The sequence below is a fragment of the Chelonoidis abingdonii genome, chromosome 13 (genome assembly GCF_003597395.2).
Source record: "Chelonoidis abingdonii isolate Lonesome George chromosome 13, CheloAbing_2.0, whole genome shotgun sequence".
NCBI lineage: Eukaryota > Metazoa > Chordata > Testudines > Testudinidae > Chelonoidis > Chelonoidis abingdonii.
Window position 1 is genome coordinate 24,389,680 of NC_133781.1, and position 143,510 is coordinate 24,533,189.

At 42.5% G+C, this 143,510-nt stretch overlaps 5 protein-coding genes across 15 annotated transcripts in view; 2 read left to right on the forward strand and 3 right to left on the reverse strand.

Annotated features, from left to right (window-relative positions):
- Nucleotides 1-18,716: 18,716 nt before the first annotated feature.
- PECAM1 (platelet and endothelial cell adhesion molecule 1) lies at nt 18,717-75,535 on the reverse strand. 7 transcript variants are annotated; one of them, XM_032805660.2, is made up of 16 exons: nt 75,301-75,423; nt 75,093-75,119; nt 68,700-68,990; nt 66,105-66,404; nt 63,589-63,858; nt 60,883-61,143; nt 59,298-59,585; nt 51,189-51,467; nt 49,877-49,981; nt 48,779-48,806; nt 48,252-48,325; nt 46,434-46,490; nt 43,590-43,658; nt 35,306-35,362; nt 26,016-26,038; nt 20,055-20,174 (listed from the first exon to the last, which is right to left on the reverse strand). In XM_032805660.2, the coding sequence occupies exons 1-16, from the start codon at nt 75,332-75,334 to the stop codon at nt 20,145-20,147; spliced, it is 2,193 nt and encodes a 730-aa protein (XP_032661551.1). In that variant the 5' UTR covers nt 75,335-75,423; the 3' UTR covers nt 20,055-20,144. The 7 variants fall into 7 exon arrangements, with proteins under 7 accessions (XP_032661556.1, XP_032661553.1, XP_032661551.1 ...); XM_032805661.2 differs by lacking the exon at nt 20,055-20,174 and adding an exon at nt 25,293-25,373; XM_032805662.2 differs by lacking the exon at nt 35,306-35,362 and having other exon boundaries at nt 19,254-20,174; nt 75,301-75,535.
- Nucleotides 75,536-90,271: 14,736 nt separating this feature from the next.
- On the forward strand, nt 90,272-102,024 carry MILR1 (mast cell immunoglobulin like receptor 1). Its single transcript, XM_032805679.2, has 7 exons — nt 90,272-90,371; nt 90,463-90,507; nt 96,004-96,294; nt 97,064-97,348; nt 98,407-98,520; nt 99,571-99,660; nt 101,212-102,024. The coding sequence occupies exons 1-7, from the start codon at nt 90,329-90,331 to the stop codon at nt 101,295-101,297; spliced, it is 954 nt and encodes a 317-aa protein (XP_032661570.2). The 5' UTR covers nt 90,272-90,328; the 3' UTR covers nt 101,298-102,024.
- Nucleotides 102,025-104,384: 2,360 nt separating this feature from the next.
- POLG2 (DNA polymerase gamma 2, accessory subunit) lies at nt 104,385-112,132 on the reverse strand. 3 transcript variants are annotated; one of them, XM_032805615.2, is made up of 8 exons: nt 111,193-112,132; nt 110,520-110,646; nt 110,269-110,374; nt 109,678-109,851; nt 107,710-107,850; nt 106,404-106,484; nt 105,575-105,675; nt 104,385-104,582 (listed from the first exon to the last, which is right to left on the reverse strand). In XM_032805615.2, the coding sequence occupies exons 1-8, from the start codon at nt 111,863-111,865 to the stop codon at nt 104,417-104,419; spliced, it is 1,569 nt and encodes a 522-aa protein (XP_032661506.2). In that variant the 5' UTR covers nt 111,866-112,132; the 3' UTR covers nt 104,385-104,416. The 3 variants fall into 3 exon arrangements, with proteins under 3 accessions (XP_032661506.2, XP_074927973.1, XP_074927974.1); XM_075071872.1 differs by lacking the exon at nt 110,520-110,646 and having other exon boundaries at nt 110,269-110,369; XM_075071873.1 differs by lacking the exon at nt 109,678-109,851.
- A 2,972-nt stretch (nt 112,133-115,104) lies between these two features.
- DDX5 (DEAD-box helicase 5) lies at nt 115,105-123,328 on the reverse strand. 2 transcript variants are annotated; one of them, XM_032805677.2, is made up of 13 exons: nt 122,894-123,328; nt 121,286-121,451; nt 121,009-121,105; nt 120,791-120,924; nt 120,580-120,645; nt 119,879-120,020; nt 119,635-119,795; nt 119,048-119,220; nt 118,690-118,800; nt 118,260-118,321; nt 118,109-118,168; nt 116,644-116,868; nt 115,105-115,792 (listed from the first exon to the last, which is right to left on the reverse strand). In XM_032805677.2, the coding sequence occupies exons 1-13, from the start codon at nt 122,917-122,919 to the stop codon at nt 115,407-115,409; spliced, it is 1,809 nt and encodes a 602-aa protein (XP_032661568.1). In that variant the 5' UTR covers nt 122,920-123,328; the 3' UTR covers nt 115,105-115,406. The 2 variants fall into 2 exon arrangements, with proteins under 2 accessions (XP_032661568.1, XP_032661569.1); XM_032805678.2 differs by having other exon boundaries at nt 122,912-122,995.
- Nucleotides 123,329-128,421: 5,093 nt separating this feature from the next.
- The window catches only part of CEP95 (centrosomal protein 95), a 24,724-nt gene continuing 9,635 nt past the window's right edge, over nt 128,422-143,510 (forward strand). The window contains exons 1-13 of one of the 2 annotated variants that reach the window (XM_032805673.2): nt 128,422-128,519; nt 130,637-130,765; nt 131,382-131,489; nt 133,605-133,718; nt 134,663-134,771; nt 135,301-135,413; nt 136,551-136,706; nt 137,195-137,409; nt 137,609-137,675; nt 138,464-138,528; nt 141,138-141,268; nt 141,861-141,996; nt 142,584-142,698. In XM_032805673.2, the coding sequence (XP_032661564.2) occupies nt 128,498-128,519; nt 130,637-130,765; nt 131,382-131,489; nt 133,605-133,718; nt 134,663-134,771; nt 135,301-135,413; nt 136,551-136,706; nt 137,195-137,409; nt 137,609-137,675; nt 138,464-138,528; nt 141,138-141,268; nt 141,861-141,996; nt 142,584-142,698 (1,480 nt within the window). In that variant the 5' untranslated portion in view covers nt 128,422-128,497. The remainder of the gene's footprint in view (nt 128,520-130,636; nt 130,766-131,381; nt 131,490-133,604; nt 133,719-134,662; nt 134,772-135,300; nt 135,414-136,550; nt 136,707-137,194; nt 137,410-137,608; nt 137,676-138,463; nt 138,529-141,137; nt 141,269-141,860; nt 141,997-142,583; nt 142,699-143,510) is intronic. The other variant, XM_032805675.2, reaches the window with a different exon arrangement.

The window sequence follows — 143,510 nt, forward strand, 5'->3', positions numbered from 1 at the left end:
GCTGCAGGGGGCTGTTCAGCCCCCAACACTGGTTAGGGAAACCCTCTGCTGTGGCCCCTTTGAGGCTTGCGGGAACCCCCCTGCCATGCCTTCTCCCACTCCCAGCATGCTGCTGGCATTACCCCTGTACTAGGGAGATTCTGCAGGGTGGTAGCAGGGATATAGCACTAGCATAGTGCCACCAACACATCCTATAACAAGGATATTCCTAGAGTGGATGCTTCACAGCCCTTTTGTGCCAACATAGTCAATGAAAAGCAGCCTGAGGGCACCCACTAACTTATCCCAAAGAGTTTGCACAGATGAGTCCAAAGGCAGACTCTGTCCTGTAGAACCCTCCTGGAGCTTTTCAGATCAGCTCATTGCATCCCTAATGCAGACTTCAGACAGGTGACACAGCTGGTGCTTACCTGTCTGTTGTGCCATCCATCTCTCACAGGGAGGTGATCCTGTATGCCATGCAGCAGAGCCACATGTACACTGCCAAAGTCAGATGAAGGTTGCAGGAGCTGGTATCTGGAGTTCAATGCACTCAACTTGGCAGTTGCACAAAGCTCTAAGAGGCTGAAATTTGATCTGTACGTGATGGAGAAGTCAGTACCCCTCCTTTTGCAGAAACAATTGTGAACAACACACATTGACCAGGCTTTATGGTACAATCTTGATAAAATATAGGAGCTGCAGAGGATAAAATAGCACTCATTATTTTAAATGCTCTCACCACAGACATTATACCAGAAATCATCATCATCATCAGACAGCTCAGGTATTTGCTATTGGCTTGTTATTAATAGCAGGGCAGGTGCAAGGATGTTTCGCGCCCTAGGTGAAACTTCCACCTAGCACCCCACCTCCCAGAGCCCTATGGCAGCTCCCCGCCCCAAGGCGCCCCTCTCCACGGCAGCTCCCCCCAGCCCAGGGAGCCATGCAGCAGCTCCCCCCCCCAGCCCACCTCTGCTCTGCCCCCTCTCCAAGCACGCCGTCACCGCTCCCCTTCTCCCACCTCCCAGGTTTGCAGTGCCAATCAGCCGATCAGCTGATTGGCACTGCAAGCCTGGGAGGGAGAGAAGCAGAGCAGGGTGGTATGCTCAGAGGAGGAGGCGGAGCAGAGGTGAGCTGGGGCGGGGTGTTCCCCTGTGTGCCGCCCCCTCCCCACTTGTTGCAGACGGCCCTTCCCACACCTCCCTACCCCAGCTCCCTCCGCCTAAATGCCGATGATGACTGGGACGGCCTAAGATCCAGATGCCACGGTAGGACCTGAAATGCCTCCCCGCAAATGCTAGCACCCTAGGTGACCACCTAGGTCACCTAATGGGTTGCACCGGCCCCGATTAATAGAGAAAAGCAAAAGCATGGGAAAGGCTCTAAGTAAACAGCAAGAGTCTTGCCTTCTTACCTGCTAAATCAGTCATTATTTTAAATGTATGAGTGAATTCAGTGCTGATGAGCTTGAAAACACAGGTTTTAAGCTCTGCAAGCTTCCACACACACACCTCTGCCAAGGGGGTCTCAGTCCCAAGCTGCAGTACCTGGCTGTTCTTGTCTGGAACCATAACAACCACCGTCAAATGGAGAGAGTAGAATGCAACTACCAAAGTCAAATTCCTTTGTTAACTGAACCCAGGTCTCGAGAGATGAAGGACAGTGGAGGGCTTACTGGCACGAAGAAGTAGTTTGCATATTCCATAGTGTTCCAGAAGGCTCAGAATAGGTCAAAGAGTCATTTGGTACTGCCTACTCTTCCCTTTAACTCAAGGGTCACACACTTCACAGCTTCTGCAGGTCATGCTCCCTGCATCCACACGGGGCTCCTTGCATCCTTCCTTTACCCCACCGCGTATGTGCTCCCTGTGTGCCACTCTCCCTTCCCCCTCTATTTCAGGGTCTTCCTACAACTCCCCCCCCCCCCCGTTGCCCTCTGCCAGGAGCTCGTGTGCTCTCCATTCCCCCTATGCCAGCGTCCGTGTGCTCCGCATTCCCCTGATCTCCCCTACCAGAGCCCCCCATTCTCTCACTGCATGGCAGGGTCTCTGTGTGTCCCCCTTCCTCCTTTCCCCCCAATCTAGGGGCTGTGTGCACCTCCTCATTCCCCCATCTCTCCCTCATTTCAAGAAACAATGCCCCTAGTGCCCCCCTTTTCCGATGTTCCTTTTCCCCCCATGCTAGGGGCTCTCCCTTGCCTCTCATTACCATTAGTATTTCTTTTCCTTCTGTCCAGGAGAGAAGTCATTCAGGGTGTTAGCATGTTAAACTCTATTGGGAAGATGGGCAGAGATGGGCACCTGTTCAGGAATTGTACCTGTACCTGGTAACAGATAATCAGAGACTGCAGTATAAAAGGAATTCTTGGTTGCAAATGCACAATACAAAACTGAAGATGTAAACAAGATAGATCATTTTCATAAGTTAATGACAGCAAAGCCATTGGATAGTTCCAGGTAGAGTGACTTCAAAGCCGAGTGTTGCAGGAATCATTATTTAAATGACCTTTACAGAAGTGCCAGGAACTACATTCTCTGCCGTAATTAGTTGTAACCTTTCTATAAGCAGCAGGGCTGCCATGGTCCATAATTGCACTTTATAGCTGAATCCAACACAACTGCACCACAACGGTACATCAAAAAAACAACAGGGGTCCCTGTGCGGAGAGTCAGGCCCTTTTCTAAATGATGCAAATTAGTCCCTGAGCTTTGTATAACCAACACTGCAGCTGGAGGAATGTGTTGAAAAGCATAGTTATCATATATAATTCAAGGTTACTGTTTCCTCTTTTACTTTTCTAGGAAATTAAATAGTTAAAATAAGTGCCAACAAAGTTGGGGGAAAGAGATCGAGGTTTGTATGAAAACCCTACACGACTTTGATTTCTCTTTACCTGCTCTGTTCTTTTTCTTTATCTGTGCAACAGTCAATTGCCTCTGCAGTTCACTAGAGATTTACAGACCACACATTGAGAACTGCTCCCCTTAGCTTCCCAGGCCTCTGCTGGATATATCTATCTGTGTGTGCATGGATGAATACAGCCTCAAACTGCCCTTTAGCAACTATGGAGCTACATTCACTGGGCAGGCATTAAGACAGACTTGAAAGCAGATGGAGGGTAGTCTGGCCTTTTGCTGTGACACAGGGCCCCCCTGTGGAAGAGTGCTGGCCACTTGTCAGTTCATTGGGAATAACCACAGACCAGATCCAAACACTGCTGAACTTTGATGGTGGCAGGTGCCATTCAGAAGCTCAACCTGGATCTGTGTACAGATTTCACACCTGGCCCTTACTTGTAACAACAGATTGGACACAAACTCCAGAGCCAAATAGTTCTCCAAAGCCCAGATCCAGATCCAAACTGTGCCACTTCCTCAATCCATCTATTTTATCAGAAAAGTATTGGGGATTAAAAGCTCTGTGCACACAGAGACATAACATATTACTTCATTAAATTCCAGCTGGTCATTTTACTGACCTGAGGCTTAACTCCTTTTTTTTGGTCCAGGATAACTATGAGTTACTGATCCACAATATCCATATCTAGCTCCTGTTGCCAGATACGGACCTAGAATGGGGTTTGCAGTGCAGTTCTGCACAAATAAGCACAAGGAAAAAAAGCAATGAGCAGGAAAGAACTTGCAGAGGAAATCAGTCCCATATTAATGAGGGATGCTGCTGCATAGCTACCAAGTTTTTCCTGTCTAGTAGCAACAGTAAGGCCAGTGAGGGGAGCGTACATTTAAGAACTTGAATCAAATGGCAAGGACCACATTTAAGCTCCAAGCCATATGCTCCCTCCTCTGCACTTGCCCCTTCATTCCCTGCAGCTGGAGACCAGCCATGCTATGGCCTCAAGGCTTCAGCTGAGTGCAGAAGCTTATGCCTAGTGGCACCCAACCACACTCCTGTGTTGGGGGATTGGGCAAAGCCCCACTGAAGCTAGTAGACATAACCACTGCACTTCATTAAATGTAAGAAACAATCAATCTGGTCTGTGGAACTAGATAGCTGAAACAATAGAAACCACCAACCAAAACAGGCCCATGGCAAGGCTTCAGTAGAAGCTGAACTGTGTGGCCTCAGGGGTTTCCCTGGAGGTTAATATAGCAAATGCAGGGGCTGTGGCACTGATTGATAGAGCTGGATGTGTTTGTGTGTGACAGGGAAGCAGCAGAATGACACAGAAGGACATAGGGTGGGAGCAAAGAAGACTCAGACACTCAGAGAAGCCCTGGTAGCAGACGTTGGGAAAAAAGTTAAGGAGACCTTTTGTGTTTGGGCACATGATGGCTGAAAGTTTCTTTGCTCACAGTTCAAAGCCTCTGTCTCCTGTTGCTGGATTCCTACTATGTTTAGTGAAGTGAGATTTCACCCATTCTTTGTAAATAGAACAGGACTACATCAAAGAGATACGTGATTCCATCAGCAATTTCTCCTCCTTAGGGAAACAACCCACTTGACCCACCACAGTTGGCTAACTGCTTGGGTCAAAACAAAAAGGTCACAAAGGTTTCCTTTCACACTCAGTCTTGAAAAGCAACAGCATCATGCTGCTGGCTGCACACTGCACAGGACTCACAGGGTCCACTCCTAAATGGATGGCTGCTCCTATTCTTTAACTGGAATTGCAGGTGCCTCTTTATTGGTTGCATAGCCTTGATTGTCCACGTACCATGTATAGCATTAACTAGGCTTTCAAACAGAGATGACACATAACTTTTGATAGCTGGGGGGAGGGCACAATTTAAAGGTTTTGGTGGTATGCAGCAGGGTTCAGGGCAGGGAATACAAACCCAGGCAGCAATCTGGGGGGCACGTGACCCTCCCCTCCATACATGTCACCTCTGCTTTCAAACCAGTGGACTGGACTAGCTAGTTCAAAAACTGGGAGAAGTTGGGGGAGGAAGGAGAACTATTGAGCAAGTTTTCTTCCTCATACTTTTATTCCGGAAGTTACAGAAGATGGGAAAAGATGTGCCCGGTTCTGTAACAATCAGGCACAGAGGTCTGCCTCCTCAAAGGCCTTTTCCAGTAGTTTGGGGAAGACCCTGGCCCCACCTGCTCTACAAGGCTCCTGGCCCTGAGCCCTTCAAGGAATAGAAGCACAGGTTTTCCCCAAGCACAGACTATTCTCTGAGTTGCTTCCTCTTCCCTCATATCTGCCTTTGTCATTTTTATGGATTCTTGGGTACCAAAACTTAAAGGGGGCTACACCACAAGGACAAGGGTGATTTTGTGGATTGGTAGACCTGTTGTGATAATCGGAACTACCAAATTTTCCCTATAAGCTCAGCTATAAAGTAGTGAGTGTAAGTTCATAAGTTACCACAACAACAACGTTGATGGGGAAAAGTACGAAAGGGAGATGGAGACACTGAATTAGCCCAAACTGAAAGCCTTCCTAATACAATTCAAGGACTATGTTAAGATCATGCCTGGTAAATAAGAAAAGTGAATCAGTGAACCAAAATTGGTGTGCCAAAAACTAGCCCTAACTGGGGTACAAAATAATGAGAGGAAAAGCTATTCCACATACAACTTCCTTTGCATGTCCTTAAGGAAAGAAACTGCCACTCTCACCATCTCCTGGGACTCTGGGCCTTCACCAACCTGATTCTGAGAGATGTCTGGAAGAGACCAGGCCAGAAAAAAGGGACCCAGACAACTTCACCAGCATTCTGTTCCAGCTGAATCCCACCACCACCTAGCATGAAATGGGATTGGACGTTTCTAACAGCTGTAGCCCATTTAAACTAACTTCTTTTCCCCCCAAAAGGACAGTTATTACCATCTTTAATACCATTCAAGAGACTGTCAAACAAGGGTTGTTTTAGTCAAAAACTCTCTGCTGCTAAAGAGAAAGGGAACAAGGGCCGTTGTAAAGTATTACATCAGACTTTCATTTTAACATTTAAGATGTTTTTCCTTCTTTTCTTTATCTTTAATAAAAGGTTAAAATGATCTTTAATGCAGTGTTTGCATTGGAACTGAGCAGGCTGAGATCTCTGTATACCCAGGGCTGGTCCAACCATTTAGGCAGACTAGGTAGTTGCCTCGGGTGCCAAGATCTGGGGGCGCCAAAAAATGGCACCCCCAAATTTTTTTTAAATGGTTGAGCAGCCGCTGCTGCTGGGACAGAGAGGGAGTCTGAGCTGCTGGCAGCAGCGGCAGCTGGTGGACCAGGGCCCCCTGTGGATCAGGGCACCGCCACAGCAGCTGGCAGCCCAGGGGGTCCCCTGGGTCAGGGCACCACCGCGGCAGCCCAGAGGTTTGGGCTGCCCGCAGCGCGCTGACCCAGGGGAATCCCTGGGCTGCAGGCAGAGGCTCAGAATCCCTCTCCCTCCCAGAGCAGGGGCTCCAGCCTATGCGATTTTTCTTGTTGCCCGTGGGGGCATCGGCAGCTGGGCAGAGCTGCGCAGCTCTGCTTAGGGCACGTGGCAGGAGCCCTGCGAGGGCAGCACGACACCAGGGCTTCTGGAGGAAAGTGGGGACTGCCCCCTGGCTCAGCCTCCACATCAGCCCCAGTGAGGGGCATGGAGAAGAAAAGAGCCTCAGCGGTGGTCTGGTGGAGCAGAGGAAGAAAGAGGACCCCGATGCTCATGCGTTGGGCAAGGTAAGCAAGTGCTTCCCCACAGCTTGGCCTCAGGTGCCTGTGCTTCTGTCCCCTTGGTCCTTGCCTGGTCCCTGCTCCTGCTCCCCTTGTGCCTGGATGGCTGGAGAGAACAGCAGCCTGCAGAGCTGAGCTGTCCCAGTTGCCCAGGCACCTCCTGATCCCACCCCCCACAGCCTGACTCCCCAGTTCCGAACCCAGTCCCTCTGAGCTGGAAACCCCCCGAACCCCATCCCCCCACAGCCCCTGACCCACTCGAGCGCAAGTCCCTCTGAGCTGGAAACCCCGTGACCCCATCCTCTCCAGAGCCCTGACCCCCAGCTCTGAGCCCAGTCCCTCTGAGCTGGTAAACCCCGTGACCCCATCCCCCCCACAGCCCTGACCCTAGCTCCGAGCCCAGTCTCTCGAGCTGGAAACCCCCTGACCCCATCCTCCTCCACAGCCCTGACCCCCAGCTGACAGATAGTGTCCTAACTTAGTTATTGCTCTTCGCATCTCTTGACTCTCCCAGTTCTGTGTGCGCATGTGGAGCAAAGCTTCTCGAAGCTCAAGTTGATGAAACATACGTGCGAACATCAATGTTGCAACAAGACTTGTGGGCTATCTACCTGTCACTAGAACTATGAACATTGTCACAGCATTGACTTGGAGGAACTTGTTTCTAAGGTTGGCTAAACTTAAAGCTCGGAACGTAAAATTATAACGTTACTCTTGACCGTGTTATCATATTGATTGGGGGGGCACAAGATGGAAGTTTCGCCTAGGACGCAAAATATCCTTGCACCGGCCCTGTGTATACCTAATCCCAAATGTTGTTTAACACTGTTTCAGGTGACTGGGTTATGTTACACCTTTAGCCCATGTATTAATTTAGATGGAATATAACAGGCCTTACAACCTTGACAGGGTTGGTCTGTCCCCTTCATGTAGGCCCTGTGGTGTTCCATTGGTGTGAGAACACAGTCAAACTCATAGTTTGCATGTGGTAGGGGAAAATATAGGTGTGACCTTTCTTAGAGTCAGTATGCTAATTAGCATGTCAGATAATAAGCATTAAAGCTTGATCTACAGCTACTACAAAGGAGAAAAGGCAGCAATTTAGTTAAGCCTAGTATTATACTGTTAATGTTGGCGAGTTAAAAAAAATACCGTAATCCTGGAAATCTATAATTAAAAAGCATAAAATTATACTCTTTTCATTGTACAGAACATTAATGAAGTCTGCTTTGCCCAGCACAAGACAGACATGTAGGATTATATGAATTATCCCATAACAGTTAAAAGGGAATAGAGACACTGGGAGAAGAATGAGCTTCAGCAGGGGGGAAAATATAATTAAAAATGGCTTTAAAAATTTGTCAGCATAGCCTGTTATTTGACCAACCCTGACATGCACCTGGGCTTTCATTACAATACTGGGACTCCCTCACTTCCCTAAGGAAGGGTCTATAGTAAACTTAAATAGGATACACAAGGTTCTAAAGGTTTGGGTCCGAGACAGGTAATATTTCAGTTCATGCTGACTGTACCATCTTCCTGTAGCAAGGAAGAAGTCCCAGTGATCTCAGTGAATGACCTGGCTTATTCCTAAATCTTCTCATTTCCCACCTCACCTCTGCTTCCCAAAGATCTCTGACATCCAGACATGGGGCCAAGTTTTCTAAAGAGCTGGAGGACACATTTTCAACTGCTCAGCCCCCACAACCACAGCCAAATTTTCAAGAGCATTTAGAGTCTATCCTCTCCAATTGTGACACTGCCTGATTTTTCAAAAAGCTCAGCACCTAATGCGCACATTTGAAAATCTGGCCCTGGTTGTGTGTGCTGAGCCATTCTGAGAATTCCAGCCATGGAATCTGATTCTCCCCTACCTTCCCCTTGTGCAGTAATTTACAGCTGTGCAGAGAGAATGCAAAGCAGATGCAAAATGCTCCCGTTCTGCTCTGGACGCATGTTACAATCTGTACAGGGACAAATAACTAACTACACAAGATGCATATTAGCAGAGGATCAGGCTCATCGTGCCCAGTCCTGCTTGTGACTACAGTAAGCAGGATTTGCCCCTTGACCTATATAACTCTAATCACTGAGGCTATCATCTATTCATGCATGGTAAAGGGTTGTTAATCTGAAAACAGGGCTAGGAAGATGGATCACCTTGTCAACCATGGTCAGAAAAAACAGTGTTAGCACCTTGCATTCAAGTACTGAGAACATGCTCTGGCTTATCTAGTTTCAACAGGCTCCAGGCTCACAACCCGCCTCTTGGGACTTTGCCTCATGACATTTGATAGAGCTTGGCATTTGCCAGGCTTTTAAAAGCTGCTGAACCTTTAACAATTCAATTATCCGGCCTGAAGACAAACTGACCAAACACACTTACGTTGAAACAAAGCCCAAAATATGTATTTGTGCATTGTAGAGACTTTGGGGGCTTTTTGTTACTTTGCCTTTTGCTTTTAAATAATTTGAAGTTATTTAATCTAGTTTTCTTATTGACCATCTCATTTTAGTTTAGTACCCTGGGCTTGCTGCAATTTTCATTAATTTGACTTACAGTTGCTGTGTCAACTTGGTGCTGTGGGTATTTAAAAATGAAAGTGTGACCAGCCAGTGCGGAGGACTTAGAAGCAAGCTCTGTGCATGCAGTGTCAATAACCGCTTTGTGTAAGGAGGATAGCTAGCATTTGTGCTTACTCTGCAAACTGCACAACACTTGGATAATAGCATTTAATTGACAGATTAGACAGTATCACTTTTGACTACACACGCTCCCAATGCAAATATCACGGTCTATTGTATCAATAGTCCATGGATTAAAGTTCCTCAATCACATGACTACAAGTCCTAATCCAGTAGGAATTCACAGATACCATAGATTGCAATGGTCTCCCTGGCTCAATGTATAAAAGTAGCTTTTATTGACATCTATATTTTTCTATTTTACTTCTCAAGAAAAGAATTCAGACCTTTGCTGATTTGTGCTTAACCCGTGTGTCTGTATCATTGCGGCTTCTTTCTCTGATGAAACTGTGTGATTCTGCACTTAATTCTAACTCAGCTATGATTGTTTGTTCCCTTTGTTGGGAGAGCTCTCTCAACCGACCCACGCAGTATTTCAGTGTATGCTGAGAAAACAAATTACCTGTATAAATGTACACTCATATTTAAATTCAGCTTCCCATGAAAGCCACATTCTGATGATTGCTAGACTCTCTGGACTATTCTTTATGAGAGCTCCTCTTTGTAAATAAAACAGGACTACATCAAAGACATACGTGATTCCATCAGCAATTTCTCCTCCTTAGGGAAACAATCCACTAGACCCACCACAGTTGGCTAACTGCTTGGGTCAAAACAAAAACAAAGAGGTCACAAAGGTTTCCATTCACACTTGGTCTTGAAAAGCAACAGCATCATGCTGCTGGCTGCACACTGCACAGGACTCACAGGGTCCAGGCCTAAATGGATGGCTGCTCCTATTCTTTAATTGGAATTGCAGGTGCAAAGTCATTCTTTTTTGGTTCTTTAATTTAGACATGGCAGACATCTGCCCCCCTGGTAGTATCCCACAGTCTTTCTGGGTGTCCCCTCCTCTGGGAACTCCCAACCCCCTATTCCCCCTTCACCTCAGTCTTTGGCTACTGCCGGTCACTATCTAGCCCCTACTCACTGGGGTAGATGGCAGTATAATTGCCACTCATCATCATCAAGGAAGGTTTGGACCTGCTGCCTCTGCCTACCCTTAGGCTTCCCTCTGCAACCCCAGTACCTTTCCCACCCTTTACCAAGGCCTGTAGCCTGAGAGTTTTCCAGGCCAGAGCTCCCCAGCTCCTCTCGCGTTCCCCCAGCCCTGCTACACTCTAGGTACCTTGTTCAGTTCCCAGCAGCCAGACCCAGCCCTCAACATCTAGAGAGAGACTCTGTTTGTGTTTAGCCCACTGACCTCTTATAAGGGCCAGCTGAGGCCTAATTGGAGCATGGCCCCATGTGTGGCTACTTCCCCCAATCAGCTTATTCTTCCTGGTTCCCTACCACAGCCCTCGCCCAGGGCTGTTTTAAGACCGTCAGGGCAGGAGCAGTTCACTGCCCCGCTACACCCTCCTTTATAAAATGGGTTGACAGCTGTGGATGAAAAATGCCATATTGGTGCTAAATATTATTATATTACTCAATGCTTTGCGTAGATATTGTGGCATTTGTCTCAAAAGTTTGGTACAAAAAAAAAAAAAGACTAGTTAACCCTCAGACTGTGATTGAAGTATTATGCCCATTTCAGAGGTGGAAGGTGATGCACAGAAAGATGAAGGCCCAGAGCCTTCAAAGTCACCTAAGAGTCAAGTGAGTTGTGCATGCTGTAATATTGAATTTAGACTGATCCCAAGGCCGGAAGGGACCATTATGATCATCTAGTCCAGGGGTTCTTAACCTTTTTATTTCTGAGCCCCCACCCCATGCTATAAAAAATCCACAGCTCACCTGTGCCACAACAATTGGTTTTATGCATATAAAAACCAGGGCCTGCGTTAGGGGGTAGCAAGCAGGGCCATTGCCTGGGGCCCCATGCCACAAGGGCCCCTGTGAAGCTGCATTGCTCAGGCTTTGGCTTCAGCCTGAGTGTCAGGGTTCAGGGATCCAGGCTTCAGCCCCCTGCAGTGGGGTTTCAGCTTTCTGCCCTGGGCCCCAGCAAGTCTAATGCTGGCCCTGCTTGCCGGACCCCCTGAAACCTGCTCGTTGCCCCGCTAAGAGCCCCTGGGCCCCTGGTTGAGAACCACTGCTCTTGTCTGACCACCTGTATAGCACAGGCCATAAAACTTCCCCAAAATAATTTCTAGAGCAGATCTTTTAGAAAAACATCCTATCGTGTTTTTAAAATTGTCAGTGATGGAGAACGGACCACGGCTTCTGCTATATTGTTCCCATGGTTAATTACTCTCACTGTCAAAAATGTACATCTTATTTCCAGCTATATGAACATGTGCTTAAAAAAGCAAAGTATTATTAGGAATAGAAATCAGGCACAACTCCTGCATTATTTGCTTGAAGAAAACTCCCATCGACAATGGAAACTGCAAGATTTACAGAGCATTCCACCTCATTTTCAAATGTTTAGGAAATGACCTGTAAATTCTTTGGCCACCAGAGGTCAGCACTGAATTAACACTAGAACACAATGGGTACTTTTAGATCGAAAGCTCCAATGAAACGTTGTATAACAAAGTAGACGATAAGAAAATAGGCTAAATTCAACCCACGTGCATTGAATGAGTCCACTGGTCCCATGTGTGTGCCCAGATGTCTACAGGGAGATAAAGTGTAGTGAGAAGTTTGACATTATCTTGGGGAAGAGAGGTTATTACCAAAATAGTTGTGCCCCCAGAATAATGAAAGTTTAAAAAAATTAATAAATTTGCCCTCTGGGTAAGATGTCTTCTTTGTCTCTGGAGGTTTTGGTTCAGCTCCTTCCCTTGTGGGATGGGTTGTGGGGGGGGAGGGGGCAGGGTCAGTTGAGAAGCTTATTGCCCTTCCAGAAGCTGGATGTGTTGTTTCTATGCCCTCCCAATGAAGACAGCAAAGGGCAAACATGGGACCTGAACTCAGCTCTCCAGTGTGACACAGCAGTCCCAGAAGGATTGACTCTGCCTTTTCTCCATGTGGGCTACAATAACATGCAGACAGAACAGAAGGGCAGATCCTTGGTTAGCGTAGATACTCAGCGCTTCACTGATTTCCACTGAGGATCTGCCCTAGAGCAAAATATTAGTGGTATCTAAACTTTTCCAACCAATTTAGTGTGAGGCTGGAAGTAGGACCAGGAGAAGAACTTGGTCAGAAATTATATGACAAAAAGATGGTTGGGTGTTTGTTTGGTGGGGGAAGAGGGTCAAAAACATTTTTTTCCACAGAAAAAATCAACTGAATTATTAATTTTCTGGAAAATATGAACAATTTTTGGGCAATCCCCTGAAAAAAAATTCAAAATAAAAATTCTCAGGAAAAAATGGAATTTTTCCAGAATTTTCTAATTTCTATACATTTTAAAGGTTTTCAGTGGGGGGAGGGGAGTGAATTGACTTTTCCACCTTTTGCCAGTTGGAAAACTGTAACAAAGTGTTAATTTCAGAGAGAAAGCACATAATTCTTAAATGTGAATTAAGTGTAACACCTAAGAGCGAAAGTTATTTTTAAAAGTCACAAGTTGTTGCTCTCTCTCTCACACACACTCTAAATGGTTTCCCAAATGGAAAAAGTTGGGAACAATTAGAAAGTTGGAGGAAAGTTACTTTCTTACATTTTTAAAATTTCCATGGAAAAGTCAGACTTGCCCAAAAGGAAAATTTCCAGGGGAATTCCAAGCTCTCAAAGCATTTCCAGACAGCTCTAACTAGGACATATATCCCAGATGAATATTTTTGAGGCTAAGCCTCCCCACCACTGCTTATCACAAAGTCTGGAAAAGTTGTATTTACAAAAGTTTTGCCATATAAATACCCTTACTGGTGCATTGGATGACCTGAGTCAGTCCACCAGCTGCTGTGCAAGAAACAATACTTTGCATTTCATGGCATCCTCCATTCCATGATCTCAAAGCACTTCACAAAGCATAAAGGCAAAATATTCACTACTGGACACCAATTTTCACTGCCACAGTTTTTAGGTGCTCAGTTTGAGACATCTAAGGGCATGATTGTCACAGGTGCTGAGCAACCACAGCTCCCATTGACTTTGCCTGAAGTGGTGCGTGCACAGCACCTTCGCAGATTAGGTGCATAGTGTCTCAGGTGCAGCACCCAAAGTTCAATAGTGGCTTTTGAAAATGTTGCCATTACTTAAACTTCACAGCCTCCCTGGGGGATAGAGGAGTGTTGGCTTCATTTCACAGATGGGAAAACCAAGTCAGAATCTTGGGGGATTTACAGTGTCTTCTATGGGGGGGAAGGAAACCCCCTCATCCTGTTGGGAGATTAAGTAGGAAAATTCACAAATTGGAACTCAGTGTCTTCTCCTTTACACAAGCTATCCCTGTGCAGGAACAAATGGGCCCCTTGATATCAGTGACTTTGTATCACACACAGTAAGGTAAATTATTCAAATCTGCAAATAACTCTAGCAAAAATCAGTAATGCTACGGCAGCTCCAGCGAGGGATGAAATTACGAAACACCATGAGCCACAGTTGGCAATCTCAAAAATAATACGGGAAATATCATTAAGCACTTAGAAAGGGGAAGAGAAATAAATTTCTTCTGGGCCTCTGAATTTTGCAATTTCTCTTGGAAAGTGTAGCACAAGCCAGGCGGGTTACCATGCCAAGATATTCCAGGAAAAATCCTAACACAGCTAAGTGTTTTCTGGAAATCACGTAGTGCCCAAACTTGATCTCATTTAATTCAATGACAAAACACCTATTGATTTCAGAGGGAACAAGGTTGGACCTTCAAAGAGGTTTCAGTTAAGATTAAGCAGCAGAAATAACTGTCTCATTTCTTAGGATACATTTGAACACAGGGCTGGACTTAAGTACCCACAAAACCAGTGACCACTTGGAGTGCCTGCTTTGGGATGCCCTTCAGTCCTATACTAGCAGCAATGGGATCGGAGGGGGAAGGACGGTTACCACCCGATTCCTCACCAGGCAGCAGAATAGATTTTTAAGGATGAAGAACACCGAATTTCTTTCTGTTGAACTCCACAGTCTAATAAGATTGCTGTGTGCTTTGCAAGCTAGGGGATTAGTAGGTTCTTATTCCACTTGCAGGCGACTGCGAAAGGGAAAAGAGCAAATAAAATGGAAGTTCAAAGCTCAAAAAAGAAATCTACATTATCAGTAAGATGACTGGCCTCTGCGTAACAAGTCTGGTCCAGTTCCCAGTGGACAACTGTCCATAATACAAAAACCAGCTCCCTCAATTGGCACTGTTACTGGCAGCTTCAGAGAGGCCCACGCTGGATGGACACAGAGATAAAAGTACCCTCTCACCTCCACAGGTGAATGATCAATTCAGGTCATAGGATTATTTTAAATCCATTCTTTAGAAAAATATCAGTATGTTCATCATGTAAATAATACAGTGATAACGCTGTATCATCCTAAAACTGAAGAAGATATAGTGTCATTAATTCCAGTAACAATTTCATTTAGTAACATGAAGCTTAAGAAATCTCAATCATACCAACCCCAAGCATTCAAGTGTTTGGAGTCAGGGTGCAAAAAAATCCAGCCAACCAGAACCAAAAATACCCTCACAACCATGATTTTTTTTAAACAAGAAGCTATGAGTAATTTTTATTTGGTATCTAGTTTCTGAGCTGTTAGCATGTACCTGGGTCATATTTCCAGGCTGTTTTCTGTAAAACTGAGAGCCAGAAACTTTGAGTTGTCATTTAAAAGAGAGTGTGATTGTCTTCTTGTCCTCCTTGCTTGACTCCAGAAGCAGGAGCTCTAGGAAAAGCATCTGATATGAGATTTCTGATAAAGTCATGAGCTGGCAACACAGAGATCCATTCATCATTTGTTTTTCAAAGGAACACCCATGGTATCTTTGTTGATAAGGAAAACCTAAACCCACAGTATATATAAGACATCCCCTTGAAAACTGTATATTGGTGAGGCAGATTGGGGAAGCTGCCACACCTGTCCTGGTGAACAAGAGGGTTTCAATCACCAGAGTTCTCACTCCATCACCTTTCAGAGGCTGCCCTAATTTGTGCTCCTGCTCCAAAGGTGCAATAGAGCTTTGAAGAAATTCAGAATAGCCAGAGCATAAGAGCTTCTCAACCACACCTCATCCTCTTCCAACCTTTGCTCATAGAATATCAGGGTTGGAAGGGACCTCAGCCCTGCCCCAGAATGCCACCTGCACCTGTGAAGTCACAGGGCTTCCCTGTGCTGGAGGAACTCCCTGCAGCTGCTTTCTACTAGCAAGGGCCATATCACAATGATGAATAGGGCCCTTAAATTCACATGAGAGTGGTGGAGGAGAAGGGCAATGCTGGATTTCACAGGCTGTTTAGAAGTATCTCCAAACTGAAGAATGTTAGTTTTAGAATTTCATTCCTTCAAAGCTCTATTGGGCCCTAGTGACTAAGGATAACAAGTGAGTAAATGTGGCAGGCGCAAGCCTCACAGCCCAAAACAGCCATGTAGCCATGGTTGAGAATTCTTGCCCCTCAGTCTGTGCTGTGCTGATAGGTTCCAGGAATCACACTTCTGAAAGCTGCTGCATTGTCTTTTGAAATTATTATTAATTTCCTCCTGGCAGCATTCTCTCCATCCGCTGCTTTTCCCATGGAAGCTTCTTGGCTTCTGACTTCTCTTGCTTAAGAAGAGGCTGGACCTGTGTTCTCTTTTTCCACATTTTGCAGAATCAGTGCCTGCACTTTAATGATGACCAATTCAAGCAGCCTCATATGAGTTTTACATTAAGGGGATCTAGGTTTCCTTTCTATTTGCTCTTTCACTCTGTAGCCCCATGGAGAACAATCCCCTTGTGTCATTCTGGGACAGAGAAAGACTCTGCTCTCTCTCAACCTATTGGCTAAAGATTTCTACAGGACACAAGAATAAGGCCAGTGGTTTTGGACACAAGTCTCCTACAGACTGTCTTAAATTTGTTTAAACTGGCTGCTGTTGCTAGTATGTTTTCTGCAAGTGAGGCTTGGAGGACAAGCAAACTGGCTCTGCATTCCTGAAAATAAGCCATCTAGTATAAAATTGGTGTCTGAGGCAACAAGGTCTGTTCCCCCTCTCAGAGCTGGGAACTCTAGCTCTCACCACTGGGAATTACACATGCAGAACCTGTTCTATGAAGTGATTTAACTGGTTGCTTCTCACACTATTGTGTAAATCGGTGTTTCCCAAACTTGGGACGCCACTTGTTTAGGGAAAGCCCCTGGTGGGTCGGGGCAGTTTGTTTACCTGCTGCGTCTGCAGGTTTGGCCAATCACAGCTCCCACTGGCTGCGGTTCACTGCTCCAGGCCAATGGGAGCTGCTGGAAGCAGTGGCCAGTACGTCCCTCAGCCCACGCCGCTTCCAGCAGCTCCCATTGGCGTGGAGCAGCAAACCATGGCCAGTGGGAGCCGCGATCGGCCGAACCTGCAGAGGCAGCAGGTAAACAAACTGACTTGGCCTGCCAGGGGAATTCCCTAAACAAGCAGAACAACATCTCCATTCTGTCTTATGCAAAATGGTATCCCTCAGCCTCTCTTCGAATGGAACTGGGGCTAGGGGGTGGGGAGGACGAACTGGGGCTTTTGTAAAAGACCCCTTCCCCCTACTTTTTAAGGTGAATACTTACAGCAAACTTGGTTTTACATTTGCTGAGCCAGACTTGGTGAGATTCTAGAAATCTGAAGAACTTAAACCAGCAGATTTGTAATGGCTCATTGTTTTGAGTCTTAATTGAATATGGGCACTGTTTCAACAACAGACACAAGAATCTTTCCCAAGTGTTCAGTTTAACAGGTTAACAAATGAGGCTTGCTTGGCATTTGAAGCCACATGCTGTGGAACAGGACGCTGAACTCATCATGTATGACTGTTCCTTGTTTAGTGGGTAGGTACATTAGCTTTGTCTGCAGCACAGAAGTTTACTGATTTATTCCCCAGTGACACACTCCACTTCCACACACAAAAGTGCTCAAATCAGTTCACATGAATGATTTCCCTTCATCTCTGAGCACCTCCTTCCCTCTGGGCACCCTAAACAGAATTACTTTCCCACTTCCTCTCTCAGGCCCCAAGGGCTCCAAGACAGGCTCTCTTGGTTCAAGAAACAGCCCCTAGTGCAAATATGCCATAGCAAGAGTCCCAAAACTAGTCCATTTATCACCCCCAGTGCACACAGGCTTTCAAATCCCACAACATACAATCCCTCAGCCTAGCACATACCACATTCCAGCATCTTCCACCACACCAAGACTTTTCTGCCAGACAAGCACCCCAGCCCTTCCTGCTGGAGTGTAACCCCAGTCTTCCCAGCAGGAACACCCCACTACCAACACTCTCCTGGGAGTTTGCCCTCACCAGAGAAGCAGCCATCACTCTCCCTGTGCTATTAACCAGTCATCTCAGACAAGCCCACAGGTAGACCAGCATGGAGATGTCAGCAGGTAAGGGCTCCCACTGTCCTTGCCTTCAGCTCTCTTTAGCACTTAGCTCCAGCTCAAGAAGGTCAGCCAGCAAATGCCCTGTCCTGTCCTGCCCTGCCCCGGCCAGCAAATTCCTGTCCTGTCGCCCTGCCCCCCCCGCCCCGCCCCCGCCGCGCCACCTCCTTCATCGCCCACTACTGGTCGCGTGCTATCTTCCAAGATTCCCCTAACTTCTATCGATTCTCCTGATCACTTGTGATATACGCCCAGGTTCTGCTTGCGCGCACTAACGAGTCTTCAATATCCGCCCCGCCCCGCCCCGCCACCTCCTTCTCCCACTACTGCTGCCTTCTTCAAGAACTTCCCCCTACTCTAATTCTCCCTGATCCTTTATAGCCCCAGGTTCTGCCTTGCCCTCTTAACTGGACAAACTGGGAGCACCTGTACTGGAATGGAGGGAGGGGGAAGGGCTGGACCTGTTTTATTAAAGGGCCCAGCTATCCTGTGACACATTCCAAGAACCAGATGAAGTAGATTAATCTTTCAATGGGATAAAGAATTGGTTCAGCCTAAACTGTTTTAGGCTGAAATACTCTGCACCAGTGTGGGCATAGACAAGATGAAACAGCCCCACAGGCTCATTGCTGGTACATGGTGCACTGGGAGCCTTCTGAAACCTCCAAGAGTCCACTGGTTCTGGGAGCCATGCCTGGGACTGTAGGACAGATTTCTGGAGGACCTTTTAATTGAAGTGGTTTTGAGCGGCATTAATGTGAATGTGGGGCAATCCTGCAATGGTTCTTAAAGTGATTCAGCATGGCTGGTTGGACACACTCGTTTGAGATTAATCTGGTTCATTACAACAAGTTCAGCTATTTCAAGTTGACAGAGTTCGGGCAGAGTCCATGCTTTCCCCGACGTTCTGTGACATGCTCTGTTCATTGATATCCCCACAGTTTACCATTAATAATAACCTGTCCACACAGCCACTTGTGATTTGCTGATAAGAAAAACATCCAAGGACGCAAAGTTACATTCAAAGATTTCTTTATTAAAATATCTTTTCCAAATTGACTGTAATAACATTTGAGGAGTTTTTTGGAGGGTGGGAGGGTTTGTGGGATGCTTGAATGTTTATTTGCCAACAGAGATGTGCTACAAAGCCCGCTGTTGTTTGTGAAAGGTTTAAATGTTTTATGACACAAGCAACCTTTTTCTAGGGAAAAATAAATTAAAAAGATATTAGTAAGAAATGCAACAGTTTAAGCTGGGGGGGAGAGAAATCTTTTGCTTTCAAAGAAGATATAGATCTTTTCTGTTCCAGAGCCTTTGATAAAGAGTTTAAAGCAGTAAATATATATATATATATGAATCCATATGTCATCTCTCTGTAAGAATGACTTAGATCCTTGTTGATTTAATTATTTTAAATGCTATTTGTCATTTAATACAGGAGCCTTCTTCTCTATGTCCCTGATCCTTCAATTGAATCTGCAGTGATACATGGGAACAGATTGCAGGATTGGGACCCACTTTACAATCTGAAAAAGAAAATCTCTGTTTGGGATTTTTGTTTGTTTGTATTTTTTTTCATCAATAAACCTGAGATTAGCATGAACTGCAAAGTTCTGATCTGGATCCAAACTTCTCCAAAGTTATGGAGTATTTAGGTCCAGAGCTTTGTTTGAGCCCATTATTGAAACAGGGAACAGCCACTTCGGTGGGATCTGGATGTGTGCCCATCTTCAAAAGCATGGAATCAAGGTGTTGGCTTGGCATATTGTAGAGATAAGGTAGGGACAGGTATGAGGTTACAACCTGGACTCAAATAAGCTTCTGAACTTCATTAAAATTTGGGGATGGGATTTGGATAAGGGTTTAGCGTCAGGTCCAAATCTGATGACATGGGACCCAACATCTGTGACCTATATTTTGTCTAATCTGGACTGTGCTGTGCACTCATTCTTTCAAGAGAGAACCAATATGCCAACCAGCTCAATGAGCAGTGAAACTTTTAGATACAAGAAGTGATTTAACAAATAACAAGGAATATGAGTGTCTTTGATAATGTAGGCATTATTTAATGTGGTAAAGTTCTGAATCGCTGTACAGTTATTAAGTTTTAAAAAAGCCCAGAATGTACTCTTACTCTATACTCCCACCTCCCCAGAGCAGGATGAAATGGAGGATAGAGAAACAAAACTCGTTTAGTGAGAGAAATGAATCTTGTGGGGGACATGTCATTGGGTTCCACAGGCACTTTCCCAGTCGAAACTTTATTCATAATTTTTTTAAATTACATGCTTTAGGAATGTCCCTGTTGTTCACCCTGAGGAAATGAACACTGAAGAGAGGAGGCTGTCAGGTTCATAAATAAGTGCCATAGAGCTTTTGAAACAGGCACATCATCTCGCATCTTGTTTTTGTCTCCCAGCAGTTGATGTTCCCGATGAATCTTTTAAGTGGCATCAGGAGAACCTTCTATTCTCTATTGGCAATGAGGAGGGGAAAAAAAGCTAATAAGCATAAATTTAAAAAAAAACTCTTGGATCAATGAAATTGCATAAAGAGATGAAATATAACAACTACTCTTCCAAGAGCTGCACAATCAGCTAAACAATCATCGTGTCTCCTCTCTAAAGTCATTCAACATCTCCATGGTACGGACTGGAAACTAAGACACAGTGATATTTAGGCTAACGTTTTCAAACTGCTTGCCTACAGTTAAACACCTAAATCTATATTTGGGCACTGACTAATGAATAAGCGGCTAGATTTTCAGTTCTGCAAGTGGGTGGAGAATTGGCGACTTTTGTCTCCAGGATGGTACATTTTGTATTAATATAAATGTACACCTGAAAGTACAATGTGTCCTAAGTGACGCTAATCTGTCCACGTTCACCACCAGGACAAAATAAAACAAACAAACAAGTGAAAATGACAGGGGAGAATATGAAGTCAGAATGTATGGCTGCAGCAAATCCAACACAATACCAAATTAGTATTTGGCGAAGTGGCTATCTCATTGTTAAGATATTTCCTTCAATATGTTTTCAGAAACTAAGACCATTAAATAACTTAGAAAGATTGCCAGCTCTGATTCCAGGAAGGAAACCTCCTCCCAGTTCCCCTCTGAGTAATTCAATTAATTTACTTCAGACACTTCCAAGCTGATGTTAGGTAAAAAATAATTCAGAGACACCCGTTTCTTCTGCAAACACTTCCTATGGATGGAACTTAAGATCTAGAATCCTGCAGCAGACAAGAAAAAGAGAAGAGGCCACAAGCCCAAAGTTTGGATCTAGTTCTGAATATCCTTCAAGTCCAACGTGTTCAGGCCCAGGTTACTTTGGTCTCTGCCCCTCTCTAATCAGAACTTGGACTGCAATTTGATTTTAACCCATTTACATAATTCAGACTTTGACTGGATTTGTCTAACATATCACCCACATTGACTTAAATGGGATCAAACCCTTACTGTGAATCTGTGTAATGTAACTCTTTGTCGTCAATGTGTGGCATTTATTAAAGCACTGGGCTTGCTTTTATCATGGCCTCACACGGCACGGAGGGAGCAAAGTTCTTCATTGTTTTCAGCTGGATTACACTTAGTCTGAGAGTGACACAGCTTCTTATGGGCTGGGGTTGGAGTAATGGAGGTGGGAGAGCTCATTATAAGGTGTTTTCTTCATTGTTTTCTTCAATGCAGCAATTCTTGGCTTTGCCTTATGACTTCCTCACCATTAACTCAGAACATCATCATTTAATAGGTTTATTAGAAGTGAGTGGGACAGCGTTACTTGAATTTGAAGTAAGAAGCAGACACTAAGGATCAGATTTCAAGCACCCACAACTGTCGCTGAAGTCAAAAGGAAGGCATATGCTCCCACCTCTGAAACCCAGGCTCCAAATAGGGGTTCAGTCCCACAGTCCTTACTCCCTTCTGTCCCCCCAGTACACTTGTATGGCGTATTGTCACAAAAATCCCCACTGTGTCATGTTATCTCCCATGACAATGTCAAATCATGAGTCTTCAAGACCGAGACTCTGTCATGTAGCGATAGCCAGGAAACCTGCTACCTGGGCATTACTTTCTTTCCTGAACATGTTCCCCTTGATTAGGATGCCACAGTGTCAGGCCTGGAGACCAAAGGCCTCAACCCGCAGATCAGGGGCAGCAAGAGCAGCAGCAGGGCCAGTCTCCCCTGCAGAGATGTCTTCCACCTCCCCCAAGCTCTTCTCCAGACCTCTAAAGTAGAAAACTGCCTGTAGAGGAAGGTTAAGCCACTTGATCAGGTTATTAGGACTCTTTTCGCTTTGATAGGCAGCGTCAGCAACTCCCCTCAGTCGAACTGTACTTGTGAGGCATTGCAGAGCATAGTGCTGCAGGAAAATAAGCTACAAAAGTAAAGTGCTTCAACAAAATGAGGAGAGAAGGCACGGTCAGAGTCTCTCTGTCTCTTTTCTCTCTGCACTTTTACGTTGCCTGAGCAATGTTGAGAAGAAGAAGAAAAAAAAACCACGAGGAAATTCACTTTCTGATCCCCACTGTGGCTCATTTATGTGGAGAAGAGAAAGAAACACTTTGGATTGCTCCTGCTCAGCAGGCAAGAGAACTAAGGCCTGATGCTGCTTTTTATTCAGAGATGGCCCTGCAAGCAGAACTGGGCCCTGTCGGCACAAGCCTTGGTGATTCAAATAGCTATTTAATCAGGAGAAGTTACAGTATTTAACTGCAATAGGGATGCCTAGCAGGGTGTTTTCTGTCCGATAACGTTATGTCAGAGTTTCTAGGGGATGCCTGTGTATTACGCAAGTGCCATTTCCTGGGAAGTATCGTGCTCACCCTCCGGGGTTAAGTTTAGTGGCACATGCACATCCTGATCCTACACATCTGTGTGCTGTCAATGTGAAAACTCAGGTAACATGCACAGCTTGTTCCAAAGCAGGGTTTTCTTTTGTATATTGATGAGAAACTAAAAATGTTTGTGGCAGTCTGTTGAATTTTACAGGGAATCTTATTACTCCTTTCCAGCTGCGAACAGGAATTTGTGCAAGCAAGGAAAATGCAGCCCTAAATCCAACTCCTCTCCTACAGCTTGCCAGGAGATGGTAAAATGTCAGGGCCCAATTAATAAAGCCAAAATTATTTACATAGCGTGCTGACGTATTTTCATTGCATCCCATTCAAGAACCAAGCAGCCTCAATATGGCTCCAGGTAATGGCTTCTAGACTCAATTTTGGTAATAGAAAAAATTATCAAAATTATCAATTACCATAATAATGGCACATTTCATCCACGATCTCAGAGTGCTTTGCAAACATGAATTAATGAAGCCACTCAGCACTCTCCTGAGGGAGATACTAAATTCCTTTTGCCCAACTGTCAAATAGTGATGAGTGATTGGGTCAAGGCCAGACAAGTCAATGACAGAGCTGGCCACAGAACCCAGGAGGACTGATTGTCCCCGGGCTCACACTTACTCTATACCTTACAAGCATTGGGAAATACCTGTGTAAGTTCTATACAGCAAGGGCTCAATTCACGTTAGCAGCTAGAGTGTATGTGGAACTCTGCTTTATGTAGCAGTTATGGATAAGGGTGCAAACCAAGGCCCCAACGCTGCATGCCCAGAACCTCTCACTGAAGTCAATGGGTGCAGAAGATATGTAGGCTTGGCTCCAACAGGCAATCCAGAGCACTGAGAAAGGACAATGCCTCCCATTCAGGTTCACACCAGCTGTTTGCTGCAGTCGCTTCTCTCCACCTTCTCCTATGTATACTAAGCCCTTATCCCAGGCACAGATTTAAAGAAAAAAATATTCTCCTCTGTGATGCCATGAGGTTGCATCTTTGCAACTGGGAGAACTAGGCTTGATTTATTTTTAGAAGACAGAGAGCAAAGTAAAACCCCAAACCTTTAAATGACAATGAAAAATAAACCCCATTTGCCTATTAAAATCTGCCTGTTTATTGCAACACACTCTGTGACCTTCAATGCTCTGCCAATGGACTGTAAACAATACAGAAATTTTCTTTTGTAGCCCATGTGGACTTGAATGCTGATGGAGGGTGGAAGGCCGTGCCTTCAGAGCCTGAGAGCAAGACTATACTACAAAATTAAGTCAATTTAAGTTATAGTGACATACAGCCACCGCAGTAATTAAATCGCTTTTCCATGTCTGGCCTACACTCCTTATGTCAGCAGTGCATATCCTCACCAGAAGCACTTGCACAGAGTTAACTGTCAGTGTGGGGCATGGTGGAACAGCTTCTGAAAGGCAACAAACAGTCAATGTAAGCAATGCAGTGTCTGCACTAATACTGCATCAACCTAACTATATTGACTTAAGAGCTATGCCTCTCCCGGAGGTGGCGCTATTAAGTCGATGTAGCAGGTAAGTTACATCAGTGGGAGCTACATTTCAGTGTAGACGCTTACAGAGTTAGGTTGATGTAAGGCAGCTTATGATGACCTAACTCTGTAGTGTAGACCAGGCCTGAATGTGTATTGTTAGCTGTTGTAGAGAGTGCTACTGTGATTGTTATTTACAAATCTCTTATTTGCTACAGGTATTTTTTTTAAGCAAATGCTCCAGAGTCATAAAATAAGTGGCAGGAAAAATACACTCCCACGTCCCACCCTGGTTTGTGGGAGGGATCTTATACATACATGCACATTCCTCTTCTGCAGGCTTCTGCTCAGGGAACCAAGGAACTCTGAGCCTGGGGCTGGCCCTGCCTACCACTGAGACCACCTCCATCCAACAGGTATCTGTGCTCTACCAGCTGCCTTTTAGGGATCCAACCATCTTGTCTAAGACCAGGAGGCAGCTGGGCCTCTGCAGTCTCCCTCAACATGTGCCACTTCCTCCCGCCTTTTCTTTTTCAAGAGTTACCTTTGAAAACTCAAATCCTAGAGGACTATAATGGGATTTTTGCTGGAGTAAGGACTGAACAAAAGACCTCAGAGTTTAGCCTCTGGATAGGACCCTTCTCTCTTTCTCTTATGACTATAGTCTTATCATGGTATGGTTTCCATTGTGCACTTCTCAATTATTTTTTAAAAATAAGATTATAAATATATCAGGGCAGGGACCGTCTCTTCCTGTGTGTTTACCCAGTGCCCAGCCCATTTTGAGTGCTAACACAACAGCACTAATATTAATAATTAATAACCATGATATTACTGAACAGCACTCCGGGGGCATAGACGGAAAGTATTTGATAAATAATGTTAATATAGTTATTTCTGGAGTGCTTGTTCTTTGTCTTTGGCATTTCAGCAGAACCAAGTGATTGTTCATTTGAGGCATTTAGCCACTCGTTCTCTCCACAAATTGACTTTTCCTGTGATTAGTTTGGTGTTCAAAGCTATTCACTGTATCATTTCTTGACTGGTAGATTGTCCATGGAATTTGAGCTGTGATGTTTAGTTTGGCTGGGCTCTTACATCACATGGCGTTGCTCCAGTTCCTTGATTGGATGATGGTAATAACGTCAGCATTTGCTTTCCATTAATATTTGTTTAGAATGTCACAGTCTCCACCAACAATCCTGCCAGTCAGCCCGTCTTCTAATATCCTGGATGAAGGTGCTACATAGCACAGGTCAGGAGCACAGAGTTGAATGCAAGCTTCTGCTCAAGCCAATAGTCACAGTCAGGAAATCACCTTGCTCTACACCTTAAGGAGGAAATCACATCTGCAAATGGTAAAAATCTCCCCATGTATGTGTGTGCACGTACTTGCGCGCTCCTTGGGAAGGAGGCTCGGTCGGTATTAGCCCCACTGTAGTTTTTTCAGCTAAGGTTCTAAACACCCTTTCTTCATTCGCCTCTTTTCCCACTTGACACTGACGCAATTACTCCATAGACTGGCCAGCCCAGCAAGCCCTCATATCCATCCTCAAGTGGTTCAGCACCCAACATACTCTTGAATACATCAGCCCAGTGGAAGTCTGAGGACATTCCCAAGCTTGGCTCTGCTATGTCAGAGCGCACACCCCTGCAATCAAGCCAAATCTGCACAGTTGTGTTTTTTAATGTGTAAACTCCCCTTTCGAAGAGTCATCATGGACCAACTGTGCTTTATAGTGGCTTTCTCAAATACTAGTTATTTCATATGACTTTTAGTGCTCACTGCTATATAAATATATCAGAGAAAACCTGGCCAATAAGGATATAAATGTAAGTGCCAAGCAGTACATTTCCAACGTATTGTGAACAATACAAAAATATAATACTCTTCAATATTATTTCACTGATCTAACAGTTATCCTAATCTAATTTCCCAGTGTCTTATTTCTCAAATAAAATGTATACTTACAGAGTGTCTGTTTTCCCCAGAATCTGCAAAATAAAAATATAGTTTAGAAAATTGAATGGCACATTTCAAAGGAATCAGTTTTACATACAAATAAATGAGAACTCAGGGTTAAATGTTCTTGCATTGCACATGGTAATTTTGCTGTGACATAAACCAGCTAACTGGGAAGTTAGAAAGTGAAGTTTCAGATCCCCGGTCCAGCAAAGCACCTAAGTATATGTTTAATTTAAGTACAAGAGAAGTCTCAATGATTTCAAAGATTGACTTCAATAGACCTGTAGCTCCTGTTGAACTGCTTGGCTGAGCAGCAAGTTGTGACTGGTTTGGGAGAAGTTACTCCTCCACACCTACTCCATGTGGGGGCTCAAAAAGGCAGAAGTCTGTCTGAGTGACAAAACATTCCCTCCTGAGAACACAAGCAGTTGTTGCACATGACAGAAACTTCCTTTTAGAGGCGAGTTATCATGGGTGATATGCTCTATTTCCCACTCCTAGATGGTTTTTCTGATACAGGCTGGGTGAGGTAATATCTTTTATGGGACCAACTTCTGTTGGTGAGAGAGAGAGAGAGAGAGAGAGAAGCTTTTGAGTTTACACAGAGCTCTTCTTCAGACCTGGGAAACTTACTCAGAGTGTCACAACTAAATACAAGACGAAACAGATTGTTTAGCATAAGTAGTTAAGACATATTCCAAAGGACCATTCAAGATGCTGTGACCCTAGTGTCAGGGAGGGAAGTGGTCAGAGAATCCTGAGAAGGGTACAAATGCCAAAGAAAAAGGAGATCCCCCAAAGGTACCCAAAATTTAATTAATAAAAAGATTATTTAGCCTGGTCCAAAGCCCCCCAAAGGCAATGGGCGTCTTTCCACTCAACTTCAGGGGGCTTTGGATCAGGCCTTTGTATTTATGTTTAGTGTGGATTTAACGATTGCCATCTGAAAAAAAAAACACACAACACTTTTGTGTTGGTAAGGAAATGTTCTAAAAAGTGGGTAGGTAGCGAGGTTAGGAGAGTGACTCTGGTCTTTCTTTTAGATAGGGTTATCAGACTTGGTTAAAGTACTATGTTTGTGTGATCTTCTGATCCTTTTGCACAGGAGATACACACTAGTGTTCAATTCCAGTGAATGCTTTTTGGCCCAATGAGGTTCAGTGAGGAATGACCATGGCAAGCGAAGTGGACTAGTACATAGAGCAAGGGATTGGGGTCAAGACTTCACATTAATCCTGTCTCTGGCACAAATTTGCTGTGTGAATTTGGACAAGCCACGCAACCTCCCTTTAGCTCAGTTTACCCATTTTTAAAACTGCATATAATAACCTTAACCTACTCCACAGGGTGTGATGATTAATTAGTTGAAGTTCAAAAAGCCCATGGAGATCCTTGAATGAAAGACACCATGCAAATACAAAAATATGGTGGCTATGACTAGTGAACAGTTTAGTAGATCTCACTTCGAAGATGTTTTCCTTGACATCCAATATAAATTCACTTTTGTTCAGTTCATCCTGTTACTCAAAGTTCTTGTACCATGTATGTTCTTGTACCATGAGAAATAATTCCCCTCACAGCTTCATGGCTATGCCAGTCACATTTTTGCGACCAGTTAAGTCCCTTTGTAGCTAAGTAGAGGTACATCAGATTTCTATTATCAGCATTTTTATTACATTAGAGTGATGACTGTCTTATTAAACTGTTCATTTATATTCCAGAAGTTCTGCCTAAAGAAAGTGTTGCTTGGTATCTTTAATCCTACCCATGGAGCTTAGGAATCTGAGTCTACACTTAGTCACATTGTTTTCATGCCAGTACAACTCAATTGACTTCAATATAAAATTGGACCTAATAATCTTATCCTGTCTGAGAGGAGCAAAAGAAACGATTTTTGGAAAATATGCAAAAGCTTTTTGATTCCTGGAAGTAGATACAGCTCAAAACAATAATGCCATTTAGCCACTGCTAGATCAAAGTTGAACTTGAAGTGGACAAAAACTAACTATATTATTTATGAAACAGCTTATTAAGGAGAATGCATGCAAAGCCTCAGTCACTGTGTATTGTGCAATCACAAAGGAGGAAATTATAAATTTTACATATTTCCCAAAATTCAAATGGACGGATGTTTGCTAATCCAAAGCTACTTTGTCCTATGTGACAACAACAGATCACCCACCGCCTTGTAACTGTGTCACCCAAGATCAAAAGGCATGTGGCCAATCACTAGTTGGGTTTCTAGGTAAACACCATTGCTCCTGCCAGGGGAATGTCACACACTGCAGTTGTGGTCTGAGGGACACCACTTTAGCTGTTAGAAGTTTAAGTGATTTCTGCAAAGTTGTGAAGCAGGTAAATATTCTGTACTTAAAAGTATGGGGCTGCCTAGGTGGTGCTTTTTGCTGAAGCCATCAGGTCATTAATATTTTACAAAACTTTTTTTCCTTATTGTAACCTTTAAATACATTTACAGTGATTTTTTATATAAACCAAACTGGTTTTTATTGTTACGTTGGGAACTGCTGACGTTTTTGAAGGAAACAGAGCTTACTCCTATTAAAGGAGGCAGGAAAAGGTGCAGAGACATTCTGGGTTCTGATCACGTATGGGTGGAGTTGCCCGTTTTCTTCCAGAGCAGCAGCAATGGGTTCTGTTATGGGCACCAGGGAATAAGTGACCTGAAGTTACAATTCCTGTGACTGCTGAGATATTTTAAGAGGTAGCATACGTGTATGAGTTACTGAGGGACTCAAAGTTCTTGTTTTTTTCTCAGTGGTGTATTAGGCTCAGATAATACATTTGCATGATGGAAACAAATACTGTATTTGCCACATAGCATGAATGCCAGCCCTGTTAGGCTTTGCCATATATTTCCAATATAGTTGATGGGTATTTGAGAGCATAGAGGCCCATTCACACGTAGAGAGAGATTTGCAAGTCTCAAATATATATCAACCAGTCAGAGGCTGTGTTTAGCCTCAGTCATGTGTCCATGATGTACTGATTGACAGTATAGAGAAGAGGGGGGCTAAAGAGGCAAGAGAAGTCTGCAGTAGCTCCATAGCACAGATTTCATAGCCCAAGGATGCCATTACACCCGGGTACACACATATTTTGCCTTAGATTTGGGGTTCAGCTGAACCCAGAAACTCCATGCAAATGCAGATGGGGCTGAAACCACTACACTTTGCCTGCTTTTCAGCTAAAAACTAGAAGCATGCCCACACTACAAAATTTGGGTCCAGCTTTTAACTTTGCATGCCCCACAATTGAGAACTGTTCAGATCCAGGTTTCCATTTGCACGTTACTGGGGAAGAGAGGCTAGACAGAAGATTTGATCCAAAGCTGGATCTTGAATACCCCAGAGTAGGTAAAAGCTGTTGGCTCTGGGGGGTATTGTTATGGGCTCAGATTTAATTAAAAAAAGAAAAAAGTCACCACAAGGCTTATGGTTTCCACCTCTTCCAGATTGGCTGAAAATTTGGCCAGTGGGGCCAAGCTTTGCAATTTGCAATGAAGCCCCAAACCAGGTGAGTTTCCTTTGGTGTCTTGTTTTGCTGATGAAGATTTTTCACCACTCTAGTGAATATTCTCCCAACTCAACACAGAGGTATGAAATCTGGAGCCTGGCAGCAGGAAAATGGTAGAGCAGATTTCCTGATTACTGGGGCCAAATTCTAATAGGTTGTTTCAAACCGCTCAATGCAGTAGGGATTTCTCATGCCTCTTTCCGCTGGGGAATATTTGTTTTTCCACAGTGTATTGTTGGCTGCAATAGGATTCTTAAAAACTTCCTGTCTCGCCGCTGCAACTGCCTCTTAGTTACTGATTCGTTTTCCCAGTATAAGCAGATCTGGGTTTAGCTATGTATTTTGTTTGCTAGATTTCCCTTTTCCCAAAGAGGGATTAAAAATAGAGAGCAGTCCAGGAACCCCATGGTAATGAATCACAATCAGCTCTGTGATGCCACAGAGGATGGATGGATGGGTGGGTCCATCCAATGCCCACCCAAAGTCATTGAAAACCTCCCCATAGACATAAATGGATGTTGGACCAAACCCTTAGAGCAAATACACTGAACAACCAGGAATTCACTAGTACACTTGGTGGGAAATAGTATGTCCTTAAAAGCTTAGGAAGGTCTCTGAACACAGAGTGGTTGCTGTGGGACTGAGATGGATACAAAACTCCACCCCTAAAAAATAATCCCTTTCCAAAGTGCATTTGGAGCAAGGAATATTTTGATGACCTTCATCAAGAGCTGTCCTGACAGAAGCTCCTTGTCAGAGTGAAGTTGCATTATCAGACGCATTAATATGGGTGGCATTCTGAGAGGTCATTCTCAGAAAAGCAATTTATTTAGGGTTCGGTTGTTTGAGACTTAAAGCTTCCATGTTTTCCATAAAGCCTTAAAGCAGACACCTACGTGCTTGAGAAAAAAATGTGATGCATTAAAAAAACAAAAGTTTTAAACTAAGCTCTGATGCCTTCTTGCCATATCTTTACAAGCATGTGGCTTGGAATCAGATGGACCTTTTGTTGAGCAGAGCAGCTTCCATTCATTGCTTCAGGGCTTGACATCGATGTGATAATGCAGAATCCTCAGTAAAGAAATCCATGTACTGAAATTGCTCCCGTACCATACAGGTGATTGTATCCGGAGTGCAGCTGAGTAGACTGAGGTCTCCTGCTATTTGATTTTAAACCAAGATAGGCCTGAACAGATTTGAATTTCACACTCTGCCTCTTTCCTCTACAAAACCCCAGATGTGAACCAGAAAAAAAACATTTGGGGGTTTGAAATGCAGAACTGACTTTGTACATCGCAGGCCCATCTCTACACCCAGCCCTCTAGGTAGCCATTTACATTGCATATTGGTCAATGCACAGTAACAAGGCTGGGGCACAGAAACTGGAGGAGATGAAATCAGGGCCTCATAATGGTGTTTACAAGAGGGAATGGGAATGGAGTAAGAGCAGGCAATACAAGACTAGAACCCTGACAACCAAGAAGGAAAGGAGGAGGCTCAGATACTCAGAGGACTGACTGGCAATTAGAAAAAGAGGCAGTGAAGTTCAGAAGTAGGGTTGCCAATTTTGGTTGGATGTATTTATCACACGACGATCTTTCATTCCTGGAGACTCCAAGACAATCCTGGAGGGTTGGCAACCCTGTTCAGAACCCCAGCCACTTTACAGCTCAGGACAGGCAGGATCTCTGGTTCCCTACGTTCACTGAGGTGGAAGGTGAAGATGTGCTAGTCACTGAGAGGGCCTTGCAGCTCACAGTAGTGCCAGCACAGTCAGAAGTGAAAGCCAAAACAGATTCTGGCTCAGTTGTCACAACAAATGGTATCAACAAAGGAACAGTTAGTGACCTCTGACACCCTATGCAACTTCTTCCTCCACAGGGGATTCACACGACAAAATTCTCATTGGCCATAATAAATTCCCTGGGAAGGCAAAATTATACATGAAGCCCTGCAACGGGCGCTGTCTCTGATTTAAAAAACTGAAGTGGCCTTGAATTGTGTAATAATATAATATTTAGCACCCATATCACTTGGGTTCTACCAAGCTCGTGGCCATGAAAAATGTAACATGGACCGTGAAATCTGGTCTCCCCCCGAAATCTGATCTTGTGTGCTTTTACCCTACAGAGTTCACAGGGGAGAGCAGCGTTTCTCTAAGTGGGGGTTCTGACCCAAAAGGGGGCTATTGGGGGGTCGCAAGGTTATTGTACGGGGGGTGTGGTATTGCCACCCTAACTTGTGCACCGCTGCCTTCAGAGCTGGGTGGCCAGAGAATGGCAGCTGTTGGCCAGGCACCTAGCACTGAAGGTGGTGCCCGCCAGCAGCAGCACAGCAATATCATACCATGACACTCTTACTTCTGCATACTGCTGGACTCCCGGCAACAGCGCAGAAGTTAAGGGTAGCAGTACTGCAACCCTGCTACAATAACCTTGCAATCCCCCATCAGCTCCTTTTTGAGCCAGAACCCCTACAATTACAAGACTGACATTTCAGATTTAAATATCTGAAATCATACAACTGACAATTTTTAAAACCCTATGACTATGAAATAGAGCAAAACGGACTGTGAATTTGGTAGGGGCCTACATATAACACTTAACATCTTCAAAGAAATGTGACCAATATCAGCTCATTAATCCACACTATGCCCCAAAGCAATTAGGCAGGCGAGTGTTATCCCCAATTTATGAATGAGGAAAGAGTCCAACAGCCACAAGATCCACAGTTTGGCCTGGTCTACACTTAAAAATTAGATCAACCCATGACCACTGTAGTTAGGTTGACTTAACCCTCTGTGTAGACACAGCTAGGTGGATGGAGGAATTCTTCTGACCACCTAGCTACTGCTTCTCTGAGAGATGGATTAACTACATTAACCAAAAAACCCCATCAACGGGTGTCGACGTAGGAAGCATCTACACTACAGAGCTGTAGCGGTAGAGCTCATCCACCCAACATCCTTTGTAAAATGCAGAGAATACCAATTAAGCCAAGTATTCTCATAGCCCGTATCAATGAATGTATTGTCCCAACACTTTGTAATGCAGGGAAATAGCAGGCAGGTCAAGTGACTCGCCCAAGGTCACACATGGGTCAATGGGAGGGACAGGAATATAACTCCGATATTCTGACTCCTAGTCCCTCACTCTAACCCCAAGACAACACTGATTCCTGCAGAAGAGGACCCAATATAAACTTTCATTGGAAACATTTCAGCTGCTTCCCTCCCCCGCCACTTTTTTAAGTAGAGGATTTTAGTTGGGGGTGGAGGTAGGGGAATAAGGGTAATTTATTTTGAGAACTTGACAGTGAATTTGAGGCTCCAAGGTTCTGAGCCTAATTAAGTTTCTGGGTTCTTTTCACCCTAATTCTGTTTTACGGGGTTATAGAGGACAGGTCAGCCTATTTGATTCTGGACACCACAGCTGGTTCACCCACATACCAGACATTACTGGCTCATCCTCTAAAAGCAGCTTCCCCCTGAGCTCATCTGTTCTTGCCTGTCAAGGGTCTGATCCCGCAGAGTGCTGGTCAGCTCCTGTAAGGTATTGATTGATGTCAATGGAGGTTGGGGGTCCCCAGCACCTCATAGGGAGCACCCAGCATCTTGCATGATCGGGCTCTAAAACATTCATCAGTTTGAATGGCTGAAGATGCCACTGCTATATAGGGACTCAACCCTGCCACATCTGTGTGTACGCTTTGCTACAGTGCTATCATGCAGCCTAACCATAAACAAAGTAAATATTATCTTTAAATATACAATGTAGCCATCCAAAACTACTGCACGCCTGTGTGATGTCCTGCTTATCTATTTGAAACACTTTTCCTGTGTGTCAGTCGGGAAAAACAAATGGGATTAGAACAATACGCTGTTATTAAGTTTCCAAAAATAACTGAAACTGTAGAATGTTATATATAAGAGAGCAGGTGGATTGTAAGATTAAGGGGGTGCTTGCATATCATCTGTCCAGTTCAGCCCAGACTTTCAATCGAATCTCATTTTGCTAGACTTCCTGCCTTATAAAACTGTATTTGTTGTAAGTGCCTTAAATAATAATCCTCTCAAACACACTTGATCTGATGAATTAAGTCTTGCAAAAGGTCTCTGCAGTACAGTACATACAGCTCTCTCCACTCTGGGAAAAAGGAATGATATCATGAAAGGCATAATACTTCTGGATTCACCACTCTGGCACAAAGAAAGAAGTACACAATCTGTTTCTGCATTCCATTAAGGGCCTCATCCAAAGCCTATGCTTCAGTGGGAATCTTTTCACTGACTTCAATGAGCTTTGAGTCACACTCCTGAAACCTGCTGTCTTACAAAGCCACAAGGGCTGCTCTCTGCCAAATAACTGACCTCTTCTTTAGAGTAAAGGCTATTTTGCTTTTTGGTGAAGGAAAAGACTGCAAAGAGGGAGTGTGGGCTAGTGGATATAGCAACGAACTGGGAATCAGAACTCCAAGGCTCTATTCCCAGCTTTGCCATTGTTCATCTTTGTGACCTTAAACAAATTACTCAATCTCTCTGTTTACTCAGGCGAAAAATGGAGATAAAACTGACCTACTGTGCCTCACATGATAGAATTAAGTAAGATTTGTGAAGTACTTTGAAATTCTCAGAGAGGAGATGCTATAGAAGTGCAAACTGTGCATGCGGAATGGACAACCCCAGATGAAAACTGAAAAATAGAAAAACAAACATGGCATGCACCACAAAAGCCACATGCGAGAAAAAAAGAGAAACTGACTAGACTACAGCCTGAATTTACAAATAGATATTTCCTAATACAAAGGAGATGGAAGGAAATCCTCTCTGATGTAGTGTTTGACAAGCTAGCAGGAAGCACCCTTAACCTAGGTGTCTCTGGAATTTCAGTGCTGCCAGAGCAACTATCGAGAGTCACCAGAAGTAAGATAGCTGCTGGGACCCAGGTACAGAGAAGGATCCTTGCTCACCTCAGAATCTGTGAGGAGGAAGTGAGTAATGTCCACAGTTTGGAGGGAATTTGATTACATTAAAAAAGAAATTAAGTGTGATAATATTGCTTCAAAGTTGTTAGGTTTAGGGGCAGGATTAGGCGGAGGTTGCAATACAGATGTGTGGGAGTTATGTATATTTTTAAATAACTATTATTAAGATAGGAAAACAGAAGAAATACCCCAAAGTACATAATATTCTACAGTATGGGAAATAGTGAGCCACTACAAATATATTCCAGACTAGGAGGACAGATTTGGACTTGTGCTAGCACTCTAAAAAGACACATGCGTATGCAGCACTTTGAAGCTGCGGCTTGGGTTCTGAAGCCTACAGAAAGGAGTGGGCTTCAAAAAAACCCAACCCCCCTCCAAAAAAACCCCAACAACCCTGAACAAGGTAAATCTTAGCAATTGGAAATGAGCTAGCTTCAGAACACAAACCCCAAACCCACACACATTTGGGGCAAGTTCAAAATCCAGATCCAGATCCAGATCCAGAACAGAAGCAGCCCTTTATGGCAGATAGAACATGAATGGATTAATGGAGCAGACATTCCAGTTGTTAACCTCACCACACTGCAGATCATTACTCTGGGGAAATCACAAAGATGCTACAAAATGTATCAGCACTTAAATTTTCTTAGCTGCTATGTGGGATGTGTCCATAGGACCTCAATGTCTCTTTTCTATACCCTTTACCTTCTAACCTATCTAGATACAAATGCTTCCAAACCTCCTTCAAGTGTTTAATTTTTCACTAGCTTACTTACCATTATTAGCTTTTCTGATTTCACTATATACTGTATCAGTCCCCTTCTTTACAGGAGCTGGAAAATGTATTGGCACAGAATCAATTTATTTCCTTTTTTTGTTTGCTTTATGTTAAGCTCCTTACATAAACAGAACACGCTGTTTTACTTTTAGAGGAAACCGTTATATAAACAGCAATGCGCCATTCCATGTCTGGATGAAAAACCAGCTGTGCCCCCTATCCTCCCTATGTTATAGAGAGATGGACCCTCTCCAGTTAATGCTGAAATTAGCTTTGATTCTCTCTCTCTCTCACACACGCACACACACACACACAAGATCCTCAGATTTTACAAGGAACAGCTTACCCTAGGGTAAAGCTTTTCCCTCAATCATTTCCTCAAACTGGAGAAGCTGCTTTAAATGATGTAAGGGCTCACAAAATGAGGTCTGCATTCTGAAAACTGCTCACACACTCTGTACTCCTCCTAGTTAAATCTTCCTTTCATGGAGCTGCTTTAGTTTTGTGGGAAGGCTCAAGGGAACTTTCTCACACTCAGCGCTACAGTGTTCAGGATCAATGAGATTTTTACAAAAGGGAGATCTCCCAGTTCATGGTGGTGGAGTGGGAATATGCAAGACAGTTCCAAATTTACCACAGGAGTGTGGAGCCTGCATTGCAAGTGCATGAGTTGAAGACAGAGTGGAAGGGAAGGCTGAGAGGGTATGGATAGGCAGGAGAGACTGAGGGAAGAACAGACAGAGATTGAAGCCTCAAAAAGCTAATGTTACTGGGTTTCCTCCTCCAAAATGCTATAGCTGGCCTTACCCACAAAAGCTCCATACAGGTGAGGCTGCAGAAGAATCCTCAGTAAAGTTTTTCTCCTGGTTCTGAGGTTCCTGTTTTTATCTACTATGGTAAATCCTGCAAAGAGCTTTTATTCTGAGAGGGACCATCCAAAAATACCAAATGAAAAGAAAGATTTTTCCTGTCTAACGCTAGTTTGAAATCCTTTTTACGGAGCACGGTCATAAACACAGGTGCTCCTCCTGGCAGATGGGAGGCAGGGCTGAGCCAGCTGCCAGCACAACTCAGGTTCCCAACATCTTCTTTAGCTACTGCAGCAACACAGCTGTGGCTACCATGTGACTAACATGGTTCTCAAGAAAAAAAATCCCTGGGGTCACAGCAGCTAGGGGAACCATGCTAAAACCCTGCTAGCAACAATTCTATTTTAAATACTTCCTAGCATGGTTCTGCTCCCTGAATGGACAAAGGCTTTTAGCTTTATGAGGGCTTCTTGAAGGGCCCTGCCATGCGAATCTCATGTGCACAGGTAGATTTTTCTGAAGTCAGTGGGAGTTTTGACTGTACAAGGATGACAGGGTTGCATCCAAGGTCTTTCTTACCTTCTGCTCCCCGGAGTTCTCTTCCTCTCTCCCATCTGAAGGATGTCTACATTACAGTGGCACAACAGGTGTGCTGTGGTAGTGTAGGTGCTTTCTATATTGACTGAGAAGCAGTAGCTAGGTTGCTGGAAGAATTTTTCCATTGCCCTACCTGTCACTGCAGTGGGGGTTTGGTCAACCTAACTATGTTGCACAGGGCATGAAATTTTTCCACAGCCCTGTGCGATGTAGCTAGATTCACTAAAGTTTTAGGTGTAGATCAGGGCTGAGTTATTTTATTAAGTAACAGCTTTATAAGGCCTGGTTTATATTAAGCCAAATTGCAGCATGCTGATAATCCAAGCTTTCAACAAGGGATGGCTTTAAAAAAAAGTGGCATTTGGGTCCAGAACTGGATTAGGTTTGGGATACAGGGCTTGAGTGAGAGGCAGCAGACTGGAGTAGAACCCAGGAGACCTAGTTCTATTGCCAGTTCTGCCACTGGCCTGCTGGGGATGACTCTGGGCTAGTCATGTCACAAGTCTGTGCCTCAGTTTCCCCCTCTGTAAAATGTGGATAAATCACGGTGGCCTACTTTGTAAAGTACTTTGAGATCTATTGCTGCAAAGCACCATATAAGGGCTAGATATCATTATTAAAGGCTCTCTCAGAGCTGGTTCTAGGTGTGATAACACTCTGGTCTTGTGAGATGTTAGCTCAAAATGGTAAAAGTCTCATAAGGTTGCTCCTTCCTCTTTGACACCAAACAGAATCAAAGATAAGCAATTCTTTACCTTTCAATATTAAGCAAAAAGTTATGGCAGAACCCCTTGGTAATGTCCCTATCAACTCTGGGTCACAAACTAGCCAAACAATGTTGAAAACAGTTTAAAGTCAACTAACTTTAATCATAGTTTGGCCAATTCCTGTGGCTGGGACAAAAGAACCTAGAAATAGATTTGTAAACATGGTTTGGCTGTGTCCTCACTCACCAGCCAAACTATAGTGGAAGCAATTTAGATGAACTATGTCTCAAGTGAATTTCAACAGATCCTAATTCTGCCTAAAGGCCAATGGAAGCTGGGCCTGTCCAAGGATCAACACATTTTAGAAACATCAGTTAAGGGACTCAACACTTCTGAGGTTGGTTATCTCCAGTTTTCCTTAGGTGAAACTGTTAAGTGAGAGGTTAAGCGACTTCCCAAAGATCATGCAGGAAGTTTGTTGCAGAGCTGGAAAAAGAACTCAGGTTTCTGGACTCAGTCCTGTACTTTAGCCACAAGACCATTAAAACCTATAGAGCAGGAGACTCCTATATTTATTCTGCAGTCAAACTGAGAATCAGAAGAGTGAAATGTTAAATAGCATCTCAATGTTTCATGCACCCCCCTGGGAACATATTCTGCAATCCTAAAAAGATTTCTTTTGAATTAATTTTAAATAATTCTGCTAAACACACTTTAGACTCTGGGGGCTAAGTGCTATTGAAGTCAATTCCAAAACTCCCACTGATTTCAATAGCAGCAGGACCCGAATTTCAGCAAGCACTTAATCACATGAACTTTCATGCTACAACAATCTCTCAATTTCACATGTTTTTGGTCTATTGTTTAAGTGACCAGGGAAGTCAAAACGAGTCTTCCCATAATTCTAACTAGAGATGGCGCCGATCCTGAAGTAACACATGTATTTAGTATTTTACAAGCCTGGGTCAACTCCCATGGGACTCAATGAAATGATTACCACTGGGAGCTGGATCAGGCCCTTAGATGGTTTTGAACATTTCAATTCTGTCCAATTTACTTTGATTTTGTGTGTGTGTGTGTGTGAGAGAGAGAGAGAGAGTGTGTGTGTGTGTGTGTGTATAACCTTTCATAAGTTCTTTTCCTAGCCCTGAGTAAATTTGCTAGCATAAAGGACCTACAAATAATGACATTTTGTTCCAAATGACCTTATAATGCTGCACCCTGCAATTGACTAACCAGCTCTAGAAGTAAAAGGATGGCCATGTTCTTACTGAGCCACAGTTAGCAGTTTCTCCCTTCCCCTTTTAGGGATATTTCCTGACAATATTTTAGCTTTGGTCTTTGTTTTCCTTGTGTTAACAATAAAGAGTCTGACTCATTGCACAGTATTGTGTCACAATCACAATTAACCTAGAAAAGATATGCAATATGTTTTTGTTAATCATAGTCTCTCCTTAAAGATTTATTACACCAGTCCCCATCACCAGCACCTCTTTAAATATCAAAACAGCAAACTCTGACCTCCCAAAAATAATGCTCTATCCAACATTTAGCTAGCCATTTTCATTAGAGGATCCCATCGCTGCTCACAAAGGGGCGGGGGGGGGGGTTATCTAATAATCCCAAATTTACAGATGGAGGAAAATGAGGCACTGAAGCCTTGTCTGCATTAGCTTTTCTTCTGGCAGATTTACCACCCTTAACAGTGCTGTTGCAGCTTTCGTTTGAGCAATGATGAAAGGGAGATCTAGTGCAGAAATGGTTCCCACAGCCACGGCATATTTACCACCATAAAGTGGTCAAAAATATTCAGCAATCCTAGAAAAGTGATCCATGGGAGAGATTTGGTTTGAGGGAAAAGGGCAAAATGTTAATAGCACTTTAATGCTGACAGACATCATTCTATAATTGGATTTTGGGGGGGCTAAGAGGGGATGTTTAATTAATCCTTATCCTCAAAACTGCCCCAAAGGTTACTATTATGCATTAATTATTGATCCTACTCCCCTTGAGGTCAATGAGAGTGTTGATGCTGACTTCAGAGGCAGCAGGAAGAGACCTTTGTATAATTAGATATAGTAATTTAGAGCCTGATCCTGAGTGATTGAGGAATACCTGAGCTCCTATATGAAGGCAATGAGAACTGAATGTATTCACCATCTTGCAGGGTTGGGTCCTTCATTTTTTTTTTTTAAACGTATTCTGCTGTTGATAATATTGAAAGTAAAATGTAATCTCCTGGGTGAAGAGGCTGCTCGCCGCAAACGCTCTTAGCTCTGAATGCTGCCTTATGGAGGAGGAGTGCATCCACCCAGAGCAGAATGTACACCTAGCTTTGTTGTTGTACTTTGCCTTTGTTCAGAAAATAGATTGAGGCCTTAAGCTAAGTATGAGGATCTTGAAGTGTTCACTCAGACCAGAGGCACTGGTCATTGTCATGGTAACAGAGACCTGAAAGAACACTGTGTCTTGAAGCAGAATATGAGCAAGGTCAACATGATAAAAGCATTGATCGGAATCCAGGGGCCTTTATATGGGTGAGAGTAGTTCCTGAAAAAGTATTAAAAACAAACAAATCCTGGCCTTACTCCTCTCTCTCCCTGAGACTAAGGCAACGTCTATACTTCCAAGTTTACAGCAACAGAGCTATGCCTTTACAGCTGTGCCACTGTAAGAGCACTTATGTAGCCGTGTTATGCCTGTGGGAGAGCATCGTCTGCTGTGCACATGAGCGCTTATGCCAGCAAAACTTATGTCACTCAATTGTGTTTTCACACCCCTGAGCAACAAACGTTTTGCCAATGTAAGTGCTAGTGTAGACATGGCCTAAATCTTATCCTGTATCGTGCAGTGCAGAGTTGAAAGAAAGTTTGGTTTCATACAACAGCTTCCACTCTAGCAGTATCTCAAAATGCTTGGCCCAGTAACACAGTAGGTACTGGTAGTGCAGTGACCATGCACAGAAAGAAAGCACTTATATGCTACGCAGTAGCTTTTGTCTCGTCTACACCACAAAAAGCGGCAACAGTGTAAGATTTAAGCATGATGAGTTCAATGATTTAGTACTGCAGGACAGGCAGAACTGAACGGTGCTTTAATCAGACTCCTGAACCACAATACAGATTTGTATAGTCGAAGGCTAACTTGAACAGTATCACATAGTTAAAACATGGTCCAATCCCATTTAAAATAGGATCTTTTAAAAATGTCAATGCACTACTGTAATTTTACTAGATCAAGTTAATATGGCACTTTGTGTAGTACAGACTAGACCTTACAGTCAGCCTAGGATGAAAATATTATTGAGAAAGGGAGTATGCTGGCTGGGATGCAAAGGTTATCCTCTACTCTTTTAGGTGTTCATTAACTTGCACCTAATAAAGATCTTAATTAAAATTTCATCTGATAGAAAGTAGCTCTTACAACATTCTACACTCTTGTACTGCACTGGGCATGACTAGAGGTGTGTGAAACATTTGTAACTCTAGACATAATTACTAGTAATCCCCTAAAATACAATACAGTTGCTCCAATATCTAAGTGCACCACTTAGCAATGGTAAATAGGTTACCGGCTTTGAATGCAGTCAGAGAACCCCAAGGAGCGAATGCCAGCATATTGCAATCAGAGCACTGAGAAGCCAGCTGTCTTTTGCTGCCAAGCTCAGAGGCAGTACATTTGTATAAACAACCATTTGTACTGCTAACGAAACAAGAATGTCTTCAGCACCAAAATAAACAGGTGTCCTTTCCTAGCTGGAAAGGGCAAGTTTGTGAATTTCTTTCTTTGACTATTCAGCTTCTCAAGCTAAAGCTGAGAGCTGGGACATGGCTTAAGATTCCAAATGGATTTCATTTATTCCGCACTGCTTGGGCTTTTATGTGTGTTCTGAACAATTTGCCCATTTTCTGCACAAGGAGACTGAGGATACCATGATGCTTTGGGTGAGGCGAAAAGATTTGAGTTGTACGTGCCATCATTGGGAATAGGATCCAGCAAGACGATTACCTCAAAGGCTGTGAGGAGATGCACTATAACGCCATGCTAAGAGTTCTGGGTACCACCATCATTAATATTTGTATTACCAGAGTGCATGGGAGCCCTAGTTATGGAGCAGGGCTCTGCTGTGCTACGTGCTGGGCCATGGAACTATTAAGACATGCGATAATGGGACCTACCCAACTTGTGAGCTCAACTGTAAGAAAGATGTAAAAGTTCATAAGAGGTTACAATAACCTATAACAACAAATGTTGATGGGAAAAGGTGCAAAAGGGAGACAGATGAATTGAGTTAATCTAAATTTAAAAGGCCTACTGATATCATTCATGGACTGCATTGAATTTATACTGGTTAAAAACAGGAGATGAGGAGCCGGAAGTTAATGAGCCAAAATTAGTATGTCAGATATGAAACCTAATTAATGGACAAAGTGAGGGGATGGGCTATTCCATCTTCAATGCCCTTTCTGCAGTCCTTAAAAGAAAGATTTGGAGGGCAAGCATGAAAGAACAAAGGAAGAACAGACGAAATACAGACAGAGGCTATTGGCGCAAGCTTCACCATCATGACTGCCAACCCCACCATTTTCTGGGATCCCAGGCCTTCATCATCCTGATCCTGAGAGATGAACTGACCAGAACGGGCCAGACAGACAGGGACCCAGACAACATTCCCACCTCATTGCTCCAGTTGAACCCCAACCACCACCACCTGGGATGATAATTATTACCATGTAAGAGACTGTTAAATGGTGAGGGAGAGGCATTTCCTTCTCAAAAATTGTCTACAACTAAATGGAAAAGGAACAAGGGATGTTGTTCAAATGAAAACCCTATTTAATACTTCACATTTCAAATGTTTTAACTGTTTTTCCTTCTTTTCTGTATCTTTAAGATACAAAGGGTTTTTATTGGTGTGTTTGTCATGGCGTTAAGTGGCTGAGGTCTCTGGATACCAAGCCATGGACCTTGTTTAACACTTGGACAAGGACTGGGTTGTGTTAACACATTTAGCCCATATATTCCCTCTGAATTAATACCACTGACAGCAGGAGGCTGTTACCAGGGCAGCCAAGATGCTCACTTCCCTACACTCTCATTGGGTATGTGGGCATGCATTACAAGCACTACAGACACTTACTACAGCAACAAAAGGGGATTTTCCATCAGCATAGTAAATCCTTGCGAGAGGCAGAAGCTCTGTCTACAGAATTAGGTTGACATAAGTTTTAGGCATAGACCAAGCATCTGTCTTCCTGCAGGCCTCCAGCTCTCCTCAGGCTATAAGGGACTAATCCCAGTTCCTGCTCTCTATCTCCTTGATCTCTCAGCAGGTTCAATAGTGGGTGGCGACACTCCCCTGTTCCCTACAGGGTAGGCAGTCCCTCCCTCTCCCTCAGCTCAGGCAACCCCTTCCACTCCCTCCTCCTGTGGGCTGTGGAGGCTGAACACACCCAGGAAAGTAAAACAAAAACAAACAAAAAAAGTTAAGAGCCCCTCACTGAGCTTGGAGCCCACAAAACGCAGACCCATCGCAGGCTGCTTTCTGCTCAGAACCCCAGCTCCAGCTGGTAGCCCTGCCTAACCAAAGATCTTATGTGGAAGGGCAGGGCTTGTGCACAAGAGAATCATGGAGGAAAGAGAAAGCACTGGTTGGCTCTGGTCAGGGCCAGCTCTAGCAATTTCACCGCCCCAAGTACGGCGGCACGCCGCGGGGGGCGCTTTGCCGCTTGCTGGTCCTGCGGCTCCAGTAGACCTCCCGCAGGCTTCCCTGTGGGGGGTCCGGTGGTCCCTCGGCTCCGGAGGACCTCCTATAGGAATGCCTGCTGATGCTCCACCGGAGCCGCACGACCAGTGGACCCTCCGCAGGCATGCCTGCGGGAGGTCCACCGGAGCCGCCTGCTGCCCTCCCGGCAACCGGCGGAGTGCCCCCCGCGGCATGCTGCCCCAAGCATGCGCTTGGCGCGTTGGGGCCTGGAGCCGGCCCTGGCTCTGGTAACAGCAGTCCTGCTGTTTTTACAGTAGTCCTTGCATCACTGATTGCTATTACCAGGGAACTACCATGCATACACAATAGGACCTACTCCTGCTCCAAGTGAAATCAATGGCAGAAACAGCAGGTCTATAATTACTCCCAATACATAACTGGATAGGTCAGCCAGCTAGTTACCTTTGTAAGGATGAGGCGTTGACACTTCAACTTCAGTATATTCCACCTCAGCACTCTCATGGTCAGGTCCTGCCCCAAAATAGCAAGAAGATGTTTCTTTGTAGCACTCCCTATGCCACACTTGCTGTGAGCCTGATCCTGACACAAGTGAAGTCAATGGTCAAGCTCACAGGGCCTTCAATGGGGACATGGTTGGGCCCTGTGCATGGCAGATGGGGGTTCAGCCCAGCCTGCTGAGGCTGAACTCCTTTCTAAAACCGTGGTGTCTGGGTGGGGCCTGACACTCTTGTCTTTTGTTTGCAGTCTTGGAAAACAGCAAAATGCAAATTTAGAAAATCCCCTGCCCCAGAGTCCCCATGTGCCTGTCCAGCTCCAACTATTCTGTCTCTCCCCCTTTCTCTGCCCTTCCTGTCCCCACCATTTTCTCCTCCTTTTCCCATCACTGACAAAAGAGCATCTCATCTGTGCTTCTTTAACCCCTCTGTTTACCTCAATGTCCCCCTCCCATCTTCTTATCTCTTGCCCCCACCTCTGATCCCCTCTCATCAGTCTCCTTCCCCTCACAGTACAAGCATGTTTTAGTCACTAGCATCTTCAAATAACCCACTGTTTACCTCAATGGTATCTCCAGCTGTCGCCCCATCTCCCCTCTAAGTTCATTGAATGTGCCATCAACAACTGCTGTCTAGAGCTCTTCTCCCCTAGTTCCAGTCATCCCTTGCCCTACATCCCTTGCCCTCTCAAAGTCTTCAATAGCCTTCTCCTAGCCCAAGCTCATAACCAGTACTCCCTGCTCATCCTCAGCCTGCATTCAACACTTTCAACCATGTTTCTCTTCTTGAAATCCTGCCTTCTGCTTTCATGAACCTGTTCACTCCTGATTGTTCTCCTTCCTCCTCAGTCACGCCATCAGCATTTCACTCAGAGGATCCTCATCACGCCCTCTCTGCAACTTTCTTTTAGGGCTCCGCCAGCCTTCATCCTCGGTCCCCTTCTACAACTTTTCTCTGGGGAAGTCTCATTTGCAAACATGAATTCAACTATCATCTCTACATTGATGACACTCGGAGCTACCTTTCCACTCCAGACCTATTTCCTTCTGTCCAAGATAATCTCAGTCTTTCTGACATCTCCTTAGGGATGTCCATTTATAAGCATAAGATCAACATGGCTAAAGAAAATCCTGCAATCTTTCCTCACAAGCCTTCCCACATTCCTCTTTTCTCAATCACCATGGACACCACCACCCTCCTGCCTGTCACTCAGGCCTATAACCTTTACCTTCAGCTTGGCCTCCTCTTTAGATCTTCACATCCAGGCCTCGTCTACATCTGGCTGCTTCTTCCTGTACAAGATCTAAGTCCTAGACTTTCCTCTCCATTTGTGCTGCTAGAACTCTCATCCAGACCTGCTCAAGTCCTGACTATGGCAACCTCCTCTTTGCCAGTCTTTACTAATCCCACTTTGCCCCACTTGTATCCATTCAAAATGCTGCTACAATCATTTTCCTGGTTCATCACCTCAGCCTTTGCATTCTCCATTGGCTCCTCCTTCTCCACTGTACTACTTGTCTTCACTTTTAAGGCCTTTATGGGCTATTCCAGCCTTACCTATTATGTCATACACTGCTGGTACAGCGACTCTCACCTCCGTCCTGCCAATGATACCAACTTTCAATGCTCCTTTGTTACATTTTCAGCTATATCCCTTTGCACTTTCTGCCATGCTGTATGGGTGGAGCTCCTGACAGAACATCGGCAAACCCTCCCCATTATCCTCCTCCAAATCCCTTTTTAAGACTCCCCTTTGCTACAATGCCTATGAAAAGCTTGACAGCAGCTAGCCAGATGGTGTGCTGAGATTGCTGCTTTTCATGCTAACCAGTAACATCTGATCATTGTAGCCATCTGATGTCTCTTGCCTCATATTTAGGCTATCAGCTCTTTGGAGCAAGGAATGGTCTTTTCACGGGATTCATAGAATTTAAGGCCAGAAGAGACCACCATGATCATCTAATCTAACCTCCTGAATAACGCAGGCCATAAAACATTTTTGTTATGGGTTTGCCCAGCCAAAACCATGTTATACATCAAGTTAGCAGGAATCACATTCTGAACACTCACATGGCTGCGTGGCAAGCACAGATGGGAGCAAGAGGAGAGGGTGGACATAGTAGTATCTGTCTATGAGTTTTCAGCCATAAAGTCACCAGAATATTTACATTTAAGCACTGTTTTTTAATTAGTTCTTTTAAACACCCAGTCCTGAAAAAAAATACTTTGTATCTGTATACAACTATGCATCTAGATGATGCAATACCTGAGACAATTATTACTTTAAAAAGGAGGCATTTTTTAAAACTTATTTGGTGCCTCCGTTAGCTGGAAGATCATTTTCTTCATATTTGACACCAGTTTTTTACTGCTTAAAATGTCAAGATCTGGAAAAATGATGAAAGCAAAGATAAACAGAAGGTAAAGGAAGCCTGTGAAAGATTCTCTGTAAAAGATTCAAAAATGATATTGGTGGTTTGAAATGTATTTGTAGGTAATAATTGTTTTCTTTTTCTATGCCACCAATCAACAGAAGCAACTCATTAGGCTCAGAACACGCCTGGGACATGGACATTGTTACTCTCATTTTGCAAGTGGGAAATACAAAAAACCTAGACACAGAGAGGATAAGTGACTTCCCCCAGCATCACTGATGACAAGGTGAGAGAAAACGAATGAAACTAGATGGCCTAATTGCCAGTCCCCTGCTCTCACAATCAGACATGTCCCTACCACTTTTAATTCCAAAATGATAAAAAAGTTATGATTAAAAAAAGAGTGTTGCAATTACCTCTATTTTCATCTGTTGGTTTTACAGGATTTTCACGATCTTCAATGTAACCTGATCCTAAAATTAAATACACAAGTAGAAAGTGAGCCAACAAGCAGCTTAGAATAGGTGTGATTCATTCATTTAGCTTTCTCATTAAAATACAACAGAAACCTCCTACTGTCACAATATGTAATGATTTAATTATATAGGGGAAATTCTGCCCTTAGGTACATGTCCAAGCCACTCATATAATATAGGAGAGCAGAATTTGGCCCTATAAGAGGATCAGTTTAAAGTTAAAGGAAATCAGGGAATAACTTTGTTCACATTGAGAGATCTGTTCACAAGGTGACAGTTTACCCAAATTGGATCACTGACACCAGTGGAGTTCAGACTCAGATTGAGGGCAATAAATAGCCTGCAGAGATCAAAAAACATATTGGACATAGTGGGGTGTTTTTGTTTTTGTTTTTTTTTTGCGGGGAGGATGGACTAGTGAAATTTATCTTGAAGACTGATGAATACCAGAGTTTGGAAAAGATGAACAAGAGAGGGGTGTTTTCTAGTGGACACGCAGGACTATTTAGTAGCTAAAAAGCAGGGACTGTAAGTGAGCAGTCGTGTTCTTCTGCTTTGGGCAGATCATCTGATCTCTGCCTTGGGTTTTCCATCTACAGAGATGAAAGATACTATGTAAATACAAAATTATTATTATTTAGTGGTCTGAGCACAGAGTTGGGAGCCATAAACTCCTAAATCTCTGCTCTATTATCTCTTTCTGTGGCCTTGGTTGTGCTGTTGAACACTTCATCTGCCTTTACCTTGGTTTTCCCCCATCTGTAAAATGGAGATACTGCCTATCTTCCCTAGAAGTTCAGGAAGATTAATAATCTGATGTTTGGTATAAAGGTGCTTACAAGAATATCTAGGGAAAGAATAACTTATGAGAATCCTGTACATATTCACAGTGTCTGGATGGTCATCCTGGAAGCTCTGAGCCTGGGGGTCATCCAGTCAGGGAGCAGAAGAAATAGATGAATCTTAAGTCACATTGTTTCACAGAACTAACTAAAGTTACATATAGTAAATAGTAAGTCTATTGCTGTAGTGAGTAGTTTATAAGCAGATGATAAACTGAAATGGTGTTTATATAAACTATTTTCCAATAATCTGAAAGAAGTTAAAATTCATAAGACTCCAAGCCTATTCACATAATTGGCCAAAGAGTTACTAGATTAAATGGTTCACAAGAGTTTACCCAGCTCTAGTCACATTCAAGATAAGAAAGAGCCTGAAGTTCCAGTTCACCAGTAGCCAAAAAATCTCACAATAATAGTCAGCCCAGTATGGCAGAACAGCCTATAAAAATCTGCCATCTCATGAGAACAGCTTACAAGATGGCAGTTCTAATCAACACAAACACAACACTACATCTGATTGGGCCTCAGAAATCAACACAAGCCTAAATCCGATCTGGTCCCTATCCTAAGCCATGTCTCATCTCAACCCCTAAGTATTACTAAGGCTAGTTCCATTAAGCCATTTCTAACCACTATACACACCTCATTTGCAGACCAGGTTTCATTGTGTACAGCATCCCTATCCCCAAAAACAAAAACAAAAAAACCCTTACATTTGTACATGCAGACTGGATAACTACATATCCTCATTCTCATATCTAGAAGTACAAATGCTGTTTTTTGTGGGTGCATCTACTATTCCATTATTTAAAAATTGGGCCCCAGTACATATTATGACTACGTGAAGCCAAACTTTGAAACAAACATTTGTTGATTAAAGCAATATGCTACCAGAGAGTATAAAAAAATTCTCTACCAGTATAGAATTCTGTATAATGGTTTGGTCCAGATGGCAGTTTCTCACTAGTCGAATTAGTGACTGCTGTGGATCTAGAAAGGAAACGTACAGAAATAGACATGACTAAGGAACTATCCTTGAAAGTAAAAAAAAATAAAGTATTTATTGTTTAAATTGGCACCACTCCTTTATTATCTTTTTAAATTAATAGAAGTTTTGCTGTTGACCTCAGTAGGAGCATAAGCAAACCCCAAAGTCAAATGTTAGCTCCTGTTTCTTCTACCATATGCCTATTTGATTTTAATCCTACATTTGAAGGCATTCAAATCCAGGCCTGTCATTCCCCATTTTTAGTAATTACCCCATTTCCATTTTGGATTATTTCCTCATCCTGTTGTTTCTGAGTAGGTGGTCTGCTGCAAGTAGCCACAACCGCCTATTGTGTCCAGCTGTGAGACCTAATAAGATTCACCATATATGTGTAACATAAGCCTCCAGCATTTCAATCAAATGTTTTACCATTTCCAGAAAGAAAACCATCTTACCCAGACATCTCCATGGAAGGATGTTTACCTTGCAAGGGAAAGAGAAGAGATAAATTGTTATATCCTGCACAAGTAGAGAGACAAACACATAAAAGTTGAAAATGACAGCTAGATGTGGGACCCATCCATCCCTGAGTTAAGTTCATTTCTAGTGGCCACAGTGAAGTTTGGTATTTTATTTAGTGGATGTGGAAGTTGCCAAATTGACTAGAGGACTTCATTGTCCAGTATGAGCACAGAACAGATACAGCATTGACAGTTTCAATACAGGCTACCTCAGATCCCCCTCTTGATCTAGTGGGAATACTTCCAAAGATGAAGGGCTATCTCAGAATCTATGGCCCATTCAGTTCTTGGCCTCTCTTCTGAGACTATTAACTAAGAGGCTAAATGTGATGGTTTAATGTACAGACCACCATACAGTCCACTGAAATGCTTTCAGACCTTAACTTTTGTTTGCAGAGCTATACTGGCCTGGACCAAAATTAAGTAAATTACTTAACATTCTGTATCCTACTTCCAATCCCTTTAGCCAACCAGTCCTCTGGATCTGATATTCTCTTGCAGGGATGCTGTGATCTAAAACCCTGCTCCTTAGGCAGGCCAATATACAAATATCTGGGAGTTTCAGACATTCCAAATTTTCCCAGATATTTTGATTCAGAATGGATTTAAACCAGTCCTACCCATTTTTCTATAACAAAAAATGTGAAAGAGTAATGCAATTATCATTGACCAAATCCCGAGGTCACTACTTAGTCAAAACTCACAATTAATAGGAATTGTTTTTGAGTAGAGACTGAATAAATGCTGAGTAAGAACCTCAAGTTTTTGAGGCAATAAGGATTCGAGATGGGCCTGAACACCCCTGAATTTGTGGAAGTAAGGGGGAGCCTAGAACTAGAACCCAGATCTGAATTTCATAGTTTTATGATGGATCAAACCAGAACCTCCGAGCCAAACAACCTCCAGCATTGGGGTGGTTTAAAATCCTACATTTGTCACCTTTCCCCCCACCCCATCCTTAGTTCTTGCAGCCAACCCCCTCATTTGTTCTATTCATTCAGCACCCAGAGAATAGAAGATATTCATTGTTACCCTTTTCCTTCTTACGCCAGCACCACCAGAAACCAAAAGCTGCTATGGCAATTACAACCAAGACAAATAATGCGATAAACCCTTTCTGCCATGAAGCGAGGATGACTGGAAATGAGAAGAGACATGTGTGACAATACATGCAGTTGTATGAAGTCACTACTGGTTTTTACAACTCCCGAGTCCTCACTGCAGGTGGTCTTGGCATTATCAGAAGTATTTAGGGCTCAGGAGGGTGAGTTCAGACAGCTGTGGAAAAGCTTTAAAGAGGTTACCATCTGGGCTCTTCCCTAATGGATGGCTCTGTTCCTAAGTCCAGTCAGGGAAAGCTTTTAGTTGGCTTCTCAGTCTCTCCTGGTATGGTTGAGGATGTAGGGACAGCCCACTGTAAAAAAGTGCCTCTCCCTGGCTGACCTCTGCCACAGTTCTGAAGCCAAGGAAAATGCAAAAAATGCCACAAAAGTTTAACATGCACTCCCCCAAAATTAGACAGACATGGCCACTGGGGATAACAAATCCCCTTGGTCCAGTTCAACACTAGGAGGTATTTTATTAAATCTAGCATTGAGTGACAAGTAGGCAAGACCACCAACCCATCACCCCACTTACAGCTAGGCAGGGAGATCCCCTGAACACAGCTCCTTTTTGCTGCTTGAGCATAGCTAGGGGACTGAAGGAAAGTGAGAAACATTATGGATTGCAGGAGAAGAACTTATTTTCCTGAGTTTTTCATTTGCCAGTCAGTTAAACTACATTAAGTTTTGGATCTACTCACTCTTGTTGGGGATTTTTCTAGAGAAGAGTGCTTTTGCATTAGGCCAGAGTCCATGCTGCCTAAGTTGGTTTTCCTTGGATCCAAGAGCTAAGTCTTCCTGGGGTTTGTTCAATTCAGAACACAGCGGGACTGTTTTGGTTAGATGGTTTCCCAAACCTTTCATGCTGTCCCCCACCGACAGCACATGCACCATTTCAAGTGGCAATACAAATCTAGTGGTGAAGTCCTTACCTACAGTCATGGCCCTTTATAATTCTCCTTATCCCACAGGAAAGGAGTGATTGGTGTTTTTACCACGTACCAAGTGTTGCAATGGAATTCACCATGTAAGGCAGGAAATGCCCTGCAGAAGAGGAGGAATTTTAAAGGACCAGTACATTAAGATGCCTTCTTTCCTGTCATTTTAAAAAGTTACAGCTACTGTAAGAGATGCCAAGGTTCTGGTAATCCCAACATTACATGTAACGGTAGATTTGAGATAGACCTATTCTGGTAATATTCAGAGCAGCATAAGGATGTGCCATCAGGAGCATAGCTTACCTTTAACGGTTAGCAAGTTGCTTCGCTCAGTTACCATGGCTCGGTTGGAAGCTTCGCAAAAATATTTCCCTGCGTCCTGCTTGGTCAATGATTTCTTTTGCCAGAGGACTCTGGTTTCCATTATGCTTTCATAAAATAAAGGTGTCTGCTCATTTTGTTTGAAAATTGTGAAGTTGATTGGCAAAGATCCTTCGCTTACAACGCAAAGAAAGTTGATATCTCCACCATCTTCCACTTCCCCATGGGGTAAACTTCCAAAGCTTATGTTCCTAACGGGAGCTGCAGATGAAGGCATGGAGAAAAGACATCATCAGGTTGTAAAATACTTTTGTAGAAATGCTTAGTTTGGTGCCACTTTGTCTTTGTGCCGGATAGACTGACAACACACAGAATTTGTGTTCAGTTATTCCCATGCTCCTGGCCAGCCTCTGCTGGAGAGCAGTGCCCATTGCTCGAAAGAAACAAAAGCAGAGAAAGTCCAATCCAAAGCCTATTAAAGTCAGTGGGAGTCTTTCCATAAACTTCAATGGGTTTTTAATCAGGCCCTAAATTGGAAACAATTTAGATAATATCTCTAGAAATAATCAACCAGATCCTCAGCTAGTGTAGATCAGCATAGCATCATTGGCTTCAGTGGAGTTAATCTATTTTATACCAGCTAATAATCTAGCACAGTATCTGTAAATAATGTTTAGCGGATTTTTCAAATCAATTACTAGTGAATAAAAAGAACAGGAGTACTTGTGGCACCTTAGAGACTAACAAATTTATTTGAGCACAAGCTTTTGTGGGGTACAGCCCACTTCATCGGATGCATGTAGTGGAAAATACAGTAGGAAGATATATACATACACAGAGAACATGAAACAATGGGTGTTACCATACACACTATAACAAGAGTGATAGGCCCCTCTGCCATGTACATTGGCCAAACCGGAGAGTCTCTACGTAAAAGAATAAATGGACACAAATCAGACGTCAAGAATTATAACATTCACAAACCAGTTGGAGAACACTTCAGTCTCCCTGGTCACTCGATTACAGACCTAAAAGTCACAATATTACAACAAAAAAACTTCAAAAACAGACTCCAACAAGAGACTGCTGAATTGGAGTTAATTTGCCAACTGGACACCATTAAATTAGGCTTGAATAAAGACTGGGAGTGGATGGGTCATTACACAAACTAAAACTATTTCCCCAGGTTTATTTTTCCCTCCTACTGCTCCTCACACCTTCTTGTAACTGCTGGAAATGGGCCATTTTCATTACCACTACAAAAAGTTTTTTTTCTCTCCTGCTGGTAATAGCTCACCTTAACAAGTCACTCTCGTTATAGTGTGTGTGATAACACCCATTGTTTCATGTTCTCTGTATTTTTTCCACTGCATGCATCTGATAAAGTGAGTTTTAGCCCATGAAAGCTTATGCTCAAATAAATTTGTTATTTATTCTCTAAGGTGCCACAAGTACTCCTGTTCTTTTTGCTGATACAGATTAGCATGGCTGCTACTCTGAAACCTACTAGTGAACACTGGCAGCTAATGGACCAAGTTCTCCACTAGTGGAAGGAATGAGCCAAACGGCCCAGATTTCTCATTTTATAGCGTATAAAAAAACAAAAAACCAGGAAGTAAAAGATTAGTTACTGTATTACATGGATGTATTACATTTATTCAAATATAAAGTACTATAAATAACAGTATTTAGATCTGATGTTTTATTAGCTATGCCAGTGTTTAAAAAGTTAACCTGAGAGGCAAGTAATGTATATTGATATTTTTTATATAATTAGATAACAACAATGTATATATGTAATTAATCCAAAAACCTCTCTTATTAAAAGAACATCGATGTTGCAAAAGTCAAAAGGATCACAGGGTCAAAAATTAGGAAATGCCACAATTCAGCTTTCCTGTGGAACCTCAATTCAGCGCCAAATCAGCATTAAGATACATTCTTTATTGACAGGAACACATAGTATTTATTCCACAGGATCTCTGTTGCATTCAGTGCACCAGATGAATGATACTGAATGGCTACCTGTGACACATGGCTAGAAAAGGTTAAACATCCTGCAAAATAAGTAACCCACAGAAGACATGTGGGGGGATAATGTTTGTGGTTTTGTGTATTTACACACACGTATGAGTAGGAGCTGGACAATGCAATCAACAGTCCCTGTCTATGCTATATTCTGATATAATTTAAATGATTTGAAAACACCGAATTTCTTGGTATTCATCTCTCTTTGAAATGTACTGTGAATGGTGGAGGAAAAGGCAAATGGCCTTATGTTAATTCATATAGCTAAGTACCAGGGATGGACCTCCTTCAAAGTCATCCTAATTACCTTTTGTTCCCCTAGGAACTCCCAACCTGTCAAAGAAGCCATGAAATTGTATAAAAGATCCTTGGGTACTGATTCTGTCATCTCAGATCTGCTTAGACTTCATCAGGGGAAGTTTGAGTCACAAGACTGAGGTCCCAGTTATGCTGGTACATCCTGAATATGAGATTTGGACATAGGACTATGACCTATGAACAGAATCTAAAGAAACTCTTTGCAGCTACAAAGCTCACCATCTCTGCTGTGAATCTGAACCTCAATGAACTGAACTCACATCTGTATGCATATTGATCTTTTAACCATACTCTCTCTCCTGTTTTTCAATAAATTTTAGTTTAGTTAATAGGAATTGTCTGTAGTGTGTATTTGGGTAAGATCTGAAACATTCATTAAGCTGGGAGATAATGTGTCCGATCCTTTGGTTGAACCTTTTCTTTTATATGATGAAATAAGATTTACAGAAATGTTCATCTTATCTGACGTGGATACCTGGATGGAACCCTGAAGCTGGATCACTTTAGGGGAACTGTGTTGTTTGGACTTCTAAGTAACCAGTAAGGTAATAAAGAAACTGTTTTATGCTGTCTTGGTGAATCTAAGAATTGGAATATCCACCAGCTTTTTGGGGTTTGGCTGCTGCATTCTTTACAGTTCACCCTAATTAAGTGACCACAGCTGGCTCCCCACTAGGACCCCTGTCACAGTGGCGTAGTCGTGCTTGGATACACATTACTGCAGGTTACTTGGGTTTTTGGATCAGAACCACACGCTTGTCAAAATTAAATTTTGATATTGGAAAGTTTAAGAGTTAAAAATCAGTTACAGTGAGTGACCCATGATCAAGCTCCTGACAGAAAAAGCCTGGAAGAATTGTGCTTACAGAGAGGGTTGTATTTTAAGCAAAAGGCCCCAGAGCAGGAACTGAAAATTCTATTAATTGCCAGTAATAAGGAAGCAGATCCAGAGAAACTAGCAGCTAGAATTTGAACAAAAGCAAAAAATAGCTGATCTGGAAGGAGAAGCTGCTGAAAGAGAACGCCTGTGTTTTGAATGTGAACAAAGAATGGCACATATTCGATTGCAGGAACTAGAAGCTAAGGCAAAAGTGAAAAGACTTAAGCTCCAACTCAAGAGAATAAAGGAACAACAGAAATTATATCATCTTGAAAAGCCAGCTTCTCTCAACAACAAAGATGGGGATAAAATCTATCCAGTTTGTAACAGTGTTGGTATGTTGTTTGACTCTAAGCAGTTGTCTATGTGTAACCACGTTTACCCCAACACTGCCCCTTTTATGTAAATGCTTTTACTGTGATGAAGGTAACCCCATAACTTGTGCAGAGAATGTAAAAGTCAATGGTAAAAGCTGTTTAGGGCAAATTACAGCTAACATCACTCTTGTTAAAGCAGATCTTGTCAAAGAGGCAGATTATTTACCAAATAAGAGTGTGACATAAATCAGTCACAGGAAAGAAGTAATCCAGAACCTGTGTCTATTAGGGGCAAGGATGTGCCTATGGAGGGTTTCCGGTTTGTCTGTGCAAAGAAGCAGAGCATATGTGGAAAAAATTCCTGTGTGTCTGTCTGGTATCTCAGAAGTAAATCTGACATTAGATAAGGCTCAGGGAAAAGTTTCTCTAGAGCAAATTAAAGTTAGTGATCAGGTTAAAGCCCTAACTGAGAAAAGGAAAGGGTACAGTCTTGGTGAATGATGAATTGTTGGCAACTGAAGTTTGTGAAAGTAAGTCTGAAAAAGGTAGAAAAGATTTGTTTAAAGCAGCTCAGTGTAATGAGACTCTACCTTTAAGAAATAGCAGTTTATCTATTAAGGGAGGACAACTCTTCAGATGCATCTTTAAGTAAGCAGACTGTGACACAAGTACTGAGGAAAGATTGGGTTACTGGTTTTTCAGAGCAGAACAGTCTTATGATGGAACTCACAAGAATGCAGGGGAGCATAGGCAAACTCTCACCTTTAGCCACTGAGTTTGCTGGGTCTCTCTTTAAAACAGAGTCTAGCCTCTAAGCTGCTGATAGTGGTAGATTCACAAGCAAGGATGGAGAAGAGTGTCTGTGTAGATGTTCATAGCACAGAGGGGCTGCAGTTGGTGAACACACCTAGCCAGCAAAGGAATTCCTGTGAGCAGGAAATTTCAGTTTTCAACCTTCTAGGAAAAAAAAGGGGGGGAGGAGGGCAGGACCCAATCCTGCTGAGGGGAAGAATGAGTGTCCAGCCTTGGAATTGCTAATAGTTAAGGATTTGAAAACTAGTAAAGAAGCTAGTGTCTCTGTTGATGCAAATTACCTGACCGACTGGGGGGAGAAAGACTTGCCCGTAGCCATTATCAAAGAGGACGCACCCAGCCAGCCAATGGATTCTGTTACGCAAAAGAGTTCCGATTTTGACCCTACTGGACAGGGAGGAAGGGAAAGATTAAACTTTTCAAATAAAAGCCACAGGTTACCCTAAAATACCAAAACCCCATGGAAGTGGTTAAACTGAAAGCCTCTGTTAAGGAGGACCCTGAGGTCAAGAAAAAGCTACAGAGATTTTAAAGGGATAGTGAACAAGCGGACCTAAAGAATGATTTGTCTAAACCAAAGGCTTGGCATGACAAAATAGAGTTGTAAATATACACTTGTGATAAAACTGATGTTATTGCTAATGATGGTAACTAACTTGTTGCTGATACCAAGAACTGTAAAAATGTACAATGTGCATGGTTTTTTGGACAAACCCTTGAACATGTTGGGGGTGATACATAAGAACTCATTCTGTTGTAAAAGCCTTCACAGGTATACTGTTTCATTACATGACAACACACACTATGTTAAACGGCCTGGTGATATGGCTATTCCTCAGTTAGTGCCTGTATCGAATCTTGAAACTGTCCACAGCAGAAAAACCGCTACAAGCTTGAAGTGCTGTGCACAAAGGGAAACTGAGGTACAACACTGCAGCCTTCAGGGCTGAATGCCAGAATAAGCGCTCTCTGAAGAACATTAATGCTATGTTAAGTCAACACATAGACCAAACCCTGAAATCACTGAAGCATTTCACAAAGTATGGGCTAAGTTTTTTGCTGGGGTCAAAGCATGCATCAATAATTTGGCCTCACAAAGAATTCAATGTAACCACAGCTCATACCAAGGTTGGAAGGTATTTAAGGTGTATCCAGGAGCTCTAATTTCACCCTTCCACACCAGTCTCACGTTGGGGGTGTGACGCATGGCTAGGACCCCAGTCACACTACCTATTAAATATTTCTTTGAACATGTGACCCTATGTGTTATTTAATGCATGCCATACAAATCCTGCATTTAATACAGAATAATTAAGTTTCTTAGCTGGCTTAGTATCTGAGTCCATCCTTTCTCTTTTGGCAATTCCCTGTCTCATTCACTACACACATTTCTGAAACAAATAAGAAGAGCCATCTCATTCACTACACAGCCCTAATTTGTCTCCAGATCAGACCCACTGAATGAGGCAGGGTTTTTGTAGAAAAAACGTAGCACAGGATGTCATTAAAGACTGTATCAGAATACATATGCACAAGGGGGATGAATTAAGGTTACCCAGGCAACCTTAATTCCGGCATGTCCTGACCTTTGAGTGTTTGATTTTGCAACCTTAATAATGTTCTTTAAACAAAACACAAAGGGAAAAAAGTGCTCCCCCCACCAGCTTTTCCTTAAAGGAAAAAGATACAAAAACAAATTATATCAAGTGCAACTCTAACAGCTGCACCATCATGCATCATCAACAAGGTCTGCATACTGAACCTTCAGCACTGCAGTACAGACTGCTGCCATCTCAGCTACCTATGTGAGCAGGCAGCTGAAGAAAGCTGCTGCTATTTGTGAGGAGAAGGATGGATGACCAGTCCCGGTGCTAAACTGTGAGGGAGGGTCAGCCAAGCCCATCCTGTTTCTCTCTTCCCCATCTCTGGGGGGAGATGGGGCTCAGTGGCGGAGGGAGGTCCAGGTGTGGAGGGTTTTCGGGGGGAGCTGGCCGCTAGGGGAGTGAGGCTTGATGAGGTGTGAGTCCAGGGGCAGCTGGTTGGGGCTCAGCACCTGCAGTTCCTATTAAAACTCAGCTGGAGTTGTAGGTGCTAAGCAGCTCTGAAAATCAGGACTAAAGGCAGCTATGGTGGTGGAATTATTAAACTATTAAAACTAAAGATCTAAATGTATTACTGTGACAGACTGTACCATTATGTTCACCATTTTACAAAACTATGATAAATTTTGTACAAAGTATGCCTTGGGAGGTACCATTTGAAAACTCATAATTCACTGATTATTATTGTCCTGGTAAAATATGTGCGGCAACATTGTATGTAAAGTTATAAGATTCTATTGTATGATGTTACTAAGGAATATTCCAATTCTGGGGAAGCAGCCAAACCGGCTCCTCAGACACCATAGCCATGTGTCAGCATAATCAAATAGACTATCACCCACTTCAGCAGCCATTCTTTGGCAGGAAGAAGGGCATAAGGGAGAAATTTACATATTGGCAAATAAACAGTTGGAGGTTCCCCTTCCAAACAGACTTGCTGTCCCCTGAAACCCAGCTGGAGGTGATTCTCAAAGAAGAGAAAAGCTTTAAGAAGGGGAAACAGAGGACATAAATCACTCGCATCTCTACTTACGGTATCAACCATGGACAATGGGTGAACCCCAGGCTCGGAGAGGCTAGCCCCTGGCCCAGAACACCCCTTCTGCCCCAGGTCCCACCCCTCCCGCTAGATCCCAGAGTCCCCCCATTCCCAGCATGGCAGCCAGCCCCCCCACATACACACACACTCAGGCTGCCTGAGAGCCCCCAGCCCTGGAATGCCAGGCGGGTGAGCAGGTGGCGCGGCCCTCCCGCCAGCCCTGGAGTGCTGGGCAGGTGAGCAGGCGGTGCGGCCCTCCCCCTAGCCCCAGAGCACTGGGTGGCAGCGCAGCCACCCTCCCACAGCTCTGGAGTGCAGGCCAGCCCCCATTACCCACCCCCAGCCCAGCCACAAGGGGAAGAGCCTCCCACAGCACAGCCAGGGAAGCAGGAAGGGGTCTTGGGGCGGAGTGTAGGCAGGGCCATACGATGCTGTTTGGGAAGGCACAGCCTAACCCTCCCTTCGATACCCACCACCCCAGTGAGAGGACACAGCTGTTCGACTCTCCAGACTGTGCTCATGGGAATGGCACAATTACATAGGAATTTCACTAGGACACTTGAGCTAATATGCACTGTCCTTGTAAAGGGCCACCACGAGAACAGTTCTGTATATGTAAAAATACATTTAATCCACGCTGCCTAAAAAAGATACAAAAGTTGGGCCTGATCCTCCAGCTCTTATTCGTTAACTTCAGTGGGACTATTCCAATGAGTAAGAAACACAGGACTGGACCCATATTTGTAGTTTCAAAGACTTAAGAACAAGTCATTTTGTTTTGCAGTAAGCCTGAATTCAATAAGGACATTTAAAAGTCACAGCTATCATGTGACAGGTATTTTTCCATTAAAATAAAAATGGCTCTGGTTGATTTGATCCAGCTTCCTAGTAGAATTTTTGCATTGTAGACCACCACAAAGTGTTCTGAGGTTCAGAGCCTCAAGTATTTTATAATTTGCCTGAAAAAAAGGTTTAATATAAACTTCAGTCCAATCTGTGCAGTCCACCACACGCTATTACAGACATTTTCAAAATTAAAATCCTCACTCATCTAACTTTCTCAACAGCAGCAGCTGAACAGTTAGTTGGGCTTACCTATCACCGTGATGTTCATCTTGTAGCTACTTTTGTTCGCATAGGAGTGACGGTTGCTAGCTTCGCATCTGTATTCTCTCAGACTATTTAATTTAGTTTGTCTGTCCCTGAATTCAGCATATGTATTATTATATACTGTGATGGTGTCAATAAGTCTGTTTCCTCTGAAGAGCGTATAGTTTATAGGCGGAGTTCCAAACATGGATTGACAGCGAAGTAATAGGGTCTCCCCTAACACCATCTCCGTGGATGAGTTGACAACAGAAAGAACTGGCTCCGAGACTGGAGCTAAAAGAAATAAAAACTGTTATTGAAGAAGTTGTATCGAGGTAAGCCTGTACCTGTAGTTACTAAAGACTGCCATATTAATTTATACATGATATGTAAAATATATGCTACCTATTTAGCATCCACAGATTGCTTATACTTTTATTCCAAGGAATAAAGAAAGTTACCCACATTGGCTGCACGGGTGTACTGCTAGCAAACAACTTGATTTCCCTGTGGTGCAGTCCTCCATGACCAAGATAATTTCTGCCTCCTACTGAGATCTGGGAAGACTGCTGGGCGGGGGTGGGGCAGAGGGGAGCTAAATCAAAGGAGAAGCTGATGGAGTTTCAGATAAAAACTGGTGACTGAAAAAGGTATGCAAAGTATGTCCAGCTACTGAGAAAGGTAACGTGAGATAGGATGGAGGAGAAGGTCATTGGGAAAGGGATGCAGCAAACCTTTGGAGGGAGTGACAGGGCATGGAAATGGGAAGACATGCTAATTTAGTTCTCTACTTATGGCTTGCCCTGGAAAAAGTGAACCAGTTTGCATCAGTACAAAACTCGTTCTGTATGTCTAGAGCAGGGGTGGGCAAACTTTTTGGCTTGAAGTCCACATCTGGGTATGGAAATTGTATAGCGGGCCTTGAATGCTCACAAAATTGGGGGTTGGGATGTGGGCTCTGGCTGGGGGTGTGGGCTCTGGGGTGGGGCTCAGGATGAGGGGTTGGGGTGCAGGAGGGTGCTCCAGGCTGGGACCGAGGGGTTCGGCAGGTGGGTTGGGGCAAGGAGGGGTCAGGGGTGTAGGCTCTGGGCAGCGCTTACTTCAAGCAGCTCCCAGAAGCAGTGGCATGTCTCCCCTTTGGCTCCTATGCCGTGCACAGCCAGGCAGCTCTACACCCTGCCCAGTCTGCAGGCACTTGAGGCAGCAGCAGAGTGCGGAGCCCCCTGGCTGCCCCTACATGTAGGACCCAGAGGGGGGAAATGCTGCTGCTTCCAGGACCCATGCGGAGTGGGGCAAACCCCTGACCCCACTCCCTGGCTGGAGTGCCAGAATAGGGCAAGCCCTGGACCCTCCTCCACAGCGGGAGCTCGAGGGCCAGATTAAAACAGCTGGAGGGCTGGATGCAGCCCCCGTAGTTTGCTAACTCCGGTTTAGAGACTACAAGAAAGTTATAGAGTGTTGCCTGCTGTTTGCAAACAGTGCAGACGCCATTTTAATTCAAGGGTTACAGTCTGACGCTGCAAACCACTGGACTACTGAGGTGCTCAAGTGTTTTGCAGGACTGGGCCCTTACATCTCCTTATCGACTCACCATAAACAGTTATCTGTACGGGGTTACTCTCCTTGATGATTCCTTTTATCTCAGCCCTACAAACATAGGACCCGGTGTCATTCACCTGGGCTTGAATAGTGAAGTTGCTGGAAGTTTTCAACAAGATGCCATTCTCCGGAGGTCTCTTTACAATAGAGAAGTTTGCTTTAGGGGAGCCATTAATATGGCACCACAGGCTTAAGCTCTTATTTTCATCCAGGTCAGTCAAAGAGGGAGTCAATATTGGCTTGGCAAACAACTCTACCAAAAATATAGAGAATGAACAGAATTAATTCAGGTTGTGCATAAGGGCAAAGTAGCTACATTTCCCATACTATTCAGGGGGAAGGACACAATGAAATGAGGAACTGTTCGTGGTGTATTAGCTATTTTTATCCACCAGCTTGGTAATGATACATAGATTATTGCCATCCCAGGGCAACTCCTTTGTGGCCTGGAGTGGCCCTGCAGGCACCCTGTCTCAGTTTCCCAGAATAATCCAGTCATAGTCAAGGTCTTTGAAATAATATCCCTCTCAATATAATTCAGCTCCTAAAAAGGCCCTTTGCTGTTTACCTCTCAAGTTTAGAGTTTCCTTCTTGGGACTTTGTTCCAGCCCTGGCCTCCCTAGCCTGTAGACTCTCCCCTCAGGTTCAGCAGTTTCCCAGCCTTCCTTCCTAAGGCTGTGTCCAGGCCGAGCTCTTCCCTCCCCCTCATCAACTCCTCCTTCAGCCAGCTGCTCCCTTGACTGGCCTTGGAGCCTTCTTTTGAGTCACTCTCCAGTTAGAGTCAGGCTCTTGATTTTCCCCAGGTGAGTCTAATAACCCCAAACCCTGTCTCTGCTAGCTGGGAGAGATGGGAGCCTTGCCTCTCTCACTCTACAAGGCTCCTGGTCCCAGACCCTTAAAGGAACAATGGTCTGGGATGGCCCTAAACCATTCCTTTCAGGCACTAACTTCTCCTTGGGACCATCTTCCTCTCTCCCAACGACTGCTTCAGTCGCTTCCCTGGACATAAAAAATTGTACAAAAGTACCTCTTTACAAGGCACAACAAATCCTTGGCCACAAGCAATGGACACAACAGTTGCTAAATGAATCGCACGTATACAGCATGGGGGGTAGAACCAGTTCCTTCAGCTCCAAAAACAAATGCTACAACTACTCAAGCTAAAGGAGTATCTCCAAGAGCTGTGGTAATACTGATGTGACTTTCTGACCACTAAAGAGAAACACAATCACAAACCCTTGAGCAGGTCTGACATCCCTTCCAGGATGAGGCAGCAGAGACACACAAACATATTTAAGAATGCACATGACATACACCCCGCCCCACCCCACCCCACCCCCCCCAGTTAGCCAAAGCAGATGTCAGCACCACATGGAATCCAGGAATTAATGTGGGTAGATTAATCTCCAACCTAGAATTTAGGCTAGCAGTATCACAAGAACAGGTTCTGGTGACAGATTTCTTGGGGGGGTCCTTGCCAGACTGTAAATTGGCAAAAACAGCCTCTCTCATGGTATTTTAGCGCTTTTGTTTGCAGACATAGCTAAAGCCAAGAAGCGCATATGAAAATAGACAATAGTGAAATGGCTAAAAGCTTTTTCTGAACCCCCATGAAAATAGTTCAGTTTGAGTTCTTGGTGAAGGTCCAGATTTGGTTCTTTCTTTATCCAAAAAGGTTCACCTGCCCTTGTCTTAAGCCAGAAGGAGAATTATTTAAAAAGAACAGAGCAGAGAAATTACTACAGTGATGGTTGATGACATAAGAGCCTAGATTAAACTGATTAAATAAAACAGATATTCAACCAATCTGCGCATTATGCTGGCCACATGGGCATATGGATATTTTGCACATTACATTATTAAAATCCTAGGGAATCCTCATTCATTATAACATAAGAAGAAAAACAGTAATAGCTCATGCAATGACCCAGCTTGTGTGTGGCACCACTGTCCTCTATTGGATGAAATGAGAATTGCTGAACTGCAAGTCATAGACTTTACACTGCAAGCAATGTAAGAAGATTCTCCTTTAGCTGAAGTTATAGAGTGGTGTGCTTTTGGAGCAGATGGATATGTTTAACCCCATTGTCACTGTGAAGTTCCAAATGGCCATGGCATGCAGTTTAATGATAACCATGAAATGCCAGGTGGCCATGGATTTATCAGTACCTTCTACTGGTATGGCACTTTACGTTTCCAGAGTACTTTATTAATGTCCCTGAAAAATATTACCGTCCTCATTCTACCACTGGAGCAAACTGAAGGACAGAGAGGATAAAGGTCCATATAGACTACATAACAGCCTATGTTCAAAACTTGGTGGATTTATCATGGCTGGACTATGGCCCTTCTCTAACATGGCTGCTCTTGCCATTGTGGATGAGACCAAACCATTTTATCATCAGGATTTTTTTTTTTAAAAATCACTCTTTCCCCCCACAGCCCCAAGTTAATTTGGTCACCTTTGTAGTACAAATGGAATCTTTGCTGAAGGACAAGCAAGGTCAGGCCCAGATCCTCAAAGTTATCTATGTGCCTGTCTCCCATTCAAATCAGTGGGAGTTAGACACCTAAATACCTTTGAGGATCTGAGCCTCAGTGTTAGCCACGATTAGAACTTGGGAATTCTTTCAGGAAATGTACATACGAGTGTCACCCTCCTAAGGTAAGGAAGATCTAGAATTAACAGTGCTCCTACCTGCCACAACAATGTTCATGCTGGTGGTTTTGGACACTCTCCCCAGTTCTACTTTGCATGTGTAATTGCCATTGTGCTCCACTGTGGCTGTTGCAGAGTAGGTCACAGAATTCTGACCTTGTGTACTGTTCAGTATCCTTCTGTCTTTCTGGATGAGGATTTCAATTTCATATGGACGGGCTAGAATCGTTGTGCACACAATGTCAATTCTGTCTCCTTCTGTAATATTCCATGGGGACTTGGATGTCAGTTTAGGATGTGAAAACGGTTCTGAAAGGCAATCAATATAAAGCCATTGTGACATTAACCTTCTCTTTTTTAAAAGAAAATATTTGCCTGGGTGGGTAAGGAATTCACATCTTTGCTGCTCCTATTGTTTGGCTAGATCCCCTTTTCTGCAGAGCTGCATTAACAAGAAAGCAAAGCATCAGTTCACATGGTGAACGCTCTGTCTACAATCTTTTTATTTTAAAATGAAGCTTAGCTTTTAAGAGAACCCAGCTACACTTGCAGAAAGACTCCAATAATTTTTGAACCTGCAATTTTCCATCATCTTTGCTGATGACAATAACAAATGGTGCACGGTGTTAGACACAGATGTATGTGCTGTATATGAATCAAGACTCACATTTCTCCTGGGAACCAATCCTGCAAGTTACTGAGCACCCACAACTTCAACTAAAGTGATAGGTGGGCACATAGTAACCAGCTGACCTAACAGCACAGATCAAAACACATTCAAATCTAACCCTGATGACATAACATTTGGATCCTGAACACTGATGCCATTTGGGGGCATATGGATCCAGGGTTTTAGTTCATACCTATCTGCCCTCCAGTAAACCAGGAAACAGATCTGCTCTGTCCCTTACAAATACTGCAGCATTCTCATACAGTCGCACAGGGGACTATGCTTTTAACTAAAAACAATATCACCATTTCAAGATGTCCCTGCTTTCAACCCAGGCAAACAACAAATTATAAGAATAACAAGCGGTTACAGGGAACCCCTGACAGAGGAGCCTCCTGCGGACAAGCGCGGTGATACACAGCCAGAGTCCATCTCAGTGTCCCCTTCATCCACCCGTGCAAAGGAATATTGTCTCTGTGGCAAATTCAAACCCTTTTTTCCCACATAACGTGTCACAATCAACAGATCCCTTGTAGTAAAAACAATTCCTCTCAAAACCACACAGTAAAACAAGGTTACAAGGCAGCAGCTCTTCAGTCCCAAAGCTCACTGTTCACAGGTCACCACCCAAGAGTCATTCTCTGCCCCAGCTCCCCTATTCCACGGCCCCACTCTCCAAGCATCTACCTGAGAGTCCTAACACCCGCTTCTCTTCCACATGGCTTTTGCAGCCGTAAGTCAGGTCTCCTGCAAGAGAGTTCCCCAGTGTTTCACTCCTCAGGCCTCCTTCTGTGAGTCCTACCCCTGCTCCTGGGGGCCTCCCTCCAGAGCCAACCCCTTGCTTCTGGGTCCAGCTTATACTGACTGAATGGTTCTTCTCCTCATTCCTAAGGCCTCTACATAAACCTTCCTGAAATTTGGCAGGGTTTCCCAACTCTAGGCAGTGCCCCCAACAGCTTTCCTCACAATTCATCACCAGCAACTGACAGTTACCACTCTCCTTCCAGTCTCCTGCAGTTCTTTCCCTCTGGCCACTTGCTGCTGCTGTCCGTCTGTCTCTCCTCTGTTCTCAGGCAGCATTCACCTGCCCCTTCCTGACTCTCTCGCAGGGTACATCTACACTTCAAGCTGAGGGTGTGATTTCCAGATCAAGGAGACATACTTGCACAAGCATCCTAAAAATAGCCACAGTGCTACAAGCACTGGGAGGGCCCAGTATGTACCTATGGTCCCGAGTGGGTATGTGCTGGGCTAGCCCTTCCCATCACTTGAACTGCCATGGCTATGCTCTGTTTTTAGCACACTAACTCAATCAGAGCTAGCATGTATATGCCTCCTCAAGATAGAAACCACATCCCCAGGTCAAAATGCAGACATGCCCTCAGTCTATTCTCAAGCAGCTCTCCCCTGCCCCTTCCTGGCCTCTTACAGGGGTCAGTCACCCTGTGACACAAGCAAAGAAATGTAAGGGCACAAACTAAGGGCATGTCTACACTACAAAATTAAGTTGACCTGACTCATGTCAACATACAGCTGCCACAGTAATTACATCACTTGTGTGTGTGAACACTTTGCTGCTTGTGTCAGCAGTGCATGTCCTCACCAGGAGCGCTTGCACCAATTGAACTGTCAGTGTGGGGCATCTTCTGAAAGCCAGCAACTGTTGATGTAAGCAATGCAGTGTCTACACTGACACTGTGTCTACCTAACTACATTGATGTTGACTCTATGCCTGTCATGGAGGTGGAATTACTCAGTCAGTGTAGCAGGAAGAGTTATGTCAGGGGGAGTGAAATTTTAGTGTAGACTCTTACATAGTTAGATTGACATAAGCTGCCTTGCATCGACCTAACTCTATAGAATAGACCAGGCCTAACCCACTTACCCACAACTGTAACAATTGTCATGCTACTGGGCTCTGACGTTTCAGAACCGACTACTGAATTAACCTGGGCAATACACTGAAAACGCAATATTCGATCCCTCTCTTCAACAGGAAATTCAACAGATGCAAAGTTTGCTTTTAATTCTTGCTTCCTTTTTTCTTGTGACTGTTGATTGGATGATATTTTAATGAACAAGAAAATGAAGGGAGGCTTTTCTTCTGGTATTTCACACCGTAAAGTCACAACTTCACCCTCTGTTACTTCTCCTTTCAGGGCAGTCAGTTTTGGCTGGCACAGCCCTTTGGAAAAGAAAACAAGCAAATATAATTAGACCGACCTAAAGCAGAGACTATCTATGACAATTATGCTAGTGGCTATTTTAATGGACAGGCAGAAACAATCTGATCCCAGACCCAGGACAGATTTTTACAGCTGACCAAAGTCTGGAATTGGCCATCCAGGAACTTCAGGGTAATTTTTTTGCTGTGTGGATGGACACTCCAATCATACTGCTGTAACCAGTGAATCAAGACCTCTCTCATCCCATATCTCTGCACCATTGGACATCGCACAGTGCACTTTCCTAGCTAACTTAGGCGATGTTTGCCCTGGGTGCGTTCGACCACTATACCATACTGGCAAAGCGCTCCCAGCATGAATGCAACTATACCAACAAAGCTGCTGATATTTGGGGCTTTTCCTTATATAGACTCCTATTACCCCATCCTCACCCCTGTCCCGATTTTTCACATTTTCTATCTGGTCACCCTACTGGGTTCCAGAGTAAGTTACATGACTGAGTTTTATTCGTGTCCATACAATATGAGTTTTCACACAGTGCTGACCCCACAGGCAGTGTCCTGTCCCACCGGGCACTGGGCTCAGTGTAAAACCTGGAAATGATTTTCTGTGGCAGCCTTTTCTGAGGATGCTCCAAAGTCCTGGTCAGGAATCTGGAGGGGCCATTTCTAAGACATTACAGAAAGCTCTCCCTCAGCTGTGAGTGTGTTCCATAATAACAAGAGATACGCAGACTTTAAAATGAAATGAGCATCACTCTAATACAATCCAGATGCCCTTTTACACACTACAGCTGGAGGATATGAAGTATACAGAGGAAGACTGAAATCATCTCTATGTTACTAAAATTAATCATTTAATGGTAGCATGCAAGAAATAACTGTGAGTGGTAATGTTCACATCTGACATAGGCATGTTGCTCTGAACCAGTATAGGCTTGATCTTTGTCTTTGCCTTTTTGTTTACAGGTGGAAAGAAAGGAAGCTTAGTTCTTCTTGAGTAAACCTGTATTAATGTGTGTAAACTGGCTGCTTGTGTGTGTAAATAACTTGACATACAGAGGCATCAACTGCATACAAATCTGGGGCTTCTGAGGGCAGCCGCTGTACCCTTCGTTCAACATATGGCCCTAAATTCATGAGACAGGCCAGTGACCAGTAACAGAAATGTCTCCATTCCTGTACCCCTCCGCCCCCATCCCTGTATTAAGCAAGAACCATGGTAGCATCAGCCTAGACAGGAGCCCTTTGGAAGTGCTGCACTCAGTAATGGCACCATGTTTGAAGCACAAAGGTCACACTTCTTCATCAATGTTTCTGGCTCCTACACTGGAACAAGCAACAGGGAAAACTTGATTTCCCCATTTGAATATTGGAACTGGGGGTACTGGTTTAAGGCTGTGATTCTCAAACAGGGGGATATGTACCTCTGTGAGTGTGCTGAGATCTTCCAGGGGGTACATCAACTCATCTAGATATTTGCCCAGTTTTACAACAGGCTACATAAAAAATGCTAGCAAAGTCAGGACAAACTATAATTTCATACAGACAATGACTTGTTTATACTGTTCTATATACTATACACTGAAATTAAAGTACAATATTTATATTCCAATTGATTCATTTTATAATTATATGATACAAATGAGAAAGGAAGCAATTTTTCAGTAACAGTGTGCTGTGACACTTTGTATTTTTATGTCTGATTTTGTAAGCAAGTCGTTTTTAAGTGAAGTGAAACTTGAGGTTATGAAAGACAAATCAGACTCCTGAAAGGGGTACGTAGTAAAGGAGAACCACTCCTTTAAGGCAGGGTACAGGCCCAGCAGAGCCCTGGACCCAGGCTTCCTGGGAGCTGCCATTCCAAGAGGGACAATATGAAACTGTAGGCCAGAACAAGGAATATTGGGGAAAGGAACAGGGATATGCATATACTCCCTGTCCTCATAAGTGGTGAGGAGGGAAAAAGACTGGCTGTGAAATTGCCCCCCAGATGCCAATTAGTACCAGCTGCATGGTAATTTTTTTGCTTTGTATGACATAAAGATCTGTTCTTTAGGAACTGGAGTGAGGATCTACCACTGGCCTGCTGGGTGATCTTGGGCCAGTCACTTCATCTCTCTGTGCTGCAGCTTATTCTCATTTTAATGATACTGCCCTCCTTTGCAATGTGTTTTGAGACCTCCAGATGAAAAATGCTAAGAATATTATTATTAATGTACATTGATAGAGTAGGACGTAATCTACTCTGCTTTTTGTAATGTAGAAGACGGCAGTGGTTGAAGGGATACGTACCCTCAACTCGAACCTCCAAATCATTGCTGCTTTTAGTTTTCCTGTTTGCCTCCACAATGCACTTATAGATTCCCGAATCTGCAAATCGAGCTGGTGATATTTTGTAACGTGTTCTATTTTGCTCCGACGTGGTATTATGCAGAAGACTGTCATCCTTGTAAAATAAAAAAGTGTGCTGCATCTGGAAGCTGGCACTCTTACTAACATCCACAATACAGGTGAGTTCAATTGACATTCCATTCTTCACTTTCTGGGATGGCACAGTGAGTTCAACTTTGTTGATGGTAATAACTTGATAGGGAACAGGGGGGAAAAGTCACATTTAGTTTCAGTTTATCCAAAGTAATGCTGTTCTCTGAAGTTGCTACATAATGCTCATTGCAATTGCTAAAGGCTGAGAGCTCTGTGGGACAGGCACGGTCCTACTTTCTGGCCTGGAGCCTGCAATTAGATCCACACAAACAGACTCCCACTGAAGTATACGGGGCTCCAAGCAGATGAAAAGATGCATGTGACTGCAGAATCAGAGTCTATATTTGTATAATGCCTTGCACTATGGAGCCCTGATTGGGTGTGTTGGTGCTACTCCAATACAAATGTAATATAATCCCAGTTTTTTTCAAAATTCCCTTTTTTCAAAAATCCGTGTTATCTGCATCCACAGTGTTCCCCCCATGTAGCCCCATGCTAGTTAATAGCACTTCTGTTTATCTGAATCCTGGTTATCTGAAACTTTTGGATATCCACCAGGCTTTTAGGATAACTGGGATTATACTATTTTAGCCTACCTCTCAATCCTGTTGTTTAAGGATTTTTGTGGTCGATGCTCAAGATTCCCCTTGCATCTAGAAAAAGTTTTCATTTTCAAACAACACATCTGTACAATGAAGTGATTTTTCTTTAATTACAAGATGAAATGGAGAGCAGGGAGGGGGAAATGCAATTTTGAGCACTTTTGCCTTGCTGTGAATATTTTGCAAAGCCCTAGTTTTAACATGCTGCTCAGATTCAAGTCCACGCTGGTCAAAGGAACCACCCAGGAACCATTCTGGCACCAACTGTGTTTTAACACAGTTGTTGTTACTACAGTTTGAAAATTCATGTGGCCTAAATACAACCCATGCTGGCCCACCCGTTGAGTTAATTCATAGCGAGTGGAATTTCCTGAAATTCCGTTTCAACTAGGGGAGGCAGGACAGCCTGCCACAGACTCTAATAATGTCTAAATAAAGAGAATGCTCTTTTATAACAGTTATAGTTAAAGAAGGCAAGATTGGGTGGGATCCACCCTAGTGCAAAGAGTCACAGCAAGTTTAAGTTTAAGTCCTGCTTGAATGGTGCATAAACTTGTGCTGGTGCTCTGCTCTGGAGTGAGTTTATCTCAGGCAGAGAACAAAAGTGAAGACTATAGGAAGTGCTAAGCAAAGATGGAAGAGAAAAGAAAAGAAATGAGAAAAAGAAACAGCAAGAAAATAAATGTGGTGACTAAAGAAGTTAGAGGCACAGTGCATAAGGGGTTTGTATGAAATATTTCAGAGCTGTGTCCACCCTATTGAGCTAAATGGAAATTTTGCTATTGATTTCAAATAAGAGCAGGACTGGGTCCTTTGAATCCAACCTGTATTCACAGCAATGTGAAACACCAAACTTTTCAGCCACCCTTTTTTTCTCTCTCCATAGCGTCATCTCAAATGCTACCCCCATGAAGAGGAGAAAGAGGTGAGGATAAGAGAACAGGGAATTCTTCACCCCAAAAAACAGCTGTTTCCCCCTGAAGCTCATTGCAGCCTTCCTGGGCTGCCACGAATTACTCATCTCCAATTCCCAGAGACAACTGTTCTCCTAGAAACTTGACCACAGGATATTTCCTGAGGTCACTGACTTTTAGATATTGGAGAAAACTAGACGTTTTAAATCACGTTTATGTATCCCTTCAAACATACACACACACACTTGAACTTAGGGAGCTTGAATGAACTGGAACTTGGTTGCAAACACCTCTTGATTGGGATTTGCAGAACAAAAACCCCAACGGATAAGGTTTTGCAAAAGGAAAACCCAGTTTGCTTGAGCCAGCTCTACGGAATTTCCATTCTCTCTGCAGTAGGATGAGAAATGTGTGTACTAGAACTGGGAGGATAGAGAGCTAAATGGGTCTGCAGCTGACTTGTTCTGGTCCGCTTATCTCTTGTGATTCATTGTTTCCAAGTCGGATAGCAAGGGAGTCTCCACAGAGAGGAAAAGCCAACCATTATACTTATCAGAGTAAATGGAAAATTGCAGAGTAGCCCAATGTGCTGCTGTATCTAACCCTGTAGGTCTTGGACCAAATTGATCACTGGAGTAATTTAGCAGAAGTCCAGGGAGTTATACCAGGTTCCTTATATCTGCTTTACCTGGCTGCGTGATAAAAGATACAGTGACTGGAGGCACAGCTGAAGCGTTGGCCGTGTTTTCTGTACTGCCATTTGAGGCTGATCTTTCAGGAAAGGGAAAATAAAGAAAGCCTGATCTTCCAATTTTTACTCCTGTGAGTAGTCCTTACCCTACACGAGTGGCCCCACTGATTTCAGTGAGATGATTTTCCCAGGTAAGGGCAACTTGTGTGAGTAAATCTATAGAATCAGGCCCATCATTACAGCCAGCTAAACAGAGAGTTTTATTTCTGAATGTATATTATTGTTTAGGATTTTTTAACATGAATGTCGGATTCAGTATAATTTTTCAGGGAGCTTTTTTAGGATCAAAAGCTCTGAATTTTTGGCAGATTTTGTGAAATTCTATACTTTTATTTTGTTCTACCGGATAACGGTTACTCGGGGTTCCCATTTCTTCACTTGAGTAACCTTACACATCTGAGCAGGCCAACTGAACTCAATGGGGCTACTCACATAAATAAATTTAGGCCAGTTCTACACTAAAAATATCAGGTTGACCAAGCAGTTAAGAAAAAGTTATGGTCCTTATATAGAGTTAAGGTTGTGTCACTCAGAAAATCCCATTATATGTGTATATATAAGGGCAAGACTTACAGTGACAAAGTTGAGGTCTCTGTATAAAGAACAATAACTTCTCCCAACTTGGGTAAGTAAAGCCCAATGTTTAGACAATTAGAAGTTCAACGGCTCAGGACAATTTGAGTAACATGGACATCACACGTACACATGTCTAAGGCTACGTCTTCACTAGAAAAGCTATAGTGCTTCAATGTAGAAATCATTACAGCAACAAGAGGAGTACTGGAGCCCAGTCCTGCGACCAGGTTCTCCTGTTGCTGTAGTTAATCTACCTCCCCAAGAGGTGGTAGCTAGGTCAGTGGAAGAATTCTTCCATCAGTCTAGCCCTGTCTACACCGGGGGCTAGGTGGGCTTATCTATTTCACTTAGGAGTGTGGACTTTTCACATCCTTGAGTGATGTAGCTGGGTCAATCTGACATTTTTAGTGTAGAACTGGCCTAAATTTATTCATGTGAGTAGCCCCATTGAGTTCAGTTGCCCTGCTCAGATGTGTAAGGTTACTCAAGTGCAGAAGTGTTTGCAGAATGGGAGCCCTGAGTAACCATTATCCAAGAGAACAAAGTAAAAGTATAGAATTTCACAAAATCTGCCAAAAATTCAGAGCTTTTGATCCTGAAAAAGCTCCCTGAAAAATTATACTGAATCCGACATTCATGTTAAAAAATCCTAAACAATGATATGCATTCAGAAATAAAACTCTCTATTTAGCTGGCTGTAATGATGGGCCTGATTCTATAGATTTACTCACACAAGTTGCCTTTACCTGGGAAAATCATCTCACTGAAATCAGTGGGGCCACTTGTGTAGAGTAAGGACTACTCACAGGAGTAAAAGTTGGAAGATTAGGCTTTCTTTTATCTTTCCTTTCCTGAAAGATCAGCCTCAAACGGCAGTACAGAAAATACGGCCAATGCTTCAACTGTGTCTCCAGTCACTGTGTATCTTTTATCATGCAGACAGGTAAACCAGCAACATAGTCAAGTGTCACATTATCTGGAGCTTTGTTAGTTGATGTCACAATATTCCAATTATTTAAATTTAGGTCTCTTTCTTGGTGAATAGCAAAGGAAAATTTAAAAAACGTAATTGCAAGACAGAGAAATAATTGGGGAAAACTTTCATTTTTTCCTGCAAGAAATAATTAGTTTCTCACACAATTTCCCAGTTTTCTGGTGGCCCAAATAGGGTTGAGGAGCTCATGATTGCAAATTCAATCTGCTTCCTGAAGCCACAAGCCTCAATCAGGCAAACTCTGCATAGCTCACCTCTCGCTGTTTTATACTAGGTCTGCTATTTTGTTAAAATCTAATGCACTCCAATGTGGCAAAAATGTTCTAGTAAATAATGATTTTTAAAATGTGCAAATTGAGGGCCTGATCCTGAAATCCTTGCCTCGCCAAATCTCCCACTGCTGTACACAAGGCTCTGCTGAGGAACAGTCGAGGTCCAGAATACTGCAGAGAAGTAACACACGTCAGAACCAGGGGCAGCTCCAGGCACCAGCACACAAAGTGCGTGCCTGGGGTGGCAAGCCACGGGGGGCACTCTGCCAGTCACTGCGAGGGCAGCAGGCAGGTTGCCTTCGGCGGCATGCCTGTGGAGGGTCCGCTGGTCCTGCGGCTTCAGCAAACCTCCCGCAGGTGTGCCACCGAATCCAGGGGACCGGGGACCTCCTGCAGGCAAGCCGCTGAAGGCAGCCTGACTGCCGTGCTTGGGGCGACAAAATACCTAGAGCCGCCCCGGTCAGAACTACAATCAATCAGGGGAAATTGCATAATACCTTCATGCAATGGGTCAAATTAATCCTTGGTGTAACACTACTGACTTCAGTGGGATTATATCAAGATCGATTCTCATCCATTCTGACTTCAATGACACTTGAGCATGTGTTTCAAGGGATTTAAAGTTAAGCACATGCTTATGGATTTTGCTGAATCAAGGTCCCTATCTAATTCCAACCCGTTTGGACCATATGGTACTATGATTTTTGAAGCAGAATTCCCCATTAAAGGAAGGGTAAATAAGAACAGCAGAATCTGGCCATGTAAATATATCTTTGTTATTAATAAATCTACTCTCGCCTCTTAATATGAAAAATTCCATCCAGATCCATTGGATCACTGTTACAATTTTCCAACAGATGGCAAAGTAATACCCTACCAGCTTTTTTCTTTTAATTGCATCAAAGTATTTATTTAATAAAGAAATATTTATTCCTTTATCACCTCAAAAATGATACATTGTTAGCTATAAGTCTTATTCATGTAGCTATAAGCATGTCAAGGAAAACAAGTTTATGGGCTTTGCTGGCTTTTTCTCACCCTAACACTAACGGCTGGTGGCTATGCCCAGATTGCTAAGAATTTAAATTACCAGTTAGCTAGAGGCAGCTCCTAAGAACCTTTGTTCACATTCAACCACCAAAGTGAACGATGAGGTAGGACAGTTTCCCTGCCTCTGGTGGAGTTACCCCCTCCCTGTTTACTTGTAACTCTTCCTAGCCAGAAATAACTTTGCCTTGGCACTCATGAAAAGGTCTCTGAACATCTTTTTGCCATTCGAATGGACCCGACCGTACCAGGCATTTCCCAGTATAAGGGAGGAAGGAGGATAGCCCACAAGGCTATCACCCGCTTCACCCAGTTTCACGGTTTCAACATCATGCTGAACTTTCAGTACTCTCTGGATATTTTGCAGAATAAAGGGTAAATACATCCAGCAAGTGCCCTTGATTTACATCTACCAAATGGTCTCTCCTCCCTCCTGGGTTATGGGGACGAGATAGCAGCTTTGTTTAAATATGACAGTGCTAGTTACCAGATTCCCCATTCCATCCCTTCTTTTGTGAACCCTGTCAAATTGGATTTACTGGGGGGAAAGGAGGTGTCCCTGAAGGAAAAAATATTGGCAGCACACTGCTGATTGAAACACAGTTTGCAGCAGCAAACCCTGCCCATCCAGGTCTTTTTTGCCAATATTTTGGGTTAAAGACTAAATGAAGATGTTTGAAAACTTTGCATATTGCACATCGCCAATACTGTTTACTCACATTGAACATATATCATTGCAATACGGAATCTTATATAATAAATAATCCTACAAAAAAACTCATTGACTTTAGTGGAGTCAGGATTTTACCCAAGATATCTGGATGGGATTCTGTTTCTAACTAATCATCTAAACATATTTTCTGGCATTTTTTAAACAAAAATGGACTTCAAGTTAAATCATTTTACATGGCTCAAATTCTGCTCCGAGTTATATCCCTGCAAATCCAGAATAACTCCACTGTGGATCCACACCACAGTAACTGAGACCAGAGCAGAATTAAGTCTTTGGCATATCAAGAATTTTAGAAAAAAGGTCACAACTCACCATCGTCTTGAGCTTTTAGACTTGGACCTGGAAAAGTGAGAGGAAATGTTATATTCAAAGCTTAAAGATTGAGTTTAAGGACAAAATGCAAAAAATTGGAAATTCTTCTTGACAGAGATTTCTGAAAAATATTTGTTTTAGGTTGATCAAAATATACATACTAGGACAACATCAGAAACACAAGCAAACATTTAAACAGTGAACTTACAGTGTAAGAGAATCACCAGCACAGCGAAATACATCTTGTCGTTGGAAAGCGGTCACCTAGTTATAGAATAAAGTGATCATCAGCTCTGGTTAGTTATGCCTCACAGTCCTAAAGCTCCACAGAAGTTTTGATTCAAAAAACTTTGCTATGAAAAACTGTAGGTTTTTCCACAACTTCGGCAGAAACTGGCTAGATATTGGTCAAGTAATCGTTCTCATTACTGGAAAGTGGAAGTGGCAAACAATGAGAATCTATCTGCTGCTAACAGGCAGATTATTCCTCAGGAAGTGACTAGTCTTTTCCTGAGAGACCCATTGAACTCAATTGCTTTGTTTAGGTTCTGAAGGTGTATTAAAAACAAGAAGTCCCAGTGACATTTATCCTGAGACTCCTGTCAATACATATATTTTTAAGTCATGCTTAACCATTTAAAATCAGAATTACATTTACTGTTGGATCTTGCTGGATTCCCAGTAGACTATTCCTCTTCCTCCTGGCACTGAAAACCCTTTCAGAGTGGATTTAGATATGTAGCATAACTATTATGTTTGTCCTACTATGGCTGCTCACAAGGACTGTTTTGCTGTACTCTCTATGAGACTGAAATTTCTACTGTGATACATTGGCTCCACTGTAGGTACTGTGGCAAGTTAAATTCGTTTAAGCAAATACAGTGGTACAGCCCCTAGAGCAATGAGATCCTAATGCAGATTACCATTGTGCATATAAAAATAAATGTGTACTAATGTTTTTTTATTTGGTATATTTAAAGCTGTGCAAAATATACACACTCATAAAACCCAAATTCACACAGTTGTCTGGTTTTGGGATCTGTCTCCTATTAGAAATTTGAACCAGCATTGGCAACAATGCTCATAGGTCAAATTTCAGAACCATAGCTAAATTTGAGGCTGTTTGACTCTGGGAATTTGATTGGGAGTTTTGTGAACCTTCTCTAGGGTGATGTTAAGGTGAACAAGGATCGATTTCTGGGTTTTTTGTTTTGTTTTTTGGCATTGAAATCTGCAGTTTCTAGACATGAAAACCAAGTTGAAGTTTGTGATTTTGGCCATGTTTCATTTTGAGCCTAAAGCACTGAAATTAAAACTCAGTGGCTATGAACTAGAGAGGGACTGAGTGCAAAGTGAAGGTAAAATGGGTGTAAACATTTGCACAATGTACAGGGAAATGGTGAATTGGGGCCATGGTGTGAACTTACTTTAGAGCTGAGGAGGATGGAAATTCAGTTTGGAGAAGCATTTTGAGACTGACATTGGGCTTTGTTAAAAATTGGAATGAAAACAAAAAATTTTGAAATTCTTCATGCAGGAGAATTCTGAAAAACTTTTGTTTTGGGTTAATCAAAACATTTTGTTTCCATTTAAGTATTGTATTATATTAAAATATGATACTGTTGGTGTCACTAAGGATAATCCTAAGTAACTTAAAAGGTAAAAGGCAATAAGGATATACAGTCTCCCTGTTTAGGCCTCAGATGAGCAGAAGCTCTTCCATGTTTAAACTCTAATTGACCTAACAGGCCAATAAATAGAAAAGGCCAAGTGCAACGTCCCTTATCAGTTGCCATACAGCTCATACTGGTCTAAAGCAGAAATAATGAGGCCTGTGCACCTTTCGCAGAAGGACAAGATAACTTGCAGAAGGAAAACTTACTAATGAGCTGCCACGGCCAAGATTACTTAATGCACCTGCGCTTACGTAACTGCTACAGGGGGAGGAAGGAGAAGAGGGAAGGGGAAGACGAAGAAGTGTGCGAGAAAAGAATGCTGCAGCCGGACAGAAGAGGGAGGGGAAACGGGGGCTTGTTTGTCAGCGAGAAAAGTTCTCATGGATATAAAGGAACAGACTGCTTGTTTTAGGTGTGCTGGATTTAAGGCATGTCAAGTCTCCCAGCAACACTTTGAGATCTCAAATAAACTTGGTTTGCTTCTCTACCCTGGTGTGTTTATTGGCGTGGTGCACACCGGGCGACGGACCTCCCTGCTGTTGCCCCCCTCGGGCACTTTGTGCCGGCAACAATACAACATCAAAAATTTTGAAACAAAAATCATTTCAAAACAAAAATTAAATGTTTTGTTCCAATGTTGAAATGGGATGTTTCAACCTTGATGGAATATTTTTCCTGATTTTCTTCCTAAATGAAATTCTGGTGAAGTTGACCCAATTTTGCAAAGTGTTTCAGTTTCAGCAGAATTGCATATTCTGATGGAATATGATTCTGTCAAAGTTTCTGCAAAGTCCAAGCATGTTCTCACAAAAGGCAGTGGTAAATTCCCTCACTGCCCTCAATCAGCACAGAATCAGGCCTGCAATATTTTATTGATTAAAAGTGCACACACACACACACAAAAGCAGGCAGTCTCAATATTTCATCATGCTTTGGTTACACAATCAGAGCGACACAAGGGTATTGCGCAGCTCTGAGGAAATACATCACTTCTTATTACAGTTATCTGTGCTCTATGTGAGATAGAAAGTGCATAGAAATGTGAAATATCTTTGTTAATTATAGTAAACTGCCCCATCTAGTCTGCAATTTAATGTTCCACCTCTGCAATGAGCTCCACACAGGCAGATCCCAGGGGCCTTGCACAGACTCATTGACTTCAATGCGGCTTTGCACAGACACAGGGGTCTGCCCATGCCAAACTCATCACAGGATCTGACCTGAACAGATAAACTGGAGGCTAGTTTCATTGCAGCAGGTTTTAAGGTTATTTTTTCTTTATAAAATAGATGCAAAGTCATTTCCTGTACATTGGAGGAAGCATGTTTTGAGGAAGGATTTGAATGCAGCAAGGGTGAAATATTGGCTCTGTTAAAGTCAGTGGAGGTTTTGCCACTGACTTCAGTTGAGTCCAGATTTCATCCCAGAAGTACAGAAGACAGTAACTGTGCAACAGGCCCAGCTGTGAATTGCAGTTTTGACAGGTTCCTGGATTTTACCATGAGTCTCGTGATCAATAGGGTTCTTCTTAAAGCCCCAGTTACTGTAGTTAACATGTGAAGCACTTGGCTTTCCTTTTATACAAATGGGCAAGTCTTCATGGTTCTGGAGAAAAGTGAACCCTTAAAGCCTCAGAAATCAGAATGCAAAGAAAACGTTGTGTTTAGTCTTAAAATCTCATGATTTTTTAGACCTGATTCATGACTTTTGAACAGTCAGAGCTGGTAACTAGGGTGACCAGATAGCAAGTGTGAAAAATTGGGACGGGGGTGGGGAGTAACAGGCCCCTATATAAGACAAAGTCCGAAATATTGGGACTGTCCCTATAAAATCAGGACATCTGGTTGCTCTACTGGTAATACTGGAGATGGTCCCAAAACAAGAGTCAGAGAAAGGCAGAAAGAGAGGTGGAGTGGAAGGCTTAGTCACAGCAAAAGAGAAGCAGGGGGTGCAGTAGAGAGAAATGGTTTCCCTTAGCTCTTTTCTGCTTCTCTTGTTTTTTTTAATTTTTAAACTACGTGACACTTTGCAGAAATAGCAGTTCAGAGTATGGATTTGAATTAAGAGATCTGAAAGTTCATACCCTGTCTTTTCAAATAGAGTCAGAGATTCTGAGAGGATACTATACTTAATAGTCAGCAGAGCCCATGGAAAAAGTTACTTCAGCTAAAAGAAACATGCGATGACTCTGGCCAGAGGTTGAGGGAAAGAAAAAAAAATTGAACAACTTAACAGTATACATAAACAAATAGAAGGGGATTCATTAACTCCATCACCAGCCTCAGTTATGGTTCTTCATATCCTGTTAGCCCTTCTCGTGGCCTAAGATTTGCAAACATACATGTAGAAAGTAACATGGGACTGGTTGTTTTTTATGCCCATTAATCCACATCCAATAGAAAATATTCCATTGCAGCAACTCAGGCTTTGTTCTAATTCTGTTTTGGCAAAGTAGGAATAAAAGCAGAACTCAGGAAAACAGCACACATCACTGATGGCTGGGGTTGGCCAGAGTTTGCTTTATAGATTTTGTCACAGTCATGTTTTAGGGCCTTTATACATACATATGTATGTATGTATAATATACACACACTCCTGGCCCACAGCATGTCTGCATATAAACAAGAAATTATTATGCTATAAACACAAACAGTAAAAACTAAGTAAAGATTTCCAGATGTGGCTAAATAATAGCAGCAACCCTTCCCCCCCAAAAAACTCTTCTCTCTCTCTCTCTCTCACACACACACACACACACACACACTTTGGTCATAACACTACCATTTCCCCCCATAAAAAATGTTTCCCATTACTTGGCCAAATCCTAAAGTTCTCACTAAAAATATACAGAGAGATATTAGTCACACATACATATATAGAACTAGATGGTGCATTACACTTACTTACACACACATGCACACACACACACAGTCAAACATATTTTCACCCATAATCATATATATAGTCCTAAGACATGATTATGTAACAAATTGCAGTGCAAATACCAGTCAGCACTAACCATCAATGACATACGCAGGTTCCTCTCTTCTGAATTGCCAGCTCTTCCCCCCAATCCACCCTCCTCCCCCACTGCAAAAAAAAAAAAAAAATTAGGAGAAAGCTTAAACTTTTTTCTCTTGGACTCAGTTTATTGCATATTACAAACTGTCACTTGTGACTGATAGATAATCTATATACATCTCAGCTTTAAGGTTATAGGTTTTCCCATAACTTTTTTTAATGGTAAAGGAAAGGGTGAATTTTTCATGAAAAAAAATGTCCACTTTATGCTGACATAGACTAAGTAAAAGCTGAGTAAGGACTTCAGGATCTGACCCATTATTATTGTTTGTTACTGTTATTACACAGGACACAGAAAGGAGATGTAATATTTTGCTCACTTTTTAAATAAATTAATATATGCATATCTCAAAAATGTACACAAAATTTCTTTAGGGACTTGGTCAATATAGGTTAGTATCAGACTTTTATTCTACCGTTGGACTGTAGCAAAGCCAGGAGGGAGAGGTACTGGAACCTAGTTGTTCTCTAAAAGCCTATGAAAAAGTAATCAAGGCAAAATACAAGGAGAGTCATTCAGCTTCAGTCCAGATGACAAGGACAGAGGGTGCGGTCACTCACAGACAACATTTGTCAACAGGATGAGTAATCTGTTGGCAGTCTTTTGATTTATACAGGACTTGCCACGGCTGATCAAACTATTGCAGTAACAAATGATGCTTGGCCTAATTCTAGTCAATACCTGAAGCTTCAGAGGACAGTTATACAGGGACTGCCATATTATATATATAGTATGTACAGCACCTAGCACAATGGCAGTTAGTCCTACCACAATGTAAATGTTAAGTAATAACACCACCATGTTTACAGTTCATACCATGCAGCATGAGTTCTGATTCACTGTAATATTATCTAACTTGCCTCACTGCAGCATTATCCACAAAAATATTCATTTATTGTTTAAAGCCAGTTAATTTTTTTATTGACTCCCCAAATATTTTAAAGTATGATTCAAAAGACCTTCAAATTTTGCAGTTCTTGTAAATACCTGAATTATTCTTGTATTTTTCATGGAAAGTCCTAGTCAGAACAGAGAAACCCATAATAATCACTGTAAAATAGCCACAACCAACATTCCTCTACCATACATCAATTCTCTTATCCCAGTTCCACAAATAATCTCTGTCGTCCAAGCAGCATTCTAGGCAGAGCACAAGTGGACTTCAGCAATCCAATGACAGCACTTCTCAAAAGATGGAGTGCAACCTCTGGGTGCATGAAGGACAAGCCACAGGGAAGGGAACATGGCCAGAGCTCTCAATTGTTCTCTAGAGTCACAGATTTCTTTCAGAAAGAAAGGAAGTTGTTTGTCTACAGAGGGATATTTACAGTCATTTCTATACCATCTTCTTGAAAGGGATAGAGGGGTGTCAGCTTTAAAAACTTTGAGAACTACTGCATTAGGGCAACCCTATCTTCAAACAACCTCTAAAAGTACTCCCCGCCCCCGTACTTCCACAGTAGTTGGCTCTACAAACAAACAGCTCTTCAGGCTCCATAAGCAAATTTAGTAAATGATATAACTACCCTGAGGAGACTTCCACAAGAATCACAGCTTTATCAACATTTTGTTTATGCTCTAAAAATCCTTCCTCTTCCTCTCCCTCATTGGAGGTAACATATGGGACGTTAGTACAGTTTACCACTCCTGCCAAACTGGATTAAACCACTAAGGACATATAAATATTCCTTCAATTTTTCCTGATGTCGGGAACAATGCAGGACACTTGCACGCATTTTAGACTTGCGATTTCCCCAAGAGGTCACCTGCACTGCATCAAGCCAGGAAAATGAGAAGTAAGGCAAAAATTCATTTCAGTCTACAACATACTGAGTCTCTCTTATCTGGCCCCACCCCTTGTATCTTTGGGTTGGTTTACACTAGCCATTTTTTCCTGTAGAGTTTCCCGCCATGGTTATTACCTCTGCCACTCCTTGGATGATAGCAACTATGGGAGCATTAGTGTGGAACAGCGCTGGCATTTTAACCACCATTTCATGTGACTCTCCTCAGAGCAGGTGTAAATAACCCAGTGGTAGCTGTGGGCAACATGGCTACAACTTGCACTCACATCGTTGTTACAAGTGGTGGAAATACAGCAGGAATCGCAATGAGGGGAATTTCATTAAAGGAATTCTAGAGCAGTCAAGGCCTTTCCGTGTTGCGTGTTTATGCCAAGGTTTCTTCAGAACTGAAATCAACTTGCCTTGCTTCCTGCCTGTGAAAGATCTGGCCTCTGGCATTCTTGACTGTGGGATGTGTGGATTTTAGAAAAAAGTGCTGAATAAAAGGAATTTTTTTTTAAAGTTAGGCTAACGCTTAAAAAAAAGGAATGATGTTTTCCCAGCCCTGGCCAGTTCAGTTTGTGCAAATTTACCAGGTGGGGTACAAGTGCATTTCATGTGCAATGTCCATAATATTCCCTTCCTCAGTACATGGGTACATTTTTAAACCAATCGACTTTTGCTCTGAGGTCAGAAGTGGGAGCCGGGAACTCCTGAGCTCTAACCCTATCTCTGACACTGAGTCACTGTACAGCCTTAATCAAGTCAATTAGGCTTTAATTTTCAAAAGCGACTAGTGATTTTGGGTGCCTAAACTGAGACACATTATGAGGGCCTGAATTTCACCGAGCAAATGCTCAATTTTTTTTGAAAATCAGGGCCCTCCTGAGTTAGGTTCCCCAAAACTGAAACACCCCAAATCACTAGTTACTTTTAAAAATGGAGGCCTTAATCTCTCCATGGCTCAGTTTCTCCCGTCTTTATGATGGGCATGATACATACTTGTTTACCTCCAATGGCACTATGAGGGCTGATTAGTTAGACCACAGTATCAGTGCTATAATCAAGGAAGTATGACAAAGGAGAGGCATGGTTCTCATAAGCTTCATTGTTTACATGAAAACCCCTTTGTTTCTCTTGGGGTCAATGGGAACTGTTTTCCCCAAGTCAATAGCCTTCAGTGCTATAGTCCTTGCATAACATACATAAGTGTGGTATTTTGCAACAGGGAACAGGAAGGAAATATTCATCTGTTTAACGATACATCAATAATATTAGCAAGCCCCCAACCAGCTATTTTGCAGAGGAAATGGCATAGTAGCCATAGGAGCCATAGCAATTAATAACCAGGAAGTAAGCTAGCTTGTTCGCAATGGTATTTATTCTCCTTAACCTGGTTCCCTTGAAATACATTTACAAGAAAACATTGTAAAGTTGGCCAGTTTCCAGCAAAGGGTCTCCAGAGCCAGGTAGAGGAAAGGAGGAGGAGGCTGCATGCCAGATGGAGAACAAAGACTGATAAACTTTTGCTATTGATAGCAAAAATAGGAAGGAAGGAGATTTTCCCAGCCCCTTAAAGTAATGCAGCACAGATGTACAAAAGTCTGTACAAACCAACCAGCCTTTCCCACAAGAAGACAAAGGTGGTACATCCCCTTAACACCAGAGGGGGAAAGAGTTGAAGAAAATATTTGCAGGCTAATATAATATAATTAGAGTGGGTCACAATGACTCTAGGTTCAGACTGAGGTTGGACATCTGGCTTGAGGATGAACAAGGGTTAGAGCTCAGGTTCAGTGTCACCAAAACTTCATGAGTTGTTCTCAGGAGACTTCAGCCCAAAATGGAGAATCTCTCAGAGGATCTAACAATCTCCTGAGAGTTCCACCATTTTGCAAAGCATCCAAATGGCTCTGGAAAAAAGACCCCTTCTGGTTCTTGGTCTGGCTCAGAACCAAAACCACACAGGTGAGTTTGAAACCAGGGATCTTAGGCCCATCTCCAGTTTTAATTAAATTGATCTGAACCCCAATTTAGTAGTTTCTGGGTACCTCTGGACCTGGGCTGGGGAGTAATATACCTGTGTATTTTCCCACATTCCCTATGGTCTTCATTCTGTATACCTTTATCTGGAATGTCTGATGATGTGTCAGATAAAGCTGATCAGGAGGCCTTTCCTACCTGTACCAGAATTAGAATGGAGGCCTAAGAGAGCATCGAAAGAAAAAGTTTCTTCCATACCCAGTATCTACTGTACTTGTGGGCAAGTAGGGTGTGGAAAAGATACTGCATCCACAAACACCCCGACTTCAAGCATTTCAAACCCAGCTCACTTTCCGAGCCAGATGGCAAAGTGATGAAAGCCCAAAGCCCAGTGAAATCAATGACCAATCTAATGACTATAATGGCCACTGGATCAGTCCTTCTCATTTGGAAACTGCTGATTGTTAATCCTTCGGTTTGCTCTTTCTGCTGGTATTTGCCTAGTTAAATAAGCCACCGGCAACATCATCTCTTTGAAATGGAGCTTTGCCTGAATAAGGCAACAAAGACATTTTGCGTGAGTGAGGACTAAGTAAATGGTGAACAAGAACTTCGGAATTTTGGCCCACAAATGTTCAGTCTTTTCAGCTGCCCTGTCTCCTATGACAAGACAAGGAAGCTCAGAGTTCATACCACATTTCAGCCATCTATTTTTGCCAGCCACGCCCCTCCCCTCCCCCGCAGGCTAGCATTTAGGGTGCAGCACTAGGCAGCCACTAAGCAATACAGTGTCTTGCTGGTTATCAGGATCAACATTTACTTTCTACGCTGAGCACATGATGATCCCAGTGGGCCCCACTCCCTTCCTTCAGTTCTGTGGGGCTCCCTGCCTCAGGCCTTGACATTTCAGTGCATTGCCTCCAGTACCAGCACACTGCTATAGGAAGGAGCAAATCCAAAGAGCACTTGCAGCCTGCCACAGCTCTATCAGACAGTGCAACACAGCTGAGATGGGCCACATCCAGAACCATCCATCTCCACTTTGGTTAGGGAGTTGACTGAAATATGATGCGGAGCCAAACAAGCTTCTATTTTGTTTTTGCAAAACAAACCCCCCTGCCCAACTTTGCCCAGTATATAAGAGACAGTGGCTCTGATTCCACACCTGTTGAAGCCAATGAGAGTTTTGCCACTAACTTTAATAGGCCCAGTGTATATTCGTCTTAGCTTTTAAATTATTTTTTAAAATGACTCAATTTCTAACCCACTAATTTCTGATCCTAATCTGTCCGTTGCCAGTAGTGACCCTTACTACACTCAGACCTTTATTCTAATTTATAGAGTTGTCTGAAGTGCAGGATACTTTTACAGGTTTAGACAAGTCACAGGCCAATCAGCGAATTAACTGGGTTAGTTCTAGATATATTTTTTTAGAATCCATATTATCTTTTCTGGAGAGTGTGACATTTGAATTTTATTTACTGTAAAAACTGTCTCTTTACACTTTGGCAGAGTTCATTATCAAGAACTTACCCTCTTCGTTAGGGGATGGACACTTCTGCCAGGAGTCTAAAGAGCTTTCTACAACTTATAGCGGGGGTCCCCAAACTGTGAGGCACAGAGGAACATTCAGATGGAGCACTGTGAGGACTGGGCCAGTTCCCAAGTGGGGGGGAACCCCATTGAGCCCCGCTCTGCCCCCAACTCTGCTCCAGCTCTGCCTCTAGCTCCAGATGCAGCTCTGGCCCTATCCTCAACCCGCAGGTGCGACCCCACACCTGGCTGTGGCCGCAACTGCAACTCCTGCCCTGGCACGTCTCTTGCCCTGCTCCTGGCCCTGGCTCCCAACTGTGGCTCCCAGGTAAGCAGGGGGGCACCACAGAAAAGGTTTGGGGACCACTGACTTATAGTGAACCTACAGTGCTAAAAATTTGCCTTTCTAACAATAATATTACATTTCACAACGGCACCACCTAGTGGAAAATTATCACTAGTAAAATGGAAACAAATTCTAGTCACTACAATACTAATCTCTGTTAAACCAATAATATTTGAAAGCTTTATTTAGCGTTTCTCCTATTATCGCTGACACCTTACAGCTCCTACTTCAAACTGCAACATAAAATAGAATTGAAAGGGCACTGGATGGGTCAGAAGGGTGCTAATAAGAGACTGAGCCTTTCACATCAAAGTTATCAGTTCAGATCTAGCTGAGGCAGGTGAAAGTCATTATTACCACCTAACATCTGATCAGTGCCTGTATGAAGTAGGTGTGGTAGTCATCTATTTTTGTAATGATTATTTGTATTGCAGAAGCACTCAAAAAGCCCCAAGCAGGATGGGGCTGGATTCTATACAGACACACAGGAGAGGCTGGGTTATGGCATAAAGCACTATCATACTTTGCCTAGGGCAACACCTCCAGAGTCATGTGGTTATGCCAGAATGTCAGCTTTCGTTTAAAAAATAAATGTTTCTAGCCCTTGTGATTGGGAAGAAAAACTTGAAAGCATAAACCAAGTGTAGCCAATGTAGCAGCATCTGCCTGAGTCTGAACACAGGCAGGAACTTTTCCATTAATCTCAATGATTCTAAGATGCACTTACACTGGTGAACACGGACAACACTACCCTTACTCATTCCTCTTGAATTTTATGAGGGTTTGGCTTTAAATCCCTGGATCCAAACTCAGCTCTATGGTTCTGACACAAATGCAAAAGTGTCTATTTTTCCAGATTTATTTAGGCTGCTGCCCGAGATGTTAGGTATCTGCCTGAGTGTGCAGACAGCCTGAAAACAAAACATCTGGCAGGGCTCGCTGCACTGGTCTCCTGCAGAAACAAAGGAGCCAAAGGGAACCTAGCACTGTTACTTATGGCCCCTGTTTAACCTCACCTACCAGGACTTTTGCACTGTAGTTATATGAATATAATTTGCAAGCACAAGGCAAATACTCCAAAAAAAGTTTCCATAAACATTCGTTTGAATGTTGGGTCCCTTTTGTGTTCTTTTTCAGCAGAGATTCAGGTGAACAACCCTACTACTAGAAATACTAATCAAAAAATCAAATTTTAAGAAACTGTTGCAAAATATTCATGGAATGGGAACTTAGAATAAATAATTGTGAGTATTTGCACCAAAAACCAAAACAACCCCTAAGCAGGGAACACTAACATACCAAGTAGCCTACAGTTCTATTCAAAATAGTTAACAATTTGACTAGCAATGACCCGGTTCTAACTAGGAATTATTCAAGTAAATAATTTTTCTTGAACTTGTTATACAAAACACGATCTGTCTGTGGACAATTCTCAAACAGGAAAAGGGGCAAAATATGTAGAAAAAATTATATGTTATGCATTTTTGACCTAGCTGCACTAAGTAAAAGAATGGCAGAGCATATTATAGTTTCAGAATTATAAACAGGACCTAGAAACTAGATCAATGTTTAAAATTATAACTACTCAGTTCAAATCGAGGGACTGTGAAGCACAGAGAAAACATTCATTTAATTCTGATCATCAATAGATGGACACACACACACTTGCCTCAAAGCTTCTAACCATTCTCCTGTTTTAAAATGTATTTGTAAAATCCTAACTTGCTTGTCTCAGCAATAAAATAATCACAGCTGAAAGCTTTTTGGGGCCTGAATGCTATGGTAATATGCTTGAGAAATCCCCACAAGAGATTTAAGGAATGCTATATAGGTACTAGGTCTCTGTTTACAAATTAGATATGCCCCCAAAATGGAAATAGGCAGAAAAAAAACATCTGGGTATTTTTTTTAATTAAGCATCTGGATGATATCTTTTCTTATATTCGTATTTCTTTCCTTAGACTCTACACTTCTGTGATTTTCTTTCTGCTGCATTAGAAAGACAGAGACCTCTAGTATGTTGGCTATAGGGTGAATCTTCCTCAAATGCCATCTCTCTGCACTGTAACTGTTTAATCAAAATTCTGCTTTGATTTGTAAACATATCATCCATTGAGACCAGCACTAAGGACACCAATTGAAAACTCCCTGCCCTAAGTACAGCCACTTTATAGTGTGAGAAATGTAGGGCTGCGTAACACTTCCCAGCTGTCACCAACCTGGTCACCATAGCCATTCAGAACTTTGGGGGCACAGTGAGGACAGAACCTCAGAATCTCTTGTTCCACAGCCACAGCCCCCTATCACTTGAGCTAAAGGAGAATCTATTCTTTTACACAGGAGTCTAAGGGTGTTATGATTAGGATTGGGGTCCCTAACTCCCTTAGCCCTTGCTACATGAAAAAGTCTCACTACTACTGTATAAGCAAAGATGTGATTTTAAACTGATTTCTTTCACCAGTGCAACCTCCTGAAGAGACACTATTTGTGTTTTAAACCAAATTTATTACAGCTTAGTTTAAATTGATTAGGGATCCATTTAAAATACTCTGATATAAGCCACTCTTAACTGACATAAGATTGTCCACACAGGGGCTTGCACCAGTTTAAAAAGTGATTCAAGTCAAACCAGTGCGGCTTTCTTATCTAGACAAGGGCTTAGGCTCCTCTGAAAATCTGTCATTGAGCTTGACACACAATTTAGCATCTCTCAAGAAATCCAGTAGAGGGCCGTGGCCAACAAATCACAAGGATGTCCCCATGTCTTTTCAACAATATTTGTATTTAATCTTTAATGAAAGATCCCCCCTCAACAAGGATTGTCTGATAGGAACTAAACTTATTTCTAACACACCGTTTGGGCTCTGCCTTTACCCTTGGTGCACCACTGTAAACTCTTCCTGCTACTGCAGCTTTCAGGGCAGTTATCTGCAACAGATAATGTTAAAAACTCTTCAGAGCCATGTCTGCCACAATGGCTTCCCTGCAGCTCCAAGTCATCTTTCCCCACATCCCCACTGACGCACATCCTTTTGGCTACAGCTGTTGGCCCCTCACATTCTCCTTTCATCACAATTGCCACACAGTAACCCAGCACCCAATATCAACCTCTTGTTTCCTTCCTCCTAGAGTTACAAAGCTGCACTAAACACTTACACCACTGCAAATCAAAACTCCACTCTAGTCACTGGCATTACACTGCTGTAAGTGGCAGAAGAATGAGACCCTTTGAAGCCAGCAGGGCTGTCCTTACCCACAGGCAAAGTACGCAGGTGCGTGCCCCAAATTTCCTGGTGCCCTATGCAGCTGCATGCTGCTCCAGTGCCAGCCCGATCCCCCAATCTGCTGAGCCACCCAGGAAAGCTGCCCCTGCCCCTGCTCTGTCTCTTTCCCAAAGCCCCGGCCCCTGCTCCACCCCAGCCCCACCTCTTCCCCTTCCTGCTCTGCCCTAGCCCCACCCCACTCCACCCCTTCCCCAAAGCCCCCACCCCTGCAGGGGGGCTGTGTAGGGCACCAAAATGGCTAGGGACAGGCCTGGAAGCCAGGTCTTCCAACAATCTACCCTCAGTTAACATTTGTAAATTCTGCTTTTCCATGAAGTGGGAATGTGGCTTTGAGAAGGCATGGAGTTCCCCTTACTGAACTTCTGGCTCCCTTCCAGAGATGGTCCCAAACACTCACCTCCAAACATGATGAACTCCAGATCCAATAGCATGGTTCAGGGTCCATCTCTACCACCATCTCCCTTTAATCTAGAAGGGAAGGCAGCACTGTATAGGAACTAGGATTTGAAGAAGTAGGACAGATACAGTTCATATATTCATATCTTGCCTCTTTTGGCTCTGGGTTTATAAGATTTTTGTAGAGCTTAGAATGATATCAGAGTTCACCCCCTTTATAAATTGTGTTAAAAAAAGAAAAAGCCCCAAAGTTTATTTCCAAAATGTACTGAGTCAGGGTTACCCTTGTATGTTTGTATCTATTTGGACTTGTTTTCAACTATAAGGCACCGAGAACACCACTTACGGGTGCCCGAAACATTCATCATTAGCGTTACGGTGCAACCAAATATGGACTTCTCAGATAACCTGGCCTGTGTAAGCAAGACAGTGCCAAAATGTTAACTTTTCCCTTCTGTGCCTTTGGCATTTATGGTATGTTTTAAGTCATATCTCAGACACTGCTGAGGAATGGCACAGAGATACAGAAACACAGCATATGTTGTTTCCTTTAAATAGAATTACAGGATTGACTAGAGTTCTCTCTCTCAATTTTAGGACAACACTATTCACTTGAACATATGGCCTACATACACCACTGTCTTACATTGGCACAAAAGCTGCCATCAAAGACCTGTCCACCCTGAGACCTACCCAATGTTAGCTCCAGTTGTGGTTGTAGCTAATGTGGGTGGGGATGTTCCTGTCTGAGAACCATACTAGCCAAACTCTACTATAGATATGCACCGCTCCCAGGCTGTGTTTTAACACTGTTCTAACACACCCAGCCCTTAGACAAAAAAATCACTGATCACACTGGTCAGAAAACCCTACTAGAAGCCTCCTAGTAACAACTGTGTTTAAGCACTTAGGTTGTGTTCAGAACCCAGGAGTCCTGACACCTAAGGCTTCTGATCTAACCACTGGAAAATATTGCCACTGCTAGGCAGAATCTGGACTGATTCTAGGAGCACAGAAGCATTTATGCAAATCTCATCAGCAACATCCGTAATTTGAACTTCCTCAAATCTCTTGTCACGTCTCCATCAAAGAGACTTTTACCAGCATACCTACTATTTCCTCTGTCAGTACGCTCTTCGTTTTTGTAAGAAAATGCTTAAACTCATGATCATTCCATTCTTCCTCCTATCCTGCTGTAAGCCATGGATCTGCTATTTATCAACTGCATCTTATTCCAAAGAGGGACCATTGACTAATTTTGCTCAAGTTCTTCTTCTCTCTTTTAGTTCAATCCACTCAGGAGAGTCAAAAATCCAATGCAAAAGATAGCGGTAAGTTTTCATTTTTCATTTTATGTTATTTACACGAACCCTTTAGAAAAAAATTCATGTCATTGTTAAACAGAATAATTCCATGTTGTACAATTTTTTCTCCTTGTTCTCTTCAGTCACTCATGGAATGAGATAGTTACGTGATTTTTTTCCCTTGGTAGATAGACTGTGTATACATTCAGAAATGTTTAAAGTTTTTAAAACCCCTCTAGAATCGCTGAACAAAATAACAGTGTTTCCCTATTTTATGTACTGTAGCTAGCTTTAGAAAGGAAAGCAGCATTGTATAGGAACTAGGATTTGAAATACTGTGATTTATATGGACTGGAGCTCAGCATTATCCTATGGAAAGAGTTTGCAGACTTTTTTCTACAGTTGTTTATGATGATTCCATGAAAGAAAACTATATTAACAGAAAGTTGTCAGACACTTAAGAATTCCAAAGTCAGGGTAGGCTAAACTTAAAACTGCTCCCACAACCATACTCTGCATATGTATCATTACAATACTGTCCATATACATTTTCACAAACTATTTCACAACTAATTAAATAATGGATCATGCCCTTTTCCCCACAGCTTTAGATACACTACTTTCATTGCTATAATGATTCAGCAGAGCTTTTTTGGCTTAGATTTTTTATATCTGTTACCTTCTGTGTTCAGGTGTGTGTTTTACTATGATAATTAGGAGCCATGTACTGATGGCTAAAATGAAAACAGATGGTTCAGCCTTTCCTAGGACATGAGCAGCTAAATATAGTCTGGGACTTCCTCCTCTCACAGAAATGTCCATGTCACGGACAGGAACTTTGGGTGGAGAAGAAGAGCTCTATGAGGATCCCCTTTTGGGGACTTATCCATGCAGGAACAAACTTTGCCTCATCTCTGCACACCATAGGCAGCTGTTCTTCCCCATACTGCCAGGGTGGACCCCCAAAGGTTAAGACTCATTGAAGGGCATGAGCCCATTCTCTTCTTTTCCTGATACAAAATCTGAATTTCAGGAAAAGATTTCCTGAGAGTGAAGATTATTAAAATGTGGAAGGGACAGGAGGAAGCCTCGTTGCTTGGAACAGTCCAAACTAGTAATTGTAAAATAGGGAGCAATCCTGCACTGTCCAGAAGATGGATTTAGCAGATCTTTTCCATCTCTAGATACTCTGCTCTGAGCTTCTTGTCATGCTGAGAAGCTACTCAAAGGGTGTTGTGAGGATCAGTTAATGGGTGTAAAATGCTTTGATAATATTTTGTGCACACTGCTATTTTTACTCCATCTGAATTTCTACCTTGTACCTAGGAAGGCAGGTGCAGAATTCCCCGTAAGAGAGAAAAATAGTTTATACTTTTGGGAGCCGATCTTCCTCCCATTCCAAAACTCTTAAGAGACTTCAACAGGAGCATGAGAAGGAGGCTTTACTCCATAGTAACCTACGTGAAGGGTCTCTACCCACTTTACAAACATTCACTGAGGATTTGATCTTATAAACCTCTGTGTATGAAATTTCATTGAGGACCTAGTGCGTAGAGCCCTTCCAGGCTTGGAGCATAAACCTCACAACAGCTCTGTGCATTAAATTAGCTCTATTAGAGTGAAATGCTCTGTCCAGCGCATTTCTTGTTCTTTTTCGGTTGTTAGTAGGTGGCCTTGTTTGTTCCCGATGAGAGTGTTTGTTGGTATCTGCCGTTTACTGCTAATAAGATGCGTCATTTTGTAGACGGTTCCTTGTTCACCACTAGCAGATGCCTTCTCTGCTTGTCTTGCCAGATTATCAATATAATTCCATTTGTCCACTCTCACAAGGCATTTGACCTCCCAGTGTGCCTGGCTATACTGATTGTGGTATTTGTCCTTTAGCTTCTGGGATTTTATGTCTAAAACTTTTTTCTTCAGGACTCATCTGGTTTCTGTGGCATTCCATGTGCTGGGTGTAAACCACTCCTTCCTTCTCTTCTGTCTGTAGCCTAGACAGGCTTCACTGCTCTGTTTATAAATTGCTGTTACTCTGTCCCACTTCTTGTTGATCTCTTCACCTGCATCAAAGAATTGCTGAACAGAAGGCAAAAGAAGATTTGGTATCAACACAGCCTGCAGAAGGGTTGGCCCACCCCCACACTCACCAGCAGCAGCAAGAAGCAGAGCGACCGGGCCCCAGCCCACTCTGCTCTGCCAGCTCCCACCGTGTTGCTCCACTTCCTGATGCCACTAGCACTGCTGAGTGCGGGAGCGGGTCTAACCCCTTCCTCCAAGCCCCTTCCCCCAAGTGACAGGGCTGGGAACGTGGAGCAGGCTGGGTCCAGGTCGCTCTGCTTCCCACTGCCACCCTCGAGCGCAGTCCCTGCCCAAGGAGGGGCTGGCCCCACAGCGGAGCGACTGCTCCCTCCGCAGCGGGGTGCAGGTGCTCAGGCTGCATAGGGCACCACCATAGGTAGGGATGGCCCTGCTCCTGTCAAGGATAACTTGAATGCAGAATTGTTCAAGGTAAATCCTAAATGAACAGCATCTATCCTGGCCCCTCTATTTACATCAGCCTGGGAAAGGGAAAAAGTGCCAGATAAGTGGACCAATGGGGTTATAGTGAAGATACCAAAGAAAGGGACTCTCAGTGATTTTAATAACTGGCGTGGTATCACACTTTTACCTGTGCCAAGCAAAGTATTGTGTAAGATCATAGTCCAGTGTATATCAGAGGCAGCTGATAGCATTCTCAGAAAAGAGCAAGCTGGTTTTCAGAAAGGGCATGGATGCATAGACCAGATCTTCACTCTATGAAACATCATAGAACAATGCTTAGAATGGCAATGACAACTCTACATAAATTTCATAAACTTTGAGAAGGCTTTTGATAGCATTCACAGGAACAGCCTATGGCGCATTCTGCGGGCATATGGAATTCCTTTCCATATAATCAATGTCATCAAAAGCTTCTATTTCAACTTTACATGCAATGTTGATCACAGTGAGCTCAGTTTTTAAGTCAAAACAGGAGTACGTCAGGGATAAACTTTGCCTCATCTCTGCACACCATAGGTCAGGGGTGTGTCATGTCTGCAATCCTCTTCAACTTTGCCATCGACTGGGTAATTGCAGCGTACAACAGAAGACATACCAAGAGGCATTAAATGTACACTCTTCTCATCCCTTGAAGACCTGGACTTCGCAGATGATGTCACTCTCCTATCACATACCCAACCACATATACACAAGAAAAAACAACTCAACGTATTCAGCCAGCAAATTGGACTGGAAATCAACCACAATAAGGCAGATATCATGACCTTTAATATTGCCTCACCATCACCAGTACAGATAGAGGATTATATTCTCACCAGTGCAGAAACATTCACATACTTGGACAGCACCCTCAGCCAGGATGACGGAACAAGCCAGGACATCCGGAACAAAATCAGTAAAGCCAGGAACACCTTCAGGAGCTCAAATACAGTCTAGAAATCATCAAAATACAACACCAAAACCAAACTCAAGATTTATCAGAGCTGTGTACTTTCAGCACTAATTTATGGTGCAGAATGCTGTGGAATGAGAAAGTATGACATGTCCAAGCTGTCTTCATTCCATACAACCTGCCTCAGAAAAATCCTCTGTATCTTTTAGCCCATAACAATCTCAAACCAAGATCTATTGACACAGTGCAGCCAAGAGGATCTGAGCACCATTGTTGCCAGAAGGTGTTGGAGATGGATCGGTTATGTGCTTCAGCTGGAAACTGATTCCATCGTCAGAGTAGCAACAAGATGGAAACCTGAAGGCAAGTGAAAATGAGGCTGCCCGAAAACAACATGGCCAAGAGCTGTGGAAGCCGAGCTGAAAAACCTGGGGCACAGCTGGGGAACCATTGAAAGACTTGCCAGAAATAGACAGGAATGGATGAGCTTCGTCACTGCCCTAAATGTCAGAGGCATAATAGGAACATGATGATGATGATTAGAGTGAAGTGTCTGGTGAGTGACCACCCAAGGGATGAGCAACATTCTCCACTAGTTTAGTCTTTGAAAGTCAAGCCAAATTCCCCTGGAAACCATGAGTGCTTAACATGGCCTTGGCTATGGGATGTGATTCTTAGTGTTAGTTTCACTGGGTGTCCATTTAACAGCTGGGGATACACAAAGAATATATATTTCAATGTGAATGCCTCAACTTTATGTAGTCTGCTTATCAGTGGTGCTGAATAACCTTCATTTTTCAAGTCAATGAGAATTTTGGGGAACCAAGCTCTTTTGAAAACCTGGTCTAAAGTGTTTACATTTTTTCATCTGTAATTATAAAAATGCTGTCCAGGAGTACTTTACTTTACCATTATTTCATTTGTCTAATGCCATAGTTACCTGCAAGAAGAAAATTATCACCTACGGCTGTCTGAAAATAATTAGTTTATATTTTTGACTTTCTGAAAGATCTGGCACAATGTTGGCCAATTAGATTACATATGTAATTACCACATCCTGGTTGGCTCAGAACATTTATCAGGAGGAAGTTTTGCTGAATTCACTCAGATCACATATGTAGTTGCCGACTTTGTGATTAGCTTGTAAAAAAGCATCAACAGATTTTTCCCTTTTACCCTCTTTGGGTTCTAACTTCATCAGCTCTTTGGCACGCTAGTTTTAAAAACCATTATCCCAAAGAAATACCTGTGGCCAAAATGGGGGAAGATCTGCAGATATTTCCGATGAAAAATATTCAAAAGTCAGGTAATAATCCATATGATCAATTCATGTTTCAAAGATCAACATGTTTTTGCATGAGAATCTGTCTTGGTCAACATTTAGCACAAGGGCCAATAAATCTCAGCCATCACTTTTCATAAACTAATGGCTCCAAATCACAAGCATGTGATTGGGCACTGGTAAATCATGCTTCTGTGCCTTCCTTACACCCTGGATAAATCTCTGTATCTCATTCAGCAGGGTCAGCTCAGATAATGCTCAAGTCTTCAGCTGCCGGGGCCTCCCAAGACATGAGGGTCACAACTCCATTCAGAGACAGGTGATCCGGTTAGCATGATGTTTCCTACTCAGACTGCAGGGCCACATCATGCAAGATGCTTTGTGCTGACTGGGGTTGAGGATGACTTGAGCCATCAAAAGAAACAGGACACCTCCACCTTTAGTCTAGCTTTGGCTGGTAATACTGCGAGTCCCCCTTTCTGCTGTCTAAAGAGGGAACCCACATTTCAGTTTTCCACTAACTCTTCACGGACACAAACACATACAGCCCCGTTACGGACACATTACCTACCCATCTCCCCTGGCCAAGGACTGTACTCCCCAGCTGAAATGACAGATAAATTTGGAGCAGGTGGCAGGAAAATATTTGTGTATTGAATCTTGGGTCTTATAGCCATGGAGTCCAATAACTGAGGTTCTATAGAAGACAGGTGTTGCCCCAGCCCTGGTGTTCTCCGCATTTCTCTGCCGGGGGGTGGAAGTTATTTGTGGATTGTTATTTTATTCAGAATTTTTTTTTTTCCCCCAGAGCAACTGTCTAACCCTGAGTTTGGATCTCTCCAAAAGAGCTTGGAGGTAGGAATTGGCCAGAATGTGACCCTGTCCTGTCGATTCACCAGTGGCTCTCTTCCTATCAACTATATATTTTTTAGAGGAAGTCAGAATCTGTGGCCGACTATATGGAAGACAGACAGGAACCCAGCCCTGTTTAACCTAACTATCAGTTCTGCCAGTGATTTGGGGGAATATAAATGCAAAGTTGTACATGGAATCTCCAACAGTACAAAATACAGCAAGAGTCTCAACTTTACGTTACTAGGTAGGAGTTTGTGTGTATCTGTGACATTATTCCAACATCAGGAAATGAGTGTTCATAATAATCCATCCCAGCTGGCCTGATCCTGTGAGCAGCTGGAGGCACAACCCCATGGCTATCTGACACGTAGCACCATGGAGGACTGGGCACAAGCACTGTGCCATAACCCTCCTCAACCCATTAAGAACAGTTTAAAAATTATATTATGCATTAACATGTAAATGCCAAGTCCAGAGAGGCCTCTGGCAGCTGGAACTGCAGTCAGAAGCGGTCCACACAAGCTGCACCCTGCACATGTGTAGGAGACCACCTAGAACTGACCCTATAGTTTTACTGTATAATTGCTCCTGCATATGCACAAAATAGCTTGCAGAGTACAATCCATGACCATCTCAGGATTGTGCTGCCATGTGACTTCCCCCGTCCTTGCTATCAATACCTTCACATTTGAGCAGGAAGCGTTCTAAAACAGAATGCAATTTCTTTCAAAGGGATAGAGCCATATACTTTTCAATCCATTCGTCTTGTAGCAGCAGCAGCCAGCAATCCTGCAAGGCGTTATGGTAGAGAACAGTGTTCTAGAACACAGCGTGCCCCTGTCTAGAACTTGGACCAGATCCACAGCTGATGTGAATCAGCATGATTCTATTGGAAACAATAGAGCTACACTGATCTAGGTCAGCTGAGGAGCTGTTCTCTTGTTTGTAGGTCTCAGTTTTAAATCTCATGTTTGCCTTGTACTTATTTTTGTATTCCACTGGTTACTTTACAGATCCAGTGTCCAAACCAGTGCTGAGCACGACTACTTCCCAAGTGAGGATAGGCCAGAATGTGACACTGTCTTGTCACTCAGAAAACGGCTCTTCTCCCATCAACTATGTATTTTTTAAAGGAAGGAAGACTATGTTATCCAAAATATCTATGCAAGGGAAGGCTGCAGCTGTGTTAAATGTAACTATCAATTCTTCCAGCGACTTGAGTGACTATAAATGCAAAGCTGAAAATAATATCCCCAATAACACAAAATATAGCAACAGTCTCAACTTTACACTAGCAGGTATGTGTTTGTCCTACGTATTACTAATAGCATCTGATGAGCTTTTAATGATCTCTGCCTGTCTATGTAAACTGGGGTAGCAGGTGCCACATAGCATCTTAAGGCACAGAAGGTTAGAGAGCTGTACATTCACACCCTGGCTTGCTGTGGATAAGCCCTCTCCACAATTTCCCCCCCCAAGATTTTACTCTTTAGGTGCATGGATTTAACAAAAGAAATGAAGCCAAAGCTTTTCATTTAAACAGAGCCCAACTCAGCCTGTAAACCAGCACTCTAAGAACAGGGCATGAAGGGACACGACCAAGGAGTTACTTTTATATAGGCTTGGCAGAATTAGATCTATATGCATGTGTGTGTATATATAATTTCAACAGATAATATCCATGTTTATTTTTAAGGATTTTTATTTATTTAAAATGTTGAGTTGTGTGGAGTTATGGGAGGGGGCCAGACAATGGCTGAGTCAGACAATTATTTAATTACAATGAACATTGAGATATAAAAAGCTAAAGCTTTACAAATGTTAAAATACAAATCACTACCACACATCAAGATATACAAAGCAAATATCCTCAAATTAAACTCGAGCAGCATTTTTCTTACTTTGCCTATCTGTAAATTTCAATTATCATCGATGGAAATATTTTTTCATTGGTTTGTGTTTGATGAAACTCATGTTACCAACATTGACTGATAAAAATCTAATCCTTCCAAGACCTGCCTTTATACCTTTCCCTGGCTTTTCTCTGAGTTCATCCTGTAGACCTGCAGGACATCTTAGCCTAAAGCTAAATCCCTACCTCGTGTGGCAGGATTGTGCCCAGATACTCCCCCCTCTGCATCTGTAGGTTTTCAGCATGGTACCAATTCTTTTCCTCTCTAGACTCAGGTGAGGACCCCTCACCTTGCCACAGTCAGTGTCATTAACAACTGCTACTCCACTTCTCCAAACTAATAGAAAAGGCTGGGCTTTCATTTTAATAGAAAGATAAGTTCTATTGTAACATCTTGCCCTGCCTGCTCTTGCTCTCTACAAACACTCTTTCTTCTGTTGACAGAAGAGGATGGCCTTTCCTACCCCCTCTCCATTTCTCTTGTGCTACTGTTTCTGCTGGTGGTGATAGCAACTGCCCTACTGGTTCCATTTCTGATCCTGCCTTGGTGTAAAGCAAGTGAGTTTTTTTGCTTCTCCATATTTTCATTGTAAAATAGTGCTTCAGGCCCTTATTACACTCTGTGTCCTTGGAAATGGAAGGCTTAATTTCCTGTCTGCACATCACACACTAAGGTCGTCCCATTTCTTAGCAGCTGGTGTCAGTACTCCCAATAATGCCTGGTCCAGATGGTGTCTCCTGGCCAGGTCCCATTAAACTGGAGGGGATGGCCCAATAATATAAGCTTCAGGATGGTAACATCAAAATTCCCAGGAACTGCTGAGTTAAATCCAGTTAGGGTTAACTTATTTCTTCACCTTTTTCAGGTAGATACTGTACTGGGATCTTTAGGAGGAGCCTTTAGAAAAACAATATCCAATCTCTTCTGAGTGAATGCAGATCTGGTGGCACTTTTCTTAAAAGAAGTTTGCCCTTGGGTAAAACGCTCTCCTCATTCTAGTGGGCTGACTCCTTTTTGCTCTCCATGCTAGAAGAGGCCACGTTTCAGTGAGACCATACATATATAAATACAGGGTGGATATAAATGCAAAGTAATAAGACCAAAGAGGCACCATTCTCCATCTTTTGATTGACACCAAGTCTATCCTCAAAGCCAGTATCTCTCTTCATATCAAAGCAACGTGGTTTCAGGCTACATTTTAGGTCCCAAAGGCAAAAAGTTACACGTGCTTATCTTCATGCACGTGAGTATTTTTGCTGAGGTCAATGGGACTGCTCACATGACGTAAGTTACTCATGTCCACAACTGTTTGCAGAATCAGGGCCTTGGTGTCCAAAATTAAAGTAGGAAAGCAGTCTCTTTTTGCAAGGACCCCATGATATATCACCAATACCTGCTGCCTTTGGAGCAATTTCCTCTTCCCCTACCACCACGTGAAGTAAAAATGCAGTGAGGCATGAATAGTAGAATGATGTTCATCAGGACTATAACATTGTTTAAAATATCTAACACCACCACCCCCAAAAAAATCACAGGACATACATTTTTGGAGCAGTTGATATTTTAATCACTTGAATAATTTTGTTTGTTTTCTTTACATCTTGCAGGAAAACTGAAGTCAACAGGCTCCTCAACTGGTTTTGTTTCAACAGACAAGGCAACAGGGTCTGAAAACTATGTGACATATACTGAGATTGGTAAATTCCAAACTACTCTTTCTTTAGTCGTGGGACTCACATGCAGGACATGATTAACTAGTCCTAGATAAAGTTTATGGATGATGCCTTTTGGTCTCAAATAGGGAAGACAGCCGATCACTACACGCAAGTTACTGACCCAACAGAACTCCCACTGACGTTAACTGGAAGTTGCTCAGCATCTCTCAGGATCAGACCCTATATGTGCATCTCTTGCCAGCCCAAGAGCCAAACTGCAGCCTGGGGAATGACATTCATTAGAAAAATCCTTAGAACCTTATCTGAACTATCCCTCAGGTCCAATCAGGACAGAACTAAAAGCAAAGTTCATGTTTCGGTGTCTTTGGAGGTACTGGTAAGGGAGTGACAACCACAAAGCAAAGAGAAAATGAAATACTAGTAAGTAAAGCACAGAGCCTAGATTTACACAACAGCCCCTTGCTAAAGGGCACGGAAAGGATTTCTGGGTTGCCAGCAAAAGTGAAAAACAATTGCACAGTTTCTGCATTTTGCTTTGTATTCTTCAGCATGTATTTCAGTTCTTCACTCTCAAGTGTTGCTCAACTCTGTAGAGATTCAGAGCCACTTTCCCCCAAAATGGAGCCACAAAATAACTGGGCAACAGCTGACATAGTGTCTCCATGTTGTGTTATAACTAAGGATAAGATTTTGTCACAGACATCACAGATTCCATGACTTTAATAGACCTCTGTGAGTTCAGGGCTAGAGCAGCTGTCATTCTCCTCTGCTGCAGCAAGGCTGGACCAGCTGCAGTCAGCCCCAGCCATAGGAGCAGTGGCAGGACCGGAGTGGTAATAGCTAGCAGCCAGGCCCCAGGTCTGATGGTCAGCCCCCAGGGCTGGAGTGGCAGCCAGGTTGGCGGTCAGCCCTGGGGGCCGAAGAGGTGGCCAGCTCCCAGAACTGGAGCCGCAGATGGCTATCAGTCCATAGTGGCAGGGCTCATACTGTAAGTTTCCCTACCCGCTGCTATTTTTAGTAAAAGACCAGGTCAGGGGCTTGTGAATTTTAGTTGATTGCCCATGACCTACTAAAAATACCCATGACCAAACTTATGTTAGTTATAACATTGTGTTGTCAGTGTGGACTAACATACCCCATAATAAAAACACTGCAGGACAGACACCATGCCGAAAGTTGTGTCATATATCTCCCCCACCTCACTTGGAGGCTGGGAAAAAGGGAGGATATCTCCCTATCTTCACAACCCATTTCTAGCTACTAGAATGAAGATGGGAAAATGGGTGTTTTTCCTCTTTCTACCTCCACCTGTCTGCTAGGAGGAATGGGGAGGTATTCTGGCTGCTCTGCTCCATTAGCTGTGCACTTCCTGCAATTTTTCACATCAGGTAGAAAGTCCTCAACTTGCACCCTCCAAGCATATATAGAGGGAGAACAAATGCAGACTCTTTGAGAGGCACATGTGGGTCTTATACCACAGGCTGAGTCTTAGTGCTTTCACAAGCTTAAATTTACCAAGCTGTAATCTCCTGCAACTGAACCTTGAACTCTTTGTCACTTGTTTCCATCCAGAGTATGCTAAATCTGAAGAAGTGGAGTACGCCAACATACTGATTAGACAAGAGGAAGACAGGAAAGGTAAAAGGCTTAGATTGTGACCACAGGGAAAATGAAGCATTCACATTTTCAAGTTCATACAACTAATGTTCTGGAAATGGAATAAAAACTGATTTAAGCACAAGTGTGTGTATCCCAAACACAGCTGTGGATTAATGACAAAACTACCTCATGCATTTTGGAGTTCACTGTGCATTGATAGCATAGTCAAATGTTCACTTGCAGTAGGGCCTGACAACTGCCCAGTCTCCACTCTTTATAAAACACTTTCACTGCATGCTCCCTCTTTCCAGAGATTAAGCACAACTCCCTGTGGAGATAGATCCCTTGTGATTAGCATTCAAAGGGCATTTGAAGACAAGAAGAGTGCAACCAGAATTCATTGCAGGCAGACACTAAAATACGCCCCCATTTTGCCTTCGAGTGTTAGCTACCACCATCTAGACTAATGGGTTGGAGCTACAAGGTAGGTTGTTTATTTAAAGGGAGAATGGGTGTTTCTATTGGTTTGAGCAAGGGACTGGTTAACAGGAACTCCCATGAACTAATCCTGTGGCTAACACTGACTCAGTGTATGACCAGTGAATACTTGAGTTCTTTGACAATTTATCGTCTTTAAAATAGGAATAATACTTGCCCACCTTGTGGATGTTATGAGTGCCTATGAATTCCCACACAAAAAATCTTTGTTAAGGTGAAACTAAGGTTCAGAGAACATACAAATAACTTACGGGTAAAAATCTTTACAAGAATACAATAGCTAATTTGAACAAACCCTCAAAAAAAAATCAGGAATTGTTAAGATTAAATATGAAAATCACAGTATTGGGAGGGTGAAGTGGCCCCCACAAAAAAAACCCAAACAACCAACTTTATTTTATTAAGTGGTCTGTGGAATAAATAGTTAAGACTGCCTGCTACAGAGATAAACTTCTCACTCCCGTTAGAATCCTTGACCTGAAAAGAACTACCAAGAACCTTCTGGGATCCCAAATGCAATAGCTTAATTCTGAAACTGTCCTATTTGTGTCATTAGTTATTGAGCTACAAGAGGTATGTTTAAATATAGCTTGATTACTGTGGACTTTTTAAAAGTTAGTGTCTATTCTGACTTTTAGTGAACATGAGGGCAGATACTACAGTTGTCTACTCTGAAGTCATCGTAAGAGATGGAACGCAACAAGGTAAGTTTCCTCTCTGATTTACTGAGAGGATTATATAAAAATTTTTTTTAAAGAGAACCTCTACCCCAGTACATTTTGCTAGCACCACTGTGCTTGTATGGGAAGCACATAAGCAGACATTTAGATGCTAGTTTCCCCATCCTACTTATTTTGTAGTCAGAAGCTGATGTTAATCTCCTCCTCTGCTAATATTAAAGAATGGGTTCCTCTTCCTGATTTTTAAAGACTCCAGTTTGATCCAGACAGAAAAATAAAACATGTTAGAAAAAAGAAGTTAATTGATGCCCAGATTTCTGATTCCTTTACTCATGCACAGTATCTTACTCCACAAGTAATGCCACTGTAACTAATGGGACCAGTTGTTAAAAAAAGGTACTATTAACATGGTGGTGCAACTTGACTCTCCACTGGCATTACTTTTTTGATGTTTCAGCAGGAAGGAGTAAGCTAACAGTTAGCTAACATGGTCCAGCTATAAGGCTCTCACACAGAGAGCTTTGCTCCTGTGCTTGTCAGGAATTTCAGAAAATAAAACAGGATTTTAAATAAGCAGAGAATAAAAAGGCCTTCTTTAGCCACAGTTATCTTAAAAATCTGTCCCAGTAACTGCTTGCTTGGCAAGCTGTCTCCCTAAAGGAGCCATTGTTTGCCTTGCCAACTACTGCTACCTGCCAGGGAGCAGCTTCCCAGGACTCCAGAGTACAACTTTTTTACTTGAGCAGGACTCCTGGCTGGCATTGCCTGTCTTTTCCATTTTTGGGAGTGGGACTTAACATGACCCACCGACACTGGAAGAGTTGACTATTTCCCTGCCACAGCCATTTCAACTCAGACCTATCCATCTGGGTCCCAGCTACAATACTTAGGGGTATAAGATCAGTAAATTCCCGCTCCATATTGCTTCCTCACTTATTCTGTAGTAAACAATTTTTTCCTATCTAGATTAATAGATTACTTGAAATAAAATGTTTACAGCTTAGTTCTTTAAATTGTTCTGGTATCCCTGAAAGGCAGAAGAAGTGCCTAATAATGTTATATTCAAGCCAGAAATGACAGCAGTCTAAAGACTGAACTGGAAAACAGAGGTCATGTAGAGAAACACACTCACCTCCTAACAAACACTGCTTTCTCTAAAAACAATGCATCCAATGACTTTGCTTTTCAATTGACCTTTTCCACATTTAAGCTTTTGAAAGTCTCAACTCCCATTTATCTTCCCATTATAGCAGAGACTGGCATTTGTCACCATATATCAGCAGCATGTGGATTAGCTAGACTCCCAACCAAAGAAAAAACTTATCCAACTCACTGAAAATATCCTTTCTTCCAGGAGACAAAATCCTCTAGGACACATCTTTGAGCCTGCACTGCAGAAAGAGGCAAACCCAGCTCTGTCCATTAAGGGTAAAGCAGGGCTAATAATGCACATCTGAAGAGTTTACCAATTCGAGAACTTCTACAGCCAGGAAAACTTTTATCAAACTAGCAGGCTCTGCAACTGAGCAGGATTATCTCTGCCTTACTTGTGGTGGATAGATATGGTTTTACCTCTTTCTGCAGTGCAGTCTGGAAGAGGTGTCCTGAGCCTGCCATTTGAAATAAGGGTAAGTTTTCCTGGCTGTGAAAGTTCTCCAATTGGTAAGCTTTCCAGATGAGCATTATTAGCCCTGCTCGACCAATGATGGACAGACCTGGGTTTGCCTCTTTCTGCAGTGCAGGCTGGAAGATCTTCATAGAGGATTTGGATTTGATAGAGAATGAATGCATCAGAAATCTTTATCAACATCAATTTTGGAGGATGTCACGGGTACTTCCCCACTCCCATAAATAAGAACGAATGGTATCTAGCAACAGAGTAGGGTATTGTGACTCAGAATTCCTGGCTTGTACTTCATCTGTGCCACTGAGTCAGTGTGACACTTTGGAAATCAATTTAAACAGAGATACAAAATTCCTTTTATTAGCGAGGTTCTAATTTATACATTTTTAGCTGCTGTAATGTACTTAGTTAAAAAGTCCTTCAATCGAGAGATGTGCATCATTTCTTTCATGGTGGTGTCTCTGCTTCTCAGCTGAACCACTCCATTCTCCAGAGTAGCATCGCTGATCAAGACTGTGAAGAGGACACTCATCTCATCATACCTGCCAAAGAACGAGCACTCATTACTGCTGTTACAGTATCATTGCCTTGGTGTGTGGCAGACTTAGATTGGGGTTATATCCCAGAGCGATATGTATATGTTCAAGTTTTGTATGTAGTTCTGTGTCCAACATGAAGATGCCTATTTTCTTACTTTCAGCTCCTTGATCTTCTCTAGTTAACTGCAGTAAGTTATTAGATTCCTTTGCAATAAAAGGGGAGTTTTATTTAGTAACGTACAATAGGGACATTTTTCACAGGAGAAAAATGTTACCATTTCTCCACTATTTACTAGCTGATCAGCCATACTTTGAGGAGTATTGTACATGAACATGACTTATTAACTTTGCTATGTTAAAACAGTATGTATTTGTTTCTTGCTGGAAACCTCTATTAATGTTGAGAGAAAAGCACAATCAAGATTATTTTTTTTTTTTACTCCTTAAATCTACTTATGTTTTGTAGGTTGATGTGGGCCAGTTCTAGCAAACTGAATTGGCATGAGCAATTCTTACTCAGTAGGACTGCTTGTGTGAATGAGAATTACTCAAGCTGGTATCGGTTGCAGGGCTGGGTTCTGTATAACAATGGTTTCAAATCAACTGACTTAAGAGTGAAATGCAGAAGTCAGTCCAGATACAAAACTGGATGTAAGCTGGTTCAGTAGATTTATGATTCATTCTAGGACACCACAGTTTTCAGATAGGATTTCCTGAATGTTTTATTATTAGCAACTGAAGAGCAAAAACACAAAAAACAAAAAAAAAAAATAGTTGAAGTCTGAAAAATAAAGTTTACTGAAATCCCTCATTTTTTAAAGTGAACCAATTAAAGGGTTTTTTTAAATGTTGTTAGAGATATCAAGTCTCGATCTGTATTTTAGTACCTTCAGTCCTTTGTTTACTGTACCTGATGACTTTATACTGAAATCACATTCATTTTTGCTACTTTAAGGAAAGCGATCTTTCCACCTGACATTTTCTCTCTTTCTTACTTTGCATAGAGTTGCTCCAGAGGTGTCTGCATGGTTTCAAGATACCCAGGCCACACAGAAATTCCTTTCTCTATCAATTCGCTGAACAGCCCCTGACACACCTAGGGGGAAGAAAAAAAAAAGTCTTAAGAGGTTTAAAATTTTGGGAGAAGGAGCGATACAGGCTGTATCTGTAGTATCTGTTTGATATTAAAACTCATTTATAATGTTTATAAATTAACAGAAACATGCACTCAAAAGAGAACATGACTGCTAAGAGATCTTCATATTTATACATAGTTCCCTATATGCACATCTAAACAAAAAGGTCTTTTCCCCATGTATATTTCTTACATAGACATCACTAACCTGAAAAAAGTCAAGTCTTCATCTGATTTCCTCCCTACCATTTGTACCCTTAAGACTACTATGAAGGATTAAACAAATTTGGTTTATATGCAGAATAAAACTCCAAAAAAATTAGTCAATATTACTTTTCTATTAAATACAGCTTGAGGAAGAGCAGACATTAAAGCCAGGATGTTTCTGTGCCCCCACTCCATGTGGGATTAATCACAGTGGATCTAACAGACATGCCCACTGCCCCCAAATCCACATTCCACAGGGCACTTCCTAGCATGGAGGGAATATGGTCCTCTGCAGAGGCTTCCTATATCCTGCACAGTGAAAACGCTGTTTCACTGCAGTGAGGGCCCTTCATGCCCATGAAGGAGAAGCAGAATCTCTCTCACACGAATAGAAGGTTTTAAAAAAAAGTCAATATGAGAATTACAGCATAAGACTACATGTAACTCCAACTCCCACAATTAAATGCTTTGTTACAACACACCTGTCTCAGCTCCATTGTTGGGCCTCTTCCCACATCCAAAGCAACTTTTATTGGTGTTAAACAAGGGTGAAGCTTAAGTACCTAACAATGTTGCAAGAAACATGTTAATGTAAATGCCCAGTAAATATAGGAAACAGAGTATTAGTGAAATATATAGGAGTACTGGGATGGATTTTATTTAAATCAAATTGATTTAAGTCACTAGTCAGGAATACTCAATTTAATCATGGATTTCTACATAAAAGTGCATTCTTCTTGGTTGTTATAACCTGAATACAAATTTCTTCACAAGTAGAGAAATTTCATTAAAATATTCTCAAACTGGGTCTCTTTTACCACCTGCTGCCATTATAGGTTTTCCTTTCTGGTAAGAGAATGGTATGGTAAATCTCAAATCAATGAAGGCTACATTCAGAAAGACCTCAAGACTTTGGAATATGCTGTTCAAACAGTTTCACATTTGTTTCTATTGCTTGTCCCTCCCTTCTCAAATTTATCTCCAGACTTCTTCTTGTCCAGATCTATTCTGCCCCCAACAGTCTTCTATTCATTGAACTTTTTGAAACGTTGTGCTTTTAGAGAGAGGGACTCACTATGTACACAAATTTGCAAAGGGACAATAGGGTTGAGGTCTGTTATTTCTCACCTCTATTTATTTTAAAACATTTTCGCTGTTAACAAGCATGTTATCTCTGGAGACACAAATCTACAGTTTGAGAATTGCAAAATAAGTATTTCTGATGGTAGACAGAAATGGGTAGATAGAAAGATGAACCTAAATAATCTATACAGAAGCCCCTGGAAGCCACTAAGATTGGGTCCCTAATCCATTAGCTATTGGAACTCATTTACAAAAAACTTTTCTTAAAACATTACATGAATATATGGTCTCATTCTATAGAATTAGAATTTATAATCCCTGTTCCATGATGAGATATCTTTGAGCTATAATGTATCTTTAGATGGATTTTTTTGATAAAATGCTTTTTGAGGAAAAAAACCTGATTTAAATCGAAAAAGATCAGGGTTTGTTTTGGTTTTTTTTAATCATTGATTTTTATCCACCCTGAGGAATATTCAACTGTATTTGTTTTTGAAATAATGAAAAATAAATGCTTAGCTAACAAATAAATGCTTAGTTAGCAAATATATTCAATATGTACAGTCTTGCGTTCTCTCAAAACAGAAATCCAGACTAGAATAAAGCCAGCCACATTTGATACAACACTCAGACTGTTTTAGTTTCTAGCTTCCTAGTCAGACAATTTTCACAGTCTCTTCTTCCTGACACACAATAAGAAGTCACCTTTCTTTGAAGAGTTTTCTTTCTTGTTAGCGAGCTCTCCGTGAGCTGCAGAGAATCACAGAGATATGCTAGCACTCCTTGGTCCAGATTGCCACTCACAGACAGCACATGAGGAATAACATTCTTCCTTCCATCCCGGCCCTGCAGGAGAAACACAACAGAAATGCACTAAGTAATAGTCCTCAGAAATAAACAGTGTATTTAAATGAATGAACACAAGAAGGTACCAATCCCAAGATGGGTTCCCTCAACGTACATTTAAAACAGACATATATTAAAGAACAAGCAGCAGCAACCTCACAACATACAGCAGTATCGAACTGAAGCCTATAGCAAGAGAGAGAAGCACTCCACCTTCCTTAAATACTGCCTCTGAAGCAACATCTCACCAAAAGCCCTCCAAGAAGATAAGCCTTACAACAGCAGTTCTCAAACTTTTTTTTCCCCCATGGACCACTTGAAAATTGCTGAGGGTCTCAGTAGACCACTTAATGATCTTTTCAAATGTTGTTTATATCGTTAGTTAACTATTGTAAAGCGCTTTGGATAAAAGCGCTATATTTAAAAAAAAAAATTAACTTTTTTTGTTCTACAAATAAAAGCACACAACTCATCTTTTAATATCAGTAGTCTTACCTTTCTAATGTGATGGATGTGCCCTCTCTCCCCCGCTGGGGCTGGGAAGGAGGGGGTCTCTCCCCAGCAGCAACAGCCCTGGAGCTGGGGAAAGTGGCCTCTTTATCTGGCCACCAAAGCCCTGAATGTCCCAAATTCCCCCAACCGCCTCTTCTCACCCCACTGCCCCCTCCCACCTATCCCCTAATGCTCCCCAAGGCCACCACCTCACCTAACATGTGCATCTTTTCCAGGGTACAGGCACCTAATTAGTGGAGCCATGCCTGCACGGCTCCATTAACTAGGTGGGTGGCCCCTTATTCTCTTGTATGCGGCCACCCAAGTGTGCACCTTAGAGGGAACTATCTGCGGACCACCTGAATGGAGCTTGCGGACCACAGTTTGAGAACCTCTGCCTTACAACAAGGCAGGGATTTCAGACCCAGGCAATTGGGTTCAGAAGTAAAAGACTCCTCAAAGAACAAACCTTGCCAGGAGCCTCCTCTCTTTTACACCAAGGGGCTCCAGCTTGAGCACCTTTGTTGATCTTAACTGTAGCAGAATAGCAGGGGGAAAAAGAAGGTCTCAGGTTTTCATATGTCAATGCCAAAGCCTTAAACCAGTGCTTCTCAACCAGGGGTCCGAGGCCCCCTGGGAGGCCGCAAACAGTTTTCAGGGGTCCACCAAGCATGGCTAGCATTAGCCAAAGTTCTGCCACACAGGACTGGAGCCCGGGGCACTGAGTCCCACTACCCGTGGCTGAAGCCAAAGCCTGAGCAACTTAATTTCACAGTGCCCCCTGTGGTGTGGGACCCTGGACAACTGCCCTGCTTCCTACCCCCTAAGACCAGCCTTAGCTTTTATATGCACAAAAACAATTGTTGTGGCACAGCTGGGCCATGGAGTTTTTATAGCATGGGGGGAGAGAAGAAGCTCAGAAAGAAAAAGGTTGAGAACCCCAGCCTTAAACTGCACATGGAAAAGCAACTCGTGCAGACCCTGCAGCACCATGTAATACTCTACTTAACAAATCAGTACCACAATCTGAAATACTGTTCCCTACACTGTTCTGTCAATGTACCTCAAGTCTAACTTCAAGGAACAGCTCAGGAAGTCAGAGAATAGTTTGGTTTCTGTGCTCATTCTCTGGCCTATCTGCTTTTGGAGACCTGATAAGATCATAGCCCTAGATAGCATGGGTTCAGGCTACCAACCACTCACACTGACTTTGTTTCAAAAACAAAATTTTATTTCCCTGTTGATAAACTGGATCACACCAAAGCAAGATTTGTATCTCATAAGGCTTTCCCAGTGAGCAGTATTTTAAATATAATAAAATTAACTAAATCTTACATGTAATTTTGATTTATTCCCTGGATACATTTGTAACAGTTCCTTATCTCCTAGACTCTGCAACGTTTCTATTGGTTCCTTTCCCCAAGGAAAGCTGTAGTACAAATGATTTCCTTTTCTTCCTTCTTTATCTTGAAAGTCGCTGCTACTGAAGTTGGATGGGCCTATCGCAAACTGAAAATTAGAGATTTAAAATGTCCACTTATTGTACATATTAACTGAATTGCAAATGATAACTCTTAAAATGTGGGTGCAAACCCACTGGCCTATGACCATTTAAGAACAACAGCTTTTAGAATTCCAAAATGCTACATCAGTTACAAGCCCCCAAATCACTCAGAACAGAAACCCAAACTAAAATGGTGTTTTCCAATTCCCATTATAAACAGTCTGACAGTATTATGTACTCTTAAACAATTTCTCTATTTTACCCATAAGTGGTTGCAGTTCAGAGGTGGATCTCTGGCAATATCATTCTATATCACCCCTAAAAATGCCTTTCCCCCCCTTTAAAACATAAATGCTATACAAGGCAGTCCAATGTTTTCTAGCTTAAGAAGCAGTAACAAAGGCGAAGTGAATATCAAATACCTTTCTCCACCACTGAAGCCGCTGGCGTAACCAGTAATCAAGCCACTGTCCTGCAGTTCTGGCAGAGCTAAACCATACAAGGGAAGACATTGTCCTTTCGCCTATTCTTTAAACAATAGCAAGGGCAGCAAGTTAACTCCTTTAAAAATAATAAGGGAAAAGCAAGAGATAGCATTCAAAAAGATATCCAAAATGAGCTTGCATTTGTTTAGTTTAAATATCAACAGAGATGTCAGTTTTCATTACTGTACCTTGCGATATTGTCATTTTGAGGCTCAATGTTGGGAACAGGATGAAAACATACTCCAACCTGAGCAAGTCCACATGGCAGCCTCTTGTTTACCAATTCTAGACAATTAATATATTGCTCTAGAGCACCTGTCATGAGACAAATCATTCATTTCTGCAGTTCTAGAAAGTATTTTGTTTTAATTATAACTAAAATTAAATTCTAACTTATCTACAGAAGTTAAAGCACAGACATTTAGCAAGAAGGGAGAACAAAGGTAAAAGCAATAAGACTACAACTTGGTAATTACTGTACATTAATTATAGTATTTTGCATGCACCAGCTCTACCATTTGGACTGCTGTTTCAGAGATAACTGGTGGAAAATTCAGTTCTCACAGGCCCATCTCCAATGTTGACAGAGCAGTTAAGGGTCACATACACATTTAGGCATCGCAAGCCATGATTACACTGCTTCAGTACCTGACGAAGCCGCAAACTTGTAACACACTCAGGCAACATCACAACATGAAGATTCAGCCAGTAAATCATGTTAACAGATTAATCTTATCCAGTGGGATAAATAGGAAGAGGTAACCCACCTGCCTTTTGCTCCCAACCAGCAGATAATGAAAGATCATGTCTGCAATTTCTAAACATATTTGTTCATTGGGGATAAAGAGACTAAGAACGTACCATGAAGAAGGTCCTCTCGCAGCACCCCAGACATCCCTAGCACCTCTTCCAGAGTTGCAGTTATCTGCTCTTTGTGTAATTCTTTATTCTGGAAGATTTCACGCAGGGTTCCACCCTGTATCAGCCTGAGAGCCTCCCCTGCTGGCAGCATGCCAGCTCCTGGAGCACGATGTAGCAAAGAATCCACTGCAAACACTTGCTCCCTGGAAACCACCACCGAGGCCCACCACTGAGCTGCCAAGTTCTTCCTCAGCTCCATCCCCAGGGGCCCAAAGCCTGGGTGGCAGCCCCTCAGGTAAGAATCCCAAGTGAGGGCCTGCTGCTGGTCCCCTCTTAGAAAGTGCCTCCTTTGGCACACATCCAGCAGCACCTCACTGCCCTCCCAAGGCTGCCCCTCTGCACTGTTGCAGGGGCCCCCCATATAGGGCCGCAATTGGGCAAACAGGGGCCCCAGAGCAAACCTGAAGGACCACATCTGCACCCCAGGAACCACCATAGGAGGCCTAAGGGGTGGGCCCTGCACCACAGGGACCCCCAACTTGTGCCTCAATTGGATCTTGGAGGCGCCCACGTCAGGGCCCGGATGCCGCCCCTTCAGGGGATGGTTGGGGTCCAGGACTCCAACCCGAGCCCTGCCCCACAGCCTGACCCCCGAGCAACCGCTCAGCATCATGGTGGTACAGACAGCGCCCGGGCTGGGGGGAAGGGAAGGACAAGAGACCCCGACGTCCCACAAGACGCGCACGCGCACTGGATCGGGAACGGGCGATGCGGCCGGGTAATTGAGCTACCACAGCGAGCGGAAGAAGAACGCTCTGGGACCCGCGTCCTGGCCTGGGCAAGGCCACGCGCCCTGCGCGTGCGCACTAGTTCCCCTGCTGCCGTCCCTTACGGCTGAAGTTGGAGTCCCAGGTCTCCACGCCCTGGGCTCGTGTCAGCTTCCGCCGCAGCGCGCCCCGCCTTGCCCCGCCCGCGGCATGGACAGTTGGTTCCTGGTAAAGCTCCGGAACCGTGAGGCCCCGCCCCCCAGGCCGGAAGCTGGAGCGTCCCGTGTAAGAGCCGCGCACGGCGGGTGGAGGGTCCGAGGCGCCCCACAGTGGCCGGGCTTTTTGGGCGGCTCTTTCCACGGTCCGGCTCCCGCTTCCGCCCTGGCCAGGGCGCGGAGCCTCGGGGGAGCGGGGGTGAACTGTCCCTTCCCCCCCGCAACGGACAGAGGCTGGTGCCTCTAGCAAGGAGCCGATCACCTTATCCCCCCGCTTCCCCTAAGCGCAGCCCCGGTCTGAGGCTTGCAGTTGGGTGGGGGGGAGAATGCAGTGGACAGACATGGCCTTCCCCCTTGGGAGGCTATGACCCCTCCCAGTACCCTGCCTGGCTAACTGTGCTGGCAGGTTCAGGGTGATTTGAATGTTTGCAGCAGTTTGAAATGACACTTACTCTGTAATTTTTTTTAATTAAAAGACCAACCACAATGGTATTTTTCAAGCCAGCACGGAACATCCGTCTCTGATAAGGAAACACCTTAAAGCACTCGTCATATGAACAGCACTGGGAACTGTGCTAGCACCCACCCAGAGCTGGCCCCTGCCCTGAGAAACTTGCAGTTGATGGCTCTGATCTCATGTGAAGCCCCAGTTGACCCCATGGGACTGTGTGCAGGTATTAGCACCCAACTGCACAGATCTGATTATAGGAATGAAACCTGAGGCTACTTCCTACTGTCTTGAGGCTATTGTGCCAACACCTTCACCTATTGTGAGACCACAACATTTTCTGACAACCCTTCTCTGCCTTTCCCTCCAGCCTGCACACACATTCATGCATGGACAAATGAGCCAGGAGATGGGAGTCAAATCACAACTTTCCGAACAGGGTTTGGGTGATGACAGCTGTGGTCCGCTGAGTTTAAGTGCAAATGGGACTATGGAAGGAGAATCTGTGATAGTGCTCTGAATCTAGACACAAATCATGTGAGGCCCCTGGATGCACTAAGCCCTGCCTGGTCACAAAGATAGGAGATGCTTGCTGCAGTTTGCATCAGAGCAGCATTGTTATATAAAAAAGCCTCTAACAGAAAGGTTCCCTAGGCAATAAAGGAGGGTTAAAACAGCATAGATGGGAGGGACCTAATGTTCTGCTGTAGGCCTGTGGCTGAGGTGAGGGAGATTTGTTTGCTAGTTCTGCTAATGAGCTCCCAACTGGCAGTCTGACTCAACAGCATGGCAGTGGAAATTTCCATACATGCAGCAGCATTTCCTAATCATGGATTTAAACTAGTTCCAGTAGGTGGAGCTTAATGAGGAATAAGCATTCAATCTACCGTGCATCTTATGAAAAATTCATGTGTTTAAACCTCAATGATTCAGAATAATCCCATCATCCACAGTTGCCAGCTTTACAGGCTAGAAGAGCAACAGAGTGAAAATAGAAGATTGACAAGAATTGTTACTAGGTCAGCCTGGTAAGTTACACCCAAAGTAAAAGAAATCGGGTTTAACATCCTAGCCACAGTAGGATCAGAATCTGGCTAGTTACAGTGGTATTTACAAATGAGAGTTGTCACTAGCTTGGTTCTAGAAAAGGGCAAGGATAGTCTTGTCTAAGAATCAGAAGTTATATTCTATACTACAGTTCTTAGTGGGAGAAAAAAAAACCCTTTTATTAATTCCATTGAGGAACCTGTGTTAGAACCCTGCTAGCAACAAGCTTGTGAGGCTGAGGCCACTGTCTATCCTCCAGACCAGTACTGGCTCCAGGGGGGGGGGGGGGGGAAGAGGGGGCACAGCAGCAGAATACAAGGAAATAACTGATTTTTTTTGTTTTTTCTTTTAACATGGTGAGCTCTTGAGGACAGGATTGTCATTTTATTTGTACAGCACCCAGGGCTTATAGACAATGGTAATACAAGTGTTAGCATTCAGCAAGATAGAACACAGAATGAACTATGCTATTGGACCATGAGATTTGCTAGTGAAAGTTACAGCAGACAAGCCAACAAGGCCTCCTCTTGAGAAAGCTACTGCATTCCACTTTTTATATGTAAGTGAAATAATAGTGACTACCTCTTGAACACTGTTGGGAGGCTGGATGATTTTACAACAGAATTTGCATTTCAGGGCTCACCTACAGTATGTTGAAAGAGCTGTGCCTCACAGATGAAGGTTCTTCCCTGTGTCCAGAAAGTAATTTAGTCCTAGAAACCACACCCTGATACAGTTTTAAGGAACAACTAAATTAAGCGAGCCTTTTGAGTTAATGGGGAGAGTATTGGTATTATCTATGCACAGTACATGTTGAGTGTTAAGTCCCACTTTACCCTTTTGGTTATATAGGTCTATGTATCCTGGGAAACAGGCTTCCATCCAAAACAATTCAGGTCTACTTGTATATTGAGAGTTATTAGTGCTCTTTTATGGCTGCAAAGGTTTTAATACTAGCACTTTGACTCCCAAGTTGCACTTTGCATGGTTTACAGCACCCTTGCTTTGAAAGGCTGATAAAAAACTTCTATAGGACAGCTGCATACTACTCTTGCCCTTCACCTAATGAAGAGTTTTCATTAAAAATGAGTTAGCTGTACTATTGTTTCCATGTATTTTCACAGGTTAAATCTACTCTAGAGACAAATGCATAAAATGTCTCTTCAATACTAAATCTGAAGCCAGTTCTGCCAATAAAATAAAGCTAATGTTCTCCAAAAGGAGGTTGAGTGTTTATAACCAGTAAAAGGAAGTCACAGCACTAGAATGCAGTAAGCTGGTTCTCTAGCAATAGATCAGCTATTTAAGATGATTGAGAGGATAAAATAAAAACCATGTAGTAAGCTTCTTTCTGGAATTTAACAGAAAAACACATTTATGTTCCACTGATGTAAAGTTGCGCACTTGAGACAAACAATTTCCATTTCACAGAAAATTCAGTCTTCAAATATCTTTATTGGAAGGCCATGCACTGCCCTCTGTTACTGTATTTCAAATCACTGTACATTTACTTGGTGAAAACACTGCCTGCATTTTCTAGTACAAAAAACTAAAAATTGTTTCAGGAATGTAGAGAAATATTCAACTTAAATAGCGAAAAAGTGCACCATAATTACTGCTGCACTGTAGTCCTTTCTGCATTTTCCATAAGTTTCTTAAATAACTATCCTGTCTTGATAACACACAATATAAAGAGCAATTATGAAAAAAAAAAGACATTTAAATACACTTCTAAAGTTATTGAGTATAGCCTGCTGGCATTGGGTAACCGATCATAGGAGCAGCACCAGTGGCAGGATATGCATACTGCTGTTGGTTCATACCATTGTGCATAGTCGCAATGTTAGTTGCATACTGTTGATCATAACCATTCTGGTAAGCTCCTGCAGGATTACCAGCAGCTCTGAAGCTAGCCTGCATGCCAGCAGCTGCAAAGCCATTTCCAAATGGAGTTCCATTACTGTAGGTTTGAGCACTGTAGCCACCGTTTTGGGCTTTTGCTCCAAAGTCTCTCTTCCCTACTGCACCATAAGTTCTCTCAAAATTCTCTCTCTCTCTAAAATTACCAAATCCACCCCTTTTGCCCGCAGAATATCTGTCACGTCGATCACCTCGGGAACGACCTGTGAAGAAAAAAAAAAAAAAAAATCTACCTGAGATACTGACTTCAAGAGTCATTTGCCAATCAAGCATCAATATCCATGTAATATAGGGAAGTCAAGTACCTTTCCCACTTAATAAATCTGTACTTTAAGGCACCCAGATTTCTATACACAACTTTCATTTGAAGAGTTTGAGCTCGTCATTGCCACTTTAACTTTTTTAAACATGAACTAAGTGCAATCACCAATGGCTTCCCAGTCTGCAGACTGACACTGATCCCAGGGTGTTAACTCTAATGCTGTACAATATAAGCACTTAAAATGATCAAATTAAGTGGTCTGAATAGAAAAGCAATAATGAAGTCCAGAGGGGAAAATGGGAGGTTGCACAAAGGATGTTTTAGAGGTACAGAAAGAAACAGGGAAAGAAATGAAGGATGGGAATAAATGGCCTATTATGTAGTACACAAGTATATTTTTCTCCACCAATGCTAATAGTGGCAGATGAACTCTAAAAAGGCTATATACTATCATTGATCTTTGACGCTGCTTTAAGTGACAGTGGTCTGTGGATTACTGTAGTACAATATGACCACAGGCCACAAGTTTTACTTCTCCCATACAACTGACACAATACTCCTCCTGATTAAGTAGAATTTGTGTATAAAGAGATTTTGAAACCCATTTCTTAACTGGCAAGATCAGGACATATATGTTAATGCATTCCTGAAGTATAAGGTACTATTTTGCCCCAAGTTCAGGCTCTCTGGAGGCAGTGTGAAATTGAAAACATTTGTCTAAAGCTACATACCATGCTACAAAAAAAATTCACTGACAAGAAAAAAAAAAAGTGTAGTAAATGGAATATTTACCTGAACCTCTGTCTTCAATCAATTGAAGCAATTTGGGGTTGATAGCTTGATTAGCCTCCCGAAGCACAGAGATGAGGTCGCTTACTTGCTTTATATTGTTAGGAGTAAAGAATGTGTAGGCTGTGCCTGTTTTGGTACTGCGGGCAGTTCGTCCAATTCGGTGGATATAGTCCTCAGAGGAGTTAGGGTAGTCATAATTGATGACAAATTTCACATCTTCCACATCTGTAAAGTGTTGCAGTGTGGCAAAAAGCAATGTACAAAGTTTTGCACACCACAACAGCCAAATCAAAAATAAATGTTAGACAACTGTATTTCTAAGATGCTAATGGCTGCAAAGAATGTTAGAATTATCCTTTTTGCTTGAGTATTGTGGAAGAGAAAAGTATGCACACTCCATCTGTTTCCATCTTATCACCCACCCAGTGATCTAAAAACCTTACCATAAAAAGGAGAATGCATTTGTTTGTCATTCCCAACTCAAGAGTTCCCTACAAATCATCAAGTGACTTCTGAATGCTTCTTGCAGTAGGGCCACTAAAGCTCACAGCAGCCTCTTCATGTGCTCATTTGAGGACCTTAGAGTAAAAACACACAAGGTCCTTCACATACACACTCATCAGAAGCTCAAAAAATGGGCCACACTGCTTGTCTTGCCAAGACCTTTCAACCGCAGCTGCAAGAAAAACATACCTGTCCCCCAAAGTCACCAAGTTGTTTTTATGCACTGTGTCTCGTCTAGGCAAGCGCTTCCAAGAAGCCAGGGTTCACTTGAGAATGTGTCTCTCTCTGGCAGGTCTCGACATGACGACTGGTGTATAGGTGAAGGAGGAACTTTGACTTTCAAAAGGAGAAGCCATTGCTTTCCCACCCCACTTAGTAAAGTGAGAGGTGGACTTTTTCTCAGATCTCATGTGCCAGTACTCACCAATTTGTACAAGGCTTAGTACATTTTAAAGCTGCTCTCTCCATTTCAAGGTTGAAATGAATTTCATTGAACAATGAAGTTCATAATTTTCTTCGACATTTCAGCAAAGTCACTGAAATTCAAAGACCCACAGATCACAGCAAACAGTATGCACAAAGCTAACAGCACTGTACCATGGCAATCATGCAAAGCATGGGACAGAAAAGAAATACCAAGGCAAAGTGAACTGTGAATAAAAACTGCTGTTTCATGAGAGAACAGTTTATGGGGTAGTAGTTTAAAAGATGGTCTTTGCCTTTTGAAGATTACTGGCACACAATGCTCTCAGCTGTCACCTCTCTATTCGACTGGAAGCAGCCAGCCGATCATTTCCACTAGTCCTCCATCCCCCTCGAGTCCTCCGATTGTCATGCCTAGGCCTTGCCACAAAGACTGCACCTTTATGTGAAAAAAACTTAGAAAAATGCAGAGGTTAAAGAAAGCAATGAACTTTCTTTAAAAACGTTTGACAACTGGCATTAGAGGAGATGTACTAACCTAGACCTCTGGATGCAACATCTGTAGCAATCAGGATAGGAGCTTTTCCATGTTTGAATTCTGTAACAGAACACAGTCTGGTCAGTTTAATCTATACTCTTGGTTATATTTTTAATCTAAAAAGTGCCAAAAACAATTGAGTCACACTTACCATTTAGAACCCAGTCTCGCTCCTGCTGGCTTTTGTCACCGTGGATACCCATTGCTGGCCACCTGAAAGCATATTTAAATTGAATGACTAAACTCAAGATGTTGTGTACACACAAATCAGGACACTGTTTGACAAACATTTTAGTAAGCTTCCACAAGTTTCATTATATACTTATGCTTTTAAGTAGACCAAACTGCAAATCCCTAAAATGGACATTGAAGATATTTAATGACTATACTGCACCAATTATGAAAGGTTATCTTGCTGAATACACTATTTACTTGACATTTACTAATTTTTTTTTGTTCATCAGTATGAAGAGTGTGTTATGTACACTGGCTGATACTCAGAGAATTGTGGACTGATAGAAGCTACAGTAGCTAAGCTACATAGTGAAATTTAAAAAGGAAAAAAAATTGAAGGAACATACCCGTCTCTTCTCATTTTTCTGGTAAGATCATCACATCGTCTTTTGGTTTCCACGAACACAATGGTTTTATTTTCTTTCTCACTCATAATTTCTTCCATCAACCGAATAAGTCTTTTGCAAGAAAAATTAGTTAATCAAAATAGCAACTCAAAGTGATACCCAAAACTAGCATAGTTTCTTTAGTAGTACCACTGAGTCACAATTTGACTTCAAATAATTAAGACCCAGTTCTCAACCTTAGTTCTATTCATTTAGTAGACCCCCATGAAAAGATCTTACATAATGTTTTCTCACACACACACACACCCCGCCCCCCCATGCTTTGGGAGCACAAACAAGTTCTCAAGTGACTACGTACTTGTCATCCTTCTCTACATCATGACAGACATCCACAATTTGAAGAATGTTGTGGTTCGCACTTAGTTCCAATGCCCCAATGTTGATGTGTACATATTCTTTCAAGAAATCTTCAGCAAGTTGTCTAACTTCTTTGGGCCATGTTGCACTCCACATTAGAGTTTGCCTGTCAGGCTGAAGAAGATTTAACAAACAAACAGTTTTAATTTAATTTGAACCACATAAGCAGAACAGTATTAGTTGAACTACATAGCAAAGTGCTGCACCCAGCTACAGTTATCAGGATACATCCAGTCCAATGAACGTTAACGTAATTGAACTGGATGTAACTCAAAAGATAAGAAATATGATGGTTGCAAGAATTATTGATATATGTAGGCACCTTCATTTGTGTTTGAAGTAGTGAGGTTTTTTTAAACCCATGGAAACTTATGCCCAAATAAATCTGTTAATCTTTAAGGTGCCACCAGACTCCTTGTTGTTTTTGTGAATACAGACTAACACAACTACCCCGATATTTCATTTTTGTCTAATTTTAAACTACATAAATTTTCATTAACTAAAGATTGGAACATGACTTCTACTTACCCTTATCTGATCTACTATTTTTCTGATCTGAGGTTCAAATCCCATGTCAAGCATTCTGTCAGCTTCATCAAGTACAAGATAAGTACATCTCCTGAGATTGGTCTTTCCAGCTTCTAAAAAGTCTATGAGTCTTCCAGGTGTTGCAATGCAGATTTCCACACCTTAAACCAAGCACACTGAGGTTAGCACTTCCGAGAATTTTTCCACATTGTGCATGTCTATATGGTAACAACTTTATTCGTACCTCTTTCTAAATCACGAATTTGTGGTCCCTTTGGAGCGCCTCCATAAATACAAGTAGACTTCAAACGACATGCTCTGCTATATTCAGCAGCCACTTGCTGCACTTGTTGAGCCAGTTCTCGAGTTGGTGCCAGCACCAGACACTGTAAACATTGTCAATATCAAGAGCACTCTCAGGGTAAGCAAGCATGTGCAGTCTTTCAATTTTTGTCAAATCTAATTTAACTTCTCTCTTAAAGTTCAATGTTGCCTATAAAGGCAAAGGTAACCAAGGAAGTTTTCCTTATTACTGGAAATCTTTTAGAAGCCTAGTGCACTATAAAAAAAAGTGTAATACTAGGTCCTTTTGGGTTTTTCTGCCAGTTACCCCTGTGGACTTTGCCTTCAGCAAAATATCCCCAAAGCCAGACATTGAGATATAGTTGCCCTCAAGCCAGGATTCCCATTTTAAGAAACATAATTCCAATAGAAATACTGGAAGTTCTAGTGGTTGAATTCTTTGACAAAATCTTAACGGAGGACAGCGTCTATGCAATGCACCAAAACCTGGTGGACTAGCTAAAATATGAAATGGATGACCAGCAAATGCCTAATTTTCCTACTCATTCCACAACATTTCCACCCCCACCAAAGCATCTGTGCTTTTAATGTAACATTCCGCTTGAAATGAAAAAAGGGGAAAAACCGCATTCTCATACTCACAATAGGTCCATCTCCTCGCTCAAGGAAGGGCTGATGATTTATATGCACTATGGCAGGCAACAAGTACTGTTTGAAAACCAAGAAAACCTGTTAATACATGCATTTCCCAGTGTTTCAGATAGGGAACTGGATTTACAGATAAGTGTATTAGCAATACTTTATGAAGTTGAGGTTATGTAACTACATTCCCAAGTTTAAAGTCACAACTTACAGACAGGGTTTTTCCTGATCCAGTCTGTGCTACTCCAACCATATCCAGTCCGCTCAAAGCAACAGGCCATCCTTGTGCTTGAATAGCAGTTGGTTCAGTGAAATTCTGTGCCTGAATTACTTCCATAACATTTGCTGCAAGAGAGAAAGAATGAATTAGCTATTGTTCGTATTCATGAAGTCTGAGTGACCCCCTGCTATACTGATATTTGTACTTACCAGGAAAGTTAGCTTCATAGAAATTTATAAGTGGTTTTGGACAGGTATGGCCCTTCACTGTAACTTCTTTGCTTGCTCTGTACTGTTCAACCTCTTGCTGCAAAGACAAATAATTACATTAGCTTTATTTATGCTTTTAAAAAATATCTACAGCAAACCTGCAATTCACTCATTGATCCATGTCCCACAATCAATAAATTACCAAGTAAAAGCACACTAAGTGACAATTCCTGCAAAGATGAAGTTTAACAATGCAAAGAACAGCCATGGTACATACCACAGTGCGTCTAACTACATCAGGATGCTCTTGATAAAAGTTCTTCTCAAATTTGGGCAGTTCATCTAAGTTCCATTTCTTTTTTGTAAGTTTTTCTCCAGGGTTTCCAAATTTCTTTCCAGACAGAGGTCCACCTCTGCTTCCTCCAAAACGAGGACCACCAAACCTGAAAAAATAATAGTAATTATCCTTGAAGATTTTTGAAAATTCTAACTTGTTCCCATGTGGCAATTAACTTATTTCCATAACATCAGATCAAATGACAAGATTGTCAATATAATCAAATTCCTAGTCTGTGTTCCTAACTATTTGAGAAGGCAATGTTTTCAAGGATTTAACCTCATGGGATCTTTGAAATTAAAACTCTTAAGTGTAAATACCACAAAGGCCCCAGCAGCAGGTGTGCTCTAGTTATCAGATACCCAACATCCCAAACCAAAAGGAGCTCATAATTTTCCTGAAAGTCCTCAAACGAATCGTCAGAAACGAATTAAAAAAAGGACAGACCAAATCCCTTCGTGATATAAGTGACACTCCCAGTGTGCGTCAGAGACTGAAAAAAGCCGGTGCGCGCGCGTGGGTGGGGCGTTATGAAACCTAGAGACAACATTCCCGTAAGTGGGTTGCTGTGGAATTTTTTTTGTTTTTGTATTAAACAAAGGCGTCGATTTCGGTAACCAAATAAACTCCCCACTGACATGCTTATACACATCCGGGGCCCTTCTGACAATAAGGTCGGTAAAATAATCACCGCTGCCCCCAAATCACGTTAAGCTGCCAGGCGCATAGCCCCCATCTCGCCCCCGGACCAGCGGGCACTACTGATCGTTATTTGCCACGCCAGGCTCCTTCCCCATCAATCCCGGCTAGGCGGGTGAGAGGAGGGTGAGCGCCCTCCGCCGCCGGGGGGAACATGGCGGAGCGGCCGCTCCCGTTTCCTTTGTTTCTCATTTCTGTCTACGCCACATTTTCCAGCCGCTGCCATTTTAGAGTCTGGGCGGGGAGGGGGAGGAACAAAGGCAGCAGCAGCCGGCATTTTGATTTCCCCTCAGTCACCGCATGGCGGGGCCGGCCATTAACATCCGCTTGCACAACACAAAGCAAGAGCCGGCCGGCTTCAGCCTCGGACGCCATCAGTCGGGGGGAGAAGAGAAAGCCGCCGTGCGAAGGTCTCCAGCGCCGCAGAGGCGCCTGTACAACCCGTTGACCCGCCAATCGTGATTCCACCAGCCCGGCGCTCCCCAAGCCGCCCAGCCGGGAGAGCGGGACCCCACCTCACACGCAATCGGCGGCGGGGACTGGGGAGGCGCCAACCCGCAGGGGATTTGAGCTCCCAGAACCCCCACCCCCACCCCAGTGCCGAATAACCCCAACGGTCAAGGGAAGATTCCAGGGTAGAGATTGTACGTAGCCGGGTACTAGGTCACCAACCTCCACCCCCGCTCCCCTGCTTGGCTCGGGCCCCCTACAGCCCGCGGCCCCTCCCGCCACCCGCGGATCGCTGAAGGAGAAAGCTCCCACCCCCGCCGCCATTTTACGCGGCTAAACGGTCGATCTAGGAGTACGGACGAAAACGGCAGAAAGCGCCGGCTAGGACCCCAGACTCACCCTCTGTCCATGTCGTACCCAGGCATGGTGATGGCGGTGGACGCGAAACGAGCCCGAGCACTAGAGCTGGCGGCAGAAGGTACAGCAAAGCCAGCTACCACAGGCGAGTCTAATGAATGGGGACCGCCCAGCCGCCCGGACGCCGGTTATATAGCCGGTGCCGTAGGGCCTGCTGGGAACCGGTTCGTGACGCGGGCACAGAACCCGCCCCTTTGTCATGCGTCACAGCTTGAGTCGCCCGGATTCCCCTCCCCCCCTTGGGGGCGTGACCGCAAGAGATGTGTCCTCGACTTCTGTTTTTGCTGGCTGGCCGGGCGGCCGGCTGGTGTGTGCTCGTAGGTGGAAGTTCCCCTTCCAGTTCGGGCGTGGCTCGCGCTCCCGTCAGTGCCCGGCGTTCCCGCACTGTTCCGTTCCCCAGGCGCGTACCCAGAGCCCTCGAGCGGCGTCTTTCCTTCCGCTGACTTCAGCCCTTCGGGCCCACGCCTCTGAGAGCAGCACGAGCCGCTCGCGCGTGCGCAGCCTCTGTGGGGCCACGCAACCGCTGTGCGCCCTTTTATATGAATAAAGGCCTTTGTAGGTAGCCCCATTCCCCTGAGGTGATGGACGGGGAACGCGAGGGGGGCATTGACCAACTGTATTGAACACCTTCGCCGAGACTATTGAGGGGATTGGGGAACAAGCCCACTCGCATCAAAAGGACATTGCCCCACATTGGACCTAAATCGCTTTCAGCTAAACAGCCCCAGCTTCTGACATGGCTGTTCCAGTGTATTATTCACACACACGAAATCATTTTAAAGTCATACCCCTAATGTTGAGACTGGCAGACGGTTCACCATAGTAGGGAGTCAGGAGTTTTGTTTTATTTAGAAGAATAGAAATGTGGGTCAGAAAGGGACTTTGAGAGGGCATCAGGTCCAGACCCTTGCACTGAGGCAGATCATCAGATAAACCTAGATCATCCCTGGCAGGCCTGTTCTTAAAAGCCTTTAACAATGATGGTTTCACGACCTCCCTTGGAAGCCTATTCCAGTACTTAACTACTTGTAGTTGTAACATTTTTCCTGTGATCTAACCCAGCGGTTCTCAAACTTTTTTCTTCATGGACCACTTGAAAATTGCTGTCAAGTATTAGAGGAGTAGCCATGTTAGTCTGGATCTGTAAAAGCAGCAAAGAATCCTGTGGCACCTTATAGACTAACAGACGTTTTGGAGCATGAGCTTTCGTGGGTGTATACCCACTTCGTCAGATGCATCTGACGAAGTGGGTATTCACCCACGAAAGCTCATGCTCCAAAACATCTGTTAGTCTATAAGGTGCCACAAGATTCTTTGCTGTTTGAAAATTGCTGCAGGTCTCAGCTGACCAATTAATGATCTTTTCAAATGCTTGTACCATTAGCTAACTGTTGTAAAGCACTTTGGATAAAAGTGCTATATAAAAAAAAACAATAATTAACGTTTTTTGTTCTACAAAAAAAAGCAGACAACTCACATTTTAATATAAGTAGTCTTACCTTTCTAATGTGGTAGATGTGCCCTCTCTCCTCCATTACAGCAGCCCCCAAGCTGGGGCTGGGAAGGAGGGGGTCTCTCCCCTGCCACAGCAGCCACAGAGCTGAAGCTGGGAAGCTGCAGCCCTGGAGCTGGGAAAAGTCTCTTCTTTCTCTGGCCACTGCAGCCCTGCATGTCTCAAATTCCCTCCACCCCCTTTTCTAAGGTCCTGTACACGCTAGACATTTTCAACCGTTATTGCTATTTTAAAACAAATTTAACTTTGCTTGTGAAGATAACTTTGACACTGTAACCCCTACTTGCATACTGATTGAAACAATAACACTGAGAAGTGTGAATTGCTCCATTGAGCTCAAAAGCCCTTAATTTCAAATGGATGTTAACACTCAAGCCTATTAATTATATAGTTTAAATTATAATGTTAATTATTTCACTGCTGATCATGGTATCCAGTCTATATACTTGTTCAATTTACATATACTGTATGTTCCAATCATATAATTTAAAAGGACCTTTTAAAATGGAGGAAAGCTGGCTTAAGAAAAGGATGGTTTTATGATGAATGTGTTGGGTTGGAATACATGAGATGTGGGTTTGCTTCCCAGTTCTGTGGTAGACTTCCTTTTCCATATTTCATTAATCTCTTAGTCTTTCTGTGCCTCAGTTTCCTCATCTCTAAAATTTAGCTAATAATACTTTCCTACTTCCTAGACATGTTTTTAGGATAAATTAATGTATGTGACATTGCTAGGATAACAGCATGATCAGCACTATCAAATAAAAACAACCATACTGGGTCAGACCAATGATCCATCTAGCCCAGGATCCTATCTGCCAACAGTGGCCAATGCCAGGTGCTTCAGAGGGAGTGAACAGAACAGGCAATCATTGAGTGATCCATTCCCTGTCGTCTACTCCCAGCTCGTGTCAAAAGAAGCTAGGGACACGTAGAGCATGGTGTTGAACCCCTGACCATCCTGGCTATTAGCCATTGATGGACCTATCCTCCACTGACTTAATTAGTAGATTTTTAATCTTGTTGTAGTTTTGGCCTTCACAACGTACCTGACAATGAGTTCCACAGGTTGACTGTGCATTGTGTGAAGAAGTACTTCCTTTTGTTTTAAACCTGGTGTCCAGTCATTTAATTGGGTGACCCTGCCCTAGTTCTTCTGTTATTTGAAGGAGCAAATAACATTTCCTTATTCACTTTCTCCACATCAGTCAAGATTTTATAGACCAATATCGTATTCCCTCTTAGTCATTGCTTTTCCAAGCTGAAAAGTCCCAGTCTTTTTAATCTCTCCTCATACGGAAGCTGTTCCATGCCCCTAATAATTTTTGTTGCCCTTCTCTGTACCTTTCCCAAGTCTAATGTATCTTTTTTTGAGATGGGACAACCAGATTGACATGCAATATTCAAGATGTGGGCATACCCTGGATTTATACATAGGCATTATATTTTCTGTCTTATTACCTATCCCTTTCCTAATGGTTCCTCCTCATATTCTTTTAGCTTTTTTTGTCTGGATTACCATAGCATCTAGGAGCCCCATCTATGAATCAGGACTGCACTGTGCTAGCCACTGTACAAAGAACAAAAAGATAGTTCCTTCACCAAGGAGTTTACAAAGAAGCCATATTAGATGCAATATTTGAAGAAGCAAAGATATTTGATTTTTCCTTTGTTCCTTCCTGCTTTATGCTAAGTGGTCTGATGTGTTCATTTACCAGTTAAGTCATGGTTTTATGGAGGTCTCTCAATCTCCCACCTGCTTATATTGAAACCCAGATTTTGTACCAGTTTCAATATAATTGGCTTTCTGGTTTGCATCTCCCTGCCATTTGTTGCTCTCACAGCAGTAATTAAGATTCAAAATGCCTTTGTCTTTAGCTTGTTTTGGGCACCATACATTATGTGCATTGGGGATTTTAATTAATGGGGCACTCCAAATTCTGGTGTGCCATGGTTTGATACAATATGGGATTTTGAAAACCCTTAGCCACTGGTTAATTGATAAACAAATGCATTTAGGCCACTGGATTTCTCTGCATGGACAAATCTGGAAACCTCAGGGACAGCAGTCAAGAGAAGTAAGTGCCAGCGAGCAAAACCTCTCAAGCTTTTTCCTGCAGTGATAAGAGTCCCCAACATTCCTACATTCTAGAACAAGTGTTCCTTTCAAGACCAAAAATGTTCCTGAGCTGCCTTATCTTCCCAAGCACTCCTGAAGCCTCTACCCCCTTTAATCCCAATCTTCTACTCTCAAGAAAAGCCTCTTAAACTAAATCCTTTATTGGGAAACTCCTCCCAGCATTCCTTAGGAAAAACCTGACAATCAATTACCAGCACTCTCCCATTTCCTCCCTCCTTCTCCAATACCTCACACCTGCCAGGACAAGCCTTCTCCACACCTGAATTTGGCCTTGAAAGTCTGAAACCATTAATCTTGCATAATACTCTACTTCAGAGTGATTAGATGTAGTATGTCTTTAGCAGAGTCTGTAGAACTGTTTTTCTTATGATTTTCTATTGTTATGTTATTCTGAGTCAACATATAGGTCTTTTCATATCATACTATCATTATGCATTATTGACCTGTAAAATGATGATTGGTGCTTTACACATAAGACATGGCTGCTGCTGCTTCAAAGAGTTTAGAGTGAAGCTAAACAATGGACATTAGGAAAGAGGAAGGAACAAAAACATTGAGATGGAGCAGTGATGTTTATTACAGGGGTTTAGTGTTTTTGGGTTTTTTTTGGAGTAGAGCAATTGGAAGGAGTAAGAATTTTTGTTCCACCTGTTTGTTAACATTTCTGAGGATGGGACTAACAGTTCCACTCACACCCATGGGGTGGAGAAGACCCATGTTTCTCTCTGGGGGATGTCCCCTTAAGTCCTGGAACACCTGTATTGCTCTCCCTGTGAGCACTAGCCTACCCTGCATCACTGTTTCTTGGGGGAGGTGTTGGTGTCCATCCCTCTGATATGACCGTTACTTTCTCTGGGAGTCTTCCTGTGAGTACTGGGATACCCACATTGCTCTCTCCAGGGTGTTCCCTGTGGGCAGTAGAAGTCGGGTTGCCTCTTGTCCATGTTTTCACAGGCACATCCTTTTTTTTTTGGTTTTGGAGCTATCTGTCCTGGGAAATCTGTACCGGCGCTCAGTCCACCCTGACAACTGTCTAGTTTTATGGGCTCGGGATCATCCTGGATTTCTCATTCTTTTGTATCTCAGAGTTGGTAACCTTGCTGAGGATACTGTTACTCTGTCTGGGTCATGTGTTTTCTGTGGGTGCTGGGACACCTACATCACTCTCCCAGGGCAGGGGGGAGAAAGGGAGGAAGAAAGGTTCTCTGGGACACCATTATTGCTCTTCTCATTGGGTTGGCTTGTGCATGCCATGACTTTCCCTATTACTCTCCCCTCTGTGTGTGTGTGGGTGGGGGGGTGGGGGGAGGTGTGTGTGTATGAAGCAGATCCTATAGTTATCCCATTGCCTGACCAGCCTGGCTTTTGCAGGCCTCTCCTCTCCTGTAGCTGCTCAGAGTCCCCTTGTAGCTCTCCCCAGGGAGAAGGGTCACACGTGAGACACCCCGCCATCACTCTCTTGGGCTAGGGCTCCCTCGCTCTACGGGTTTCCTCGCGTAGAATCCGATCATGTAATTAACAGTCCCAATTTGCAACCCTCGGGGGGCAGGGGAGGGTGACGTGACCCAACCTAAAGCGCTACAGCGCGCGCGTTACTTAGCAATGCAGTAGGATCCTCCCCTATCGCAGTTTCTATAGCGACCGGAGCTGACGCGGCGGCTAAATATAAATAACTATAAACGTAATCAATATTTAAAAAAAACCCGAAACGGTGAAAACACCATCGAGGCCATATGGAAAAGGAGAAAAAAAATCGCGCTAAAAGCATGAAAAACGGAGAAAACCCAGCAGGAAATCCCGCCCCTTCCGGCTCCGGCTCGGCCAATCGGTGCGGAAGGAGCCTTGTAGCTGTATTTAAATATCCTGAAAGGGGGAGGGGAGCTGTATTCGCCAGTTGGGAGCTTCGGCGTCGTGTCCAAGTGAACAGCACACCATGGGCAGCCCCGAGGAGAGAGGTGGGGGGCGTAAAAGGGAGCCCCATGGGCGGGAGGGGACTCTTGGAGGAGATGGTGTGTGGGGTGGTAGGGATGTGGGAGTCGCCCGGGCTGTGCCCTGTCCCCGTGCTCACCTGGCCCTTTTCACCATAGTAACTGGTTCCTCACTGTTGCCTTCCCGCCCTGTGAGGTACCGTCTCCAGTCAGATTAAGTGACTTGCCCAGGGTTAGAGAGTGAGGCTGAGGGGGGAATTGAACCCCATATTCGGGAGTCCCAGACTAGGGCCCTATGTTATCACCCATCCTTCCTTGTCCCTATATGTGGATGGTGTGTGTAGGAGCCATTGTCTCATTTGTCGTAGGTCTTAGAGCTGGAGTGATGTGCTACCATTTAGTCTGGAAATTTGTGTGGGGCAAGGAAGGGGAAGGAATGATTTATTAACAGGGAGGCCTCTCAACTAGTCTTCAAAGTTATGTTTACTTAAAAAGTTAAGTGGATCAGTAAATATCCACCAGCTGCCTCTTGTCCTGGCCCCATGGTGGGCTAGCTGAGAGGTGTCTTTTCTCCTGTCTGAGCACTGTTTGGTGAGGGCAGTACCTACAATATTACTTGCCCTAGGTCCTGAAACTAAGTTACTCCTTTTCTTGTTTTATGACTTAATTACAGCCTCTGAGGCTTTCTTTTTGGTGAGCAATCCCCAGATGACCTCAGTTAACATGGTAATATTGAAAATGAAACAAGTTATTGGGCCACAGTCTAAAGACTATTAAACAACTAAGAAATATCCTTTAATTTCCTGATGTTGAATGCATGTGAAAGTGAAACATGAGGGCAAGTATTTTGGGGGGGCAAACGTGGACACACTTCAGCCTGTGGAGGAGAAAAAGCACTTCAGGACACTAGCAGACTCTTGCAACAATTTGCTCTGCTTACATCCATTTGCTGAACTTTGTTTCATCCACTATGTCCTCTTAATTAAAGATGCTAAAAACTATTAGGTGATGCAGAAAACCTTTTGTATGTTGGGACCGAAAAAATAAATGTGTATGTTAAGCACTGCTGGCAAGGAGAGGGAGTTAACCTGTCTCTCTGGACCACTGATAGGCATACCAGCAAACTTCTGCCCTTCTTCTCATGCTGAATATCTTGCTGTCTCAAGTGACTGCCCTTAAGTTAAAGCTAGTCTTGCTTCTTCCGTGCTCATTTGTGCACTTCCCCTCCACTCTCCCTTTCTCCTCTTTCTTGGTGTGACTGGAAGGCAGCACACTTACTGCATTTCACAGCAGGGATCTGGTGGTTGGGACCTGTTAGTCTGCTCCTTCCTGCAACTTGGATAGAAATCAAACTGCCTAATTTTCACTGTACAATAACTGCTGCAGCCCAAGTTCTATCTGTGTTCTAATATCCCACATCCACCTGTATGCTAAAAAATCCTTTAATATTTATATATACAATCATTCATTTTATATGTTGGCACAACATGAAAAAAATTATCTACATAAAATTACTTGATGTACTAGGCCAGTAGACATGAAGATTGTCCTACACTCTTTGATGTGATGTTTGCAATGTATGGATTATGTTGGGATTGGGGGAAATGAGCATTATTGACAGCTTTTGCTCTATGGCTTCTGAAGGGATGATACCAAAAATTGGCCTGATTCATTAAGCACTCTCGACACATCTATCCTTAAAATTAATGGGAATTCTGTATGTGGATGGCTTGCAGAATCATTGCCATAAACTTCAGATCTCCAATAGAATAAAACAAATTCTAGTATTGTTTAGTTAATCTGTAACAATAGAATTTTTTGAATTCTCAGATCAAGAGTCATATTACACTTAATTGTCCTCCTTTTATTGTTCTGCCCAAATATCAAAGAATACACAGTTTTCCATAATGAAATGCAATTTGAGGGACTAAGGGCTGTTTTTCACTCTTATCTTTTGCTCCCATCAGTACATAAATCATAAATTCTTTATTGTTTAATAGGCATATAAAGACACTTTCTACTTGCCAGACTTGTTACATGAGCCTTTAGCAGGGAGTCCCCCTTCATCATAATGTACACAGACAGGGTTTTGTACTTACGTTTTCTAGCTAAGTCACTTACATGTATTAACTTTTTTTTAATAGAATGGGTTGATGTCACCAATGATCTTCTTATGAAATGTCATATAAATCTGCATGTGACGAAGCTCACAGAATGTGGTGCTAATGTATTTGTTGGTCTTTATGAGTCAATCTTGGGAGAAAAAGTACCAGGTAGGAACAGAGATCCTGTATCATTACTTATGGTGGCTTTCTTTATCTTTCTATAAATACAAACATAAATAAACACAATTGTATTAGGAGAAGAATTATTTATTTCTCAAGTTCCAATAACATATTTTCAAAAGTAAAATCACAAAGTAAACTGAGGCCAATAGAATACATCTTGTGTACAGCTGGTAAACATACTGTGTAGTTTAACATTCAAACAAACAGGTTTGAAAAATCTAGTGGATACAAGATTGGTGTACTCTTTAAATGTTGCTAAACTACTCAAGTGAGGCCTTGTCTGCAGTAGGATTTAAAGGTTTGATGTTAGCATGTGCGATCTGTGTTTTAAAGTCTAGTATGGACAAGGCACACTGCCTCTAACCCTTGTTAATCTGGTTGAAAACTTGAGCAGCTTAGTATTAGTGTTAGAGCATTGTGCTGGCAGTGGCGTGAGCTGAGACTGCAGGGGAGAGGGAACAGCAGGGGAGGTGCCAGGGGGTAGTCTTCCCAGGGCAGGAGGTCAGGCAGCGGGCAGGAAGGTCCTGTGGGCCGGATGTGCCCTGCAGGTTGTAGTTTGCCCATCTCTGCTGTAGTCTGATGTAATGTTTCTTCTTTGTAGATTTCATAGCCTCTCCCAGAAGCCAAGAGGATGATGCACATAATGTGCAAGCAGTAATAGATTCTCTGGCATTGGACTACTTGCAGGTCAGCTTGTCTCACATCACTGGTGAGTACTTACACTCATGGTCAACAGAAGTGAGGGGTATACATGCGTGATTGAAAAATAGCCAAGGCTTTACATTCAACTTCCTATTTATAAGCAAAGATCTGATCTTTCAGAGTATGTTTCCATATCAGCATGCAAAATTGTGCATGTGCAATGAGTTAGGCCCCAAAAAATAGTCTTGGTCTGAAAACTGGGCCATCAATTTAGAGAACAAGCAGATAATTAAAAATTTAGACTAAAGCACCTAATTACATTTCATGTGTACTATATTGCAGTATGGAAAGTAGTAAATCAATGTTGAAGTTATTAGTCTTTTACCTTGAAGGTACCAGTTAGATTAAGACACTGCAGACATCTAATTATTCCTAGTGGAATATATAGCAGTTTTTATCCTGTTTTCTTCAAGTCACACTCTTCCCCTCAGCTGGAACGATGTTGTGGTTGTTGGTATCAGGCCATATAGGAAGAATCTTTGCCCTTCTCACCTTGGAAACAGTAGAAGAAGCCTTGAATGTGTCCTTGGGGATATAATTGCCATACTTGGCAACAGAAGGAAAACACATTGTGGTGGTAAACACTTGGACTTGAACAGATAGTTAACAGGTAGATGTGCGTGTTTGAATATGTTCAAAATACGAATATTTATAGTAATTCAAGTGAGAAATAGCCAATGTGGTCTCAATTTTATTTAATTTAAAATTTATTTTAATTGGATATTGTCAAAGTAGTTAATAAATTTGCTATGACATTCATATTACATTGTGAATTTTTATAATAGAAATAGTCATTTAGATATTTTAATTGTCTAAATTGAAATACCAGGTTTTTTTTTGAGACCTTCCATTTTTAAGCCTGTCATTTAATTTTATTTGAAATGAGTCCCAATTTACGTATTTTTTTTCTTGAAATAAAAAACAGGTCAATCTCTTAACAGTAACAGTGCTAACAAACATTTGCAGTGAAATACTGAGGGAATAGTTCAAATTCTGGTTCCAGTCATCCAGCTGGGTGTTAATGTATATTTGGCTTGCTCTGAAGATTGACATTTGTAAAGGAGATTGCAGTATTGCTTGTGACTTTTTATAAATAACTGGAGTGTGTGGAAGTCCTCTGAAATCTGAGCCTACACAGTGATTATCAGTTTTGTGCTAGCTTGGACATGTATGTATATGTTGAAGACTTGGGTTTCTAGGGGCTTCCACTCTGGCAAGTGAAGACCAGTAGTATCATATAAATAACTGACACTAAAAAGGGAGGATGGAACCTTTCTCCTCCTAACAGCATCTCTTGCTGACTGGTAAGTATGTCTACAGAGTATTGCTAACATGTTTGAAAGACTCCTACATCCTGCCTTCCCAGCTAATAGTTCATTTGTGCAGTAGCAGGCATGTATGAGAATCCTACCAAGTTCCCCAACAAACTGAAGGCAGGAATCCTTCATTAGTTTCATATTGACTATAATACTACCTGCTGAACCAGCTACAAAGTGTAAGCAAAGATCTCAACAGCTTGCTCTAGCAGAATTTTACCCTGTAGAAACAGGATGAACTGCTAATGTGACTTTCACTAGATCGAGGTTTCTCAAACTGGGGGTTGGGACCCCTCATGGGGTCACAAGGCTCTTACATGAGGGGTTGTGAGCTGTCAGCCTCTACCCCAAACCCCACTTTGCCTCCACCATTTATAATGGCGTTAAATATATAAAAAGTGTTTTTAATGTATAAGGGGGGGGGTTACACTCAGGGGCTTGCTATGTGAAAGGGGTCACCAGTACAAAAGTTTGAAAACCACTGCACTAGACAAGTATGCAGTGTGTAATCTTGATGTCTGGTATGCTCCATGAGAGCTGATGAAAAATGTGTCAGTAAGATTAGGCTTTCAATTGTTGGAACAGAAGATGTACAATTTCAGGATGTTTGCCACCTACCTTAAAGTATGTTACAGAAATGAAAATCCAACAGTGACCCAAACATCTAACTCCAGCTAAATTTCTTCTGAGTTGATATCTGTATATGCATTTTTCTGAACAGCCTTTCCAAGGTTTTGACAAACTATTTAAAGGTGAATTTTTTTTCTCTAAGCTCTAATTACTAATTCATAGTAACCTCTGTTAAGGAGAGAACATTGTGAAAGGAGAGAGAGAATCTATCCGAAATCTGTTAGAAATATTTGATGGCCTGCTTGAATATCTTACAGAACAAATCAGTGAAACTTCTTCTCAGAATGGGGGTGAGTAAAGAAACTAACAAAGTTCAAGAGTTCAAGTTAAAGAGACTATCTCAGTTCAAGATATTATGTGCTGCTGCTTATTATGATGGACTACTTCTTATCTTGCCTGCATACCTCCAGTGCTACTATTAAGCTACCATACTGAGGCATAAATTCTGCCTTCATATGTAGACCATTCTTTGTATATTTAAGGATGGAATAGGCTCCTAGTGTTAGATGAAGTTTATGCCTTTGCATTCCCCCGATTAGCAACTATATTTTTGAGGAAGCCCATAGCCATTTAGTATCATATATGGAAAACAGACTTTTGTAAAACCGTGTTTTTTACAACACCTAAGATGAACAAGAGTGTTTGCATTTAAACAGGTTTTTGCTCAGATTTAAAACTTTGCTTGCAATGTTTGTAATCCAAACATTGCAGGAAAGCAAGGGATTGAAAATGATCACAAACAGAAGTGGAACTTAATCTATTTTAATTTCCCAGGTTGTGTACTTACTGCTCCATTTCATTCAGTAGTCATGGTGAACAGAAAGTTGGATTTAAAATCTTTTAGTTTCAGTAATATATGGTAATAAAAGGTGAAGCCTTTTAAACAAACAAACAAAAAACATAGTGCTCCTTTTAACATGGTTCTCTTTTCTAGCAGAAACCATCTCCTAACAACTTTATGAATTACAAGTGTGAAAGTGGTATTAAAATTTCCTCCTAACTTACCACTGAAGCGTCTATTGAATAAGGTGCATGTGGAAGTTGTTATATATAATATAAACTGTACTGTTAAACCAAAATATACAAACCTGTTCAGTGTGACAGTTTTAGACAGCATGTTAAGTCTAAAATTGCCATTGATGTGAAATTATTTCTTGTGATATTGGCAGTAGTACTCATCCTGTGTGTGTGTGGTTTTCCTTGAAATTAACAAACCAATTTTGATTATAAACAGATGAACCTGACCAGCTAGCTAACAATGAAATTCAAAGTGTGCTTCAAGAGCAGCTGGAAGGTGACCTCGAGGAACCTGTGCCACCTCTGGAACTCCCATCAGTTGCGGAGTAAGACTGGTTCTGAATGTTTTAAAGTTACATTGGCACAATGACTGTATTTTTACATATCTATAAATTGTCTAGCATATTCATACTATGAAAATAAAAAGCATACAGAGTACAAGCATCAAATGGAATGCTTGGTGGTCTTTGGGCAGCAAGAAATCTAAAATTTGGATCAAGTATGTGTTTGCATTGCAAAGCCTAAGACAATTAGCAGTTTTAAGAATTTTTAATCCACCTTTAGTGGTGAATCTGCACAGTAATGAGTTATGTTCCAAACTTCCACTGTGGTCTCAGTGCATGCTTTTTGATTTAAATCACTGAAGCTTAATCAATCAATTGTATTATATCTATCATGAAAATAAATGTATTTTTAAATTAGCTTACTGTGTGGAAACTGATCATACTCTTCTAAAAAGTAAAGGCCAGCTAACTGAAGATACAGAGTTCGGATTCTTCTGCAGCTCCATCTTGTGGCCTAGGCAAGCAAAGACTATTATTGCTAATGGATCTTCTGTGTTGTGTTCCCTCTTAGGTCTTCCCAGTCAGATATTTTTGTCCCATCTTGGGAGGTAGAAGGATCAGAATCTACTAGTGAATTAATCAGGCTTGGGGACACTGCTCATTCATTTTCTCTAAGAAACGAAGGTGAGTTTAAAATATACCTTTAAGACTGTTCTATATGGACATGTACTCTTCTAGCAATCAAACATACACTGTCAAAAGTGCTTAGTATTATTAAATATATGAAAGGTCTGGGAACATGCTTGTAAAGCAAAAAGCTTATAGCTCCTTTTCTTTTGAAGGTTCCCTAAATGCTTCAGCATATATATGGTTGGCACAACTGAGATGAAGCCACCTCTGGGGCAGATAGGGAAAGTCAACTGGCATAAAGTATGCTGCATAACTGTAGGTCAGAGAAAACTTAGGTCAAGAGAACAGAACAAATCTTTACTCTTACAAGTAACACCAGTGGACTTTGAATAACTGCCAATAGCAGATGGACACTATTATAATATAATTCTTATTTCACAGACAGAACTGCATGGTACCCAGTGCACTTATGTCAAGATAAGGTGATCCTGCCGAGATGAAAACATCTGGTTCCCTAGAGTTTAAGGGTTTCAAACCTGACTTAGAGTTGACCATTATCTATCCCTTCTGGTTGAAGGGTTTTGTTTTTTGTCTAAAAAAGGACTACATAGTAAAACAGTGTGAATTAGACCCAGTTCAGAAGGACATGAAAGTATAACTGGATGACTTCAGACAATCACAGTATGAAATGTAAAATTATTATAACAATGTTGCTTCAAGACACAATATGTAAACCCTAGCAATGAATTATTCTTTAAGCTTACTTACAGCAAGCAGTTGGTAGGAGTCTGGGCAATTCAGAAACATTCTTTAAGGGAACCAGATGACTCATGGAATTGGTAATAGGAACCACTTGGGCTCATTCTGAACATCAATAGCATTTTTGTTGACAATTTCCTTTGCAAAGTGAAGGACTGAATGGGTGCTGAGGCTGACTTATCTTGCCCCTACAATGATAGCTGAGCAAATTTGTGAATAATACTTTGGTCGCATACTGTGATGGATAAATACAATTTCTTGAAGTGTTTCAACTTCCACCTGCAACATTCTGCTGTCCCCACAGCAGTGAAGAGCATTAACTGCTAGTTACTAATTCAGTCCAATATGAACACTGTCTAAACACAGAGCTGACAGTAAAAATGCATTTAATTATTTAAACAAGTTTAACCTGCTTTCAAACACCACTTCCAGAGTTTCAGCTCCCTGAATTGTTGCCAGCAGAGAGAGGTAGGTCTAAGGAGATCAAGGAACCTGAAGATGCTGAGGCTCCTGTGGCATCCTGTCAACTTGTGACATCATCTAGTCAGCTTTCCAGCTTCAGAAGGGCACTTGTAAAAGAGAGGGAAGGTGAGTGGAATACTGACTTCCTGAGAAACACCTTAAAAATTCTTTAGCCTTCCTAGTTCTGTTGGCAGTAATCCTCACAGCCATGGATTTGAGACTAGGAATATAGTAGCTGACAAAAGGCTTCTTATTTCTTTATCTAGAGTTACTTATATAAGTAGTTCTTCGCCTTTTTTCCTTATTTCAGTTTTGGAGGAAATCTGAATGGTCTGACACCTGATAAATCAGAAAACTAAGATGTTCATATGACTGTTTAATAATGCTAAATTATCAAATCAGTTCTTCTAATTAGTTCCTCACACCCAAAATCCAAATTTTGCTGCATGCAGCAAAGATGAAAACTATTGTCAATGTCTCTTATGTGTACTAAACTCTAGAATGATTGAGGAGTAACATGCTTATTCAAAGATGAAGCTGAATGAAAGTGTCCAGCTGGCATTTTTGTTAAATGGATTAACTGTGCCTATATATTTTTCATATTTGTCTTTAAGGATCAATGGATTCTGTTAATTCCACTGAATTTCTCAAAGAGAATTTGAGTTCCAGTGCTAAGAAGCTTGGGGAGCCCATACGCCCAGCTATTCCTTTGCAGCCACCATATCAGCCTCCTGAACCCAGGCCTCATTATTCAATGGGAAGGGAATACCAAAGCTCAGCCAGACAGTCCCTAAGTTTCGCTAACAGTCATGGACTTGAAGCTTCTGTTGTAAGTTAAAACCTCTTGGTTTTATTAGTAAATATTTTCAGCTTTTCTCTATTGCATTTGTAGAATGGAATTAATGAGGTATCTATCTGAACTGTATCTCTGAATGTATTATTAATCTATGGCCTTGTCAAAACATTCCTGTTCAGCAGGAAGAATACTGAATTGTTAATTTAATATGCATATTTACTTCTCTTTGCAGTTTGCAGAACCACTTAGACAGGAGTCAGCTACTTCTGATAGTGTTCCTCTGTCAAGACTCACCCCTGGTGAGAACAAGTTGTGCTTCATATTAAACTCTGTTCTAATGCAGTGTTAAATATTGGTGCTTGTTACTTTGAATTCATCGTATTGGCATTGAGGGAAACATGGTTTTGAAAACGTTCATCTATGTTTTGCTGTTCAAACCTTTCTAAATTCAAATTTCTTAACAGATGTGAGCAAATTACTTGTGTCACAATGTCTGCAAGGGGAGCGAAAATAGGTCATGGTCTAAGGGGATTTATTGTGCTGAGAAGTAAAGTGTGTCCATTGCTCAACTGTGGTGTTCTTGGTTTTTTTTCCCTCCAGTTAATCCATTTAAGCTTTGTCTGTTTTACAGAAACTCATTGACAAAGGGTGCAGCTGAACTGGTGCAGAATAAACTAACTATGAATGTAGACTAAGACAAACTATGTTAATCCATTCCAGAAAGCATGGTTAAACTCTCCTAGTATAGACAAGTGCTTATTTTCTAACTTCTCTGTTGCCTTGGAGATGCTGGCTACTTTTCCAGTTTCCATTGCATCACCCTCTCAGATGTAGGTTTTGAATTTTCAAGTGTCAAGAAATGCTCCTAAAATTAAAAAAAAAAATAAAGTTTGTGCATGGCCTAACTGAATAGCCACACATCTAATTACTGTCTTCCTTCCCCTATTGTTTTACACTTCTTTTGACAAATAGTTTGTAAGCTCCTTGAGCCAGGGTCCCTGCCTTTTGTATTTGTTCTGTAAATCACTAAACACACTTGGGTGATGTGTAGCAAATAAATAATAAACACTGCTGTTTCTATTGCCAGTTTTTCCAGTCGGAGATAAGGTGCTGTCAAAAAATGAGCTAAATGGCACAAATGATGTGGCCAAGGTAACTATGACTTTCTACTATTTGTAAAATCCCTACATGTTTTAGACAGGGTTGCTGTAAACCTGCATGCAGGGGATTTTTGGTATTCCTACCACCTTGCAGAAATGAAGCTTTCCTCTTAAACTTGTTGCTGCTTTTCTTTTCAAAACCTTGTGAATGTGACCCGATACAGTATTGACTTGGTGTGTCTACAAGCAGATTGTAAACAACATTAGTCATGTCTCAGTGGGATGTTAGCGCTAACTGATGATGTAAACATTTGCATTTACATTGCTGACCAGTTCAGCAAAAGCACCCAGTTATTACATATCAGTTGGATTTATCTAAGGATGTTAAGGAAGAATATTTTAACGTTCTCCTTGCCTAGTATCTTATGATATTGGTGACACCCCAGAATCAGGTATCTCCAGAAAACTGAGACTTGACTGGATTTCAACAGAGGATTTGCCTCAGTCTTAAGCTCAGTCAGTGACCTGGCCAGATTACTTCCCCCTCCTTTTTGTCCTTGCATTTGCCCTTTGGAACAACTAGATAATCAGTTTGTGGGTTCTGAATTAGCAGATTTTATTCTACTCAAAGGGCCTGCAGGGAAACAGGTCCTCATAGGAAACTATCTGAGCAGGAGAAGAATACTTGCTCCACAAAGCACTTCTTGGCTGATTGAAGCCACTGTGGGGCTGACCTGCTACTTGGCAACATGAAAAGATAAGCTCTGATGGGTGGTGAGTAGGACTTTCAGAATATAGAGGACTTCACTCGTAACTTAACCGACAACCCTTCGTTTTAAGTCTTGCTATAACCAAATCAGCCAACTTAACATTGCAGTTCTAGTCTTTTACCCTCTGCTATGACAAAGGTTACTTGCAGGACTGAGGGTATGTTTTACAGTGGAATTAAAAACCCGAAGCTGGCCCATGCCCATTGACTTGGGCTTATGGGGTGCAGGTTAAGGGGCTGTTTAATTGTGATAGAGGTAGGAGGGTCCCAGAGATCGGTCATCTATACCACAATTAAACTGCCTCGTAGCCCAAGTCCTGAGAGCACAAGTTATCTGTCACAGACATAAACTTAGTCTCTGGACTCTTCCCAAAGCAATCTATAACTCTTCCCTTCACGTTGCTATGGCTGAGCAAAAAGAAATGTTAATGAACTTAAAGATACATGCTGAACAGTGCACTTAACATTGACAGCCAATCAGATCTTTTTCCCCCTTTTATAAGTGGAAAAGATCTTGTGCCAGGCTGTCAGTCTACAGACAGTTTGCTGTAAGATGATGCATGTCCTGGACTTAGTGGTAAATGATGCAATTACTTGCCACCTAGAGGATATAGACAAGAGCTAGATGTTGTAATAATATGGACATGTTATCTGCCACTGATTAAAGATGAGACCCATCATGGTGATTTTTCACATCTCAAACTTTCTAATAAAGTGAAACTTTCTTAAATGTGCTCAAAATATGGATTGCAGCTCAGAGGCCTGCTGGATATTTTGAGCTGGAATATGTTTGTGGGCTCTGCAAGCATCCTTAATTGTGGCAGGAGAGGGAATAAATGGTGGTCCTCTCCCAAATACCATTCACTTAGGGCATCAAAAAAAGACCTCGCTGCAGCTGTGAGATCCCTTTCTTCTGTTTGTTAGGAAAGAACTAGGTAATTATGTTGACACTTAACTCAGAGATCTTTTAGAAGTTGCAGAGATGAATGGGGAAGTTTACAGCTCTCAGCTAATGTTTGAGGCTGAATAGAAATCTCTCCATTAGATGTCTTATGTTCACATTTGAGATTATTTACAATCCTAAAAGATAAATGGAGTCCAACTTGTGTGGGGATGTCTAACTAAACTGATTAACTTAATTTGGTGCAACTACTATGCATAGACAAGTCCTAAATTTCTATCTGTTTAAAACTGGTTATGTTGGTTTAGATTGCACCTGTAAATTTATCCACAAGCTAAACCCCTGTAAACCTGGTTTAAACACATGAGTGACACTTTCACTGGTTTACCAAGATTGGTATAAATGACACTGTTGGTTAAACCAGTATGATGATGTAGGTCAGGCCTTACTTTTTAAATAGGGGCTGAAGTTCTTGATGATAAGGTAGCAGTATGGCATAATGGTATGTCTCTGAATCTATATACCTACTCAGTCTGAGCCCTGAGTTGGTTCTGTTGTGATCTCTATGGTTACTTGTTGAACAAACTTTTGTGTTATTCAGAATTAAGTGAATAGCCCCTTTATGTGCTTTGGAATTAGCTGTTCCAAGAAATAAATATTTCAGCTGTCAAGAAATCACTTCTCTAGCTCTTGTCCCATGGTGACACTTGACCAGATTATGTGGGTACTTGAAGTCTCCCATTATTTCAGTTTTATTAGACTAAACTGCCATTTTGACTTAACACTGATGCTCAACACCCTTCTCCTGAGTAGGAGGCTGGTAGTTTAACTCTACTAATATCTAATCTTATGAGTTGAGATGTGTATTCATACAGACTCTCATAGATGGTCCTCTCCAGGCCAGAAATTTGCTGCATAGTCTATGTAATCGTTGAGCCTTTCACTGAAAGTTCATAATGAATTTGATCTTCTCCCCTCCCTTCTCTAACAGGCTCTTGATGTGGCTGCCTCACATACATCAACTACCTGCTTACACCAAGACATCTCACCAGGCACTGATGAGGTAATATCAGTAGCACGAATCACAAAACCTGAAACAAGAAGTCTGCCTAGTGGAAAAAGGTAAGTCAGGTTTTTTATACTGAATGAGTAACACAGGTTTTCAGTGCTCACTTCCTTATATAGGGGCTTTCGCTTTTTGGCTGCTGCTCAGAATCCAGCCTAGGTAACAACCAAAGCTGGTTGGTGCTAGTGGCAGAGTGAGATGTGCAGACTTAGGTGAAGATCTAGAATATCTTCAGTCCTTTTAACAATGGCCTTTTAACTCAGATCTTTCTTCATACAGAGAAACCCATTTCTAAGAACCAGATAAAAATAAAATATTTTGTAAGAATCTGTTCTTGGTATCTTGTTAGGGGAAAAATGTTCCAAATACTCCTAAAAAGGCTTGAGCAGGCACACAGGCTGTGACGTTTGAGTCTTATAAACACTCGCTGTACAACTAGGGGAAATACTGGTATAAATGCTTAGGTGAATTCTGTCTCACCAGATCTGTTTCTATATAATTTCCTAATCCCATTTAAAACAAGAAAGTGAACTGCATTCTGGATCTGTTAAGTAATGGTAACCTTTGATCATAAATCTTTGTTGGGACAAAAATGAAAATGTAGTGGTATGTGTGCGGGTTTTTTTAAACAAAACCTCTCTTTTTTAGCAGATATGAAAATTTTATCACAGATTCATTTGGAGAGGAGCCCCTTTCCTGCAGAAAGGCAAAGGACAAATTATCTGAGCAAGAGCTGCATGAAATGTCAGAAAAACTCTCTCACAGGTTAAATGAACTAGATTTAGTAAGTGGGAATCTATTCTTGATAGTATTTTGTAATTTATCCAGCATTTGTAACAAATGTGTGAAGCCTAACTAAAATCTAGGGAATCAGGTCAATCTTGGTAGGATTAACAGATGCATTAATTTCTAAAGGGACTTAAAATACAGTTTAGGTGCTTTTATGTAAAAGAATGGATGATGCTGCAGAAATAATCTTAAAAGAAAAGAGTTATTTCATCTTGAATGAGAGAAATGTTGGTGACAGTGCAAAATCTGCATTAACAGTCACCTTATAAAATACTACTACTTGGTTTAGGAGAAATACTAGGATTACATTATTGTGTAATTATGCAACCGTTAATAATTTAGTTTATGTTGACGTTCTGGAATTCTTGTACCACTGTTTAATCAATAGTGGTATGTCTTTTGCTTAGCTTGATATTTCTTGAACTTGTTTCTATTAAATACCCAGTGAAATGCAGAAGCTGAGTTCAATATATAATAAGACTAAAACGAGATCTACAACTGGTACCTCTAATTTTGTTAAACAGTTCTAGACTTTATTGGGATGAACTAATGAAACTGACCAGAATCATCTCTAATCAACAGATGTTAAAGAGAGCTTTGGGGGAGCATCCCAGGGAAGAGATGTTGACAGATGAAGATAAGCTGTCTCAGCACAGTGACAGTGTCATGGATTATCGGGGAAGGAAACCTCACCCAGGTAACAGTCCAGAGTGTGACTGTTTAAGCACTGGGTGAAGTACAACCTTGTTAAAAGTAAAGCTTTCCTTCTCACTTAAAGTTGAAAGTAGAACACAACTCTTCTATAGTTTTATAGAGATTCAGAAGCCTACCTTCAGCCCTAAAATTATATCATTGAGTGACATGCCCAAAGATATAAAATCCTGTTAGTAAAGTGTTAACTAAACATAACACCTAAACAGCTATGAAAGCTTCACTAGAAATGAAAAGTGAAAAACACAGAGTGACAAATGAGCAAAGTTCTGAATGCTACTATTGATCATACGGTGAGGGAGGGAATACTGAAAAATGGGCCTGTTACCTTGTTATAACACACTACAGATGTCTAGTCCTAATATATAACAGTGATAATCATGTTATGTAACAATAACATACACTGACAAGGGTTGTAACACTGTTATATGGCTTGGTACAGTCTACAGATCCAAGACCAAAACATGTTATAACATGGCTCTGCCATTGTAAACATGTATAGCAGGCCCTAACTTTGAACCTTCTTAATACATTTTTGCTTCCTCTTTCTTCGCCCCGTTGTGATATCTTCTGGTGCTTCTGATTTGCTAAATACATAATTATGGTACAAGCCAGGAAGAACTGGAGGCTTGGGACAGGGAGGACGGTAAATAAGGGTATTTGTTTTTAAAAATTACTTCCTTTGCTTCCCTGTTTAACTATTGGGAACATTTGGCATCCTTCTAGATTTAAGTCTATTCATCCTTACAGTTTTTGTTGCTAGTTTCTGATGCTAGTTATAACAGCATTCACATCTTT

What these genes read in the sequence shown, in the direction of transcription:
- PECAM1 (XM_032805660.2), bottom strand. Translation starts at nt 75,334, where the DNA reads ATGTATTTCGCTGTGCTGGTGATTCTCTTACACT. An exon ending in CTGGCGTAAGAAGGAAAAGG is followed by an intron (nt 48,807 to 49,876) that starts GTAACAATGAAT and finishes TTCCCTTGCAAG; the next exon opens with GTAAACATCCTTCCATGGAG. An exon ending in TTATACAGAATTCTATACTG is followed by an intron (nt 46,491 to 48,251) that starts GTAGAGAATTTT and finishes ATTTAATTTTAG; the next exon opens with GATCAGGTTACATTGAAGAT.
- MILR1 (XM_032805679.2), top strand. Translation starts at nt 90,329, where the DNA reads ATGCTTAAACTCATGATCATTCCATTCTTCCTCCTATCCTGCT. An exon ending in ATTCTTCCTCCTATCCTGCT is followed by an intron (nt 90,372 to 90,462) that starts GTAAGCCATGGA and finishes TCTCTCTTTTAG; the next exon opens with TTCAATCCACTCAGGAGAGT. An exon ending in TCTCAACTTTACGTTACTAG is followed by an intron (nt 96,295 to 97,063) that starts GTAGGAGTTTGT and finishes GTTACTTTACAG; the next exon opens with ATCCAGTGTCCAAACCAGTG.
- POLG2 (XM_032805615.2), bottom strand. Translation starts at nt 111,865, where the DNA reads ATGATGCTGAGCGGTTGCTCGGGGGTCAGGCTGTGGGGCAGGGCTCGG. An exon ending in GGCTTCAGTGGTGGAGAAAG is followed by an intron (nt 109,852 to 110,268) that starts GTATTTGATATT and finishes TCTAATTTTCAG; the next exon opens with TTTGCGATAGGCCCATCCAA. An exon ending in AGAAAACTCTTCAAAGAAAG is followed by an intron (nt 106,485 to 107,709) that starts GTGACTTCTTAT and finishes CAACATTGTTAG; the next exon opens with GTACTTAAGCTTCACCCTTG.
- DDX5 (XM_032805677.2), bottom strand. Translation starts at nt 122,919, where the DNA reads ATGCCTGGGTACGACATGGACAGAGG. An exon ending in GGGTACGACATGGACAGAGG is followed by an intron (nt 121,452 to 122,893) that starts GTGAGTCTGGGG and finishes TTATTTTTTCAG; the next exon opens with GTTTGGTGGTCCTCGTTTTG. An exon ending in AAATAGTAGATCAGATAAGG is followed by an intron (nt 119,221 to 119,634) that starts GTAAGTAGAAGT and finishes AATCTTCTTCAG; the next exon opens with CCTGACAGGCAAACTCTAAT.